This window comes from Macaca nemestrina, chromosome 17 (assembly GCF_043159975.1).
Source record: "Macaca nemestrina isolate mMacNem1 chromosome 17, mMacNem.hap1, whole genome shotgun sequence".
NCBI classification, from domain to species: domain Eukaryota; kingdom Metazoa; phylum Chordata; class Mammalia; order Primates; family Cercopithecidae; genus Macaca; species Macaca nemestrina.
In genome coordinates, this window is record NC_092141.1 from 75,961,645 (window position 1) to 76,084,648 (window position 123,004).

Here is a 123,004-nt window from a genome sequence, read left to right on the forward strand (position 1 = left end):
TGGAGGGAAAACTGTTTTCTTACAAGTGGCCATTGCCACCCATTAAAGAGCCTCCAACGCTGTTCCCTGATTTCTCCTGTGTTCGTGCCTCCCCACGGGGAGAAGCAGAAGATGCCAGATCAAAGGCACAGTCATTAACTCCACGCCAGTCCCTGCGATCTCAGCACCACCTGGGATCGGGCTGATCGGGCTGATCGGGCTGCTGGGCTGTTGGAGTGAAGTCCTTCTCAGCTGCAGCTGTAGAGTCAATGCAATTTTAAGTTTCATTCAGGAAACAGCAGTTCCTTAGCTGATGTATTAAATCAATTAGACGCCAACGGCTGCAGAAGCCAAGACAGCTTCCCGGGCAAGCGCCCGTTACCAGGATCATGAATCACACAAGTGTCGGTAAGGTGTTGCTCGCTCTCTTCTGAGGAATGCATCCGTGAAAGCTCAAGATTGGCCATGGAAATACCACACAGCCAGCCGGCCAGTTCTGAGAACCGGGGGGGATCGGGAAGGGGTCTAGGAGGCAAATTACTGCTTTTTCTCTTCTGCTTCCTTTTTAGTTTAGTTTTCCTGGAAATTTCCATCTGATAACAATGCCCAAAGCCATCTTCGAATAAGTGCAAATCTCTCCCTAACTCTCCCTGCCCCCAGCCTCTGCCTTTGCCCAAGACAGCACCTTTTCTTGCCCAAAGCCTCCTCTCTACAGCCCTCTGATCTGTGCTCCACGCTGGCGCTGGATTCATCTTTCCGAAAGGAGGTTTGCTCCCGTTGCTTTGAAAGTCCTTCAACGGCCTGCCCTGGCTTTCAAGATGCCATGCCATTGCTCCTTCCAGCCTCCCTCCAGCAGGCAGCTGCGCGTGCCGTGCCCCTGGCCCAAGAGCTCTTCTATGCTTTTCTTGTCATTTTGGGAGTTTCTGTAAATATCCCCTTCTCCAAGAAGTGTCCCCTGCCTCCCCAGACCAGGGCAAGAGCCCCGATTCTCTGGAATCCTTCAGCCCCTGCACACTCGCCATGCAGAATTGTCACCTGTTTGCTTGAAACTTCCGGGAGGCAGATTTAGGCCTTTGACTCTATCTATAGCTCAGCACCCAGCAAATGGCATACGCTTGATCAGCGTTTGTGGCAGGGCTGAATGAAGGAACGGGCTTCTGGAGAAGGAGAATTTGTATTTTCTGGGCCTGGTAGTAGAGGGTGCAGGTGAGAGAGGTGTGTGCCAGGTGAGACAGGAGAGAAAGATTGGGGAAAGGAAGGGCTCCGGGAACCAGGAAAAATGCCAGTCCTTTCATCCTCATTTTGCTGTTCAATTTGGCAACCACACAATGGCATGTGAGGCAGGTCTGCTGGGGTGATGATCCAGCTCTGAAGGCAGCTGGGAAACACTGCTTCTGAAAGCAGCCACGCCAAACCAGAAGTCTCCCCTCTTGGCTCAAGCAATCCCACCCCAGGACTTGTTTAATGAGGACTCTTGAGGACCATGGAGAAGAGGTTGGGACAGGCCAGGACCACAGAGGAGAGAGACTGGCTCAACTGGTCTGATACCTGGGTTTGAATCCTGACTCTGCCATGCACTACAAGTTAGTGGGGGAAATGGCTTAAGCCCTTGAGCCTCAGGTTTCACATCTGTGAAATGGGAACAAAGTGGGGTTGTCGAGGGGATTAAATGAGATAATGTTTACAGAGCATGTAATATAGTATCTGGGGGGCATGAAATAAAATGTTAGTGCCATCATGATCACCCAGGAACCCCCCCAAACTGGAAAAGAAGCGGCAAGGCAGGACCTAGTTAGCACAGCTAGAAAGGATGGCGGAGGCTTGCTCATGAGGACTAGGACAGAAGTAGGGGGGTCCTTGAGCTCAGTCATGGGAGGAATGAACTTGGGCTCCTACTTGAAGACCACCTGCCTTGCTTGGCTACAAAGCCAAGAATGTGTGTTTGCAGGGGAGGGTCCCTTGGCTTGGGCTGAGGACAGGAGGTTTAGCTGAGTGTCTGGACTTGACCTTGACCTTCCAAAGCCCAGATTCTGGTCCTCTACTGATCTCCCACCTGCCCAATCAGCCCAACTTGCCCAACCAGCTGTCATGCAAGTCCAGACATGAAGCCACAGCCATCCCGAGGGCTCAGCCGAGCCCCCAGGCAGCACCAGGAGACCTGGCTTCGTGTTCCTGCTGCCCTCCACCACACCCTGCAGGCAGCCCAGGCCTCAGCCCGCCAGGGAAGGGCTCCCTGCCCAGGGTGGCCCCCAGCTTGTGGTGGGGGGGTCAAGTGCCATGCAAAGCCAGCTGCAGCCTGGCAGGGCCCAAGGCAGCCCCTGATTCCACAGGGATGGCGTTTTCAGCCAGCTTGTTAAATGAATTAAATGCCTCTCTTCATTCCGGCTCTGTAATTTATCACAGCATTTGTCCCTGCTTTTTTATATTAGAAAATAATGGAAATTATTCCTTAAATAATCCATTTTTATAACTTACATTTAATTTACGAAAGAATGACAGGCCTAGCGCCCTGCCTGTGACCACAACTTCGTTCTCCATCTGCCTTTTTCCCTGGGTGCCCTTGCCCAGGGGGAAAAGAAAAGCACAAGGGAGGTGAGGGGAAGAGGGCCAGTCCGTGGGTCCTACCGATTTATCTGCGGCAGGTCCAGCAACACCTAAGCAATCTAGACTTGGATGAGGAAGAGTGGAGGGGAAGGTCTGGGGGTGCTGCTCACCACGCTCTCCCCTGGGCAGGTTGCTCCCTCTCAGCCCAGGGCCCCACAAGCCTTTATTTTGATCCATGTGGCTCTATTTTTTGACATGCTCTGCTTCTGGCTGATTTCTGCGGTCAGGTTGATCAAAACATGTCAGTTCTGCACTCAAAACCCTCCGGATACTCCCCTGTAGCTCTCGGGGTGAGATTCCAGCTGCCCAGTTCAGCTCTTGGGCCGGCCAGCTCTTGTTGCAGCCTCGGCATTTCCAACCCCTCTGACCCTGCCGGTGGCCTTGCTGTTCAGGATGGCTTTCCGCCGGCCCTCCTTCACGGGATAACCCTTCAAGTCCATTCTTCAAAAGTCGGCTCTGGGAAGCCTTCCCCAAGCACAGCCATCTGCCTCCACCACAGCCACCCAGATCACCCCATACCTGCTTTCCACACTTCAGCTGCTGATTGGCCAACTGCCCTCTCTCGGGACTGAGAGCCTGGTGAGGGTGGGAACCACACCTCATTTGACTTTGACCTCCCATAACCTGGTGCAGGACCTGGCACTTAGAGGATAAATCAGTGCCCCGGGGCCGCCACAAATGACCACAAACATAGTGGCCTACAACACACATCTAACAGGTGTAGAATCAGGAGTGCAAGTTTGGCTGGGCTAAAATCCAGCCTGGCAGGGATGCGTTCCTTTCTGGGAGCTCTCAGGAAACTCGGTTTCCTTGCTCTTTCCAGCTTTTAGAGGCTACCTGCATGCCACGGTTCGTGGCATCTTCCATCTTCAGAGCCAGCCACGGTGGGGTGCGTGCTTCCTACGTGGTATCACTCCGACCTTGTCTTCTGCCTCCTTCTTCCACTTTTAAAGGCCCCTTGCGATTCCATTTAGGCCAAACCAGGATAATCTCCTTATCTCAAAGTCAGCTGATTTGCTACCTTCATTCCCCCTGCAACCTCAATTCCCCTTTATCACTCAACGTAACATATCTGTCAACAGATTCGAGGGATAGGGAAGCGGGCATCCTTGGGGGTCCATTATTCTGCCCACCACAGTAAGAATTCAATCATTCATGTTGAGCAAAGATGAATGAGTGAGATGAAACTACAAGCTTCATGGACCACCAATTCTTCGCACCTTTCTGCCTCTATCGTAAGTGGTTACTGAACCACCTAAAAGTGCTTATTCGGAATCACACACTGGAAATCATCTGTTCAGAGAAAACCCACCGAGGCTGGGCTGCCTTCTCACCGTGACCACAGCATTCATGAAAAATCTATCCAGGACATGGTGCCCGCGCACGGCCCACCCCGGCCCTGCACCCACGGTCCTGCGCCCGCGCTTCTCCCCCATAAGTGGGTTGCTTTTCCTCACGAACCCCAAACACGCAATGGAGAATCGCCTCTGCGAGTTCACTCCCCACTCTGGCACCTTCGGTGAACTCTCCCGGCACAAGTGGGTGGATGCCACTCTAGAAAACCATATATAGGTAAAAATCTGAATTTGCAAAGAGGGTCTGTTAGAAGTCGATTACTCATTACAGAAGGATACACCACATGGTCTCTCTAAAGCGCAGGTTTCCGGGAGCACTTTAATGCAGGAGCTGGTGTACGACTTTGAGAGTGACAGGAGGCATTGTCTGGCAGGCGTCACATACTCCGCCGCCCACAGGAGCCAGCCAGGAAGACAACGGAAATGATGACTCAAGCCCAGTAAGAGAGTCCATTGCCAGATCGAGGCAAGCATGCACAACGTCATTTAATGCTGGTAACGTGACACCATTCACAATATTGTCCCATAATTCTATTTGGACAGCTCCTTCTCTTAAGCCTAGACCAGAGTTAGCTGACATCCCCCTGTCCCCTCCTCTTTCTGTGTTTTTATTCTGGGGGAGAGCTAGAGCTGGTTGCTACAGCAACCAATTTATTTCTGCAAGTGCATTTTAACTTCCCTCAGATGTTCTATTTGACGGGAACTTTTCCCTTCTTGGGGTCTGACTTTTGCTGCACGCTTTCACTAAGCCTGCAAAACCTTTGTTTTCTGCTGCCTTAGGGTTCATACACACATTTACTCAACAGAAGGAGGGAAAAAAAAAAAAAAAACACCCAACTCTAAAAACAAGGCATTTGGAGGAGGGAGAAAAACAAAGCAATTACATTTCCAAGTCTGCTGTCATATCATACTTGTAGGATCTCAAGAGCTGCGGTGTTTACCATACAAGTGTTGGTTCTTCTTTACTCCTCTCCCCACCATATAGCTTGGAAAACATACTCATTTACTTTTTCACTCAACAAACATTTATTGAGCATTTCTGTATGCCAGGTCCTATGCGTTAGGTGGTGGAGTTGCAGAATTGAACAAAACAGACCTAGGTCCCTCCCGGAGTTTGCCAGGTATGGGAAAGACCAGCTTAAACACACTGACACGCAAACCCTGAGGCTGATTATGGGGATGAGAGCTATGAAGAAAGGAGCACGCCATCCAGACTACTGGTCTGGAACAACCTCTCTGAGAAGGGGATGTTTCAGTTGAGATTGAACTTGGGACTGAACTTGATTGAACTTGAAAGCAAGAATTGAGACCTGAGAGAAAGAAGAATTCTCTAGAGAGAGAGCAAGCCATGCTGTGGCTGCTCTGAGCTGGAAAGGAGCGTGGTAGGTTGGAGGGAGGGACAGCGGCCAGTGCAGCAGCCTCTCAGGGAAAGGGGAACCTGAGCTCAAGGTGGAGCTATACATAAGGACAAGATCACACAGGGCAGGCCAGGTGTGGGCATTCATATTTGACCCTCAGTGAACGGGAAGACGCTCTGACATGGTTTTCAGCAGACAAATGAAGTAATTGACATTTGCACAGATCCTCTGGCTGCCAAGGAGAGAACACATTGAGGGAATGTAGGTGGCAATTGTGAAGGAGGAGGACAGCGTCACTGGAGGAGGGCTTTCCAGGCACCCAGAGGAGAGAAGCAGGTGGCCTGGCCAGGAGGTGGCACAAGACAGGGAGCAGTGGACAGGGTAGAAATGCATCTTGGACATAACACTGGCAGAATCTGGTGGTGGGTTGGCTGTGGTTTGTGGCCTGAGCCACAGGCCAATGGCGGTGCTGTACTGAGATGGAGAAGCTGGAGAAGGAGTAGGTTTGGAAGGAGGAAATGGGCTCCATGGCACCTGCCTCCTGCTCAGAACCCTCGTCATGCAATTCCTCTTTATGCAATTCCCCTTTTGAGTCTGTCTCCCACTCTGAATGGGAGGTTCCATGAGGGCTGGGGTCACACCTGCACAGTTCACTGCCACAATTTTTTTTTTTTTTTTTTTTTTTTTAGACAGGGTCTTGCTCCATCACCCAGGCTGGAGTGCAGTGGTACAATCTCAGCTCACTGCAGCCCTGAACTCCTGGGCTCAAGCCATCCTTTCACCTTGGTCACCAAAAGTGCTGGGACTACAGACATGAGCCACAGTGCCCAGCCCACTGCTCCATTCTGAGTAGCACTCACAGTGCCTGGCACCCGACGGCCCTCGGATATCCACTGTATTCATTTCTTAGGGTTGCAGTAACAAATTACTAGGTGGCTTTAAAAAGAGAGAAACATATTTTCTCACAGTTCTGGAAGTCAGAAGGCTGAAATCCAGGTGCAGATAGGATTGGTTCCTTGAGGAAGCTCTAGGGAAAACCCGTTCCGCGACTCTCCCTCATTTTGGGGGCTACTGGCAGTCTGCGGTGCTCCTGGGCTTGTTGGCGCCTTGCTCCAATCTCTGCTTTCTCCTCTGTGCGTCTTCTCCCCTTCTCTCCTAAGGACAATTGTCATTGGACGTGGGGCCTACCCTAATTCAGGATGATCTCATCTCAAGATCCTTAACTTGGTTACATCTGCAAAACGCTTTTTCCAAATAAGGCCACATTTGCAGGCTTTGGGCATTAGGACTCAGGCATACTTTTTGGGGATCACAATTCAACCCACTTCATCCACCAACTGAGAAACGAATGAGTACCCGGCGATTTCTGGTTGATGGGAGAACCAAGTGTAGCGCAAACGCCGGGTCAGAGAGTAAAGCTCTGGCTTTCAACCAGCCTTCTGTGGGAGCTGTTTGTATTCACCGCCAGTTTCTCTAAGTTGGTCATTCAGGGATGTGTCCATAACACAGCATGTCAGGTAGGTGACTCACGGTGAATAAACTGGAGAGAAGTTGAGTCATAGTTAAAAGCGGATTTAACATTCCAAAGGTGAACAGCAATCCAGCCTCCAGGTTGAAGCCATTCTTGTGCCTCTTCCCGCCAAGGCAGAGACAGATAAGTAAATACCATCCCTGAGCCGGGTGGCACAGCGCGACCTCCAGGCCTGCACCCCTCTCAGGCATCCTGCCTGGCCAGTCTACCTCCTTTCAGAAGCGATGTACGTTTCCAGCATGGAGCAGGAGGCAGGTCAACAAATGCTGCTCTAAACATCTTGGTCAAGCTTGCTGTGACCTCCCATCCTGCCACACACATCTTAAGTCACAGGCAGCCTCCTCTCCACACTGCCACCCTGCACTGAGGGCCACCCCCTCTGGAAACTACAGGGGGTCCACTGCTAAAAAGTGGGAGGTTTGTCTGTGTGCCCCACAATCCAGGCAGAAAGGCCCAAGGCAGAGAGGACCTTCGAGGGGTACATGGCACCCTTCGAAGTCCTCAGAACACGTCTGCCTTTCCAAGCTGACCACAGGCACCAACACTTAGTCTTAGGAACCCGACTTCTCCCTACCTACGAAGGTTTACCGCAGAGTTTTGTCTCCTAGAGATCCTGCCCCATCCCAGGCCCTGCCTGGCTGACCATCCTCCCCTCCAGTATGAAGAGTCTGTCTGTCCTGAGCCAAGACAGGCAGGGACCAGACCCTGGAGGAAGGCAAGTGACAGTGCATGGGGACAAGCCGAAAAGTGTCTGAGGAGCCCAAAGGCCAGGCTCTCCTGGAACTGAGAGCAGCAGCTCCAGCTCCAGGGACACACAGGGACGCACATGGCAGGAACTGGGGCTGTCATGAGCAAGGCCAAGTGCTCTCCCTGGGTGCTGAGTTTCTTTGATGACCAGACCTGAGAAGGGCCCTTTTCCACAGGGGCCTTGAGACTCCTGACTTTGCTGCCTCAGCGTGAAAGTGTCCTGTCTCTCCAGCCGAGCCCCTCTCGGGGAGGCAGGTCCCCATCCCCTGGGCCTTCCTGCTGGGGTGTGCTGCTCTCCCCACATTGTGTGGGCACCAGCACTATCCACTTAGCACCTCAACCCCCCGGGGCCTCTTCACTAGTGTCCCAGGGGCTCCCCTAAAAGCTACTTGCTCCTGAGCTCCAATTGTAATCAAGTCCCGAGGCAGCTGGGTTTAAAGACACAATTATGCATTATGGATAAAGGGCAGGTCACCCTCCCCCGCCAGCCAGCTGGGCATCTGTGCTTGCCCCACGGCTCCCATCAGAGGCTCCAGCCGACCTGTCCCCTCCCCTGGGCACACAGAGCAAGCCAAGGCGCCCCTTGGTGCCTGCAGCCCCAGGAGCCGAGCACGGGGCTCGTAGCTGCAGCCGCGGAAAGGTCCTCTTGCTGGGATCCCACTACAAATTGATGAACGCTAATGACCTGCCTCCTCCATCTGGTACCACAATCACGAAGATGCTCCCAAATGCTGGGAGTTGGGGGGTATTCTTTTTTCTTTTCCTTTTTGCCTTTTTTTTCAAATATTTATGAAGAGATTTTCCATTTATCCTGACACGTCTTCTCCACCGTGGGTGTCAGCTGGGAGGGCTCAGACAACAAACTCCAGAAGGTATTTTCCCCAAAGCAGCATCTGGCTCCGTTGGCAAGTACAGCGGGTGGTTTGCTGGGAATTGGCCGAGGAAGAGGGAGGAGGAGCCACAGGCTGGCAGCCTCCGGTCCTGGCTCTGCGATGCTCCCAGGGATGGGGCTGGAGCATCCTAAGAGAGCAGCCAGGATACAGGACCTCACAGGCACCCCCACCAGCCTCTCTCTCACTCTCACCCTTCAAGTCTTCTGGTCTGATACCAAAGCTCCCCAGCTCCCCAGGTAAATCACCTGGGCGGAGACCAGTTCTCCTCGCAGCTTCTAAGAGTCTTCTTCAGTGACAATTCCCAGTGGGGCAAGTTGGTAAAGGAGAGGGTGCTGGCTTGGCCCCTGCATCTCAAGCTCTCCCCTCCTAGGAATCCTTCTAAAGGCAGAGCCAGGGGCCTCCCTCGTTCTCCCTGCTGGGCATTTCCCACCTTTGGGGACAGTGTGACCCATACTGGGGCAGAGGGAGTTGGCTGAGCAGCAGAGCCGGAGGTAGCAATAAGAACCTTGTGGAATCTCCCAGGTCACACCAGCTTAACTGCTGTCTTCTGTACTCACCTGTGGTATAGCCCCCCAAGTGAATCCAGGAACCCCCAGCCCAGCAGTCCTTGATAGTTACCACAGCGTCTGAGCCAGGCTGTATCTGCCAAAGATGAATTCTGGTGAAAATCAAACAATTTCCAGGAGATCTTGGGTCCAAAGGCATCATGACTTCGTGCCCTTGATCTTGCCTGTGCTGCCCATTAGCAATCACTAGGGAGCTTCAGAAAATATCAAAGCCCAGCCCCACTCCAGCACTGTCAGAATACCTGAGAGTGGGGCATATATTTCTAAGATCTCCCACGTCGTGGTCAAGGGCATCCAGGGTTGAAAACTATTGAGCTATGGGAAGACTATGTCCCCTGGACACAGGCAGTCCTAGACTGGAGTCCTTGCTCTTTTACTTACTTGCTGTGACCTGGAATCAGTTACTTGCCCTCCCAAAGCCTCAGTTGCACCATCTCTAAAATGGGGGATAAAAACATTTTTCTTGTCCTAAGGTGCCCAGCACATGTAACTGTTCAACAAAGTCAAGCTGCTATTAATCATCTTCCATCACGAACCCATCTTCCGGGACAAGAGACTGCTGGTGTTGAGTATGCAGCACACTCCAGCAAGGCAGCCGGCCAGGCAGCTGCTTCCATCCACGCACAGAACCGGTACTTTGGAACTGTTACCTCCCTTACCTGCAGAACAGCCTCAAGGTCTCACCTCTGGGTACCAAGGCTGCAAGAGAGCAATTCAGTCCTTACCTCTGGGTACCAAGGCTGCAAGAGGGTAATTGAGTCATGGGCCTTACCACTCCCCAGGTGATGACACTCCCAACAGATACAGCACCAGTCAAAGAATACCTCTCTAGAGGAGGCCGGGCGCGATGGCTCACACCTGTAATCCCAGCACTTTGGGAGGCTGAGGCGGGCAGATCACCTGAGGTCGGGAGTTCAAGACTAGCCTGTCCAATATGGTGAAACCCTGTCTCTACTAAAAATTCAAAAATTAACTGGGCATGGTGGTGCATGCCTGGAATCCCAGCTACTTGGGAGGCAGAGGCAGGAGAATCGCTTGAACTTGGGAGGCGGAGGTTGAAGTGAGCAGAGATTGCGCAATTGCCTGGGTGACAGAATGAGACTCCGTCTCAAAAAAAAAAAATTAAAAAAAAAAAATCTCTCCTTGAATTTTTAAAGGATCTAGAGCATTTAAAATATCTCCTCTAGGGCTGGGCGCGGTAGCTCAAGCCTGTGATTCCAGCACTTTGGGAGGCCGAGGCGGGTGGATCACCTGAGGTCAGGAGATCAAGACCATCCTGGCTAACATGGTGAAACCCCGTCTGTACTAAAAATACAAAAAATTAGACGGGCGTGGTGATGGGCGCCTGTAGTCCCAGCTACTCGGGAGGCTGAGGCAGGAGAATGGCGTGAACCCAGGAGGCAGAGCTTGCAGTGAGCCGAGATGGTGCCACTGCACTCCAGCCTGGGCCACAGTGAGACTGTCTCAAAAAAAAAAAAGAAAAGAAAGAAATCTCCTCTAGGAAGTCAATGTGTCTACCATCCTGTTTATCTGGAAATGGTCTGTTATCAGATTCAGCCGAGAACAGAACCAGATACGAGTGTTTGAAAACTTATTCTGCTTGGCACCGCCCTGGGTGGGCTAGGGTGGCATGGGGAAGCCCTGAGGCCCACCGCAGTCATGCAGGGAGCAAGTGCTTCTGGGCAGACACTCCAGTGATCCTGCAGACCACTTGAAGAGGCCCCCAGGACCCCAGGAGCATTGCTCATTCATTAGTAAATATGATTTCTTATTTTGTATTATGTGCATCTCCTGGTGACATCTGCTGATGCCAGACTATCTTGCCTGGGTCAGCTGGGCACCAATGTCTTCTTCAAATCTCATAGCAGCTCTACCAAAGCAGGTGCCACTCTGCCAGTGGATTGCTGGGATGAGTGGGCCTGGAAGAGTTGAGTTGCTTGCCACAGCCTTTTTCCTATATCACACATTGCCGCCACTTCCTGGACAAGAAAGGAATTTAAAGAGAGTTTTTGCAACTGACAGCAATGATTTCTTTTCTTTTTTTTTTTTTTTTTTGAGATGGAGTTTCACTCTTGTTGCCCACGCTGGAGTGCAATGGCACAATCTCAGCTCACTGCAACCTCCACCTCCCAGGTTCAAGTGACTCTCATGCCTCAGCCACCCAGCTAGCTGAGATTATAGGCGCCTGCCACCACACTAGGCTATTTTTTTTTTTTTTTGTATTTTTAGTAGAGACGGGGTTTCACCGTGTTGGCCAGGCTGGTCTCAAACTCCTGACCTCAGGTGATCCACCCGCCTCGGCCTCCCAAAGTGTTGGGATTACAGGCGTGAGCCACAGCGCCCAGCCAGCAATGATTTCAATAATGTCTTCATCCCCAAGAAGACCCACATAGGTTCCCAGGGGACAATATGAACCAATAGGGAGGGCTCTGCTAAAGGGGGGGGAGGAACAATAACAATATTTCTGGAATAGATAAATTAATAGGTCTGTATTACAAAGGGTGCTTGAGTCCAGTGACATCAGTGACTGTTGGCAGTTAAGGATAAGCAGTTGAGGATAAGCAGTGGTTGTTGGCAGTTGAGGACAACTTAGTTGTCAGGGAGTATTAACGAGCAAGATAATAAAAGTTACTGTTCATTTAGTAAGTATTTAAATCAAAATTATAAGCACAGGTTCTGTATACAGACTGCAGAGGCTTAAAATCGGGCAATGCTTGGCAAGCAATTTACCTTGTCCATGCCTTCGTTACCTCTTCGGTAAAATGAGGTTGATAACAGTATCGATCTCTAAGAATTTTGGAAAAAATCAAATAAGTTAATGTATGGCCAAGCACATCAAATAGAGTGCGGTACACACAAAGAGCTCAGTAAGCATCAGCTATTAGCATTTTGTGTTAATGTTTTCCCTGGGCTTATTGAATCTGCACGATAACCAACCCGATGAGGCCCATGTTTGGTTTTCCATCTTACTGGGGCCCAGAGAGGTTCAGCCACTAGTCCTAGGCCACACAGCTGCAAATGACAAAGCAGAAGTGGAAACCCAGGTCAGCCTGAATCTGATGACCTTTCCTTTCTGCCTCATCAAAAGGCCTTGGAGAGAAAAGCAATAAAGACCCAGCAGTTCTTCTGTGACAAGCAGGAATCACGGACATAGGAGGCAGAGGGCAAGTAGTCAATTGATAGCAACAATCCAGAAAGATGTCTGCAGTATAAAGCAAGCCCTCCCACCCAGTAGCAAGCATAGCTACAGGAGGGCCAAGAGCAACCCACCCCCCAGCCCCCAGCAGTCAGTTGAGAGCCCAGGGAGGCTGGAGATGAAAAGGAAGGTGTGGTTCTGAAGGCGAAGGTACCTGGACCTCCGCGGAACCAAACCTTTCATTCAGCAACCAAGCATTTAGCAGAGTTGCCCATAAAACGCGCCCTCTTCTTCCAGCCCCTGCACCAGGCTGTTATATTTTAGGAATTAAAAGCTCTGCTTTGGTGAAAGCACAAATGACACATGTTTGCTGAAGAATGTGCTGTCACTGACCATCCTCCCCGCCCCCTCCCGCACCTGTTTTCAAACGTTTCAGCCTCTGAGTGCAGACGATCTCCTCCTTGGGGTTCTTCTCAACCCTTTGAGAGTCAGCTCAGTTTCAGAGGCCAGCTGTGGACAAAGGAACCTCTCGGTCTGTTTGTCCTGTAGAGTGTTTTGAAAAGAATGTTCTCAGAATAACCAGCCGACACTAAAGCGTGCTGCGCCGGAAGCTTTGGCCAAGCCAGGCTGTTAATATCAACATGCTCATCAACCGGGCTGGTTCCAGAACAGATTCTAGCAAGGGAGACTGCCTGCAGGGCACAGTCCATACTGGGATCTGGTTTGCAAACACACAGGTCTGGATAAGCCCACACGGACTTCACTCACAGTTCACTGTGTTGTTTGCTGTTTAAGGATACTGGATTTTCCTGCCATCACAGTAAATGGAAAATGCCCAGGAGAGGGTAGCAGCCAGAGACCAGAGGCACCTCAGAGGGGCCACTGGGTACCTGGGCCAGGGGCTGGCCCTCCGCCCTCCACTCTGGCTAGCATCAGGGCAGGTGCTGGGGGTAAGAGCCAGGAGGGAGGAAGAGAAGGGTGGGCTCCCAAGGCTGGTGGCTTCTAGAACCTGCCTGCCATAAACCCAGCTCACTCCTACCTGCCCAGGAAACGGGGAGCCTTCTCCAAACCCCAAACTCCAGACCCACCGCCATAGCTTAAAAAGCACAGCTGTCTCCTAACCTCTCCACCCTCATGTGAATTTTGTTATTTTTATTATTTTTAGATGGAGTCTCGCTCTGTTGCCCAGGCTGGAGTGCAGTGGTGTGATCTCAGCTCACTGCAACCTCCACCTCCTGGGTTCAAGTGATTCTCCTGCCTCAGCCTCCTGAGTAGCTGGGATTACAGGAGCCCCCCTCCCTGCCACCCAACCATGCCCAGTTAACTTTTTTGTATTTTTAGTAGATACAGGATTTTACCATGTTGGCCAAGCTGGTCTTGAACTCCTGACCTCAAGTGATCCACCCACCTCGGCCTCCCAAAGTGCTGGGATTACAGGTGTGAGCCACCACGCCCGGCCCCTCATGTGACTTTGATCATCATTTGAAATTGATTTCATCTGGATAAATATGTGAGGCGGAGGAAGGGAGGAAGGAGAAGTGGACAAAGTGGCCGCTGTGCCCTTCGGGGACTGGGGTGCAGTGTAGTAGCAGATGGAGCCCAGCTGTGCTCCAGGCAGAGCTGGGTTCAAATCCTGGCTCAGTGACTTGCTCTCTGTTTAGCTGTAAGTTCACCACTTACACAACGGGGATAAAAGTGTCCTCTTTATATGGTTGTTGTGATGGATAACTGAAATGAGGGACTCAATGACTGGCACCCAGAGGACACTCACAAAATGCTATTTCCTTTCTCTCTGCACTTGTAAGTCCTGGCCTGGCATGGAGATGGTGAGTGTGCCACCGTTTTATCACAGCTGAGCTGGAAAAATAAATGCTGTATATCCAGCTTCCATCACCTTGAATGGGGTATCTGTGATAAGCAAATGAAATGGAATAAACTTGAATACATAAAGCCATGGAGCATTTTCTCATCCTCAAAGGAGCCTACTGAAATACTGAAGCAAAAAAAAAAAAAAAAGAAAAGAAAGTCATCCTTGCAGCGTGCATAATCTGATGCAGGGGAGGCTGTCAGGACCTGGATCTCCAGGCATTCTTCTTGAAGGCTGAGCAGGCTGCATGGATTGCAGATAACCCTCCACACAGAGCCAAGCCCCAGAATCTTCTGAGCCTCATCCCCAAGCCTTGGCTATAGAAACTAGAAACCATGCTTTGTGTCAGTTCACCTGAGATCTCACCCAGGTTCCTCAAATCCCCTCACTAAGCCTTCTGAAATCACCAGAACCATCTGCTTTGGGTTCAGAAATGAGATACTACAAAAGTTGACACACAAAGGTCATTATTTCTGGAGGACAAAGGGAGAAAACAAAGCTTTACCTAAAGGCTTTGGGAGTTGCTGCAGAAAGTGACTGCGTTCCCCTGGTTGGTGGAGGGCCTCTCCCGTCTTCTCGTCCGGGCTGCAGATGCAGCTGGCTTGGCCGCTTGGACGTGCAGGTGACGCAACGTGAGCACCCTAATACCGTCTTCCCCTCCCATGGCCGCCGCCTGGCTGCCTCACCACGGAGCTGGGATTCTTCAGGGCTCTGGGCTCATTAAGGCTCTGTCTTCATAGCCAAAGTAAAGTGAAGAATTGAGGTAATTACCTAAATGATTCAGTAAGAAGGAAAGACACCACCACGTGTGGAAAAAGATGGTTTGGGAGACTGGTCCAAGGGACTGGCAAATATTGCCACCTTCTCAGCTGGCAAGGGAGGTAATAATACATGTTTACTTGTTCACACCCCCAGCAGTAACATTTATACGGCGGGGGTTGGGGGGCAGTTCATAGCGGGAGAGAATGCCAAGTGTCCAGTCTCCCCACAAGACCAGTCCAGGACCTCCTCCTAGGCAAGAGAAGAGCACATCCCTCCCTCAATTCTGGAAGTGTCACATGGGAGAAACTCCAGGGTCCTCAGGCAGCAGTTAAATACTGTCATTTAGAGTTCTCTAATCTGGCTGAGCAGAAATTTCCAGATTTAAATTGTGCTCACCCAGGCATGATGAATGGTCTCAGTCAGTCTTGGGTTTGCTCCAGCTCCCTGTGCCGGCGGTCAAGTCCTTATGCGACTCCACAGTCTACACCCTCATAACCGCAGGACCAAGCGCAGCTGCCAGTGGGTGTCCACAAACAGAAAGGCAAACTGTGGAGCTCCCGTTGGGGTCCCCCCCCCAATTAACAGGTAATAATAATGACACAGCCCAGCAGTACTTAACAATGGCAAAGAGGCTGCTTAGCGTCCTTGGAAAAACTCTGGCCTTGAAGTCACGGAGATTTGAGCTAGGATCTGACCCCACCACCCTCCAGGTGTGAAACCTGGGGCAAGTTACTCAAGCTCTGCACCTCAGATTCCCCTGGTGTCGTCAGGGGGTGAGAGTGAGAATTAACAGTGAATGTAGGTGGCTCACACCTCTAATCCCAGCACTTCAGGAGCCTGAGGTGGGTGGATCATTTGAGGCCAGGAGTCCAGCATGGCGAAACCTCGTCTCTACTAAAAATACAAAGGTTAGCCTGGCATGGTGGCACACATCTGTGGTCCTGGCTACTAAGGAGGCTGAGGCAGGAGTATTGCTTGAACCCAGGAGGTACAGGTTGCAGTGAGCCAAAATTGTGCTGTTGCAGTAAGCCAAAATTGTGCCGCTGCACTCCAGCCTGGGTGACAGAGCAAGACTCCATCTCAAAAAAAAAGAAAAAGAAAATTTTTTTAAAAGTGGATGTAATATATGCCTCCTAGACAGTGTTGGGCTCACTGTCTCCAAAATAAAAGGCAGAAAAGTCAAAATTTACTGCCCAGTCCACAAATGGCGGCTAAGTGTACACGACATGCAAAGTGGCTTTTTTTTTTTTTTTTTTTGAGACAGAGTCTCGCTTTGTCGCCAGGCTGGAGTACAGTGGCGTGATCTCAGCTCACTGCAACCTCAACCTCCTGGGTTCAAGTGATTCTTCTGCCTCAGCCTCCGGAATGGCTGGGAATACAGGCGCCTGCCACCAAGCCCAGCTAATTTTTGTATTTTTAGTACAGACAGGGTTTCACCATGTTGGCCACAATGGTCTCGATCTCCTGACCTTGTGATCTGCCCGCCTCAGCCTCCCAAAGCGCTGGGATCACAACTGTGAGCCACCACACCCGGCCCAAGGTGGCTTTTTTGACCCTTGAAAGAACTCTTTTTTTTTTTTTTTTTTTTTTTTGAGATGGAGTCTCACTCTATTACCTAGGCTGGAGTGCAGTGGCATGACCTTGACTCACTGAAACCTCCGCCTCCCGAGTTCAAGCGAATCTCCTGCCTCAGCCTCCCAAGTAGCTGGGATTACAGGTGCTCACCACCATGACCAGCTAATTTTTTTTTTTTTTTTTTTTTGGTAGAGATGGGGTTTCATCATGTTGGCCAGGCTGGTCTGGAACCCCTGACTTCAAGTGATCCCCCTGCCTTGGCCTCCCAAAGTGCTGGGATTACAGGCGTGAGCCACCATGCCCCACCAACCCTTGAAACAACTCAGAAAGTTGCACTCTTAGAGAGGTATCGTTTTCCCAGGTGTCTTCGGCTTGTCCAGATCACCTTGCTAGTTAGTTGCAGAGCCAGCATGCGAAGGTGACTGTCTTGGCTTCTGGTCCAGTGCATTCTCAACTCTCCCGCATACTTTTCTGTAAGTGGAGGAGTGAGAGCTGGTCTACCAAGGTTCTGATGAAGGAAGATTTCGGTTTTGTCTCCCATGGGATGAACATGAGGACTGCTTGCTTGGAGGAGGGCCCCTCCACCTAAGTGTCATCTCTGCCATCTCATAGGTGAATGGGGGAAGCTGCTGCTCTCCACCCCTGAAGAGCAGGTTCATGCAACATACATTCGTTTCTCCCAAAGTCCCCGACGAAGGCTGCAAGTGGGACAGGGTGGAGGGGGATGTTCCTGAGTAACCCAGTGGCTGGCTCAGGAAATGGGTTTTCACACCATGCTTTGTGGAATGGGTCTAGAGAGGTGCTTTGGGGCCTGCAGTGCCCTGAGCCCCTTATTCAGCCAGAGCCATGCCAGGCTGAATTGATGGGAGACCTGGTTTGTTTAATTGGGCTTCCATTTATGATTTAATTTGAAACAATGATTTGTTAGAAGAAGAAGAAGAAAGGAGAAGAAGAAGAGAAGGAGGAAGAGGAGGAGGAGGAGGAGGAGGAGGAGGGGAAGGAGGAGGAGGGGGAGGAGAAGGAGAGAAGAACGGGATTCATTTTCCTGGAGTTTCTGAGAACAGAACCAAGACTTAATCCTAGTGGCTGTTAGGGTTGGAGGTGGGTAGCCCTGTTCTGGGTCACAGCAAACCCATCTCACACCTTCTGGTCCACTTAGACATACGTCGGGCACCTGCTGTGTGCAAAACCCCAGACCCGGTAGCAGGTGAGTTAAAGTAAATTAGAGGTGATGACCCTTGTCCTTCGTGACTTGGAAAGCAGAATAGACACCCCAAGGGGCAGAGGGGGCCAATAAACAATTACTGGCGCAGCCAGTCTGGTCCTCAGGCTCTGTCACCTTGTGATGTTTGTTTTTCCCCTTTATGTATATGATCTATTCCTCCCAATTAGACTATAATTGTCCAAGTGGCAAGAAACACCTCTCACTCAGCAAACATTTATGCTAGTATGTGTGCTAGTCATAGGAAAGGCTCACAATCTCGTGGGACAGAGAACAGTGATTTCAACACGGGGAGTGGGGACCAGGGAAGGTGCCACAAAGAAAGTTAAGCTTCATCTTGCAAGAATAGCAGACTCCCTATACCTTTTTCCATATCCTGGGGTCCAATGCAGCCAGGGATGCCAACAACAGGACCACCTGGACATGTAAGGTCAAAGGGCGCTGCACCTCCTGATGCTGGGCCCTGAGAACCTCCTGGAGGGAGGGCTTTGGAGCTGGGTCTGGAAGGAGGAGCCAGCACCGGCTCCCTGGAGAAGGGAGGGTGTCCAGGTTGGGATCATGGCCAGCAGCAAAGACAATTAAGTGAAGCCAGCAGGGCTCGGGGGGCAGAGGCTGGCAATAAAGGCCAGGTGAGGGAAAGCCAGTTAAGCTCGAGTAGAGCAAAAGGCAAAACGAAATAAAGGTATTGCGAAGCGACTGGGAGAGAGAGGGAAAAGGCTGGCGGGTGGAGTGTTGGAATCTAACACAACTGGAGTGTTCCTGGACTCCAGTAGTAATAGACCCTCAAAAATGTGAGCATGGACGAGCGCCCCATCTTCAATCTCAGCCTTGCCACCACTCTAGAAAGCAGGGACCCTGTGTTCTCCCCAAAGGACCTCTCGCTGGCATCGCCCTTCTCCCTCAACCCCAAGTCTGGGTCCTTCCAGGTCCTGCAAGGGGATCTGGAGGAGCAGGAGCCACCTGGGTTGGGGTGGGGCCTGGCCCGGGCCTGGCGTGGCTTGCAGGGTCTGGCAGCTGTGACCCACATCTGGGGTTTCAGGAATTCTGACCTGAACACGCACTCCCACACTCACCTTCATCACCAGGTGAACAGGCACAGAGGGGAAAGGAGGGACACACCCACCCACGCCCTCCTCCACAAATTAAAGAATCCGCAGGGCCGTCGGAGGGGAGGCCGGATGTCCTGGGATGGTAAGAGAGGTGGCTGGAGACGCGCTTTCCCTTCGGTCCTCCTGGGGAAGCCTTTCCTCGGCTTCCTTCACTCCAATAATGTGAATGAACCCTGGGAGAGGAAGAGAGAGCGCGCGCGGGCGCGGGGAGGGGAGGGGAGGCGAGGGGAAGAAAATCTGGGCTGGGGAGAGAGGGGAGCGCAGAGGAGCGCACAGCCGGGCGGGGGCCGAGGAGCGAGGGGCGGCGCCGAGAGGAACCGGGCGCGGGCCCGGAGCGCGGCGGCGGCGGCGGCGGCGGCGGGGGAGGCGCGGAGGGCGCGGGGCGGAGGCGCTGGCCGAGGGGGGAGGGCGAGAGGAGAGGGAGGAGCCCCCGGCCGCCGCCGCCAGCCCGCCCGGTGGCCCGAGCAGCCCGCACTCGCCGCCGAGCCTCGGAGTTTGAGCCCCAGCGCTGCCGGAGCGCAGGCACGCCCGGGGCGCGGAGTCGGAGAGCGCAGCGCGGCGCCGCCCCCCGGCCCTCGGCCCCCCAACCCCGGCGCCCCCGGAGCGGCGCGCGGAGGGAGGAGGGCGGGCGGGCGCGGCGGGCCGGGCCGGCGGGCGGCGGACTATGAGGCGCCCACCATGGTGCGATGCGACCGCGGGCTGCAGATGCTGCTGACCACGGCCGGAGCCTTCGCCGCCTTCTCGCTCATGGCCATCGCCATCGGCACCGACTACTGGCTCTACTCCAGCGCGCACATCTGCAACGGCACCAACCTGACCATGGACGACGGGCCCCCGCCCCGCCGCGCCCGCGGCGACCTCACCCACTCTGGGCTGTGGCGGGTGTGCTGCATCGAAGGTACGGCCGGCCCCGACCCTTCGCCGCCACACACATACACACACATGCGCGCGCGCGCACACACACACACACACGCGCACACACTGCCCGGGGCGCGGGCCGGGGAGGGGGTGGGCGCGGCGCTGGCTCCACGCGAGACACAAAGGAGCCGGAGCGGGCGGGCGGGTCCCCTCGCGGCCAGCTGTGCATCAGCTCGGGTCCCTCTCGGTTGGGGACCTCCCCAGCACACCGATCCCACAAACTCTCCACGCGCACACCCCCTTGCCCACAGACACAATGAAACACACCGAAACTCACGCGCGCGCGCGTAGCCCGGGACCCGAGCGATCCCCAGGGGCCGCGCCGGCACCCCCGGGGGAGGTGGAGGCTGGCGAGGGGGCGGGAGGAGGCTGGGGTTGGGGGGAGTGGATGGGGGGGAGGGGTTGCTTGGCAACCGGTGTCTGTGCCATTGCCATGGGAACTGGCCATCCTGGGGCGGGGCCGGCCGGGGGCGGGGCGCGTGGGGGCCGCTGGGCTCTCTTTACAGGCTCGGGCCGAGGGCTGGGGGCAGAAGTAGGGGCGGGGGCGCTGTCGGGGTCGGGGTAGGGGCTGGGTTCCGAGCAGATCTAGGGTAGCTGGGTAGCCCCAGCCCGACGCCCGCCTCGTCTCCCACAGAGCCACCGGCCCGCTCCTCGCTGCGCGTTGGAGTGGTGAGGGGAGCGACACTGAGTCTCCCCCAACGGAGACAGCGACCTCGGTCGCGGCCCCTCAGCAGGGAGGCTGCGGAGACCTCAGTAGGAAACTAGGGTGTGCAGGGCCGATCTGCGGACCGGGAACAGACTGGGAGGGGCGTGGTCGTCTGGTCCGAGCTGGGCGCTGCGACCCCCAGATGCAACTGGAGGCTGAGTAGTAGGTGTCATGAGGTTGGAATGCCTCTAGGAGCCAGGATTTCGGCCCTGAGACCCTGGGGACAGCTCCCTACTGGGGAGGGGCCTGGATGCCTCCAACGCCAAAATGCGCTCGGCTTCCGCGCCTTCTGGGCGCCCTTCCTCTGCCCGGCTGCGGAACTTGAACTAACAGGTGGCTGGGGAGGGGCCGCCTGGTCCCGGCCAGGTTGGGCACAGGTTTGCTGCTTAAGCGCGGCGCTCAGATCTGGGACTGGGTGGAGAGAGTTGGTGGAGGCTTTCCTTTGATTTTTCAAAAACCCTTGGACAGAATTCCCTCTTTCTTTTTCCGTAACCTTTCCCCGCGTTAACTCCGCCCCTCAGTTCGGGAAGTTCTCCCACACACCTAGCCTTCCTTACTGCAGTTCAGCCCCTGCACAGAGTTCAGCTGCGGTTGTTTCTTGGTGGAGGTTGGCAAGGAGCCTTTTTCTGGCCGCGTTTGAAGTCATCTGAAAAGAGGGTTTGTGAAGCTGGATCTGCTTAGTGAAGTCAACTTGGCCCCCTTTCCCCCTCCAGACCGTGCTTGTTCTCATCTCATCGGGGATCCTGCCCACCTCTGTCTCCCACCCCCACTCCCGAAAGAGGCTGCTTTGCCCTTTGCAATTTGGAGCCTAATACCAGGGCTGAGTGGCGTCTGCAGGTAACAGAAGTGTTCAATCAGTAGTTCGAGAAGCACAGCCACACAAAAGAGCCAGTGGGCTCACGATCACACCCTCCTCTTTTCTTTTGAAAAACATCATTTTTAGTGTGCAATTGCTCAGATCACGAACACCTACTCCTCTCCTCTGGAGAATGTACCCACGTCACTACCTGCTACAGCACCTGAGTTGGATACAGAGCAGAGGCTGCAGTGCCCCATATTCCACCTCACAAGCAAGTTTCATCGGGTGCCATCTACCTGGCACAGTAAGTCATAAGTCATGCCACTGGCACGACCCGAAGGTATGCGTGGACCCAGGGCCTTCCAGTTTCCCAGTGGAAATTCTGAAACTAAGTCCTCCATGCCAGCAAGCCTGGCTTCCTTTATTAATTCCTCATCCTAATTAGGATTAATGCTGCACTTAGCATCTTGCCAGCTGCCTCGAGCCGTTTGCACTTCGGTGTTCGTCAAGAGAGCCCCAAGTTGATCTGGGCAGCTGGCTCCACTAGCAGAGGGAGCCATCTGGGGGACCTCACCGAAAGAACTGGGCTGCCTGTGTTATTCCCCAATGCTCAGCAGTTCTGAGGGCCAGAACATGTTTGTGGGATCCAGGGTTGGGAGAGTGGGTTCAAGATTCCTTGACTAGAATCATTGTGACAGTCCCTCAACCTGGGTGGGAACTGCCAGCCTATCTCATAAAAAGCACATCCCTAGACCAACAGCTCTCAACCACCTGACACCTCACCTCCTACGATGCCTCCACCTGCCAGCAAGTAGCCAGAGCTGAGGCCTGGACAGCACCTTAACCCTAGGCCACTTTCTGGGGACATGGAGGGAGGGTTACCTCCATGTTGGCTTTCATGTTTAAAATGCATTGTTTCCGCCTGTTCTCTAGAAAAGTATCCCAAAGCATTACCTCTAAAGCAAAATGAACAGAAGAAAGTGAAAAAATCAAACCTCTGGGCTGAAACTAAAGAAATACTGCAGCAGGCAGCTGATAAGACTCTGAGCGTAAAGGCAGAACTCTGAAGGGTTTGCTGGCAACTGGCAAACAACAGATTCAGTTTCATGTTCGTGTCTTATAAATGATGTTGCCGGGCCGGAAAGCCCAGCCCTTTGTGTACTTAAGGCATCCATGCATTCTGGCAAGGCTGCGTGCAAAAGTCTGCTGCTCCCAGCTTCACCAGGGCTGACCTTGTCTTAGCCTCTTTCTACCCCTCAAATCAAAGTCTCTCCCTTCTACCCGCCCCTCTGCTGGGAAGTGTCAAAATACTCAAGTGTGCAGAGCCTTGTGCACATTACCGCGTGGTCTGCCCATGACATCCCTGCGAGCGCGCTGTCTTCACCCCCATCTGCAGATGAGCAAGGGAGGTGCAGAGAGGTTCAGGGACTTGCCCAGAGGCGCCCAGGTAGGAGGCAGCCAGGCCAGATTGGAGCCTTTGTCTCACTACAAAGCTCTTCTCACCAGATCATCCTGCCTTTTCCCAAACAGCTTCTGGGTTGCCATTAAAAATAGAACCAAGTACTTGACTACCCAGTGGAGCCCAGCTCTGAGGTTGGGCTGGCGGCAGCATGAAGGCATTAGAAGTGAGGATGCACAATGGATACATAAATTGCATAACACACCTTTTCCCTTATTTTCTCTTCCCTTCCCTTCTTTTCCCTTCTCCCTTTTTCTCCTCCTCTCCTCTCTTCTCCCCTTCTCCCCTCCCCTCCTCCTTTCCCTCCTCTCCCTCTTCTCCTCCCCTCCCCTTCCCTCCTCCTCCTCTTCCTCTCCTCCCCTCCCCTTCCCTCCTCCTCCCTTCCCTTCTTCTCTCCTTTTCTCTCCTCCCTTTTCCTCTTTCTCTTTCAGTCTTTGTCTATGTCTCTCTCCCGATCTGTTTCTCAGTCTCTGTGTCACTGTCTCTATCTCTTTCTCTTTTTTCTCTCCTTCCACTGTGTGCTAGACTAGTTGCCAGTCAGTCATCTCCCTGCCTTCTGAGACACTCATCTCATTCTTTATATCTTTGGTGACACCCAGCCAAGTCTGAGGACATAGGAAAAGGGTAGTAAACCTTTTTTCAAGGTTTATCTAAGGCATCACCAGCCAACACTTGTTCAATCTCATGCCTTTTGGAATTCAGTGGGTATAGAATGTAAGCAAACGTCACAGAGCATGTACTCATGCCAGGGGCAAAAGAGTCCATGTAGATATGGAAGGGAAGAGGAGACTGGACCCAGAGGGCAGCAGCTTGTGCCACATGCCAAGGCCCTGCCACCCACACCAACTCTAGAGAACTCACTAGAGCCACCCAGTCCCCGTGCTGCCATCAGGAAAGCTCTCCACCCAAAGAGAAGGGTATTGGTGCCTCAGCCATGCCCCTCCCCCAACCCGATGGAGGAAGCTGCCTTCAGCATGCCCACAGCTCTGCCAGGGCCTTAATATAGCAGCCTTGATGCTAGGCCTGGCCCCTGTGCCTGTTTAGTGCCAGCTCTGTGCTGGGCACTCGTGGGGGAAGTTATGGAGAAGGTTCTGGAACCTGAGAGTGAAGGAGTTCTTTGCCCTAGTCATGTTCACCTGCCTCACCTAGGCAGCATCCTGCACACCAGTGTACCCAACCTTTCTTCCCACCATGGCGCACTGAGGAAGAGGAAGCATTAGCCCTGCACCCTGCAGAGGGGAGTGAGAAGACAGCCATGGATGTCTCCCAAGGGGCCCCAGCTGCCCCGAGTCCCCCCCAGGTGCCCACAGGTGGGAGGCTCACTCTTTCCAAAGAGTTTCCTGAAACTCCTTCCTGGTGGGTCAGCTGCATGGCTCTGTCTTAAACCACACTCCCTACATAGGACCGTTCAGAGAGGTTTCATCAAATAATAGCCTTTCTCCACCCACTCCAGGCCTGGCGCTGGGCTTGAAACTTTTCTTATCTGTGTTTGCTTTCATTTTCTCTTGAAATAACCCAGAGGCAGCCTGTCCAGTCAGGCCCGGGTGAATGACAGTGTCAGAGCAGGTACCCCTTCCCTGATGCGCCAAGTGCCACCAGCTAGAATCCTCATCCTGGACCCCCTTTGCCCTTGGGTGCTAATCATCACAGCCATCACTACGGAAGACCTTCATGCAGGACTCACATTTGTGCATGTAATTTCCAGCAACACCTCAAGGTAAATATTAATTATCTGCCTTTTATAGTTGTAGAAAATGAGGCTTAAGATGTCGTGCCCAGCTCCTGAGTATTGCATCTCACTCCCCAGATCATGGCCAAGGTAGAACATAGGAGCAATTCTGTCCGCTAGTCAGGGGAAATCCTTTATTGGAACCATGCAGATTTGGGAAGGGGCAGGTAAGGGGGTTGTTGGAGTCGGCTTGGGCTGACATCATAAAATATGATAGACTGGATGGTTTGGACCACAGATGTGAACTTCCCACAGTTCTGGAGGCTGGGAAGTCTCCAGAATTGTGGAGAAGATTAAGGTGTCACTGGACTTAGTTCCTGGTGAGGTCCCTTTTCCTGGCTTGCAGATGGCCGGCTTCTTCATGCAGGTTCCACAGGGCATAACTCAGGAGCACCAAGGGTTATGGGTTTAGCATCCGCTGCCCCTCGCACCAGGGCAGGGTTTCTTAACCTTAGCACTGCTGACATTGGGGCCAGATCATTCTATTAAAATGCTCTATTAAAATGGAGAGAGAGGGTACCAGCTGTTTGGTCCTTTCTTACGAGGGCATTGATCTGATCATGACCCTCACAACCTCATCTAAACCTCATCACTTCCCAGAGGCCCTGTCTCCAAATACCATTGTTTACACAAAGGATTAGGTCTTCACCATATGAATTTTGGGGGCACACAGACATGTGTCCATCACAAACATGTTCTCGCCCTGTCTCTGCTTCACAGCTGGTGCTTACTCTCCAATCATTCAGGAAGAGGACCTTCAAAATGTCTCAGTAGGAAAATCAGCAGATCTTTAAAATAAATCCCCTGTGTCAGTCTCCACCAGCAGCCCAGACTCTGGGGATTTCCAGGACATAGTGACAGAAGTGCCGAGTAGGAAGGGGCCTCGGGTCACCAGACCCTGAGTGTCAGAGGCGAGGAAGCTACAGCCAAACTGGAGCAGCAATGTGCGGGGAAGGGGGCCTGGTGGGCCTCTGTCTCCTCATCTGAAAATGGGGCCTGGTTGTTCTGGAACACTCCTCCCACCTCTCATTCTCTGTCACACAAACCCCAGAGAGCCTCTGCCCGTAGCTTCCACTTTGAAGGTGGGTTGGTGTGGCCTCATGGAGAGTCCTTGCCGGAGGAGTTTCCAGCCAGAAGAGCCTTGGAGGCTACTTAGTTCAGTGACTCTTGACCCTTTTGCTGCTGAGACACACACACAGGCTACAAGTCACCCACCTGCTGGGTGTGCGGCTGTCCCCTCATTCATTCTTTCAGCACAGGCTCACTGAACTCCTGGTCTGTATCAGACATGCAGGGCTCAGGGTCACAGCCGCAGACAGGACGGACAGGTCCCTGCTGTCCTGGAATTGATATTCCTACGTGTGAGGCCGTTGGCACTTCTAGGTACTGATTTATGTTATGGTGAAAACAGAGCAGGGGGCGTGTGAGGAGCGGCTGGCGGGGGCTGCTGTTGGCTGGTCAAGGAGACAGGAAGCTGTCACATTTAAGCCAAAACCTGAACCACAAAAAGGACCTGGAGGGAGAACCTTCTAGGAAGAAGAAAGGGCAAGGCGAGGCCCCGAGCAGGAGGGAACCTGGTGTGGACAGAGGAGAGGGAGCAAGGAAGAGGTCAGGGGTTGGGTTGGGGGAGGCTTGGAGGTCAGGGTCAGAAGCCTGCTTTATTTCATATGAGATCAGTGTTATTGCAGAACTTGGGGCAAGGAAGTGCGGTGATCTGGTTTATGTTTTTAGCAGACTTCTGACTGCATTTGGAGATGGAGATACCAGCAGGCAGGGGAGGCTACCGGGAGACCCATCTGGACATTGGGGCGGACATTGTGGGGCTACATGGTAGCAGCAGAGATGGGAGAAGTGGAGGGATGGCCCAGAGAAAGGGATGAGGAATGAAGGGTGAGCTCCCAGACTTGGGGCCACAGCAGCCGGCCAGGAGGCAGCACCATGGCCAAGTAGGGAAAGATGGAAGAAGGAGCAGTTGTGGGAAAGAAAGCCCTTCCACAGAGCGTAACTCAGGAGCACCGAGGGTTGTGGGTTCAGCATCAGCTGCCCCTCGGAGCAGGGCAGGGTGTCTCACCTGTAGCACTGCTGACACTGGGGCGGGATCATTCTCTATCACAGGAGCTGTCCTATGTGCTGTAGGTGTTTAGCGGCATCCCTGGCCTCCCCGCACTGGAACCAGTAGTGCCGCTCCTTCTCCAGCTGTGACAACCAAAAATGGGCTCAGACTTTGCATATGTCCCTGGAGGACAAAATTGCCCCCGTGGAGAACCTCTTGAGTCTAGGGGAAGCATCGTTTAGGGTTGCAGGGACAGAGGGCAGAGGGAGCAGGCATGATTCCTGGTAGCTGGAATTCCAGTCACTTCACTTCACTTGAGAAAGCACGTGGGGCTGGGCGCGGTGACTCATGCCTGTAATCCCAGCACTTTGAGAGCCCAACGTGGGCGGATCACCTGAGGTCAGGAGATCGAGACCAGCCTGGCTAACATGGTGAAACCCCATCTCTACTAAAAATACAAAAATTAGCTGGGCATGGTGGTACATGCCTGTAATTCTAGCTACTCGGGAGGCTGAGGCAGGAGAATCGCTTGAACGTGGGAGGCAGAGGTTGCAGTGAGCTGAGATCCCACCACTGCTCTCCAGCCTGGGTGACAGAGCGAGACTCTGTCTCAAAAAAAAAAAAAAAAGAGGCCAGGCACAGTGGCTCATGCCTATAATCCCAGTACTTTGGTTGGGAGGCCAAGGCTAGTGGATCACCTGAGGTCAGGAGTTCAAGACCACCCTGACCAATATGGTGAAACCCCAACTCCACTAAAAATATAAAAGTTAGCCAGCATGGTGGCATGCACCTGTAGTCCCAGCTAGTCCTGAGACAGGAGAATTGCTTGAACCTGGGAGGCGGAGGTTACACTGAGCCGAGAGCTCACCACTACACCCCAGCCTGGGCAATAGAGCAAGACTCCGTCTAAAAAAAAAGAGAGAGAGAGAAAGCACATGAAACACAAGTGGGGGAAGCGATCCTATCAATGGGATGACCTGGTGTCTGCTTTAGGGACCAATCCCAGTCCTTTATTAATAGTGATGCTTACCCTGCCCACAATGCCCAGAAGGCGTCCATCCTGGGGCTGAGAACCACTAATGCTGCCCAGTTCTTACGCTGTGCAAACCAGGGAAGTTCAAGACAGGTGAGGCAGAGTGACTTATGCAAGGTCGCGTGGCTCAGGAGCAGAAAGGGACTGTGGGGCCCCCTGGCTGGGGCTCTGTCCCAGCATAACCTCTCCTTGGGTGCGTACCTGGGCAAAGGCTGGGCAACACACAGCCACCATAGCATGGGGCAGCAATAGGTGCAGAACACCGATGGAAACTCCCTCCCATGTTCTCTGTGCCTCAGGCCTCCATTGTGGTTAACCTGCACCCACACTCAGAGAAGCGGCGCTGCCCTCCATGACAGCCTCCCTTCAACAAGGATACTGTCTCCAGCGGGTGCATGGGTTTGCTGTCCTGGGAAACAGCTTCAAAAAGGAAGCAAACTGGTTCTAAGCCCCAGGGAGGGGCCAGGGAGGACCTGCTTGGATCTGCCCCCAATGTCCCATCCCCCAATTCTTGTTCTGCATCTCCGTGATACTCCGGGAAATGCTACGAGACTCTCTTTTCTGAACTGCGAGGCAGGACATGGTACCAGATGAAGGACTTTTTTTCTAGTATTAACCTCTTCCAATGAAAAACTTTTCAAAGCTGTAACAATGACATCCCATGATTTTACTTTTTGTTTACTTCTTCCTCCTTCAACCATAAAAGAAAGAAAGGGACAAGATAGATAAAGAGATGAGGGACTGGGGTGGATAGAAAAATCAAGTAGTAAAATGAGAGATGATGGCTGCGTCCAGCTAGTGTCCACAGTACCGACTGCAGAGGCCAGCTGGGGGCCAAGGCAGGCCACAGCTTTGTGGCTGAGCTTCCTGGGGGCCAGGACAAAGAAAGGAGCATGGCCAGAGGTGTGTTCACGGGGGCATACAATAAAAGGGGAATATTTCATAATAGAAGCCCAGCTCTTCCTGATACAGAGGCCTAGAAGAAATGATGCCCTTTATTTGAGGGATATTCTATTAAAATGGACTCTGTTGAAAAGGCAGCCTGGGGTAGGGGAAAGAGGCCAGGCTTTGGGGTTGGACCTCTAGAGTTCAAAACCCCAGTTTCCAGGCAGCTGTGTAGCTTTGGGCAGGTTAGGTGACCTCTCCGAGTTCTTGTTGACGTTTGGAAAATGGGATGATGAGGCAGTGAATGGAAAGGTGCCCAGCACATACCTATGGATGCCCCTCCCTCGCGTGGAGTGCTCATTAGGACACTTCTGGGTGGAATCAGAATGGTCCCTAGTGTCTGCATTCTTTGAGGCTCCTGGGTGTGAGTCGATGAGGTGGAGACAATGACTGAGCTGCCAACTCCCAACCTGCACAGAGGACCCTTCTGGTGAAGCACCACGGCCTTTACAAAGCAGACACTTCCACCCCCACAGGCCAGGCTCTCTGCAGGCTTTTCCCGGGCTCTGTCTGGAGCTGGGCTTGAGTTAGGCCCTTTCCTCCCCGCTTAGTTCACATGGAAGCCGCTGCATCAGATGGCTTCGTGGTGCGTGGGCTTGTAAGGGCTTTGGACTTTAACTGGAACTGCTGTTGCACCTCCACGCCCTCCCTCCATCCCACCCCGATGCCATACCCTGCCTCTGAGGACTGTAGACCCAGAGCAAGCTCTCCACTGTCACCACATCCAACCCGGCCTGCCTGCTACCATGGCAAGCTCGCAGAGGCGGAGGCATTGGGAAATGCTGTTTAATTGCCTTTCCTCCTTCCACCGCCATCACCCCATTTCTGAAAGGGAATGTGGAAAGGCAGAGGGCAGCTGCTTGACTTAAGCCCAGCTCCAGACAGAGCCTGGGAAAAACCAAATGAGTAAAAATCATCAGTCTCCCTGGCTCACCTGCCACTAGCATCTGTCACCTCCTGGACCCAGGGATAGAGAAAGGGGCTGGATCTTCATTCCAGCTCCCCCTCTCCTCCCTACCATGAGTCCACATGGCAGCAGCAGCATCAGACGGCCAACACTGAAGCCACATGGCCCCGGGTTTGAGTCCAGACTCCCACTTGTCAGCTGTGTGTCTTCAGACAAATTGCCTAACCTCTCTGAACTCCAGTTCCTTCATTGTTAAGTTAGGAGCATCATAGAATCAACCCTGGGGTTGTCGTGAAGTTATACGAAAAAAAAAAAACATGGAAAATGCCCCTTCTCATGCCTGGCACCCTATAGATATTCAAAATATATCATCACTTTCATTCTATTTCCATGTTTCCTGAACCTTGGAATTTTTCCCAGAAGACATAAGTTGCCCAAATCTTGTAAGCTGCCCCAGGTCAGTCTACCAGCCTGCAGGGCCCAGGAATGGAAGAAGCTGAGCCGCCCCAGTGGAGGCCACGGTGTTAATTCCTCACCTCTCAGAGGCAGGGCGGCTCTGAATGGCTCCTGTGAACTGCAAAATCAGAGACTGAGGCTCTCAGTTGGGAGCTGAAAGAGGGCCTAGCACCCAGGCTGTGCCCGGGCTGGGGATGGCAGCCACCCAAGTGTGTGTTCCCAACATCACATTTTCTGGCACAGGGACTTTGCCAAGCGCCCTACCCTGGCCCCAAGGAGGCAGAAAGGAACTGGGGAACTTCCAGTAGCCTCAGGGGTGGGAACTGAGTGCCCAGACTGATACTCAGGAGCAGAGAGAGCACTCGTGGGGGCTGTGGCCGACCCGCGCATCCCCCTGTCACTTACGGACCGACACCTGCCGAGAACCCTGCCGTACCAGGCACAAGGCTGCAGCTGTGAGCTCCCAGTGTCTCAGGGCGAGGGCCAGGGTAGAGGAGGACAAGGGACCGGAGTGAAAACCATCAGGATTGGAGTCAGGGACCTGTGGCCTGGTCCTGACTCCGCCACTCACCATCTGGACAGTCTTTGGCTTGTCACTCAACCTCCTAGAGGCTCAGTTTGCTCGGCTGTCAAACTGGCAAATAAAACCTGTCCTCCCCGCCCTCCTCCCTCTGTCTTTCCTCTTTCTTCCCGTTGTCCTCCCCTCCCTCCTCCCTGTCTTTCCTCTTTCCTCCTGTCATCCTCCCCTCCCTCCTCCCTCTGTCTTTCCTCTTTCCTCCTGTCATCCTCCCCTCCCTTCTCCCTCTCTTTCCTCTTTCCTCCTGTTGTCCTCCCCTCCCTCCTCCCTGTCTTTCCTCTTTCCTCCTGTCATCCTCCCCTCCCTCCTCCCTCTGTCTTTCCTCTTTCCTCCTGTCATCCTCCCCTCCCTTCTCCCTCTCTTTCCTCTTTCCTCCTGTTGTCCTCCCCTCCCTCCTCCCTGTCTTTCCTCTTTCCTCCTGTCATCCTCCCCTCCCTCCTCCCTCTGTCTTTCCTCTTTCCTCCTGTTATCTTTCCCTCCCTCCTCCCTCCATCCTCCCCTCCCTCCAACTTCTTTCCATCCCTCCATCCTTCCCACCTCCAACCCTCTCTCTAACTTCCACCCTCCTCCCTCTAACTTCCCTCCTTCCAGCTTTTCTCTGTCCTCCCCATCCTCCCTCCCTCCTTCCTCTCTTTATTCTTTCTTCCTCCTCCCTCCCTCCCTGCATCTTCCATTCCTCCTTTCTCCTCCCCATCGTCCCTCCTCCCTGCCTTCATCTTCTCTCTATCCCTGAGTCCTCCCTGCCCCGCCCCACCCCCAGGGTTCTGGGAATATCCAAGCCGAGGATGTTTGTGAAAGTGCTGTGAGAAGCACAGTGGCCGTACTCCCACAGAGGCACCCCGCAGGACACAGTGACTTCAGGCTCCTTTTCTTGGAAACACTGTTGGCTGTGACCTCTTTTCCCTCTGACACCTTGGCAAGGAGGAGCCTGCTGGTGGTAACCTCACGCATCGGCTGTGCTGCCCACCAGTGTGGTCTTGCTTGGACGGCAATGCCCCCTCCGTCTCCGGCCCACTCAGTCACCAGTTCATCCATCCAGCAATGCTGCCAAGAGCCTGCTCTGTGTCTAGCAGAGACAGAAGTCCCTCTCCTGCTGCATCCCTCAGGGCTCCTCGCACCCTCCCCAGGCCTGTGGGCTCCACCTCCGGCACATGCCCACTGTCTTCCTTCCCTCCACCTCTCTCCATCTCAGAGCACTCCCAGCTCTGTCATCTCTCGCCTGGATGCCCGCTGCAGAGTCCTGACTGGTCACTCTCCCTGCTCTCCACACACAGCCAGAAAGAGCTTGTAAAAATATCAACCAGATCACATCATTCCCCAGCTCGGTATGTTCCGGTGAGACCACATCCCTCTGATAAAGTCAGGCTCATTCCTGGTACCCGAAGCCTGTGGATCCAGCCCCACCCCACCCACTTGACTTTCCCGGAGCTTCGTGTGCAGAAGGGAGTCGAAGGTGACATCTGAACTAAGTCTGTGTGATGGTCCGTAGGACAGGGGGGTGTGGGCAGGGGATCCATGAGACCTGCATTTGAATCCTGCTCTGCCCTGTGTTAGCTCTGTGACCTTGGGCAGATTCCTTAGCTTCTCTGGGCCTGTTATTTTCTCATCTGTAAAATGGGGATATAATGACAGACCCCCCTCTCCCATCTCATCAGATGATCAGCATGGTTACATGAGATTGGGCATGGAGTGCCCTGAGGGCGGCCCAGGCACCATGGGGCGGGGAGCAGAGCTGGGTGCAGAACCAGACCTCACCTCTCTCTTGTGTTTTTCTGAGAGCTACCACATGCACCTGCAGGGCCAGGGGCTGCCTTGGAGAGTGGAACTACTTAAAACTCTGTCGTCCTCAAGTGTTTGTGGGGCACCTGCTGAGTGCCTGGCTTCAGGCTGGGCGTAGTGGGCACAGAAAGCCCCCAAGGTACTTACTGTCTGGTTCTGGTGACCCTGGGGCACCAGCAGTAGGAAAGACACCACACAGGGCACGATGTGGAGAGGGCACCAGAACGCGTCCTAGATATCAGGGACTCCTCTTGGACGCTCTAAGGGGGCCTATCCCATAAGGTTGTCAGGAGAATCAGATGGGAAATACACACAGGGCTCCCCACACATCTGTCTCACCGTAGAACTGAAATAAACAGCAACTCTTTTGCTTGGCATCTTGGAGAGGAGGTAGGACATGGTGGTAAAGGGCCCAGATCCCAGAGTGAGTGGGGGTTTGAATCCAGCATCTGCCTCCTACTAGCTGGGCAGCCTTAAGCTAGTCATTGCACCTCCTTTGAACCTCAGTTGCTTTCTCTGCAAAATGGGGTTGTTAGCAATACCTGCTACACACATTTGCTGGCAGGAGTCGCGATAAAGTATCTAAGTGCTTGCTTTGGAGCTGGCATAACGTGTTCAGTGCATGGTAGTTATTCTCATCTGCTAACCCAAAAAATACATGGCATGTGGGGACAGGGGAGGGGACCCAGAGTGAGGACGGGTTTCGGAGGAAACGGGGCTTTGGTTCTTAATTCCCAGGGTTCCTCCGGCCCACTTCACCCCTCCCCCACACACCAAAGCACAGGCAAGAAAAGGACACAGATCCCCAAAGACTCCCTGAGGACATTTCAGGACACTCAGGCTCCCTTCCAGGGGCCGGACAGTCCGGCCAAGGCCGTGTCACCAGCTCATCATTAGCATGCGGTGGGGGAGGGATGCCCCGTACTCGTTTCCGGCCCTCAGCTCTGAAAAGCCCGATAACAAGTGCACATTGATGGCCCAGGTTCCCCAGGGCGAGCACGCTGTCCCTGCCTCGCATCTGAGCCTTCGCCCGAGACATTTTCTCGCTTCAGCAGTTTGGCATGTCATACAAAGGGGCTCTGATTTTTCCTGATATCCAACTCCTCTTGCATGAAAAATGGCTTTGGTTGTCTTTCTGCCTGCGGATTCCTGAGTGTGAGTCAAGGCCAGATGCCTGGTGGGCAGACAGTCCTCACTTGCTTAACCGTTTGGAGGATCTCCCGTCTTCTACCTTGGTGGCCACCTGTGGCCTGTGGCCTTGAAATTCAGTCTCTGGGGGAGTTCCCTGCTGGCTGCAGGCCTGCCCCTCACCCTCTTTCCGACGAACCCCCTTCCCTCACCCTGGTGGTTTCTGATGTGTCTCCAGTCTCCTCCTTTGAGTTGCTGCCATTCTCGCAGTCCTGGTCACCACACCCACCCAGCCAACCCGAGGTTCCTTTTTGTATGACCATCCTCTGCAACCCAAACCCATTTTCCCCATTCCCCAGTGACTTCTTCCCTTCCTCTCTTCCCTCCTTTTTTATTTTTTATTTTTATTTTTATTTATTTATTTATTTATTTTGAGACGGAGTCTTGCTCTGTCGCCCAGGCTGGAGTGCAGTGGTGTGATCTTGGCTTACTGCAACCTCCACTTCCCAGATTGAAGCGATTCTCCTGCCTCAGCCCTCCTGAGTAGCTGGGATTACAGGCATGCGCCTCCACGCCCGACTAACTTGTTTTTGTATTTTTAGTAGAGACGGGGTTTCACCACATTGGTCAGGCTGGTCTCGAACTCCTGACCTCATGATCCACCTGCCTTGGCCTCCTAAAGTGCTGGGATTACAGGTGTGAGCCTCCGCGCCCGGCCCTCTCTTCCCTCTTTCTCTCCTTTCTTTCTTCCTTTTATTTCTAATTAATTCTTCCCCTTTTCCCTTTGAGTCTGCCATCTTTGTAAACCACACAAGCCCTCTCCTGCTTCCTGTTCAAGTCAGTCTTTTGAAAGTTCTTGAAGCATTTCCTAGATAAAAATGTATTATTTTAACTCTGTGATTATTAGGAGGGTTATTAAACATGAAGAGAATTCTATTAAATAGCAAATTGAGTGAGCCAAAAACCCACAGATGTGGAACCTTTGAAGATCATCTGGTACGAAATGGATGTGACTGTGCCAATGGCTGCTTTATTAAGCTGGGAACAAATATTGGAAGGCAATTCACCAAAATGTTAAACTGATGGTCATGGGAATGAGGAGTGACTTATTTGATCTTCTATCTTTTTTCGAATTTCTGTGATGCAGAGAGGAAAAAATATAAACCTGATATTTAGATGAAAAGCATTCCAAGCGCAGTCTCCAGACAGATGAATGGGTGTGTATGCAGATTTGACACTGCCGGTGTTTGTTCTTTTTATGCCTTTTTTTTTTTTTTTTGAGATGGAGTCTCGCTTTGTAGCCCAGGCTGGAGTGCAGTGGCGCAATCTTGGCTCACTGCAACCTCCACCTCCTGGGTCCCGGTTCAAGTAATTCCCCTACCTCAGCCTCCCGAGTAGCTGGGATTACAGGCACGTGCCACCATGCCCACCTAATTTTTGTATTTTTAGTAGAGACGGGGTTTCACCATGTTGGCCAGGCTGGTCTTGAACTCCTGACCCCGTGATCCGCCCACCTCGGCCTCCCAAAATGCTGGGATTACAAGCATGAGCCACTACGCCCAGCCTGTTCTTTTTATTCTTAAATGCATCCAGGAGCACACTCCCAGGCACCACGCCCAGCGACTTCTTGCCAGCATTTTATTACAGGCCACTTCTGACTTATAACCAAATTGATTCCTGGATCAAAGCCTTTGCGAGCCAACCACAATTGAATCTTTATTTCCTGTAAGCACAATTTCCACATTGGGCTTCCATCCCTAGAAATCCATCTCCTGCAATAAAAGTGCTAAAACTGACCATGAAAGTGAGAAGGAAATAAAACCCAGATCTATGCTCTTACAAACTTTTATCACATATGTAAACCTAAGTACTTAATCCGAAAGCTGTGTTGTGAGAGGCTCCTCAAGGAGAATTTTTCTGCCAGAGTCAGACGGCTCAATATTTCTTAATATGTGAATCCAATGAAGTTTCAGCAGAAGATGCTTACTTTTTAAAATTATTTCCCTAGGAAATTGCCCTGTGGCAAGCTTAAGCAGCCTTCATTGCAATTTCATTGCAAGAAATTCATTGCACCAAAAGTCTTCAAACTCTTTAAAATAAAAGATTCTTTTGTCTCAAAAATTTTCCATTGCCAATTCCCTTTGTGTAAATCTTTTTTTTTTTTTTTTTTTTTTTTTGAAACTGAGTTTCACTCTATTGCCCAGGCTGGAGTGCAGTGGCACAATCTTGGCTCACTGCAACCTTTGCCTCCTGGGTTCAAGCAATTCTCCTGCCTCAGCCTCCTGAGTAGCTGGGATTACAGGCGTGCACCACCACACCCAGCTAATGTTTGCATTTTCAGTAGAGACGGGTGTCACCATGTTGGCCAGGCTGGTCTCAAACTCCTGATCTCAGGCAATCTGCCTACCTCAGCCTCCCAAAGTCCTGGGATTACAGGCGTGAGCCACTGCACCTGGCCTTCTTAGAAACATCTTTGCATTTCTTCCAGAGGTTCCTCTAAAAGAACAACAAAAAAAAGAAAAAGAAAAGAAAAAGAAAAAAATCTCTGCATGGTGAATACTGGAGGAAAGGCAGTTTCCACTGTGACTCGTACACCCCTGAAACAATCCCTCGCTCTTTGTGGCAGTGAGTCAGTTGACCCTTCAAATGTCCATCAATGCAGAGATACAAGCTTCCCCTTGGGTCTTTGTTGCCAGGTGCTCAGAATGTTCCCTTTAGTTCTTAGCAAGAGTTTCAGTTAAGGCAGAAGCGGGAGGGAACTGGTATGGAAGGAGATACTGATCAAGTCCAGCATCCTCCAGCTGAGATTCCCAGTACTAGGACTACAAAATTTTCCCTTAGTTCTAATCAAATTTGCTACCTTCAATAGTAATGTCTGTTCCTTTCTTCTTGTTCAGTCTTTCCTGTAGCTGAAAACAAAGCAGTCATCTTCGACCCTTAATAGCCCTTCATATTCTTGGAAGCGGTTTTTTTGGATCCTTCTTTGGTCTACCCATCTCTGGAGGAAAGGGAAGGAAATTTACCTGTTTTTTTTGTTTTGTTTTGAAACCTAGTTGCTTTCTTTAGATGGTAGCTTGAAACGCATAAGCCTTTGTGCAAAGCACTGGGACAGGGTGGGAAGTGCTGGGGCCGAGAGAACCACAGGAGACCCACTCTGTTTGTCACCAGTGGCCGTGAGTAGGAAGGTGCTCAGGCTAGCCCTGCAAGGTCCCCTCCGCCCTAGCTGTTTATCCACTTGACACTCTCCTGCTTGCTCTTCTGTTTAGAGTCCAAAATTATGAATAGTTTAAAAAATAACAGCAAATGCCTACTGAGCCCTCGCTATGCACCAAGCGCATTATGTATTATTTCAATAACTTTCCATATGTTATCTCAGCTTATCTTTGTAACAGCTATAATTTCACACTAGTTACTTAACTATGATTTAATCATGTTTCAGGTGTATTATTGCAGAAAGAGAGCTAACTCTTAGAAAAAAAAGTTTTTAGAGATAGGGTCTCACTCCGTCGCCCAGGCTAGAGTGCAGTGGTGGGATCATAGTGTGTCCGGAGTTGGTTCCTTCTGGTGGGTTCGTGGTCTCGCTGACTTCAAGAATGAAGCCATGGACCTGCACAGTGAGTGTTACAGCTCTTAAAGGTGGCACGGACCCAAAGAGTGAGCAGCAGCAAGATTTATTGTGAAGAGCGAAAGAACAAAGCTTCCACAGGTGGAAGGGGACCTGAGCAGGTTGCTGCTGCTGGCTAGGGTGGCCAGCTTTTATTCCTTTGTTTGTCACCACCCATGTCCTGCTGATTGGTCCATTTTACAGAGTGCTGATTGGTGGTCCATTTTACAGAGTGTTGATTGGTCCATTTTACAGAGATTGATCTATTTTACAGAGTGCTGCTTGGTCCATTTTACAAACCTCTAGCTAGCCACAGAGCACTGATTAGTGCATTTTTACAGAGCACCGATTGGTGCATTTTATAAACCTCTAGCTAGCTACAGGGCGCTGATTGGTGCGTTTTACAGTCCTAGCTACAGAGTGCTGATTGGTGCATTTTATAATCCTTTTGTAAGACAGAAAAGCTCTCCAAGTCCCCACTCGACCCAGGAAGTCCAGCTGGCTTCCCCTCTCAATAGCTCACTGTGGCTTTGAATTCCAGGGCTCAAGCTTGTTCTGTTGCCCAGGCTGGCTTCAAACTCCTGGGCTCAAGCGATCCTCCTGCCTCAGCCTCCCAAGTAGCTGGATTTACAGGCATAAGCCACCATGCCTGGCAATGAGAGCCAACTCTACTGTGGTTCCTACTATGTGCCAGGGATTGCCCTGTGCCCTTTATATAGATTAACTTGCTTAATCCTCCGCCAGCCTGTGAGGCAGGTGCTAACACTACTTCCATGGTGTAGATGCAGAAACTGAGGCACAGGGAAGTTAAGTAACTGCCCAAGGCCCCAGAGCCAACAAGTGGTGAAGTCAGAATTGAACCCTAGGTTGTCTGGCTTCAGATTCCATTCTCTTCATTCGGCTATACTTCCTCCCAGTTGGTAACAGCAATAGCTATGACACGAAAATCTCTGCAGGCACTTTGCAGAGTTCACTTCCTCCTCACCATGCAGCATGGACAGCACTCCCCTTGTGGGAGACTCACCAGCCTGTGACAGCCCCCAGCACCTGCACCCAGGTCTCGAGCCCCAAAGCCCATGGCAAGATCTTTCTCAGCTCCATGCTAAAAACAGTCATGTGCCTGCTGCACGTTGGAGAAAAGGTGAGGCTGTGGGGTGGCTCAGTGTCCTGTGAATATCCAAAATAACCCACGGTGACCCCAAGAATCTGGGGCCACAGTGCAGGCTACCCAGGCTGGAGGAGGCATTTGGATGGGAAGAGAGAGCAAGACCCGCCCCTCAGGTGTGTCCCCGTGGTTGCCAGACGCTGGCTGTGGGCTGGGCTGCCACATCAGGCTTCTCAGAGGAGGTGGGCACAGCGTCGTGACCAGAGCAACGCACGATGCTGGGCCCCAGGTCTGACTCATGCAGCCTAGAGAGAAAGGATTCTGCTGTCAGACTGAGGGCGGCTCTTCAGATAGGGCACTCTCCGCAAAGAAAGTGAAAATCATTCTGCTCGAGACAGCTCTTTTTAGAAGACATTAACCGTGCACTCCAAACCCTGGAACCCATGTTTTGCAGGGGCTGCCACCCACTGGCACACTTTCACACCCAGGTTCTGGTTGTTGGCATTCACACGGTGACTCCCAGCTCACACAAAGCAGATAGAAAAACAGGCTGATCATCCTGTGTGTTTCCATTCATACCCTGTTCACACGCAGGCAAAACGAATGCAAGGCAGTGGAGCCCAGCACAGTGGCTCCCGTTGTGGGCTATTGTCTGGGAGGGTGCGAGGTGTGTGAACAATGTTCTATATCTTGATCAGGGTGCTGGTTATATGGGTATGGACACATGTTCATTGAGCTGCACTCTTAGGATTACTCTCTGTAGATTTATCTTCAGTAACAATTAAAAATAGTAGCCAGTTGCAATGGCTTGAACCTGTAATCCTAGCACTTTGGGAAGCCAAGGCAGGAGGATCACTAGAGGCCAGGAGTTCAAGACCAGGCTGGGCAACATAACGGGACCCCATTTCTTAAAAAAAAAAAAAAAAAATTAATTAATTAGCTGGACATGGTGATGCACACCTTTAGCCTTAGCTACATGGGAGGCTGAGGTGGGAGGATTGCCTGAGCCCAGGAGTTTGAAGCTTTAGTGAGCCACCACTGCACTCCAGCTTTGGGCAATAAGCAAGACCCTGTCTTAAAACAAAAGCAAAAAAACAAATATAGGTCTGGGATGACAAAGACTCCCAGGTGGCCTGCCACCAGCCGGCACTCGCCGCCATTCATCCCCAACTGCTGGCCAGTGTTTTCTTCAGTCCTAGGCAATCCAGCAAATACTCATCAGGAATGTGTGTGCCTAGCCCTGAGCTATGTTCTGGGGACTCATTCATTCATTCATTCAGCAATTATTTTTGCACCCAGCCTCTTGGGAACAGTGTTTGACCTCCCGGAGGAGAAAGATACACCTGTATCTGCAGATTCTGAGACTCGGAGCTGTTCAGAATGACATGACCTCCCACTTCTTCCTGCCTCGCCATCTGCTTGTGCTGTCTCTCATGGGATCCTCATAACCCCACAGGAAGGTGGATTCTGTCACCCAGAAGGTTCTCTCACCCTGGGTTCTTCACCCAGAAGGTAAAGCAGCAGAGGCAGAGTTTGACTTGAGCTCGAGCCTGAGCCTGCCCCAGGGTCCCCAGGGTTTCCAGGCTGGGAGGCTGTGTTGACAACAAGCCCAGCACCTTTCTGCTCACCTCGACCTCATCCTTGGGGAAATGCCCTGCTGAGCCAAGCACACCAGCTCAAGGAGACCAGACCAAAGGGTGACAGGGGACTGACATGTTTGGGGTGAGGAGGGTCTGACCCAAGGGCAAAGAATGGCCTTGCTTCTCTGAGACTGTCCTCTCTCCCAGCCTGGGCAGCTGTGATCCAGAGATACTGCCTGGTACCCTGCCCTGGGGGGCTCCCACCACCCGCCCTCATCCTGCCTCATCTGTTTCCAACTCCCTACCTGCATTTTCTTAGTATCTATTCAAATCTAGAAAATGCTCATTGAGGATTTGAAAACGAAACCCGAGGCTGAGTCCTGAGTACCCCCAGATTCATTCATTCATTCGTTCATTCAGCAAATATTTATTGAGTATCTGCTACTGATCAAGCAGCATTCAAAGTGATAGGGAAAGTTTTCTTCACAGCAGAGAATAAAACAGACAGCAATTCAGGAAAGATTCTATTGTCCAAGAGAGACAAACAAAAAGCAAGGAAAAAAAGGAGTGTCAGAGTGAGGCTTGTGATGTTAGAGTGTCATTTGTCTTAGTGCACTCAATTTCAGGGAGGCTTGGCCTCTATCAGCCTGGGAAAGTCCCGGGGGGCTTCCCAGAGGAGGCAATATTACTCTTGTCTTGCAGAATGCGTAGGAGTTCCCCAGGCAGGGGAACGTACAGAGGCGCACGTCTTCCTTCCTGAATGCACACACGCACTCTCCTATTCATTCTTTATTCATCCAGCAGACATTTTATGGAGCACCCAGATGAAAAGTAGAATCCTGTCCTGTTCCTCAAAGAAATCAGTGTCCAGTGGGAGAAGGGAGACAGAGGGATGGCCATCTGTTACGATTCTGCGTGGAAATGTGTTAAGTGCACGTCCAAGGAGTGGCAGTAGCACAGAGTGGGAAGAGGAAGGTCCTCAGAAGTGAGGGATATAGTCAGGGAAGTTTCTAGGTGGCAAGTCATGTGAGACAGTTTAGGAAGACGAACACAAGTTTGTTTAAAAAGGAAAAAAAAAAAAAAAGAAGAAGAAGAAGAAGAGGGTTCCAAACAGAACGCAGGCAAAGTTCCGGAAATAACATGCCTGCTCCTGGGCATTCCATAGTTACCCAGTGCCTACCAGGGGCCCCTGGCCCTGAGCGAGCCCCTGGGATGCATGGGACAAAGGGGGTTTTCCCGAATGCCTAAGAAATCTGGTACCATCAAAACAGAAAGCCTCATATAAGAGGAGGCCCGAAGCTGGGGACAGGGAGGTAGAAGGACAGAAGCAAAAGGGCCCTTCGCTCCATCATACCTGCTTAGGAGCCTGCCTCTGGTCCTCCTGGCCCAGCCGGGCAGGTTGAAGGTCTCACCAAGGGGACATTGAGAGCTGATGTGTGTCTGGAGAGCTCTTGTGGCTTCTGCTGTGCAAGATGGAGTGGAGGGAGCAAGGCTAGAGGCAGGGGCACATGTTAGGGAAACACTGGAAAATTCCAGCCCCGGGGTATGAGTCCTGAATTAGGATAGTGGAATGGAGGAGATGGTGGATTTGAAGGAGATGGTGCCTTGGACATAGACTGGATGCAAGAACGAGAACCCATTATGGGGGAACAGGGTGATGTCACTGAGCAAGACAGGACACACAGGAGGAGCAGAAGATGTGTGAGTGAGGCTGATAAGTCCAGCTCTGGGGGAGGGCACAGATCGGTTGGAGCAGATCATACAAGTCTTGTGTCTTAACTAATGTCTTCACTATTTAACTATCCCCAATTTAAAGAGGAGGAAACAGAGGCACAGCGGGTTACAGTAACATCCTCAAGTGGCAGGGCATTTAAGTGGCAGAGTTGGGGCTGGGATTTGAAGCCGGGCAGTCAGGCTCCAGTCGCCACGTCCCTAACCTCCACACTGTACTACCTCTTGTGCCGGGAAACCCTAAGGAGACCCTCGCCTTGTAGATGTAGTGTGTGAGCCTTGAACTTCCTTGGAGTTGTGAGAGGAGCTATGCGGGCTGGCATCTGTGTCTTAGCAGGATACAGGGTCGCTCTGAACCCCAGGATCCTACAGATGTGAACGTAAGGGAAAAAACGGAGCTCCTCACTGAGGCCTCCTCAGCTCTGTTCCTGGAAAGACTATGCAGGCCAGGAGCCCTTCCCACCCCAGCCATCCCTCTATTCTGCAGTGCTGGCTGGGAGAGAACGTTGCTGCCTGCTTACTAGAAACTGCTAGCTGTCAACACCCCAGGACTAAGCCCTGAAGGACCCAAAACACAGTGATGAGATACGCTGCAACATGAATGAACTTCAAAAATGTGCTAGGTGAAAGATTCCAGACACAAAACCCACTGGATGAGTTTGCCAGGGCTGCTAGGCTTAAAAACAGAAGCTTATTGTCTCACAGTTCTGGAGGCTGGAAGTTCAAGATCAAGGTGTCAGCAAGGTTGCTTCCTTCTGAAAGCTGTAAGAGAGAATCGGTTCCTCTGAAGACCGTAAGAGAGAATTTAGCTTCCAGTGGTTGCTGGCCATCTTTGGTGCCCCTTGGTTTTGTAGAAGCATCACCTTCATCTCTGCCTTCTCTTCATACGGTGTTTTGTCTGGGTGCGTCTCTATCCATGTTTCTCTTTTTATAAGAACACAAGTCATACTGGATTAGGGTCTACCCTAATGACATCATCCTTAACTATACTAGATCTGTAATGACTTTATTTCCAAATGAGGCCACATTCTGAGATACTGGGGGTTAGGACTTAAATGAATGGAGTTGGTGGGGGGAGGGGACACAGTCAATTCTTAACAGCCACATCTTGGGTGATTGTGTTTATACGAAATATCCAGTGTATTTACAGAAAAAGACAGCAGATTCGTGATTGCCAGGGGCTGAGGGGAGAGGGGAATGGGATTGACTGCTTAATGAGTACAGGGTTTCCATTTGGGGTGATGAAAATTTTCTGAAACAAGGAAACAGGCTCAGAAAGATTAGGTAACTTGCCTGAGGTCACACAGCTGCTAAGTGGTTAAGATGGGATTTGTTCCAAAGTTTATATTCTTTCTATCACAACTGGGGTCAAGTGGAGGTTTGTCCTTGGACAAATTATTTAGATTCCCAGACCCTCATTTCCTCATCTACACAATAGAGTCAACATATCACCCTTATCCTCTACCCCTGTGAGAATTCACAGAACTCACCTAGTGAGAGTCACTGGTACATTCTGAGTGCTTAATAAATGGTCATTATCATTACTCTCTCAGTCAGGGTCCATCCAGGAAAACAGAAACCGCTCTGTGACTTTCAGACAGAGGAAATTTAATAGAGGGAGTTGATCACTTGGGTGATGGAAGAGCCAAGAAGCCAAACGGGAGAAGCATCAAGCACTGAGATGTGGGTGGCTGCAGGAAGCTCCTTCCTGAGAGAAAATGAGAGAGCGGTTTTACTGGAGGAAGTTGGGACCACAGAGGGAGGGGCTTTCCAGAAGTAACTAGATAGACCCCCAGAGGAGATGCAGCAGCTGCAGAAACACTGTCCAAGGAAGAGGGGGCGAAATACCCTGACTTTCCCCCTTTTGATGGCCCTTTTTTCCGTCAGAGTCTCCTATTGACCAAACCTACCCAGAAGCCAAGGGCAAGGGAGCCTGGGAAGCATGGTTCCTGGGATAAAGCAGGGATCTCAGTGGTGCGTTTAGCTGGTGAGCAGAGCTTACTGTTGGTCTCTGTGTGCCAGTTCATGCACGATGTTGGCATGCCCGAGACTGGACATGGTCCCAGTGTGTGCATACTGTAGGTATGCACCCAGGAAAGAGGCAGAGTGGGAGCCCTTGAGAGTGTGCATATTATGGCTATACATCCTTTGTGTTTGTGTGTGTGTGTATACACACATGCAACTGCACACAGTGTGGTCACAGAGCCACCACCCTGATAGCACCCAGTCTGGCTATGTGAATCCCCATGTACTGCACCTGGGAGCGTGTGAGGCCATCACACAGCGTCTGCAGCTCCATCTGCCTGCAGCTCATCCTGTCCTGTTGCCACGGCGGGAAGACCCAGGCTGGAGCACACAGCATCAAGGCTCAGCGCTCTCTGCTCCAGGGTGTCCTGTGACTTGGCCAGTCCGATCATCAGAGCTATTGTGTGCATGTATCTCATCTCCAAACAGCCGCCGGCAAGCAGGAGAGGAAAAGGCCCTCGAATCTGTGGCACCAGCTTTTCTTTGAAGTGAGGAAGCAGAGTTTCTGTTTTTCTTGGAAATCCAGCTCCATCGTGAGGGATGTTGCTGCATCTGCCTCTTGGTGCCGCGTGTCTGCCTGGCCTCCTGCAGGGCTTCCCTGCCCATCCCCATCACTTGGCCCTGCACCTCGCCTCACCTCAGTAATGCATCCAGCCCTTGCATCTGTCACTGGTCGGATAGCACCGAGCAGCTCATGGTATCCACTGCTCTCCAGTGGCTCTGAGGAGATATGGGTTGTCAGAGGGGTCTCTTTGCCTCTCTTAGACCAGAATCTTACTGAAATTTCCTGGTGAGGTCCTCCCATTTCTAGTTCTATCATATGTAAGGCATTGAAAAGGCAAGGGAGGCGGGGCGCAGTGGCTCATGCCTGGGATGTCAGCACTTTGAGAAGCCAAGGTGGGTGGATAACTTGAGGCCAGGAATTCAAGACCAGCCTGACCAACATGGTGAAACCCCGTCTCCACTAAAAATACAAAAAGAATTAGCTAGTTGTGGTGGTAGGTGACTGTGATCCCAGCTACTCAGGAGGCTGAGGCAGGAGAATCACTTGAATCCAGGAGGTGGAGGTTGCAGTGAGCCAAGATCGTGCCTCTGTACTCCATCCTGGGCAACAGAGCAAGACTGCCTCAAAAAAAAAAAAAAAAAAAAAAGGCAAGAGAGTTAAATGAGAAGAGAAACAGAAGCTGCTAAGAGCTTTTTATTCCCAACATCTTTAGCATCAGGGAGAATTATGGGTGGAACTGTGTCCTCTAAAAGGATATGTCAAAGCCCTAATGCCTGGGACCTGGGAATGCGACCTTATTTGGAAATAGAGTCTTTTTGGATGTCATCAAGTTAAGATGAGGTCACACTCCATTAGAATAAGCCCTCGTTTAATAGACTGGGTCCTCATTAAAAAAAAAAAAAAAAAAAGGGAGAAAAGACAGACATAGGCGGAGAAGGACTCAGAAGATGGAGGCAGAGATTGCAGTGATACAGCTACAAGCCCGAGCATTTGCTCAGGGTTGCCCGCAAACACCAGGAGCTAAGAGAACAGCATGGAGCAGATCCTTCCCTAGATCCTTCAGAAAGAGCATGGCCCCTCTGACACCCTGATGTTGGACTTCTAGCCCCCAGAACCATTCGAGGATAAGCTTCTGTTGTTTTAAGCCACCTCGTTTGTGGTGCATTGTCATGGCGGCCCTGGAAAACCAATACAAGGAGATTAATTCAGCCTTGCAAATAACTGCCAAATTAACCACACTTCTGAAGTGTTTTCCATGCTGCTCTCCAAGAGGGAAAAATAAAAGAAAAGTGATTTTGTTAGCAACAGTGTGTTGAGAACTCCCTTTGTAGGCTAAGAACACATATGTGTCACCTCCCTGAACCGCCCACCAACCTCCCGATGTGGGTACTGTTCCTTTCCTGATTGACAGTGGAGGAAACTGAGTCTCAGGTTAAACACTTTTGTCAAAGCAACATCAACATTTTTTATTTCTTTCTGGATCAGTGACTATTTCCAAGGCTGGACTGGGGTCCTGAAGGCAAAATGAGCAACTTTGGGTGAGAAATACATTCATTTTCTCTGTGCTTCTTAACAAATTGCCAAAACATAGTGGCTGAAAACAACACAGATTTATTATCTCCCAGACTCTGTGGACTGGGAGTCTGGACACGCTTTGCCACATCCGCCGCTTAAGTCTCCAAGGATGCAGTTGAGATATTGGCTGGGTAGCTTTCCTTTCTTAGCTTGGGAACCTCTTGCATGCTCACTGGTTGTTGGCAGAATTCACCCGGTTGTGGTTATGAGACAAAGGCTGCCATTCTCTTGCTAACCATCAGCCGGGACTTCTCAGCTCTTGGGGGCCACCCAGAGTCCTTGCCACGTGGCCCCCTTGGCAGTTGACTGCATGACTATTTGTTTTTTCCAGACCAGCAGGAACATCTCTGATTTCTTCCCCTCCAATCTGCCGCAACGGAGTCTTATATTACATAATTGAATTATCATAGTCACAGGTTCCTCCAACACTCAAGGGGAGGGTGTTATACAGGGGCACACAGCAGGGGCGGGTATCCTGAGGGCCATCTTAGAACCGTGCCTACCACAGATGGAAGGGGCTTTGGTGCAAAGGGTGGTTGCCGGTCAGATGAACTTGACTTTGAGTTCTGGTTCTGTCCCTCTCTAGGGGTGGAGGGTTGATCCTAGGGAATTTTCTTCTGCACTCTTTAAATCTAAGTCTCCTTATTTTTATTTAATTTAATTAATTTATTTATTTATTTATTTATTTTGGGGGATGGAGTCACGCTTGTGTCGCCCAGGCTGGAGTGCAGTGGCACGATCTCAGCTCACTGCAAGCTCTGCCTCCTGGGTTCACACCATTCTCCTGCCTCAACCTCCCAAGTAGCTGGGACTACAGGTGCCCACCACCACGCCTGGCTAATTTTTTTGTATTTTTAGTAGAAACGGGGTTTCACGTGTTAGCCAGGATGGTCTCGATCTCCTGACCTCGTGATCCTCCCGCCTCAGCCTTCCAAAGTGCTGGGATTACAGGTGTGAGCCACCACGCCCAGCCTAAGTCTCCTTATTTTAAAAAAGAGGACATTAATACCAGACTCAAAGGCCTGGGATGAGGATTAGATGAGTTAAACCATAAAGCACTGGCAGTTGCTAGGAGCTCGGTGAATGGCCGCTCCCTCCCTCCGTTTTTGCAAGCAAATCTCCAGCACAGAGGAAATCACAGGAGGGTGGTGCAGGTGGAAGGCACCTGGTCCTGGAGCCGGAAGGCCTCCCTGGGCTCCAGCTTGATCTCGGCAGGGCCTGCCCATCTCACCATTTCCCCTGCCCCTTCCCCTTCTCCCAAATGGTAAGAATCACTGTAGCTTTGCCTGGTGAAAGATGAAGATGAATTAAGATCTCCAAACAAACAAACAAACACTTCCGAAAGACCTCTCCTTCCTGTACTGTGTGAGGCATGTTTCTCCTCTTCCCAGAAGCCAGATCCCGTAAGAGGAGGGCCCCCCTCCCCTCCTGGTGCTGAGCAAAGCAGTGGGGCAGGGGGGTGTACGGGTCGGTGGCAGATGTCTTTGCTCCTGGATGGTCACTATATTGGTCCATTTCGCTGCTTGAGTCTGTTCTCCCGTTGGGTCTTCAGTAGACTGGCGACGCTTCCCTACTCACGTGGGTAAGGATATGGGCCTGTGAGGATGTGTTTCAGTTCTGCCCTCCATCCTCATGGGGCACCATCCAGATAGGATTCAGCCCCCAGATATTAACCCTGAATAAGACCTGACAACTCCCGACCACATGTTCATGATTATCTGATATGTGACACACCAGGAAGGCGTGTCTCCAGACAAAGGCCAGAAACCTTGAACATTTCAGGGCATCACCTGGCCCTGATATTGAAGCGTACAGAAAGCCAGAGGTGTGAAGGCAAGATCTGCAGGCCGAGCTCTCTTCACCACTTCAAAGGAGAGTCCCAACTTGAAATTTCACTGTCTGGTTTACACTTCCTGCCTCTTACCACCGTGCCTGCTGGAATGCGATGGGGCCCTCCCCAAGGCGAGCTGCCTGCCCATCCAACTCACTCTGTCCATCCCTCAAAACTCACTCAAAGGTGACCTTCCCCACAAAGCCTTACTCCTCTGCAGTTGGTGGTGACACCTCCCTTCTCTGGACTCCTGGAGCTCTGGGTTTGTGCCCAGACTTTGGCCGGATGTGTTATGTCATGTCACGGGGTACCTGGTGCTCCGCCAAGCTCTTGGGGGCCTGTGTTGCCTCCTCTCTTGCCCTTGGGTGCCTGGTTGCCCCACCAAGTCAGCACCCTCAGTAAATGTTTGCTACACGAATGAATAGGTCCCATAGATTGGGGAGGAGACGGGTGGAGACCCCACGTTGGGTCAGCCCGAGAATCTCTGTGTGGGAAGTTTTGAAAAGTTGAGATAAGAAGAGCTTATTTGGGTCCTATCCCCACCTACCATTCATTCACCGTTCATTCATTCATTCATTCATTCAACCTAGCACTGGTTCTCCCAGGCACAGGGGATCCATCAAATAAGAAAGGCCTCCCAGCAGCACACAACAAGCCTGGCACTACCCACCAGCACACCCACCTTCCTCGGAGGAGGTATGTCTAGAAAACAGCTGGAAGCAGCCCTGCCATGGCTGGGTAGGGGTAGGGTCAGGTGGCAGCCACCCGTGTGGGCCCCTTCGAGGCACCCCATGGCTCCCCAGAGTCTGGTTCAGAACCCCTGGCCTGGCGGAGGCTTCCTGAGAAGGTAACAGAGCCGGAGAGGCTGTTGTGTTTGCACTGGTGTCTCAGTCCTGCAGCCGGGGACCTTGGTCCAGTGAGACCAAAGCTGGACTTCCCAGACACTAAAGCATCGTGGGCCCTTCCTGAGTGTCATTTTGCACTTGTCATTGTGTGTTATTTTTCTTCATGAGGGCCTGTCTGCTTACACAAACTTCAGGGCCCAACAGAATCTGGATCTGCCCTCGTTTGGGCCACACATAAAACCCCAGATAGATAGAACCATCCCCCAAGTGGGACTTCTCAGGAAGATGGGGCCCCTCTGTGTGGATTTCCCAGAGGGAGCGCCCACCTTGCACCCAGCGTGCTCTGTGTCTACAGCAGCTGGCCCGGCTCATCTGCTGGGTTGGGACAGGCTGTGAGAACCCTCAGGGCAGCACCTGCAGTGCTCAGCTGGCACCCACTGGGGCTCAGCCACCCCAATCCCCACCCAGGGGACTCCAAGGCTGCCTGGCGGTGGCTTGTGTGGGCCTGAGGCCTGTGGCGGGGGCCTCACGGCACCGTTTCAGGGCTCAGCATTTGCTGAGAGGTTTTCCATCATTTATTAATGAGCATTGGCAGCGGTCCTATGAATTAGGGCTCATTTGGAGACGAGGCTCTGAGTGGCTGGGCAGGCAGGGCCGCTGATTCGCAAGCTGTGTCATCCCTGGTGCTGGAAGAGGCTTTGCTCCTGCCACTGAGGCCACTCCCTATGACCACACCCCAAAGAAGGGCTTCATCTTCCCAGAGGAGGGGGCATACATTTGGGGGCGGAAGACTGCTTCACCCTCTAGCTGGGGCCAGGCTTGGACAGCTCACAATCTCCTCCATTGCCAGGTCACCAGGGCACCCCCACGCCTGTTCTTGCACACACAAGGGGGATCACCCAGGGACAAAAGTGCTTAAGGAGTAACCATGTGAGATGATAGTTTTTGTTTTTCTTTTTTGTTTGTTTGTTTTTGTTTTTGAGACGGAGTCTTGCTCTGTCGCCCAGGCTGGAGTGCAGTGGCACCATCTCGGCTCATTGCAACCTCCGCCTCCCGGGTTCAAGCGATTCTCCTGCCTCAGCCTCCTGAGTAGCTGGGACTACAGGCGCCCGCCACCATGCCCTGCTAACTTTTGTATTTTCAGTAAAGACGAGGTTTCACCATATTGGCCAGGCTAGTCTCAAACTCCTAACCTTGTGATCCACCCATCTCGGCCTCCCAAAGTGCTGGGATTACAGGCGTGAGCCACCGCACCCAGCCAATGATAGATTCTTTAACTTGCTTCAGGGTAGTAACTACTGTACTATCCATCTTTATATATATCCCATAACATCATGTTGTAAACTTCAAATACACACATGAAAAAAACCTTTTTTTTTTTTTTTAAAGAGACCAGAGGTGCAGTGGTTCACACCTATAATTTCAGCACTTTGGGAGGCTGAGGTGAGAGCATTGCTTGAGGCCACAAGTTCAAAACCAGCTTGGGCAACATGGTGAAACCCCATCTCTACTAAAAATAGAAAATTAGCCGGGTGTAGTGGAGTATGCCTATAGTATTAGCTACCCAGGAGGCTGAGGTGGGAGGATTTCTTGAGGCCAGGAATTTGAGGCTGCAATGAGCTATGATCAAGCTGCTGCACTCCAGCCTGGGTGACAGAGCGAGACCCTATCTCCAAAAAAAAAAAAAAAAAAATGTGCCTCCACTACTGGCAGACATGCATGGAGAAGGTGCCTCAGCACACCGTGTGTGTCAGGACCTCGCGTGTTTGCCTTGCCCTTGCCCTGGGAGGTAGGTCTTGTCATTATCCTGGCTGTTCAGAGTGGGAAGGTGTGGCATGGAGGGATTAAGCAAGCAGCCCATGCTGCTGTCAGCCAGAATGCCACACTGGCCCCCCAGGAGCCTGGTCCTGGTGACCACGGAGCTCGTGAGCTGGGTGTCATGCAAGTAGAAAGCACGCCGTTTGGAACCAGATACAATGATATCGAGGTCCTGGCTCTCTCCAGTCGGTCATCTCCCAGAGCCTCTGCTTCTTCCTCTGTGAAATGGGAACAGCAGTCCCTGTCTCCTGGATTTTCGGGAGGATTCACCAGTGTAACAGCAACATCAGCATCACTGCACCTGCAGAGTTAGCACTCAGCGCCTCCTCCATACCTTCTCAGAGGCCGGTGGTGGTGGAGGGTGAGGGAGTGAGAGGTCTTCCCAGGACGAGGGCAGGGTGGGGAAGGGGGGAATCGGGGCTTTGGTATGAGGAGGACTGGAGCCATTCGTCCCCTTGAATATCCAGAAATCTATGGCTGTGGGATGCAGCTGGAGAGAGCTGCTTTGCAAAGTACCTTGCAAAGAAAGATCTTGCAAAGAAAGATCCATCTCAGATCTTTTTCTTTAACAAGTTTCTCCTGGGGCCAATTTCAAATCAAGTTCAATCTGGTATCTAACAGTGAAAAGCTCATAACTCAGAGTCATTAGATGGAGAATATTCAGGCCTCTGTGGAGGTGGCCCTAGCGCCCTCATGCCACTGCTCCGGGTCGTGGCACCGTGGTAAACTTCATTTTCCGGCTGTTATTTGCACCTCTAGAAGTGGGTGTCTCCAGCTTCTGTCCATCGGGAGTGGGGGTTGTTTCTGCTGGAGAACTGAAGGATGTGCTATTCCTATGTCTGGATCCAAACCTCACTGGGAGGGAAAATGGCTTGATGAATAATGAAAGCTTTGTGATCACACGGCAGCCTCTCATGAAGCCTGAGGAAGGTCAGGCTCTTCAGCCCCAGTTAAGCAAAGGGGAGGCACCAGAAGGGCAGAATGGAACTTTGCAGGGCTGGGGGCCTCACGAGTCCACGCCTGGGTTTGCCAGCATCTTCTCGGAGTGGGCCAGCATTTCTTCTGAAATATCGGGACTGCAGGAATTTATGACAGTGTGGGTTGTGTTAAAAATGGGATCTAGGCCAGGTGCAGTGGCTCACCTCTGTAATCTCAGCACTTTGGGAGGCCGAGGCGGGCAGATCATGAGATCAGGAGTTTGAGACCAGCCTGACCAAGATCATGAAACCCTGTCTCTACTAAAAATACAAAAATTAACCAGGTGTGGTGGTGGGCGCCTGTAATCCCAGCTACTCGGGAGGCTGAGGCAGGAGAATTGCTTGAACCCGGGAGGCAGAGGTTGCAGTGAGCCAAGGTCGTGCCACTGCACTCTGGCCTGGGTGACAGAGCAAAAAAAAAATGGGATCTATACAGACCTCTAGGTTTTTCCATTTTTCCTTGTTGCCATCAGTTCAACCTATTTGTGAGGGGGTGATTTTTACTTTGATTTTAGAACTGAGTGACATGAAACCAGTCTGACATCTGGTCCCACTGAATCCCAAACCATGGTTTTGAGTGTGGCCCGTTGGATTCGCCTCTAGGACATTAATATTTATCACGTTACAATCAAGCCATGGTTCCAGGAGCGACTTGTTGACTTAGGAGGTTGATGACAAGCAGCTCATTCCAGTGGCATCTTGTGGACAGGGGCACTGCATGCTCTGCCAATGCCTCTCTGCTCCGTGGTTGGGCATTCTGATGGCATTCCTGGGTATCTCACTCCCTAGTGGTAAAGAGGGCAGAGGGCAGAGTGGATTTATTTTTTCTGCCTTTTGCACGCAGACACAGAGCCAGGGAGCCAGGAGAGAGCAGTGCCTCCCCTGGCCTCCTAGATCCCGAGTCCCTCAGAGCTCTCTTTGGAGAAAGAACATCAGTCTGATTCTTTTTTTTTTTTTTTTTTTTTTAGACGGGATCTCGCTCTGTCCCCCAGGCAGGAGGGCAGTGGTGTGATCTCGGCTCACTGCAACCTCCGCCTCCCAGTTCAACCAATTCTCCCACCTCAGCCTCCCCAGTAGCTGGGACTGTAGGTGCACGCCATGACGCTCAGCCAATTTTTGTATTTTTTGGTAGAGATAGGGTTCCACCATGTTGGCCAGGCTGGTCTCAAACTCCTGACCTCAGGTGATCTGCCTGCCTCGGCCTCCCAAAGTGCTAGGATTACGGGTGTGAGCCAACACGCCCAGCCCATTAGTGCAATTCAACCAACATGAATTGAGCAGAGACTAAATAGAAGGCTTCAGTTTAAAGACAAGTAAATCTCAGACCCAGATCCCTGGCTCACGGGGAGACACAATTTAGAAATAATGCAAAAGGTTACAATGACAGGGATGTGCACAGACCATTATGAGAAGGCAAAAGAGAAGAGGGGGACATCTCTAGGTGGAGATGTCCCCGGGTGTGGGAAGCCTGAGGGCTTCTTGGAAGGGGCAGCACCTGCCCTGATGACTTCTGAGAGTTTATAAGGGGATGAGGGGAGGACAAAGGGAACAGCCCAAGCCAGAAGATGGTTCGAAACAGCGTGATTGGGGAACCCTGCAGAGCTCAGGGTTATTGGAGGGCAGGGCCAGCGACAGGACTCAGGGTCAGCAGGAACCAGCTGTGATGGCTGGCATGACCAAACTCTATCCTGCGGGAGGTGGAAGGTCAGTGATGGTGCTGTGGTCAAAGTCCTATGTCACCAGATTGTCCTGGCAGGTGGTTTTGAGGGAAGCAGCAACAGCGATACCAGTAAAAAGGAAGAGTTACGCAAACCCAAACTAGGGCAGAGCAGTGTGGATGGAGAAGGGGGTGGATTTGCAGCATCACAGAGGTGGAATTCCAAGATCGGCTGATGGATGAAATACAGGCAGGGTGAGGAAGAGGGAAGAGTCAAGATGCCCTCCAGTGAGGATCCCCAGAGGGTGGGAGCAAGAAGGCAATGAGAGTAGGTGAAGGGTTACAAAGGGCAGGTTGACAGCTTAGTTTGAGCCGTGTTGAGCCCTGTGGCCCCTGTTGGACTTCTAGGTGGAGATGTCCCCGGGGGTGGGATGCCTGAGTCTGAGGAATTGCAGTGCAAAGAGAATGGTTAAAACCAGGCGGCAAGTAGTGGCTCACACCTGTAATCCCAGCACTTCAGGAGGCTAGGGCAGGCAGATCACTTGAGGTCAGGAGTTTGAGACCAGCCTGTCCAACGTGGGGAAACCCCATCTCTACTAAAAATACAAAAAATAGCTGGGTGTGGTGGCGCACACCTGTAATCCCAGCTACGTGGGAAGCTGAGGCAGGAGGATCGCTTGAGCCTGGGAGGCGGAGGTTGCAGTGAGCCAAGAGCACGCCACTGCACTCCAGCCTGGGCAATGGGAGTGAGACCCTGTCAAAAAAAAAACAAAGGTCCACACCTGTGCAGAGGTCACCAACAGGAGCATGAGCATGGAAACTGAGGACAGAGGAAAAGCTGCGCACCCCTGAGAAGGAAGGGAAGGAGGAGGAGACCCTGAGAGAGACTGGAAAGGATCAGTCAGGGAGTGATTAGGAGGGTGTGAGAGAGAAAGGCCACAGAAACCAGAAAGGCGACCACGTGTGAGAAGAATTGCCAAGGTCAAGGGTGTTGGGCTGTTTCCCTTGCAATGTCAGGGTTCAAGACATGTCAGGGCTGTTCTGGATAGAGTGGCATTGGAGGCAGACTCCATTTATGCCGTAAATTTCAAAGCCCCCAGTCTGAAGCAGTTCCCCACAGTGAGGCCTCAGACATCCTGCAGACCATTGGAGATCTTTTTTATTTTTAAAGAGATGGGGTCTTGCTAGTGTCCCCCAGGCTGGAGTGCAGTGGTGTAGTCATGGCTCACTGCAGCCTCCAACTCCGGGCTTAGGTAATCATCCTGCCCCAGCCTCCTGGTAGCTGGGACTACAGGTGCACGCCACCATGCCTGACTAATTTTTTAAATTTGCTCTTTGTAGAGATGGGGTCTCACTTGAACTACTGGACTCAAGCAATCCTCCTGCCTCGACTTCCCAAAGTGCTAGGATTGCACTGCACCCAGCCCTGGGATACTTACTTAACGTGAACATTCCTGAGCCTCAGACTGAAAACTGCTAGTTAGGGCACTGGCCTGAAGCCGAGTTCCCAACCTTCAGGAGGCGCATCCACTGCCCTGAGTGTTCCCCACTCACCTTCCCACGCCCCCAGGCAGGCAGCTCCTTGTCAGTGCGTGGCTGAGCTCATCCAGGGCCAGACCCGGGGCCTCGGGCATGCTCTGGGGCTGCCCATTCACACTCTGCCTCTTGCTCAGTTTCCAAGTCTGTTTCATTTGGGAACAAACTGCACGCCCTGCTTCCTCACCCACGCCCTGCCTTCTCACATGAGCCCCTTTCCAAAAAGACACACCAGTTATCTGGAGCATGGGTGCCTAGCATAGGACAGAAGCTGGTGAAGCGGAGATGCTCCTGAGATGGTCTGGGAGCTCACCGAACATCCCACCATTTGGGCTGGGCCTCCCTCAGCCCCTGAACTGCCAGCTGGTGCCTGCTTGTATTTCGTCATATACAGTTTGAGAGGTGGTGGAACCGAGTGGTTTAGGCGCTCAGGCTCTGAAGGATGATGGCTTGGGTTCTAGTCCCAGCCCTGCACTAGATGGGCAACCCTGGGCAACTTACTGAACCTCTCAGGACCTCAGTTTCTTCATCTGTAAAATGGAGTGGCTGACAATGGCAGTACCTGCATGAGAGGGTTGCAGTGAGGACTGAATGAGTTAGAATATAAAGTACATAGAACAGCGATGACCTCAACAAGTATTAGCTGCTATTACTGTAATAGTTGGCAGTAGAATTGTTGTTGTTGGTGGTGGTGGTGGTCATTGTGGTAGTTAGCATGGGACTAGCTCCCTGACCCCAGGGCACTGCCCCCACAGACTTGAGTCCTACGTTCCTTATCCATCTCAGTGGTGTATTAGTCCGTTTTTGCACTGCTATAAATAAATGCCTGAGACTGGCTAATTTATAAGGAAAGAGGCTTAATTAACTCACAGTTTCACTGGTTGGGGAGGCCTCAGGAAGCTTACAATCATGGTGGAAGGCAAAGGAGAAGCAGGCACCTTCTTCACAAGGCGGCAGGAGACAGCGAGCGAAGAGGGAACTTCCAAGCATTTATAAAACCATCAGATCTCATGAGAACTCACTCTCAGAACACCATGGGGGAAACTGCCCCCATGATCCAACCTCCCTCCTTCAACACATGGGGATTACAGGTCCCTCCACTGACACGTGGGGATTCCAATCCAGGATGAGATTTGGGTGGGGACACAGGGTCAAACCATATCAACTGGCAAGAAGCCAGAGCAACTATGATCTATTAGGATAGATGAGACTCCTTGTCCGGGCTGTCTGAGTGTGCAGCCTCTCAAGGGAAGGGGTTTATTTAGATGAATTAGAGAGAGAGCCAACGCCTCCTCCCCAACTGGCTTTCAACTCATCCCTGGCATGGGGATGGTGGGTAATAGATGAATCAGCCACCCAGAGCACTTAGATGAAATTAGTGATGTCCAAATCTCGATTGCCCTCCTAATCAGGTGATGAATGTGGCTCCCCACCGCCTATTTCCACCTGGCTTCCACCCTGCCTTCCCCAGGCTCTCTCTGCAAGCAGAATCTCTGCATTTGGGACTCTCCTCTCTTTCCTTGTGTCGTTTACAGCATTTCTCTTGCTTAATGGTGGGGAGCTGGAGTATAGCTTCCCATTAACTTTTATCCTTCCCATAAACAGCCTGCTTAACTCACGATGACAATTGTTCCACTGTGTTCCCAGGGCTTTCTCTGTCTCCCTCCCAGCCAACCTGCTCTCACTGGGTCCCAGCTCACCAAGCCCCACACATGGGCTCTCCTGTGCCTGTGGAAGGAGGGAAGCTGGATTTTACATTTTATTTACTTTTTTTTTTTTTTTATTGCAAGCAAAAGCCTCAAGCCTTCGCTCCAAAACTCCAGGAGGAAGCTGAGGCTGAGTGACCTGCACCTGGGATTTCAGGAGCCTGGAGCCAGGAGAGGGGGCAAGGGTGCAGAGCGCCTGCTCTGGGACATGGATCCTGCCATGTGGGCATGGTCTCTGGGACTGACCGGAAGAGGGAGAGACACAGCAGGACAAGTGAGGGCCAGTGGCCAAGGTCCCTAGGCCCTGAGTGAAGTAGCACAGGGAAGGACGCTTTGGAAGGGTGCTAGTGCCCCTAAGCCAGGACTGCTTTCGGGACAGGGGGATGGATGGTTAGTTTGAAGATAGACAGTGATGGGGGCACTAGTTATCCTTGGGGTCCTCCCTTTCTGCCCCAAGTCAGCAGAGGACCTTAGTGAGACCCCTTTCCCAGAGCCTGGATTCTGACTGGCCTCCCTGCCTCCACTCTGTCCTCCATCCTGGAGAGGAACAGACCTTCCTGAAAAGCAAATCTTGTATATCAGATGGTTAGCTTCACACCCTGATATGGTTTGGCTGTGTTCCCACCCAAATCTCATCTTGAATTGTAGCTCCTGTAATCCCCATGTGTCATGGGAGGGACCTGGGGGAAGGTAATTGAATCATGGGGATGGGTTATTCCCATGCTGGTCTCATGATAGTGAGTAAGTCTCACAAGATCTGATGGTTTTATAAGGGGTAGTTCGCCTGCACACACTCTCTTGCCTGCTGCCATGTAAGACGTGTCTTTGTTCCTCCTTCACCTTCCACCATGATTGTGAGGGCTCCCAGCCACTTGGAACTGTGAGTCCATTAAACCCCTTTTTCTTTATAAATTACCCAGTCTGGGGTATGCCTTTATTAGCAGCATGAGAACAGACTAATACACATCCCCACATGGCTCCCTCCAGCTCTCAGGCCCCGGAGGCCCTGCTACCTCTGTCCCCTCCCCCTGGTTCTCTAATTCCAGCCCCACCGGCCTCCTTTTGCCTTCTCAGACAGGCTCTGGCCCCTCTGGGCCTCTGCAGTAGCCACTGCATCTTTACCTTGCTCCTCTTTCAAGGCGCAGCTGTACTGTGGGTTCCTCTGAGTAGCCTCCCTGACCGCTTACAGGCTATCCCAGGCCCCCTCTTGCCACTCAAAGGCACGGACGGGATGACCCTGGCACCTTCACCACGATAGCCAGGGCCTAGCATAGTGCCTGGCACCCGGCGGGCTCTTAATGTGTCAGCACTGACTTGAGTCTGGGGTTCTACTGGATGACCAGGTCTGCAGCTGCTCTTCCAGGACTTGAGGGGCCCTCATGGGGCAGATGACATAGACATTTATCTGTGATTCCATAAGGAATGGAAGGTACACATCCTGTGCATTGTAGCAAAGCTCTTCCTGGAAAGCCAGCAGTGGGCAGGACGCAGGCAGGATGTTGGGTGCCCTGGGGCTTGGGATAGAGGGCGATGGGCACAAGGCATGACTGATTAGCCCAGGAGCTCTGAGGCCTTGCCTAAGCCCATGATCTGCCGGCTCCTCACCAAGTGACTGAGAAGCACTAGGGTGCTGGCAGGTAATGGAGAATTCTAACCTGGTGCTCCAGACCACAGGTATGGGAGCATATTCGTCCATTTTCATACTGCTATGAAGAAATACCTGAGACTTGGCAATGTATTAAAAAAAGAGGTTTAATGGACTCACAGTTCCACATGGCTGGAGAGGCCTCACAATCATAGCAGAAGGCAAAGGAGGAACAAAGGCACGTCTTACATGGCAGCAGGCAAGAGAGCGTGTGCAGGGGAACTACTCTTTATAAAACCATCAGATCTCATTAGACTTATTCACTATCACGAGAACAGCATGGGAAAACCCACCCCCATGATTCAATTACCTCCCACTGGGTCCCTCTCATGAGACACGGGGATTATGGGAGCTACAATTCAAGATGAGATTTGTGTGGGGACACAGCCAAACCATATCAGGGAGGTGGTGAGAGGGGTCTTAAAAACTGGGTTTGAACTTGGTATCTGGCTGCCCTGAAAGAACTATGCTCAGCCCTGGAGTTACTCCAGAAATGCATGTGTGCTCCCTCATCCTGGTCTGGCTGCCAGAAAGCACTGGTGACCTGGCAGACCTGGCAGGTGTGTGCCCTCCCAGACACTGGCTCTCCCTCTCTCTCATCTTTTCTCTCTCTCTCTCTCTCTCTCTCCAACCTCAAATGGAATAAGGAGGCAGGAAATCATAGCAGTGACAGCATTAGTTGTAGGATCAGACAGAAGTAGGTGAGAGAATCCTGGCTGTGCTACCTTGGGCAAGTTGCTTGCCCCCTCTGAACTTTGGCTTTCTCATCTGTAAAATGGGTGTATAGGAGCTCCCCCTTCATAAGTTGTTTTTGAAGCTTAAGGAGAAAATAGAAAGAGCTTAGCACATGCTTTACAGAGAATATAGTGTTCAACCAAAGCCAACACTTATTAGTCCATTAGTCATGAGGCTCAGGGAAAAACAGGGTTACTTTGCTGGGCCTTCTAAGAGTCAGGGAAGCTCTGCTTATTTTGGAAGCCACAGTATTATGGGTATATGAAGACAAGGAAGAATCTGTGTCAGTCCTAATAGGGGGCAAACCTGGCCTGCTGACTTCTGACAATAAGACCAGCTGGCTCTTTGTTGCTAGAACAGGGCTGGTTATAACAACAGCAAACATGTTGTAAGCACATACCATGTGACAGGCACGGTGACATTTAAAAGCTGCATACAATTGTGTAATCCCCCAAATCACCCTCACTTTATCCCCATTTGTGATCCCCATTTCACAGATGGGAAAAATGAGGCACAGAGAAGTGAATTAGGACCTCAGATCATACAGCTAATAGGTGGTAACAAAGCCAGAACTCAAACCCAAGCAGAATGACTTCAGAACATACCGTCTCTACGCTATCCAGCCAAAGGATGATCAATAGGTATTTTATCAACTAGCAGCTCCTGAATGGAACACTGTGTTGAGGATTCAAACTATGATCTGGGGAGAAAAGTACTGTGATTGATTAGCAATGTCTGCCATGGGCTGGGAAGGGGAAGACTCAGTTCTGTGCAGGACATTTATTCACCACCAACTACTGCACTATTGACATTTGGAGCTAAATCATTATTTGATGGGGCAGGGTAGGGAGTCATCCTGTGCATTGTAGAATATTTAGCAGCATCACTGGCCACTAGTTGCCAGTAGCACTTTGCCCTGCCACCCCAAGTTGTGACAATCACAACTGTCTCCAACCTTTGTCAAATGTCACCTGGGAGGCAAAATCACCCCCAGTAGAGAACCTTGCACTAGAGCAGGCAGGGGACAGGGGGCAAAAGAGCTCTAAACTTGAAGTCAAGTGACCAACATTCAAAGCTTGGCTATGCTACCAATCAGCTTGTCACCATGGAAATGGCCCTTCACCTCTCCAGGCAGCAAGTTCTTAATATTTGAAGTGAGTGGGGTGAAGTGGATGATCCCAAGGGTCCCTTCTAGAAGTTTATGATTCTCTACTTTGATGTTCCCTCCCTTGCCCAGCCCCTTCAATTAAAATCAGGTTATTGGAGCATAACTTTCCAGAGATCTGCAGAGGCAAATCAATGGAAAAGCTGAAATCTGCAGAGAGCTGTTTCGCCCCTTACAGCTCCATAGTTGTTCCTCATTAAAAAAGAAAGAAACGAAGAAAGAAAACAACAACCACCCTTGGTACTGAAGTTTCATCTAAGCAGCAGTTATCAAGTAGATGCAAGGAGAAAAATCACAGAGACAATAACTGAATACCCATTTCCCTGTGTTAGGAGAGAAAGGGAGCAATTGGTTGGGGAAATCTCTCCAGCTCCGTTCAATTATGAATCTCGGCAGGAAGCCTGGAAAATCCTGGCCCACTCTGGAGCAAAGTGTTGGAGGAGGCGTGAGGCTAGTGCTGTGGGTTCTTGAAGAACTCGCTGAGCCAGATGAGGGATGGTGAGAGGGTGTAACCAGGCTCCCACCTCCCGCCCCAAGGGGCAGGAGGGGTTGGCGGGGAAGGAGCAGGGCCCTGAGGAGCCAGGGGCTCTGGGGCCCCAAAGCTGTCTCCAGGGTCCTCTTGGCAGGCATTTCCTGCAATCATGGCTCTGATGCAGGAGAACCCTTCCAAAGTCTTGGTTCATTGACTACTGGCAAGGAGGTTGGCTTTTTTTTTTTTTTTTTTTTTTTTTTTTGAGATGGAATCTTGCTTTGCTGCCAAGGCTGTAGCACAGTGGCACGATAGCTCACTGCAACCTCTGCCTCCCAGATTCAAGTGATTCTCCTGCCTCAGCCTCCCCAAGTAGCCGGGATTACAGGCACCCGCCACCACACCCAGCTATTTTTAGTAGAGACAGGGTTTCACCATGTTGGCCAGGCTGATCTTGAACTCCTGACCTCAGGTGATCCACCCACGTCAGCCTCCCAAAGTGCTGGAATTACAGGTGTGAGCCACCGTACCCGGCCTTTTTTTTTTTTTTTTTTTTTTAATCAGAATGGGAGAGAAACCATCATCTATGGGGACTCTTCTCCCTGCTGGCCACACATGGCGTGAGGCCTGTAGATGTCTCACTATCCATAGAGAGGACACACAGATGCTGAAAGGTTGAGTAGCTCAACAGTGTTTTCTGAGGACACCCTCAGCCCTTCAGGTGACTGAGACCTCAGAAGGCTGTAATACACAGGCCACAAGCTTCCACAAGCTTCCACGCAGAAAGGGGCTGGTGCTCAGCATCGTCATCCCCTGATACAGCATCCTTCCTTTCCCTGGAGCCCTGTGGTCAAGCTTATTTTCCCAAGCTTATTTTCATGTCTTAGAAAGTGTTGCAGACCTGCCCTGAGACAAGGAGTAGAGCCTGGGCTTTGGAGCCCTGGAAAAGCAGGTTGGAATCTCCTTCCCCCAGTGAAGGTACAGCTGGTTGGGGGTTAGGGTTCTCCCGGTTGCAAGCACATAAACCAACTTCTCTGACTTGATCCACAAAGAGGACTTTCTTTTTTTTAAGACAGGGTCTCAGTCCTGTCACTCAGGCTGGAGTGCAGTGATCTGATCTCAGCTCACTGCAGCCTCAACTTTTCAGGCTCAGTTGATTCTCCCACCTCAGCCTCCCGAGTAGCTGGGACTATAAGCGCGCACCACCACGCCCAGCTAATTTGTGTATTTTTAGTAGAAATGAGGTCTTGCCCTGTTGCGCGAGCTGGTTTCAAACTCCTGGGCTCAAGCAGTCCACCCACTTCAGCCTCCCAAAGTGCTGGGATTACAGGTGTGAGCCACCATGCCCGGCCCCAAAGAGGACTTTATCAGAAGGATGTGGAAGGGTCCCAAAGGATGGAAGGGAGACCTTAACAGCCAAGATCAAGGAAGAAAAGAGGCAGGAGCCTCTATAACTGGCATCCTGGACCACTCAAGAACACCCCTTTAAAAACTCTCGAAAGTCCCTTGGTCCATGGGTCTCCTCTGTCTCTGATCCAAAATATACACTTCCAAGAGAACCTCTGATTGGTCCAGCTTGGGCCAGAGGTCTGCCGAGGAGCCTTGGCTGGGGGCAGGGCCATGTCATGCGGCCACTGGGGGAAGTTCTGTGTGAAGGACTCATTCCCAGAGAAAGGGGCTCCCAAGGGGTACACCCCTGAGGACCATCGGAACCTCAGTATGGGTGTAGTGCAAGGCAGACGGCCCACTCCCTCTCCGCCCACCTTCTGCCCCTCTGAATCACCACACAGGTGCCCACAGCTCAAGATTCTTAGAGTCCAGGACCCAAAGCAATGCCTCTGCTTACCAAACGAGCTTTGATCTCCAGGGTCCAGGTTCACAGAGAGAATTTGGAGGTAGAAATGGATTCTCTCCAAGAATGCTGCTTCCTATGGGAACCAGAATGGGCTGCAGACAGGCCTCAGTCCCCAAGTGGATTTTGTACCAGAGTCCGGTGCTGTCTCCCTTCGGCTGACCACAAAGGTGACTTCTCTCCCAAATCCTCCATTGGCCCCACTCCAGGCTGCTCCATTGAAAGGAAACACCCTTTCGGACCTTGCGGTTCCCTGAACTGCTAGACACAGGTGGGTCTTGGGGACAGGGCTCCTGCCCCCCTGCCTGGTTCTATAGACAAGCTGACAGAAGGGACAATGGGCCCGAGTCACTATGGAAGCCATTATAAGGCAGGCTGACTCCAAGGGGCCTGACACCATCCCATCAACCACCCCTCCCTGCCCGGAAGCCTCTGGCAGCCTCAGGAAGCTGCCAGCCTGAAGCCAGAATTGATGTGTGTCCCTTTTCACAAGGCACTCCACCATGAGGGGCAGTGATGAGGAGAGAGCTTGTTCCTTCTGGGTGAGCAGGGGCTGCCATGTCCAGGCAGCCAGGCTCCTCTGGGGCTAAAAGAGGCCACCCAAGGGCCCCAGGGTGGGATCTGAAAGCCCTAACAGGCCAGATGATAGCAGCCAGGCTGGGGACAGAATGACAGACATTCAGAGCCTGGAGGGTCTAGAGCTCTGAGCATGAGCCATGAGTTTTCCAGCTTCAGGAAAGCTCCCAGGGCACCTCAGCTGATGGCGTGAAATCCAGTCTCCTTACAGGATGGTTCCGGCTCCCTCTAGGACTGCAGTCCCACCTGCTTACTCAACCTCACTGCTGTCCCCGTCACCTCCCCACGCAAGGTCCCTTCCAGAAGCTCATGCCAAACATGCCTCTGGGCTTTGTCTCACTTGGGCTGCCATATGCCAAGTACTACTTACTTTGTGTGAACCCCAGCCACTCCCCAAGCTTCACAGACACTCCATTCAGCACTTGTCCCTTATTCTTTGAAATTCCACAAACCTGCTCCTTCTCTCATAGTGTCACTGGCTCTCTTGTTCTGGGTAATGTGCTCACTCACCTCCCCAGCTAGGTCATAAGTTCTCCCAGGCAGGATCCACGGGACCTGGTGTCAATCAATGAATACCAAACTAAAAGAAAGAATGGGCAAAGGATTGAGTGGGTGAACCTTGTTCACCTCAAAAGAAAAACCCCAAACAGATTCTAGTGGGACCATGAGGCACCTCAGTGACTTTAAGCTATCAAAGAAGAAATGAGGCTGGATGCAGTGGCTCACACCTGTAATCCCAGAACTTTGGGAGGTCAAGGCGGGTGGATCACTTGAGGTCAGGAGTTCGAGACCAGCCTGGCCAACATGGTAAAATCCCATCTCTACTAAAAATATAAAAATTATCCAGGCGTGGTGGCCGGCGCCTGTAGTCCCAGCTACCCGGGAGGCTGAGGCATGAGAATCGCTTGAACCCAGGAGGCGGAGGTTGCAGTGAGCTGAAATTGCACCACTGCACTCTAGCCTGGGCGACAGAGTGAGACTCTACCTCAACACAAACAAACAAACAAAAAACAAACCCAAACAGATTCTAGAGGGACCACAAGGTACCTCAATGACTCTAAACTATCAAAAAAGAAATGAGCCTGTGTGAATCTTTTAGCAGGTGCCAGTGATAGTTGTCCTCATTTGCCCAAAGAAACTTCCCAGACTCTGAATGGCAAGCATTTATTATTTTTAGCCCCTCTCTTAACTCTAATTGGAACACAGTCTAGTCTAAAGACATCTCTGAGAAATGAGGAGTTGAAAACCGTATACTCACACTCATGACATCATCACAATTTAGCCTTCTCAAGGTGCCTTGACCAAATGGGTCTCATTGGGTCTTACTTGAGATTTGAAAGGTTGTAAAAATATTTCCCCCATTTTCCGAATGAGGAGCAGCTTCCCTGACCTCTACTCTGCAGCCTGGGCCTGCCTCCTCGGTGATGTGCTGTCGGAAACTCAGGACTCCTTCTAAGCCCTTTCCTCAGTTGTCACTGAATGACTATGGAAACAGAAAGCTTCAGAAGGGCAGAGACCGTGTCTGTCCTGTTCTCTTCTTATATTATTGATTATTGTTCTAACAGAAAAAATTCCAAATGTATAATGCCTTAAACATGGTAGGAGTTTGTTTCCTGCTCATCTAACAGTCCAAATGGATGGCCCTGTCAATGGACATCTGTGTTCCACAGAGTGATTCAGGGACCCAGGCCTCTCTCATCCCATGGCAGATTGGGAGGGAGTGGAGATGTAGGGCCACCCCCACTGCTCTTGAGCCTTGTCCAGGAGTGGCTCACATCACTTCAGCTCACATTTCATTGGACAGCTGGGTCACAGGCCATCTTGAACCACAAGGGAAGCTGGGAAATACAGTGTAGTCGTGTGCACCGTAAGAAGAGGAAACAGGTTCTAGCAAGCAAAACACTCCACTACATCTCTGAGTCCCCAGTATCTCACACACAGCAAGTGCTCAATAAATCTAAGTTCAATGAAGGAACCAAAGGTCATAGTGGCTTACCAGTGTCTCATGGAGAGCCACCAGCAGGTCAGGAAGCTAGGGCTCCCTGAGAAAGCCCGACCCAGCCCAGACTGCCTCTCCACGCCTGAAGTTTCGCTGCAGGAACCCATGGAGAGGTTTCCCAACAGCCTGGCTCACTGAAGCTGGAGAGAGGCCAGCCTGTAGGAGACCAGAATGTGCCAATTAGGAAATCACAGTTATTAGGGGGTTTCTTTGGCACTCAGCATGGAAGTGGAGGAATTACTAGGGGGACCTCTAAGGGAGAACTGTGGGGAGCAGGGAGCAGGGCTGGGCAAAGAGCTGAGGGGTGGGGAATCAAGGAGCGTCGAGTTTGTCAGCAGCAGCTTGTAGCACTGGCTGGTGGGCCTGCCCAGCATGTCTGCTCTGAACCCTGGGTTATGGGTTAAATTGCACCCTACCTCATCCCTACCAAAAATTTTTATGTTGAAGTCCTAACCCCAGTACCTCAGAATGTGACCTGATTTGGAGACAGGCTCTTTACAGAGGTAATCAAATTCAAATGAGGCCTTTTGAGGCCGGGTGTGGTGGCTCATGCCTGTAATCCCAGCACTTTGGGAAGCCAAGGTGGGTGGATCACTTGAGGTCAGGAGTTCGAGACCAGCCTGGCCAACCTGGTGAAACCCGATCTCTACTAAAAATCACAAAACGTAGCCAGGCATGGTGGCACATGCCTTTAATCCCAGCTACTCAGAAGGCTAAGTCAGGAGAATCACTTGAATCCTGGAGGTGGAAGTTGCAGTGAGCCAAGATCATGCCACTGCACTCCAGCCTGGGTGACAGAGTGAGACCCTGTCTCAAAAAGAAAAAAAATGAGGCCTTTAGAGTGGGGCATAATCCAGTATGACTGATGCCCTTATGAAAAGGGGAACTTTGGACACAGATACACACACACAGAGAGAATGTGATATGAAGAGAAGGCAGAGATGGGGTTTATGCTTCTATAAGCCAAGGAACGCCAGAGATCACCAGCAAACACCAGAAGCAAGGTAGAGTCATGGAAGTGCTTTCTCCCTCATAGCCCTCAGGAGGAACCAACCGCATCAACACCTTGAATTTCAAGCCTCCAGAACTGTGAGGCAATACCTTTCTGTCATGAAATCCCCCAGTTTATGGTACTTCGTTAAAGTAACCCCAGAAAACTAATGCACCCTGCGTCTCTGTGCTGGAATGATCTTGGCCAAGTCACTTCCATCCTGGCCTCCAGTCCCTCTTCTGAAACTACGTCCAAGGACAGCAGCCAGTGTCTCCCCAAACCAAGAACATCACTTGCCATTGCGCTGGGCTGCGTTTCTTGGTTTTATATCTCCTTGCTGCTCCTATCCCATGCAGTTCCCTTTAAGAAGGATGCCTCCTTGGGCCTTCCAACCTGACGTCACCCCCTCCCTTAGTCCATTCAGGCTGCTAACAAACTATAAAATATAGTATATATATAGTATATAACAAAATACTGTAAATTGGGTGGCTTACAACAGAAATTTATTTTTCATGGTTCTGGAGGCTGGGAAGTCCAAGATCAAGGTGCCAGCAGATTTGGTGTCTGGTGAGGGCCGCTTCCTGGTTTATAGATGGTGCCTTCTTGCTGTGTTCTCACGTAGTTGAAGGGATGAACGAGTTCTCCAGAGTCTCCTTTAAAAGGACTCTAATCACATTCATGAGAGCTCCACTAATCACCTCCTAACATCATCACCTCAGGGTTAGGAGTTCAGCATATGAATTTGGGGGTGAGGGACACAAATATTCAGACTACGGCATCCCTACCATGGAGACAATAAAGTCCCATGTCCTCTGCCCACCATGCAAGACCCCACCCGCATCCCAGCTCCTTCTGCCTCTACCTCCCCCATCACTGCTACCCAACCACACCAGGACAGCTGTGGTTTGGGAACCTTCACACCTTTGCCCCGACTGTCCCCTTTGTTTGCACCAGACGTGGTGGTGGTGCCTTCTCTGCACACATCAGCCCTTCTCAAAAATCCTAACCTTGCTCCCCAGCCAAGCTCTGCCTTTGTGTCCATGCCTACCCTCCCTGACTACTCGCTCTCCCAGTGGTGTGGGACCCTGGGTTGCCGTCCCCGCTGCTTCAGCATCTCTGCCTGCTAGTGAAGGATTAACGCAGCCTGAAGCATCAGCCGATACCCTCAGCCCCAGAGTCTAATCCTAAGGAGTGTTGGGGACACATGCTTCCCCATGGTGCTGAAGTCACACAGAATGTCTTAGAGCTCTGAGAACAGTCTGTGTTCTTCTGCCTCCCTGGTGTGCGAAGTAGGGGCACAGACTCTGAAGCCAGGCAGCCTGGGTTCAGATCCCAATTAGGGCACTTAGTAGCAAAGGGTGTTAGCCTGTCTACCATATACGGTTAGCATGAAGATTAAGTCAATAGATGTCAGGTGTTCAAAATAGTGCCTGATACATCATAGGTGCTAAGTACAGTAAATATTTGCTGTCACTCTTACCATGAGGACAGAGCTCTTTCACGCCCCCATCACCTATCAGCCCAGCTAACGTCCTGCTACCCCTCAGTTCCCCACCATGAAGTTCCTCCATGAAGTCCCAGGCAGGTCATTTCTGGGATGGTCTGTAGCCTCCTGGAAACACAGAACCCTCCAGTCTTTCTAGGCTGTTCCCTTCCTTCCTGTGGAAATGGGGTGGTGTAGGAGGGGGCCAGGTTCTGAGGAGCTCTGGGAAAACCTTGAGGAGAAGTAGTCGTGGCAGATGGTTGGCAGAAGGACAGAGAGACACAGGCATGCTCTGAGCTCCCACAGCGTGCCCCTCTCTAAGACACAGACCTGGTCCATTTGGCCCTTGGACCAGAGCTGTGACCCGAGTACAGCTACCCCCTTTCACAGTGTACAGTCCAGGGAAAACTCTCCAATTTGGAGTAGTTGGGAGATGGCTGCTTTAAATTATGGTAAAGTTCACATTGATGGCTCTCTAGAACAATACATGTTGTTTGATTATTTTGCAGTTCCTAAGTTAATTCAACCAGAGTTGCTGGGACGCTTGGCCCAGGTATGGTCTTCACCCTCACTGCCTTCTCTGGTCTGTGTGGCCTCAGTAGGTGTTCCTTGATGGTCCCTGGACTGAGTCTGGGGTTCTTCCCCTCTCCTCTTCTAGTGTTGCCTGGAGAGAGTCGGGATCATGGGGGATGTTCTGAAATCACGTATTATCTGAGCAGCCCCCACAGGGGTGTGTGTTCCCAGAAGTGGACTCCACACCTTCATCATCTCAGCTTTGAGCTCGGCCACAATTTTAGGACAAGAGTCCGCAGCCTAACACGCCGCAGACCCCTTCCCCTGCCTTCACGCATGGCGCCACCTGAAATGATGCTGATATTCATTTATTTTTTCTTCTTGTGTCAATAGCATCCCTTTCCCTGCTCCACCAGAATGAGAGCTCCGTGAGGGCCAGACTCCGTCTTACTCAGACTGGCAGCCCCAGCGCTTAGAACATTGCTATGGACTCTGTAAAATGCTCTTGAGGAATGAATGAATGAGATGAGATGAGATGAGTAAACAGTGACAATACTGTCGAGCAATGAATGATTGAGTGATGAGCAAATGGTAAAAGTCTGTTGAGAATTAATGAGTGATGCATGAGTGAACAAGAAAGGCCCCACTCAGTATCATCTTCTACTTGCCCTCTTTCCTTCTCTTTCCTTTTTATGCACATTCGTCCCCTCCTAGATCCTAAAGGGGCGTTGTGCTGCTGGGCCGCCCTCTCCCCAGCTTCGACAGCCCCAGCCAATTCGAGGCTGCCTTCTTTCCCAGGGCCTGGAGACTCCCAATACCTCGCTCTTCATCACCTGACAGTTGCTTCCTTGAAGCTAACCCGGCGCACCTGGTGGCTATCTGGTTTCGCTTCCTGTTCTGTCTTGGGGAGAAAGACCAGCTGGGCCTCACCGCCTCTAGAGCCCCAGCCCTGCATCTATAGAGGATTCTTGGAAAGGCTGCATCAGGGTGGTATGGAAGGAGCACTGGACAAGGAGTCAGGAGGCTGGATTCCAGGGTGCCACATGCAGAGGACCAGGTGTCCCCTGAGCCTCCCTTTCCTCTTCTGTCAAATGGGGCAGAGAAGACTTTGTTTTACGGCATAGGGTAGAATGCCTAATTGTTCTGCTGTGAGCCTTGTGGAAGCAGATCTTTCAACATCTCTAAGCCTCTTTCTCCATCTTCAAAGGAGCCTTATTGCAGAGATGAAATGGGCTGAAGCATGCAATACGCCCAACTTTCATCGTAGCTTGAACCCAGGGCTGGCATGCAGGGGGTGTATCTTGGGTGGCCATCCTAGGGACCAGGCATGGGGGAGAGGAGAGCCAATGCAAAGGTGTCCTGAGCTGATGATCACCTGGCTTGGTCCTGCTGGGACTCACCCCTTCAGAAGCAGTGTAGAATGGACTTCAGAACTGCCCACCAAGGGACAGTGTTTGGGGACGTTTATCCACCAGCTCCCATCCCATTCTCCACTGTTCAAAGGTTTCCCCCAGGGTGGTTCATCCCTCAAACTTCCAGTTGCGCACGCGCGAGTGCAGAGCGCTTCCCGCAGGCAACATACTAAGTGCTGTGGGTGGAAAGCAAGAAGTAATTGGTGCAGCTGAATTGAGGTGTCAGCAGGTTCCACTTGTACAGAGCTGGTCGTGGCAGCCATGTGTGACTGGGGTCAAAGATAGGCCAAGAGGTACGAGGTGGACAGAAGGGTGACCATACACTCTCAATAGGTGCCTGTGGCATCTGTGAATGTTTGTGAGGATCAAATGAGGTCATGCTTTTGAAAATGCATTGCAAATGAGAAAGGATTACATGAATAGTCGCCATCAGCAAGTCGCCCTCTGACATGCTTTTCTCCAGGATTCCCTTAATGACAATGGCCTCAGGTGGCCCATATGGAGGCTTAGTGTCCCTGAAATGGCTCATAGGGTGACCAGCTTGCCACGTTTGCCTGGACTCTTCCAGTGTTCCTATGTCCCTGGAACCCATCAGGTCCTGGGGGTTGGTCATTCAACTATACTTGGGGACATGACCCCAAGGCATGACCTTCACAGAGGTCATGGAAGGAGAAGCTCAAATGCTGCCCACACACCCTCCAGCCCCCAGGGTTCACACCTCGCTTCCCAGCTCCCCTGTCCAAGTGCATCTGCTGTCATTTCAGACCCATCACCTCATTTTCACTTGGAATCAAAGAATCTGGTCTCTTTTCTTACTTTTAATGGTTCATTTTCAGATACTGTAGAAAATTCAGAAAATACAGAGGAATGTAAAGAAGAAAAATTTAACTCGCTCATTACTCTATCGCTCAGAAATAAAATACTGGACACATTTGGGGATATACCTTTCCAGATGCTTCCTGTGCCCACAAAAATATACTTTTAATGAGGCCGGATGTGATGGCTCACACCCGGAAAACCCAGCACTTTGGGAGGCCGAGGTGGGTGGATCGCCTGAGGTCAGGAATTCGAGACCAACCTGGCCAACATGGTGAAACCCCATCTCTACCAAAAATACAAAAATTAGCCAGGCTTGGTGGCATGCACCTGTAGTCCCAGCTACTTGGGAGGCTGAGACAGGAGAATTGCTTGAACCCAGGAGGTGGAGGTTGCAGTGAGCCGAGACCATGCCATTGCGCTCCAGCCTGGGCAACAGAGTGAGACTCGTCTCAAAAAAAAAAAAAAAAAAAAGAAATATACTTTTAATGAAAGTATCTCCTGATACGTGCAGATGAAGAGATTATACGCGTGTGCACACAAGCCTGTACCTACTCATGAAGGAGCACGCACACCTGTGCACACACCCCGTGCCTGTTATTTACAAAATAGTCATAGAATCTTCAAGCAGGACTGTCCCTCTGGTCCAACTCCTAGGTTTTCTAGATGAAGAAGTAACTTGCCTGAGGCCGAGTGACTAACAAACTCTCACGCTAGTGGTCTCCTGGCCCTTGGGAAGGCGAGGGCCACAGTGTCTCTGGGAACACAGCCCAGCAACCCCTGTCTCCACCTCACGACCTCAGCATTCCTGCAGCCCAGCCAGTCAGGATCTCACAATTAGCCACCCTAACTATCACTTAATAGCTAGCACAGCAAATGGCCCGTGTGTGGAGAGCGAACACGTGTGAAGTGGATTGAAAATGGCTTTCTCTCTTACTCCTTGCACCAGCCATTAATTTTCTCCTTACTAAATGCCCTAGGCCAACGCTAACGAAATTAAATTTGACAGGGATAAATGTGAAGTCCTTAGTGCCAAACATTCTACTCCACAAAAACAGATTCGGGGGAGGTGAGGCAACTTTTGTGAAAAAAAAAAATCCTAGGAGACCGAATCAACAGTGATACCCAGTTCCATTAACAGAAGCATGGAGTCCAGAGAAGAGGAGGAGAAAGTGCCAGTGTAGTCTGAGCTGGTCGGACCCAGCCTGAACGTTGGGTTTGGTGGTGGAACTGTGCCTCCAGGCCCTGAGAATTGGGAGCAAGCCCAGAGGAGGGAGCCAGGGGGATGTAGGCACTTGAAACCATCAGTAAAGAAATGGCAGCTGGGCACAATGGCTCACACCTGTAATCTCAGCAATCTGGGAGGCCGAGGCGGGTAGATTGCTTGAGGTCAGGAGTTCGAGACCAGCGTGACCAACATGGTGAACCCCCGTCTCTACTAAAAATACAAAAATTAGCCGGTCGTGGTGGTGCACACCTGTAGTCTCAGTTACTCGGGAGGCTGAGGCATGAGAACTACTTGAACCTGGGAAGGAGAGGTTGCAGTGAGCCGAGATTGTACCACTGCACTCCAGCCTGGGCAACAGAGCAAGACTCCATCAAGGAAGGAAGGAAGGGAGGGAGGGAGGGAGGGAGGGAGGGAGGGGAGGAAGGAAGGAAGGAAGGGAGGGAGGGAGGGAGGGAGGGAGGGAGGGAGGGGAGGAAGGAAGGAAGGGAGGGAGGGAGGGAGGGAGGGAGGGAGGGAGGGAGAGAGGGAAAAAGGGAGGAAAAAAGAAAGAAAGGAAGGAAGGAAGGAAGGAAGGAAGGGAGAAAGGAAGGGCTGAAGGTGTTGACCTAGAGAGGATGTTTAGGGGAAACATCCCTGATTCTTGGCTCTAGGGGCAGAGAACAATCTCATTCACTCTCCACGGGGCCAAAGACAACTCGTGCCCTTCTCCACCGCCTCGTTAGTAATAGCTGGAAACAACAGGTGTGCCTCCGTGGGTGAATGATGAAACAAACAATGCTGCATCCATGCCTCAGAATTCTGCTCAGAATAACACGGAGCAAACTACCCGTACGCATGACAGCTCAGATGAATCCCAAGGGGGTTAGGCTGAGTGAGAACAGCCAGTCCCCAAAGCTTACATTGCTGGATGACTCCATTTGTAGGAGAGTCTCAAAATGACAAAACTATTGACATGGAGAACATATTCCTGGCTGCCTTGGGTCAGGGAGGGGACGGGCAGGAGGGCGTGGGTGCGGCTGTGCGAGGGCAGCACGGGGGCTCCTTGCAGTGACCGAGTGTTCTGTATCCTGACTGTCCACGTCAGTGTCCTGGTTGTGATATTGCACTACAGTTGTGCACGATGTTGTCATGGGGAGAAGCTGAGTATAAAGGGTACGTGGATGGTTCCCGTAGTACTTCTTACAACTGCCTGTGACTCTACAATTATTTCAAGACAAGTGTAATTTTTGTAAAGATGGGCGGAACCCCACGCGTATATACGTGGAAGGGTGTGCCCACGAAGGAGGGTCTGAGAAGACACACGGTGGACTTGGCAGCCTGCCGCAGCACAGCAAATCAGGAAAGACAGACTCCTTTTTCTTTTTCAACCTCTTATTGCCACTTGTCCCACCGTGCATGCGTGACTTGGTGATTTTGCTTAGACCCATGAAGTAGCCAAAAACAAGGTGTGTGGGGGAGGGGAGGAATGGGGGAGGGAAGGCATGGGAGAGGGGAGGAACAGCAGAGTTTGGTTTCACCCACCCACGGCTGGCAAAATGCCTACTCCAGGTCTCCAGGAACATTCTGAGCCTGCCGTGTGAGAGCCAGGAGTGACAGGAAATGGATCCAGCCCACTCTGGCCTCTGTGTCCCCACCCCACCACCCTGAGGCCAGCCTGTCTTGGCGTTCCTTCCTCTTGCTCACAAACCGTCATGGTTCTCCACCAATTCAGCCACTCATGAAGGAGCGAGGGTGGGTGATTTCCAGATCCAACAGCAGCGAACCCCCGCTCTGAGCCACCACCATGGGCCAAGAATCACCCTGAGTGCCTTTCAAATATGACATGGTGTAATTCTAAGATCCCCAGGGGATAAGGGCTGTGGCTCTGCCCATTCTACAGATGAGAAGACCGAGGGATTAATAACTACGTTGTTCGTGCTGGATCCCATGCAGAGGACATTCCTAGCACCACCTCTGAGACCCTCCCTCTGCCTCCCCACCATCCCGCCCCCCACCACTGGCCCCCAGGGCCCATGGACCTTCAGGAAGCAGGGTTGTCACTGAGCACCCCAGCTTCTTGGAGGCAGCAGCTGAAGGGGCTCAATGGAGGAAAGAACTTGGGGACAGCAGCCGGTAACCAGCTTCTTGGTGCCCAGGGGGAAGGGTGGCGTGCTCCCAGCTCACCAGCGACCTCTCCTGGTTGGAAGTGTGAGAGGTGGGCGAGCACCCGGACCCTGCCTCCAGGACTGTGCTCCTGACTGACCAAGGCAAGGTCGGGTGCTTGCAGCCGCTGCAAAAAAGGAATTGGCCCCAGTTGGAAACTGCCCCAGCACAGGCCACTCGGGTGTCAAGATGAGCTTGTGGCTCCTGGGCTGCAGGAGCGGGGGCTGACCTGGGGGAAGGGGTTTCTGGCACGGATGGGACATAGCAGCAACACCCTGTGTCCCTGGCAACCGATGTCCAGTTCTGTGGTGGACATTCTCAGACTTCAGGGAAGCAGAGGACTAGGAGAGCGGGGCAGAAGATTCTGGATGGGAGGAGTGGCCTGTCCTACATTATGAAGCTACCCAGGGGGTCTGGCCCCCCACCCCATGAGAGCCACTTCTCAGAGTAGGGAGGAAGAAACCAAGCAGGAGACGGGCTCAGCCCTTCTGGAAGTTTCTCTTGCTCCGTCCTCTCTTCCTTCAATCACACTGAGTGAGGGGATTGGAATCTGCACCAGCTGTGTACCTTAGGAAGAAGTCACCATAACTGTGGTTTTTTGAGTTTTTTTGAGACAGGGTCTGGCTCTGTTGCCCAGGCTGGAGTGCAGTGGTATGATCTCGGCCCACTGCAACCTCCACCTCCTGAGTTCAAGTGATCCTCCCAACTCAGCCTCCCGAATAGCTGGGATTACAAGTGCACCCTACCACATCCAGCTAATTTCTGTACTTTGAGGAGAAACAGGGTTTCACCATGTTGCCCAGGCTGGTCTTGAATGCCTGGGCTCAAGCGATCCACCCTCCTCAGCCTCCCAAAGTGGTGGGATTACAGGCGTGAGCCACCACACTGGGCCATAACTATGGTTTAAGAGCAGGAAAGACACAGACAGACAAACTTCAACCCCACCTTGCCTTCGCATGTCTTGCTCCTCTGCCTGGAAAGCCCCCTGAACTCCATTCCCAGTGGGCAAATTCTTCATTTTTGTTTTGAGATGGCGTCTTGCTCTGTCACCAGGCTGGAATGCAGTGGTGCGATCTTGGCTCACTGCAACCTCCGCCTCCTGGCTTCACGCGATTCTCCTGCCTCAGCCTTCCGAGTAGCTGGGACTACAGGCATTCGCCACCATGCCCAGCTAATTTTTGTATTTTTAGCAGGGACGGGGTTTCCCCATGTTGGCCAGGATGGTCTCGATCTCTTGACCTCGTGATCTGCCCGCCTCGGCCTCCGAAAGTGCTGGGATTACAGGCGTGAGCCACCGCACCCAGCCTGTTTTGATTTTTTTCAAGATGCAGCTAAGAGTCCCTTGGGTAGAGGGATCCAACCTCCTGCTTGCCCGGGGCAGCTCTGCCTGGCACCTCTTATCTCAATGGTTATTCATGCTAGGTCCCCTTACTCTCACGCGCGTCCACCCTTGGACCATAACTAGGGTCACCTTTGGGGCTTATCTCTCCCTGTGTAGCCGTTCTCTGTGTGTCTCTCCTGTGCCCCCACCAGTCTGGGACGCTGGAGCCTTTCTTCTCTGTCTGTCCCCAGGACCTGCGCAGAGGCTCACACACGCGGCAGCTGTGTCTGGAGTGAGTGGATGAGTGAAGCCAGACAGGATGTACAGTGTTCTTTTTTTCTCGTTCCTTCCAGGGGTCTATAAAGGGCACTGCTTCCGGATCAATCACTTCCCAGAGGACAATGACTACGACCACGACAGCTCGGAGTACCTCCTCCGTGAGTGTCAGGAGGCCTGGACTCTCTTTCTGTGGGGAGGGGGAAGGCTGGGGGGGAGGCGGCCGAAGGAAAGAGGGACACTGGGTGTGGAGAGGGTGATTGTTTCGGGATGCTCCGCTCACTCTCTTGCTCATTCAGACATCGTGAGTTCGGAGGATGGAGTTTTGCTCATCACTGCCATGACATACTGGGTATCTCAATGGGGTTATTTGGCTGCGAGGCCTGTGCCCTGGGGAGACAGGCCTGGGCAGAAAGCCTGCTGGGCGTGTCTGGCTTCGGAGCTACTGATTGGCTGGAGCTGGGGCTGGAGCAAGGGAGGTTAAAGATATAGGCTCTGCCCAGGCTGGGTCTCCCTGAGGGGTGTGGCACCCCAAGCACACTGGGGTCTACCCACCCTCTCCTGCATACTCTCTTCCATTCCAGTCTTGAAAAAGCAGATACAGTCGTACACCAAGACAGCCTCGTGGGGTGCTGGGAGACCCAGGGCAGAAGGCGAGGAAGGTGCCAGGGAGCAGCCTCTGATATATGGTCCTGAAGTCTTTTAAGCACCGCGTCTGCCCATGGGAGCCCCCACCTGCTCCTGGGTCCAGTGGCTGCGTGGGGCCCCCAGACTGAAGCCCGGAAGTCATAGCGCAAGCTCAATCCCAAATAACAAACCCAGCCACCATACTAAGTCCAGATCTCATCCCTGGGCCTGTGAATACTTCCCTGGGAGCTGCCAGGGAGGAGCCTGCAAATAGAAAAATAGCACCATTTCGGAGTCATTTTCCCCTTTCACGTTAGGCAAGACACGAAGAGCAGCTCACAGCAGCACCCCTGGGGCTCGAACCCAGCCTCATTGATGGAGAATCGATACCAGCGCCCTCAGAGAGAGCACAATTCACTCTGCACCTGCTTATAGATCGTTTTTTCTAAGAGAAAGGATTTTGATTCTGAGTCATCTGGTGAAATAGAACAGCACGCGGTTCCCATCGAGCCTGGGGCAGTGTCAGGCTGCTGCGACCAGGCCCAGAACGTGAAATAATTTGGCCACCGCTCTGCCTCCCATCCTTCCTCCCTCACCTTCTCCTCCCCTTCTCCTCCTTCTGCCTATACTCTGGTTCTGCTTACCGGGAGCCCACACTGAACCAATCAAATGAGATTCTCACAGGGCCGCCAGAGATAGTTGTGCAGGTTGCACACTGCACAACTCAAAGGATGTCACATGCATCAATTATGGTATGAACATCCGTCCAGTTGTATAGTGCATGTCTGCACAACTGTCTACAGAGGCCCTTGGTGCTCAGCCTAGCTGGGATGACCCAATTGAAAATCAGCCCCAACTCAGAATCTGCCTTCTCTGCCCAATCCAGGGCAATCAGGTGGTTCTTAAAGCTCTGGGGGCAGATGTGCCCATGGTCCAACCCTGGGACTATAAGGAAAATGGCATTAGAGAAACAAACCATTCCCTCTCCATTTCCCACTGGAGCTCCCCTGAGGTTATGGGCATTGGTGCTAGTTTTTCTTTACTCACCTGTCTCTGTCCCATTCATGGTCCCGGAGTGCTGAGGTCTTTTTCTGGATTGGCCTCAAGATGCAGTAGCCCAGAGGTCACCCCACGTGGCTTCCTGATCTCCCAGCAGGAAGCAGATGTCACGCTCAAACAGGATGAATAAAGGGTGTCTATGGAAGGACCATTTACAAAAGTGTGGTTGAGGTTAAGGGAAACCCACAGGGCTGGAGAGCACCCCGGGACCAGCAATAGCCGGGAGCCTGGATAGGTGAGGGGGGCAGGCGTGGGAGCCTGGAGGAGGGAGCGGTAGGGACAGAGCCGCCTGGCAGGAGCTGCGGCCATCGGGAAGCAATGTCGCCCCTTCACCAACAGCTGGGCCGAACTCCCTCGCAGACACCCCTCTCCAAAAGCCAGAGGTGGGAGCCCGAGGATTCGGTCCACACAGTCAGCTTCCCGGGGCCCAGGGCAGGATGGAGTGAGGCTCTGGAAGAGCAAAAAAAAACAAAAACAAGTGAGCCGTTCCAGGTCCTCTGGGGAGGGTGCAAGGCGGGGAGGGCTACAGAGTGATTTTCCCAGATATAATGATGGTGACAGCACAACCGCAATTAGAGCTCATTGGGGAAGGCCATGTTCTCCTTAAGCGTACGCTGTGGGGAAAGCAGCCAGGTTCATTAACAAGCTCAGAGATGCTCATGGAAGAGACAGCTTGACGGCTTTCGGGCCTGTGGTCTCTGCTGCTGGCAGAAGTCAGGGCGGGGTGGGAGGGAACTGACTTCCCAACAGGGAGGTGTTTTTCCACTCGGTGGCTGCAGAAACCGGGATATCTGGCCCTAAAACCAAGCTCTGCATGTGTCTTTGATCGTCCTTTTATCTCCAGAGTACAGGTGCCTGTGAGCTTGGAGCCAGAGGGGCTGAGCAACTTTCAGAGACAGGCCAAGGTCATGGTCGCCACAGACATCTGGCATGAGTTTCCAGGGCCACCCTGATTTCTAATATGTTGTCTTCTGGTCTCTGTCCAGACTATGGCTCCCCAAAATATGTAGAAGCACAGGAGGGTGGTCTCTGGCGGTTGATATTTGCAACAAGTGAGGATTCATGAGGGTTCATTTATTCATTCATTTAACAAGTTATTGCAGCCAGACGCAGTGGTTCACTCCTGTAACCCAGCACTTTGGGAGGCCAAGGTGGGAAGATCGCTTGGGGTCAGGAGTTCCAGCTTGGTCAACGTAGTGAGACCTCATCTCTAGAAAAAATAAAAATAAATTAGCCAGACGTGATGGCATACGCCTCTAGTCCCAGCTACTCAGGAGGCTTGGGTGGGAGGATCACTTGAGCCGAGGAAGTTGAGGCTGCAGTGAGCCACGATCGTGCCACTGCACTCCAGCCTGCATGACAGAGCAAGACCCCATCTTAAAAAAAAAAAAAAAAAAGTTACTGTGGGCCTACTATGTGCCAGGCACTGTATTAGACAAGTGGAGTACAGCAGCAAAGAAAACAGGGCTCTGTCCTCCGGGTGGAGAATGGGTGTTTTGGAGAAGGCAACAGATCCACGGTGGGGCTACCTGTGGGGCTGCCTGTTTCAGGCCGGCTCATCTGCGTGGGCGTGGAGCACCAACCCTGGCAGATCCAAGGCTGCGCTGCTCCCACCCAGTCTTTGACAATTCAAGAAGGAACTCGGCCCCCAGCCATGCATTCTGAAACCTTCCACAGAAGCTGGGCTTGTGTTGTTTGTTGCAGAGCGCCCTGAAGGCCTCTGAGCTCTTATGATGTCCCTGCTGATTTGCAGATGCACAGCCCAAGATTTGAGGGGGTCACCACCCCACCTCCTGCCTACCTTCTCTTCCGCAGGCCCTGCTGATCCCAGGGGTTCCTGCCCACCTTGCCCTGGGCCTGGTGCCCCTCTCCAAGTCTGCATTTTCAGCAGCTAGGTGGATAACTTCTGTGCCAGGCCACAGGGGGCTGGTGTCAGGGCTGCTGGGAGTCCACAGTGTGCCCGGGGGTGAGTTAGAAGGAAGTGTCTGGTCTCCTGGCAGATGCAGATCCTCTGCCAGGGCTTGATATGGCTAGCAGGGCATGGGCTGGACTTCAGCCTCACTCATCCCTCCACCCCTTAGCCACCTGCGCTGTGTCCGACCTGCACCACTGTCTGTGGCAATCCCAGCTGGCATCTGCACATCCACAGCTCAGGCATGAGTCCCTGTGGCAAGGCATAGGTGCTTGTGTGACTTACCTGGGCAGAATGGATGGCTCTGAGCCAAGCCTGGGCATCCAGTGATCTTAGAGCAACTGGGCCTTTTTTTTTTTTTTTTTTTTTTTTTTTTTTTTTTTTTTTTAAGACGGAGTCTCACTCTGTCATCCAGGCTGGAGTGCAGTGGTGCAATCTTGGCTCACTGCAACCTCTGCCTCCCAGGTTCAGGTGATTCTTGTGCCTCAGCCTCCTGAATAGCTGGGATTACAGGCACCCGCCATTATACCCGGCTAATTTTTCTATTTTTAGTAGAGACGGGGTTTCACGATGTTGGCCAGGCTGGTCTCAAACTCCTGACCTCAAGTGATCCACTCACCTCGGCCTCCCAAAGTGCTGGATGGACTTCCTTCTCTCGGATTCCTCTGACCTGTCTGCAGAACGAGGGCATGGAGGGGATGACTGACCCCAACTTTTCTGGCCAGCACAGATCAGAGGCACATTTCAGAACCACACAGGAAACTTCATCCCAGAGCCCGCTGCTGCCAGAAGGCAGAGAGGAATTGGAGAGGAGGAGGCACCGGAGAGAAGAACTGCATTTAACGCCCCCAGACAATCCCCTGTCTGTGAAGCAGGGACACACACTGATGCGTTCACAAAAAAGGAGACAAACCCTGCCTTCAGAGGAGAGGCTGACAGCCCTGAAACCCGCTCAGCTGGCTGGGGAGGGCGGCGCCTGCCAGTGCGGCCAGACTCACTGTCCCCTGCGGGGGCCACCAAGGGTCCACGAAGCCGAGCTTTCTACGGGGCTGGGAGACAGCAGGTGCTTGGGAAAGGCCGAACTCTTTGCTTCCCTTTCCTAAGTCTCCTTTCCCTCCCTCTGGTCTTCCTCCCACCCCATACGCTAAGGGAGGGGCACCCTAAGCCCTACTGGGTGCTTGACGTTTTCTCATGGTAACCCTCCGATGAGGCATGTTCATTTCCCAAGGCCACCATAACAAATGATCAAAACCGTGTGACTTGCAACCGAAATTCACTGTCACAGTGTGGAAGCCAGAAGCCCAAAGTCAAGGTATTGGGGGACCCTGCTTTCTCTGAAGGCTCTAGGAGAGGGCCACTCTTCCAGCTTTGGGGGTGGTTGGTACTCCTTGGCTCATGGAAGCACCTTTGGGTCTCTGCCTCCGTCTTCACAGCCCCTTCTCCCCTGTGTCTTCTCCTCTTCTAAGGTTCTGTAAGGATGCTCGTCTTTGGATCTAGGGCCCACTGGATTCATCCCAGATGATCTCAGCTTGAGATTCTTAACTGAGTCCACATCTGCAAGACCTCTTTTTTTTTTTTGACAGAATCTCGCTCTTGTCACCCAGGCTGGAGTGCAACGGTGCAATCTCGGCTCACTGCAATCTCCACCTCCTGGGTTCGAGTGATTCTCCTGCCTCAGCCTCCCAAGTAGCTGGGATTACAGGCACCCACCACCATGCCCGGCTAATTTCTTTGTATTGTTAGTAGAGACGGGGTTTCACCATGTTGCCCAGGCTGGTCTCTAACTCCTGACCTCAGGTGATCCGCCTGCTTTGGCCTCCCAAAGTGCTGGGATTACAGGCATGAGCCACTGCGCCCTGCCAAGACCATTTTTCTAAATAAGATCAATTTACAGGTCCTAAGGGTTAGGACACAGGTATATTCCAGGGAGGCTGCAATCCAACTCCCTACAGGTAGATGTTACTATTCCCAAGTTATAAAAGGGGACTGAGGTGGCCACCAAAGTCAGCTGTCCCCGCTCAGCTAGTCAGTGGCAGGGCTACAAAGGTGGTTCTGTGGACACTGTGGGTCACAAGCATCCCTCTCGGCCCAGTCACACCTCCCCTGTGACTTCAGGCCAGTCGTGAGGTCCCACATCCTTGTCTGTCACCTGGGGGATGATGATGATGATGATGATGATGATGATGATGATGATGATGTTGAAGGTATAGAATGGTCAGGCCCAGCGCGATGCACCTTACATGTACAAAACCAAGTGTAGGACACCGGTGCTGTGAGGAACCTCATTCCACAGACGGGAAGCTGAGTTTTGTAGAGTGAAAGTGACTTGGCCAAGCCTGCACAGCCGGCATGTCACAGACCCAATGCCAATGCCTGTGCTCTCAGCCACTGACCAGGGACACCCTTTGTGGACACTGCTTCCCAGCCTTCCAGGGGCTTCATGGAGACTGCATTGATGCAAGGGCTGAGGGGGTTGTGCAGTGTCGCAGAAATGTGATGCAGTTTGTTGCTTTCATGGCTGTTACTATGGTCTCCCTGGTGCCCACTCCCAGGGAGAGACTAAGCGAGATGTGACTCCAGGGTGAAGGGCAGGCCTGGAGCCCCCACTTGCATCTGATCCAACAGCCCTGAGCTTACCTAGGCCCTGGCCCACCTCGAGTCTCCAGGTCCTGATGGGAATCTCAAATCCTGGGGAAGGGCCTGGAGCTGCAAGGTTCCTGGGAGACATACACAGCCATGCCCGGAAGGGCAGCTGATCTCACTGCCTTCTGCTTTGTGCCCCCCACCTCCCTGGCCAGGCATCGTGCGAGCCTCCAGCGTCTTCCCCATCCTCAGCACCATCCTGCTTCTGCTGGGTGGCCTGTGCATCGGCGCCGGCAGGATCTACAGCCGCAAGAACAACATCGTCCTCAGCGCCGGCATCCTCTTCGTGGCTGCAGGTGAGCCGCCTGCCCGGGCTGGTGCTGGGCTGGGAGCTGGGGACACAGGACTGCCTGTTTCACACTGCAGGGAGTGTGCATCCTGCGGGGGGAATGCAGACATAACATCGCTGCATGCAACTGACTTGTAACGTTCCGGTGTTTAGGACGGGGTGGATGGAGAATGGGGAGCACCTGCCGAACAGGGCTTCCTTGTGGGGTGACAGAAATGTTTTGGGTGCTTGCACAACATTCTGAATGCGCGAAATGCCACTGGATTGTGCCCTTCCAAAGGGTTACTTTTATCTTGCATGAATTTCACTTCAACCAAAAAATAAATCCAGGTGTGCAAAGTGGTGCGTGGGGTTCAGCTGGCAGTTTTACAAGCCTGTAACTGGAGCCTGCCTGGGTTAGGCGGTCAGGGAGGTGCCCAGGGGAATCATGCCAAAACTCGAAGGAGTTGGCCAGGTAAACACAGGGTGGGGGCCCAGAATGGGCATGAGTGGCCATCTTGCAGAGGAAGCAGAAGTCCAAGGTGCCCAGGAAAGAGTGAGCAGGCGGCCCCCGCCCATCCCGACTGCCCCAACCCTCCTGGCTACAAGAAGGCAGCAGCACCTCAGAGCCATGCCCGATGTCCCCAGAAAGTGCCACTGGGGAAAAGCCACAGAGCTGTGGGTGACAGTGACATGCCACCTGGGCTGAGGATGGGCAGGTCTGTGATGCCGCACACGCGGGCCTCTCAGAGCATCCTTGTCCTGTCCTGCATTCCCTCGCCCTTTCTCCTGGAGTGGGTAGATCACTTCTGTTCACATCCTGGGACCCGGGGCCACTGCAGTAGAGGGGCTGGCTCCAGCTCTGCAGCCGCCGCTGGGGAGCCGAGGTGCCAGGCCCCAGTTCTACACCACTCCAGGGTCTGTTTCCTTCCAGTGCAATAAATACATGTGTGTGTGGAGTGCGTGTGTCAGGAGTGTGGTGTGTGTATGTGTTTGAGAACTGTGATTGTGTGTGTGGTATATGTGTGTGTTTGAGGAGTGTGGTGTGTCTGAGGACTGTGGTGTGTGTGTGTGAAGAGTGTAGGATGTGTGTGTGTATTTGAGGACTGTGGTGTGTTTGAGGAGTGTGGTGTGTTTGTGTGTGTGAGGACTATGGTGTGTGTGTGTCTGAGGAGTGTGGTGTGTGTGTATATTTGGGGACTATGGTGTGTGTGTGTCTGAGGCACGTGGTGTGTGTGTATTTGAGGACTGTGATATATGTGTGTCTGAGGCGTGCGGGGTGTGTGTGTGTATTTGAGGACTGTGGTGTGTGTGTGTGTGTGAGGACTATGGTGTGTGTGTCTGAGGAGGGTGATGTGTGTGTGTATTTGAGGACTATGGTGTGTGTGTGTGAGGACTATGGTGTGTGTGTGTGTGAGGACTATGTGTGTGGGTCTGTGGAGGGTGATGTGTGTGTCTGAGGAGGGTGATGTGTGTATTTGAGGACTATGGTGTGTATGTGAGGACTATGGTGTGTGGGTCTGCGGAGGGTGATGTGTGTGTCTGAGGAGGGTGATGTGTGTCTGTGTATTTGAGGACTATGGTGTGTGTGTGTGAGGACTATGGTGTGTGTGTCTGAGGAGGGTGATGTGTGTCTGTGTATTTGAGGACTATGGTGTGTGTGTGTGAGGACTATGGTGTGTGTGTCTGAGGAGGGTGATGTGTGTCTGTGTATTTGAGGACTATGGTGTGTTTGTGTGTGTGAGGACTATGGTGTGTGTGTCTGAGGAGTGTGGTGTGTGCGCGCACGTGTGTGTCTGTTGGGAAGAGGAGCCTGTGTTGAGGGTCTCCTGGGAGAAGCATGAACCTCCCTCCTGGCCAGGCCCCCCGCCCTTCCCTTCTTCCCCGCGGCTCCGTTCTCTCTCCTCCTGCCCCAGGCCCACCACCTGCTCCTTGAAGCAGTCATTTTTCACAAGGTGTGAGCCGTTTAGGAGGTCCCGGCTGTGACCCCTGAACACTGCCCCGGAGCGTCCTCCCCAGGTCAGGAAGAGAAGACTCCAGTCACACCAGAAACCACAGTGGCCGTGCCAGCGCTCTGTGAGCCCGACCGCACCATCCCCGCTCCTGCGGAGGAGGCACACAGGGAGTCCAGCAGCTCAGGTGGCTTCCCTGAAGTCACACGCACAGTGGCAAAGACACGCTGTGCCCAGGGCTGCCCCCCTCCAAGGCCCCTCGAGATGCCCCCTGCAGCTGCCTGTGCCCCCAGAAGAAGCCGTTTCAAAGGCAGGCCCAGATGCTTGGTGCCACCAGAGGGGCTTGGAGCCTGGACCCAGAGCCTTAGCCAAAGAAAACTAGTCCAGGCAGAGAAGGTGGCTGCGGCCGGCTGCAAGGAAGCAATGGGGAGGCCCGCAGGGGGACACTGGCTTATTCACGGGCGTAGGGGGCGCTGATGGGGGCCGAGCGTGGTGGCAGGCACCCGGGCGTGTATGGGGCCTGGCTTCAGACCACCAGCCCTGGCAGGGAGGTCAGACAAGCTCTTAAAGAACTCGAGGTGGAAAATGGTAGGTACCACAGGGGAGGGACAGGTTCCAAGGCTGGGAAAGTCGGAAGAAGATAAAAAACTTCTCTGGGAAACTGGATTCATAGAGTTGTCATTTAAGAAACACTTTTCCAACGCGTGCTGAATACAGAGTGGGGAAGACAACACGAAGCTAGGGAAGCAGCAAGAGAGAGATCAGAGGGGAGAAAGGTGAACTGGTGGCGGCTCACACCTGTAATCCCAGCACTTTGGGAGGCCGAGGCAGGCAGATCACTGGAGGTCAGGAGTTTGAGACCAGCCTGGCCAGCATGGTGAAACCCAGTCTCTACTAAAAATACAAAAATTAGTTGGGCATGGTGGCACGCTACTTGGGAGGCTGAGGCACAAGAATCACCTGAACCTGGGAGGCGGAGGTTGAAGTGAGCCGAGATCACACCACTGCACTCCAACCTAGGTGACAGAGCAAGACCCTGTCTCAAAAAAATAAATAAATAAAAAGCGAACTAGTAGGGTGAAAAAAAAACATGTCAGAAAGGGTTCTTACAGAACACAACGGAAGAGACAAGGAGTCGAAACCCAGGACTAATGAGCTCAGGGCAGGATTGCTGGACCCCTTAGCCGAAGATATTCTAACCCTTCCACACGGGGTGGGTGCTGCAGAAAATGGACAGAGGACGTGGACAGTGCAGAGACAAACACAACACAGCACTTTATGATAAAATGCAGCAGATGGTAATTGAACTTACGGCAGGCGCCCTGTGTGCTGGATGCTGTTGTGAGCACTTTGTATATATCAGCTCATTTAATCCTCACACCAGCCCGGCGAGGTGTGGACCACAGTTACTCCCACTTTACACATGAGGAGACTGATACATAGGGATTGGGAGTAATTTGTCAAAAGTCACACTGATATTTGGTAGAACTGGAACTCACACCCCACCAGTGTGGCTCTGTTCAGCCTCCCTTAGAATAAGAGAGAATCGAATAAACACAACAATGACTCTTTTTCACTTCCCATATTGGCAAAGAATCAGAAATTTGATAATATTCACGATAGGCTGTTGGGACATTTGTACCCTTACAGAGGGCACTTAGGCAGTGACTGTAAATTTAAAACACTAAATGCAGTGTAATATCCTGAATCCATCCAGGGACAGAGAAAGGACATTAGTGCAAACCCAGTAAAATCCAAGTAAAGGCCAGGCACGGTGGCTCACACCTATTATCCCAGCACTTTGGGAAGCTGAGGCAAGTGGATCACTTAAGATCCTGAGTTTGAGACCAGCCTAGCCACATGGTGAAACCCTGTTTCTACTAAAAATACAAAAAGTACCCAGGCATGGCGGTGCGTGCCTGTAATCTCAGCTACTCAGGAGACTGAGGCAGGAGAATCGCTTGAACCCAGGAGGCAGAGGTTGCAGTGAGCAGAGATCGTGCCACTGCACTCCAGCCTGGGCAGCAGAGTGAGACTGAGACTGTCTCAAAATACAGACAAACAAAAAATCCATGTAAAGTCTGAAGTAATGTGCCAGGCTGGTTTGTTTGTTGTGGCGAATGTTCCACATAATGTAAAATGTTAACATTAGGGGGAACTGGGTGAGGAGTATATGAAACTCTCTGGACCTTGCAGCTGTTTGGTAAATCATAAATTATTCTCAAATAAAAATGTATTTTAAGTGTTTCAATGCACATGGCCCAGCAGTTTCACTGCAAGGAGTGCACCCCGTAGTTGTATCCATGTGCACACGTGAGGCTGTAGACACAAGGATGTCCAAGGCAACCTTGTCACAGCAGAGGGCAGGGAGCCACCCAGACATCTCCTGCAAAGGCCTGGTTAGGTGGGTCGTGAGACTTCCGTATGGGGGTGCCGCATGTAGTTAGAAAGACAGGAGCAGCTCTGCATGGCCTGATTCAGAACTGTCTCTCAGATATACTGTTAAGAGAAAAAACAAGCGGCCAAAGAGTATTGTGCAAAGGAAATAATAGGGGTGTGTGTGTGTGTGTGTGTGTGTGTGTGTGTGTGTTAGAGAGAATTCTTTTTTCTGGAAGGACATACAAAAGAAGATAACAGTAGTTGCCTTAAAGAGGGGAACTGGGGGCTGAGAGTGTGTTTCATTGTATACCTCATTTGAACTTTGTACTATATTACCCATTCAACATTAATTACTGAAAAGAAAAATTAGCAACGAGAATAAAGAAATACTCATCAGAGAGGGGAGTGTCCACCTGTTCCCTGCCCTGCCCATCCCACTGTGGGTCTAACCTCTGCCTCTCTCCCTCCCTGGCCCCACTCCCCGCTCCCTGCTTCCCTTTCAGGCCTCAGTAACATCATTGGTATCATCGTCTACATTTCCAGCAACACAGGCGACCCGAGTGACAAGCGGGATGAAGACAAAAAGAACCATTACAACTATGGCTGGTCTTTTTACTTTGGAGCTCTGTCTTTCATTGTGGCTGAGACCGTGGGCGTCCTGGCTGTAAACATTTACATTGAGAAAAATAAAGAGTTGAGGTTTAAGACCAAACGGGAATTCCTTAAGGCGTCTTCCTCTTCTCCTTATGCCAGGATGCCGAGCTACAGGTACCGGAGACGGCGCTCGAGGTCCAGCTCGAGGTCCACCGAGGCCTCGCCCTCCAGGGACGTGTCGCCCATGGGCCTGAAGATCGCAGGGGCCATCCCCATGGGGGAGCTGTCCATGTACACGCTGTCCAGGGAGCCCCTCAAGGTGACCACCGCAGCCAGCTACAGCCCCGACCAGGAGCCCAGCTTCCTGCAGGTGCATGACTTTTTCCAGCAGGACCTGAAGGAAAGTTTCCATGTCAGCATGCTGAACCGACGGACGACCCCTGTGTGAGCCACCTGCCCCTTCTCTCAGCTCCGGCCTCTCCCCAGAATGGCTCTTTTTGTCACACAGGACGGCATGTGATCCTCAAGACAACGAACAATGAACTAAAGCCAAACGCAGCCCCCCCTGGTCTCCAGAGGTGTCCTGGGCTGGCTTTGCACAGCGGTTGTGCTGGGAGACTGGACCCGGGGCTGCAGAAGAAGCTGAAGGCTGACTTTGTCCCCTCCCCCAAAAGGGTGTTTTGATGCCCCAGGGTCACTGAAATCTCCCAGGAAGCCCCAGAGCTTTCCTGAGGCTGCCCGGCCTTGATCAACTCGGGAAGACAAAATCGAGCCATTATCTCCTCTTGGAAAGGAATCTTGCCAGAAAAACGGGATTTCAGGCCCCTCCCTCCCTGCCTGGGCGCCTGGCCACCAGAAGGCTCTGCCGAGCACCAAGAGGTCTCTGGGCTCTTGTCAGCTGCTTTTGAACCTGAGGTTCCTGTGTCATTGAGCCAGAAATCAGACCACCGAAGCTCACTCCCTTCCTCTCCATCTCTCCCTCTCTTCGAGACTCTGGCGGTGGCCTGTGATCCTGAAGACAGCTCTGCAGCCAACTGGTGCTTCGGCCTTTGCGCTGTCCCGGGGCCAGCTTCCCTCGACCTGGGGAGGCCATGGCCTGTGGAGGAGGCCCAGGTAAAGGCTGGCAGCTGTTGCTGGCTCTCCTCTCTGCTTCTGGAAGCTTCCGCCTCACTCAGAATGGGCAGGACAGACCCACTGACTGGACTTCAGAGTCTGGAGGGTTCCATTGGTCAGGGGAAAGTGAGCACGTGGCCTCTTGCTGTGCCCCTTGTCACAGACCCGAGGAGCAACTCTGTCCCCTGAGCATTGGGGGTCCTGGGGAAGAGGTGGACACACAGCTCCCTCCAACTGGCATTCGGCAACAGGAGCCTGGACTTCTGTGCAAGAAAGGGAGACCCAAGGGTGAACAGTGGCAAAGAAAAAAAAAAAAAAAAACCCTAGAGAACAAACATCCAATTCCTAGGTGGTTACCAATCATGACTTCCTGCAAATCAACACCAGGAGAGCAACTTACATTCATTTCTTTGTCTTAAAACGTAGCAGCAACTGGCCCCACAACTCCTGTCAATGTAATTTATTCCACCACCACCTAACAGGATGGAGTGGAGGGAGTTTGGATAAATGGGCTGAGCTGGGCTTCTCTTCCTCCCCACAGAGGGGAGATCTCAGCACTTTGTCCGGAGCTGAGGAAGTGGGTTCTGTGTTTTACAGTTTTTCCAGCCATTCTTTTTTTTCCCCCTCGTAAAGCAAGCAAAGAGCGTGGAAGCGTGTACTGGCTTGGAAGAAGAACTCTCTAGAACATGGAACTTAACCCTCTTTTATATAAAACATGTGCTTTCTAAAGAAAAATTGTTTCTTACTTTTTGAGACTCCTTGATCCACCCTGGAACAGTCGCCTGTAGTCCTGGTAGCTATCGTGCTTGGAAATAACAAGTGCATCCTTACCTCAGCTATCTGCTTGCAACCCATGGGCGGACTCGGCCCCCTGGGGTTCAGACCCAGGTCCATGCGGCCTGGTGATGATGTCATCGTCTATCCCACCTTCCTTTGCCCCCAGGAAAGGACACATCCACCCACAGCGGCTGCAGCTGACTGCTGCGGTGTACCTTAGAGCTGAAGTGAGGCCTGCCAGGGCCCCTGTGTGCTGTGCTCCGGAGCCTTCGCTCCCGTCGGGGCTGACATCGTCTGGTGGCGTGTCCAAGTGTGCCTAGCAGCGGACGCTGAAGCACCAGAGCTCAAGGCCTTCACCTGCTCTAGGCCAGCCCCGTCCCCACACCCCACCACCTCCACTGCCATGACCAGGCTGAAGACAGGGAACGCCCTCCCCAGACCCGCCGTCCAGCAAGGCCCCGAGACTTTTCTTCTGTGATCTCCAAAAGCAAGGCAGCCGCGCTGTTCTGTTTCCTCTCCGTCTGCCACCTCCCCTCCCACTGCCCCAGAAGTTTCTATCATTCCATGGAGAAAGCTGTGTTCCAATGAATCCTACCTCTTGCCCAGTCCCAGGCAGAGTAAGCAGGGCCCACCTAGGGACCAAGAAAGAGTAGGAAGAAGGGGACGAGCCGGGAGCAAAACCACCTCAGACACCCGGAACTTCTCAGCCTTCTCCCCGCGGCCAGCCGGGTCTCCGGGGACCCTGGGCCCTGGGCCGCCCATTCCTGGCCCTCCTGCTGCATCTCAGACCTGACGCCCACCCGGGGGGATGTGGTGGCCGGTACCCGCCTTCTCTCCCTCCTCCCAACCCACCCCCTCACCCCCACCCCTGTGTGTTTCGCCAGTTAAGCACCTGTGACTCCAGTACCTACTACTGGTTTTTGGTTGGTTGTTCTGTCTTTTTTTTAATTAAATAAAAACATTTTTAAAATGTTCTCTTCTTGATGTGGGGAGGCGGGGGAAGAGCCCCCCATAAGTCTTTGTGGGCGATTAGGGTAAATAGATGTCCCTGGGTCTAGGGTACACTGTGCCCCACCCCCGCCCCCAGAGAAGAAGAAGGAGGCCCAGGGGGCGGGGAGGCCAGGATCTGACCAAGGCCGATTTTTCCGGCTTTAATCTGGGTCACTGGCCACCTCCCCAGTACCAATGGCTGGTTTCAAACTTCTGGGTGGTGCCATCGAGGTGGCTTTTCACCAATGAGCCAGAAGATACACAGGCTGCCCTGGGTGGGGTGTGGGCCCCTGGGCAGCCAAGAGAGCCAGGCCTGTCCCCCTGCAGAGTGGAGGCCAGCCGGAGCCACAGCTGCCAAGGCACTAAAGTTGCCCCCAAGTGGTTTCAAAGAAGGTCACTAGCCAGCCTCTGTTCCCCTCCGAATTCTGAAATGATTACAAAGTAGAGCATCCTTATGACTACAATGTGAGCGTCATGGCTGGAAAAGCCAGATGGGAGGATGTGGCTAAGACCAGAGGCCAAATGGGCTTCCTCCACTGTCACTGGACAGTCCCAGGCAGGGCATCCGACCACTCCTGTCCCAGGCCACAGGGAGGAGTAAGGTAAGGAATTGAGAGAGGGGCCAGAGGACCCTTCTAGCCCGGGCGATGGCCAACAAATGGCACAGGCCCCAGCCGACAACCACTGCAGACAGCCAGGTTCACCCTCGCAGGTGGGCACAGACCTCCACCTTCCCCTCCTTGGAGGCAAGAGGAGGGATAAGCAGCACCCTCTCCTGGTTCTGTCCCAGCTGCAGCCCAGGAGACCTTTGCATACAGTTACACTTTGCTCTTTCTTTCTTTTTTCTTTTTCTTTCTTTGTTTCTTCTTTCCTTCCTTTTCTTTTCTTTTCTTTCTTTTTGATGGAGTCTTGCTCAGTTGCCCAGGCTGGAGTCCAGTGACGTGATCTCAGCTCACTGCAACCTCCACCTCGTGAGTTCACGCCTCAGCCTCCCGAGTAGCTGGGACTCCAGGCGCCCGCCACCATGCCTGGCTAATTTTTTGTATTTTTGGTAAAGACGAGGTTTCACCATGTTAGCCAGGATGGTCTCGATTTCCTGACCTCATGATCCGCCCACTGGGCTTCCCAAAGTGCTGGGATTATAGGCGTGCGCCATGGCGCCAGGCCTGCATTTTTTTCAGGACTTTGACCTTGAGTTTTCTTGCTAAGGGCCACAGGCTTCACTGCTCCTCCTGGAACCAAGAGGCACCAAACTCTTGAGCCTCCTTCAAGAGAACTTCAGTCTCACGAAAAGCTTTCCTACCCGGGTCCCAGAGAAAAGCATGGAGCAGGGAGGCTGAGGGCCCAGCGTCCCTACATCCCTACCTTGGAGCTAAAGTAACCAGTCTTGGCTTTTCTGAACTTTCTGCCCCAGCTTTTAACCTTCTTTCCTCTTATCTGAGACAGGCACCTGCAGAAACTATGTGCTGAGCCACCAGGCCCTGGGGTCAGGGGAGCTCAGGCCTTTGCCCACCCCCACCTGCTGACCCCCTGCCAAGCTCCGAGCACTTATTCCACGCTGCCCAGAGTCAGCACTCTGTGTCAGAACTTCTGTGTCTCCTGTTGATTCTTAGCCCCTAGGAAACTGGCTCAGTGCAAGCTTCTCAGCCATCCTGGGTGGACTCCCAGGCCAGTCTGCATTTAGTGACTTGGTTCCACCTCCCGTGGTCACGTGGTCCCATGTTTCGTTCAACTAAAAACTCTGCCTCCATAACATGCAGAGTTAGAGCCACAAGAACTGGCACAGAAATAATTATTCCATTTCCCTAATAAAAATGCTGCTGATTAAATGATGGGTGCACCAAAATCTCAGAAATCACCCCTAAAGAACTTATTCATGTAACCAAACACTACCTGGTCCCCAAAAACCTATTGAAATAAAAAATAAATTAAAAAACAAAAAGTGCTGCTGAGGGCCAGGCGCGGTGGCTCACGCCTGTAATCCCAGCCCTTTGGGAGGCTGAGGCGGGCGGATCACTTGAGGTCAGGTGTTTGAGATCAGCCTGGCCAACATGGTGAAACCCCCAGCTCTATTAAAAATACAAAAATGAGCCAGGTATGGGGACTCACGCTTGTAGTCCCAGCTACTCAGGAGGCTGAGGCAGAAGAATCGCTTGAACCCGGAAGGCGAAGGTTGTGGTGAGCCGAGATCCCGCCACTGCACTACAGCCTGAGCGACAGCACGAGATCTTTTTAAAAATAATGCTGCTGAAAACTCCCTCTCCTCCAGCCCAGTAGCCCCATTCTATCCTGGCACTGGTGTTACTTACAACAGGCCGACTACCCGCCGGGCGCGGTGGCTCACGCCTGTAATCCCAGCACTTTGGGAGGCCAAGGTGGGCAGATCACGAGGTCAGGAGATCAAGACCATCCTGGCTAAAACGGTGAAACCCCGTCTCTACTAAAAATACAAAAAATTAGCCGGGCGAGGTGGCGGGCGCCTGTAGTCCCAGCTACTCCCGAGGCTGAGGCAGGAGAATGGCGTAAACCCGGGAGGCGGAGCTTGCAGAGAGCCGAGATCGCGCCACTGCACTCCAGCTTGGGCGACAGGGCAAGACTCTGTCTCAAAAAAAAAAAAAAAAAAAAAGAATAGTCTGACTACCCAACCAACAACCCCAAGCATATACAGGATTCATAGAATAGAAGTTCATTTCTCACTCCTATAAAGTCCACTCAGCTGTGCAGGGGTGGGTCCTAGGCTCCACCCAGTCCTGCAGACATTCAGAGACCCATGGAGACTCTGCCATCTTCAACATGGGCTTCTTAGGTTGCACTGAACATTGATGTCCAGTGGGCAGTTGGAGGGGAGAGAGAATAGATGATACTGTGGGTGGAAAGCCTTGTGGGAGGTTTTAATAGACCATGAAGTTGTGACTTCACCCTCTGTCCACATGCCATTGGCCAGAACTCAATCATGTGACCATGTCTAAGAGCAGGGGAAGGTGGGAAATGTAGTCTAATTCAGGGGAAAAGGAAAGCTTGGGGAAGAGCTGGTCAGTGTCAGCCCCCTGGTCTCTGTCTTTTGTTTGGTAACTCCCTGCTTGGCCTCCCTCCACCAAACTTTTTTGGGCATGCCCACTTTAAAGTGACAGCTTTTCCTGGGACTGCATCAACCTGTGTGTCCTGAGCCCCTCCTTCAGCTCCAACGTGATGTCTGACCTCTACTCTCTCCAGATGCCCCGTCTGTAGCATTGGTCCATACTACTTTCAATCCAGGTTGGAGGGACGGTCTTGAGCTTGTGCCTAGACGCAAACAAGAACCACGGAATTACTGAACATCATGCTCAACAGAACTGGCAGATACTTTAGGAATATCTCATTCAACTTGATCATTATATCCACGATCAAGATACCAGCAGAAAAATGCATACATTTGATCATTATAGAAAAGGATCAGGCCCCAAGAGGGAAGGAGAGGGGTAGAAGGAAGGAAAAATGAAAAGAAGGAAGAAAATCATTTTTTGAGAATTTTTGTAACAACCGTGAAAGGGAGCTACCGCTAGCCCAGTGGTTTTCAAGTAGGGGCAATTTTGCATCTCAAGGGGATGTTTACCAATATCTGGAGATATTTTTGGTTGTCATAACTTGAAAGGGGGGTGCTGCTGACGTCTATTGGGCAGATGCTGAGGATGCTGCTAAGTATCCTACGATGCACCAAACAGCCCCATGCTTCATCCCCCAAAAGAATAATCTGCCACAAATATCATTCGTGCTGAGGCTGAGAAGCCCCGCACTCACTTGATTCAACAGTGAGGGAAACTGAGGCTCAGAAAGGGTGACACCACTCGTACACCATCACATGGCAAGTTTTTGGTGCTTACTGTATCTAGGTTGTGGGCATACTACGAAAACGCATATGTTTAATCCCAGCATCTCCTTTCCCTGCAACCCATTTAGATTTCTGCCTTTTTCTTCTTCGTTGTTGAACCAACAGTTTCAGAAACAGACACTGGAGTTCGAGGAAGGGAATGGGAAACAGCCCCTGTCCCTGGGGAAGAGGGCTTTCTTGGAAGCCTGTGACCCTGTGTCTGGGAACAGAATGATGATGGAATTCAATCAGAACAGGCAGCAGGAGAACAAGCCCAGAAGCCTGGCCCAGCCTGACACAGGGATTCACCCTCCTCCGCCTACACCCTAGAAGCCGCAGTGAGATGGTAGAGGACCAGAAAGATGGAGATCAAAACCCAGCTCCTCCACTCTGAGGGGCAGCACTGGGCAAGTCACCCAGCCTCTCTCAGAGCCTGTTCCCTCCTCAGTCACATGAGGCAGGTGACATCCCCCACCTCGCATTGTTGAGAGAATGAACTAAATTTTCAACAAGGAAATGCACATAAACACCCCAGTTCAGCGACTGGCATTCTAGCGAGTGGTCAGGAATGTTTGTTGACAAACAATACTAAAGGAATTTCCCAAAGTGGATTATTCTAGAACAGCTGTTGGAGGCAGTGCTCTGAGAGCCAGGCCCAGAGGGTGCCTGGTGCACTGCACTTTGCTTTGGGAGAAACCTGCCATCCAGTATTGAGTCTTGCACCTGGGAGCGCCCCCTGCTGCCAGCTCCTTCTATTGCCGAAGCCCATTTGTTTTCACCCTCAGTGTCCTGGGCTGCTGGGCGGAGGTGGTCAGGGCAGCTGTGTGGCTGCTGCTTTCTTTGCAGGACCTGACAACCCCCAAACCCTGCTGGGGCCCTCCTGGTTCCATGAAGGTTACGCAGGCTGCAAGAACCCAGTCCTGACCAGCTCCCAGGTGCCCTGTTCTGGTTCCCTAACGTGGAACCACAGGAGCTGGCACTAAGGAGAGGCCTGGGAGAAAGAGGGGTGTGCGTGGATGGGAAGTAAGGGGGCAAGGGAGACCTCCCTGCAGGGAGCTCAGAGCCAGTCATGTTCTGAGCCTTCAGCTCCCTGCATTGGTACCCAAGACAGCATCCCTCCATCACTGCCTAGCCCTAGAGATCTGCGGCAGGGGGGAGGGATGGGAGGACAGAAATGGTTGCTCAGGGACCTTAGGATCCAGAGGGTGGAAGATGGGGCAGATATACCTGAGGCAGATGTTCTTAAACTTGCAGCTTTCAGCAAAATGGCTGGTGCAACCTCAAGAACAGAAGTCCTGCGATCAAAAAGGGTTACCAACCCACATCCTTGTGTGCTTAGAGCCCATTCTCTCCTCAGTCACCTGAGGAAGGTAACATCGTCCAAACAGCAGTGTTGGACCTGCAGGAGAGGAGGCTTGGAGGGACCTACACCTGACCTTTGTCCCCTATTCACTCCTATAGGACACCCAGAGGCCAATGAAAAGGTCAGGCCTTCTTGTCTACCTCCAAACCCAGCCAGGAGCTTGTCCACATGTGCAGCCTGAGGGCCTGGGCTTTGGGGACAGCAGCCTCAGCCACCACCTGCCCCCACTCCCCCCACCACTCCACAGCCAGCAGCTTCGTACTGCTCTCCTCTCCAAAGGCTGAGCCTGCCTCATCCACCAGACCACACATTTAGCCATTCTTTGCCACCCAAAATAGAATTCCCTCCAGTTGCCTAGTATATCCATCAGTAGGGCTGTGTAACAAACTGCCTCAAAACATAGTGGTGTTAAACAACCGTTCAATATACTCAAGGACTCTTGTCTCTGCTTGAGCAAGACAGGGTCACGATGATTTTTCTCTACTTCACTGTCTGGGGCCTCAGCTGGCAGGCTCCAAGGCTGGGGGCTGGAATCATCTGGAGGTTCCCTCTTTAACTCACATGTCCAGTGGTTGATGCTGGCACTTGGCCAAGACCTTAGGTTCCGTTTTCAGCCTGAATCTCTATGTGTAGACTCTCTGTGTGGCCTGAGCTTCCTCACAGCATAGTAGATGAGTCCAAAGACGAGTGTCTCGAAAGTAAGAGAGAAAGGTGGAGGTCTCAGAAGTCACACAGCATCACTTTCAGTGTCTGGTAAGGGTTGGAATGGTCAAAAGGCCACTTAGGGCTCAAGGGTAGAGGAAATAGACTCCACGCGTTTATGAGTAGTAACAAGGTTCTGGAAGAAAAAGTGGGAGCAGAAACACTGCTCTGGTCGTTTTTTGAAATCTGCTCCCCTCATCTCTCTAGTACCTTGTCAGGCTCTAGGCTTCTCCACCCACAGACCCTCCCTCCCATCCTCCATCTCCACTGTTCTCCCTGGAACTTGCCACATCTTTACGTCTCCTTGCTGTGGTCTCCTTCCATCTCCTGGTGTAAAAGAAACCATACCCTCACCCAAGGACATTGTGTCCTCCCTGGTGAAAGCTGCCCATTCTGTAAGAGGTTCGCTCTCTGCCCAGGTTCCCAATACAGCAGTCCCAGCAGCCCAGCCCCAGACTCAGTCCCAAGAGATACACAGGTGGGAAGGGAGAAAGGATCTGAGGGACCTTAGACTCCAGGGACAGGCTCAGGCAGACACACCTGAGACAGATATTTTTTAACTTGCAGCTTCCAACAAAACAGCTGGTGCAATCTCAGGAATAGAAGTCAACGATAACAGATGGTTATGAACTCATGTCCTTGCACGTGGAATTGCAGGCAAGGAGAGTTGGTGGTGGTGGTGGGGGGCTGCTAACACCTGCAAACCATCACTCCTCCACCCTCCTCGGGCAAAGTTTTCTCCTCTGAGGGTCTAAATTGGCCATCCTGAGCCCTTTCTCAACACCATCACCTCCCCAACTCCTTTCCAGCCACTCAACTCACTTTCATCAAAGACTTCACCTTGGCTAAAGCCTTCCTCTGTACCCCAAATACTGCCACCATCACAGCACATTGATGTCCATGGGACCAACCACTCTGACTCCTGACCACACAGCTCTCTGGCCTTCTCACCTCCATTGACCTTCATCTCCAACCTTGACCTTGTCGTCACCCCTAACTGTCCTGGTGTAATCTTCAGGGCCATCATTCTCTTCTCTGACCACAGTCTCCAATGCTCTCAATTCCTCCATACTCTCTCCGCCATGACACCCGTTCTTCAACCTCATCAAGCCTCAAGGTCTTGACTCCTCCATTTTCTCCCAATCTATCAATGCTTCCTGGTTTCAGGGCCATCCTAACCAGTCTAGACCATGGTGAGGCATCTTTTAACCTCGCCTTTGCCAACACCTCAGTTCCCTTGGGCTCTCTTCTAGTATTTGTCTCCTAGAAGATCCTCAACCCTCTTCCAATCTCACCTATCAAATTTTCTCCATCTCTGCACCTGAACCTCATGGTAGCACCAGAGAAAATCAAGTGATTTGTAAATTGGTGCCTGTGGGAGGCAGAATGGTGGTCCCCTGAGATGTCCACATCCTAATCCCTGGAACCTGTGAATATGTGGCCTTACATGACAAAAAGGACTTTGAGAGTGTGACTCGCAGGTGACTGAGGAGAGAATGGGCTCTAAGCACACAAAGAATCTTCAGATGCTCGGATTATCCTGGATTATCTGCATGGTCCCAGATAGAAGGACAAGGGTCCCTCTAAGGGAAAGAGGGAGGCAGGAGGGTTGAAGGAAGGCTGTGATAGAGCAGCAGAGGTCAGAGTGATGGGACTGCTGACTTTGAAGAAGGAAGGGGCCGCAAGCTGAGGACCACTGGCAGCCTCTAGAGGGCAGGAAATCTGAGGGGTCTCCCCTAGAGCTTCCAGAAGAAACACAGCCCTGCCAACACTTTCATTTTTAACTCAGTGGGAATTAAAACCTCCAGAACTGGTATGATAATACATTTGCATTGTTTAAGCCACTAAGTTTGAGGTAATTTGTTCCAAGAGCAAGAGCCAATGAATACAATCCCATGTGTATGCATGGGGCTGGTACTGTACTGCACCCCAGCTATCATCCTCAATGCCCTTGATATGCTTTGGCTGTGTCCCCACTCAAATCTCATCTTGAATTGTAGCTCTCATAATTCCCACGTGTCGTGGGAGGGACCAGGTGGAGATAATTGAATCATGGGAGTTTCTCCCGTACTGTTCTCGTGATAGTGAATAAGTCTCATGAGATCTGATGGTTTTATAGATGGGAGTTCCCCTGCACAAGTTCTCTTGCCTGACACCACGTAAGACATCACTTTCCTCTTCCTTGTCTTCCATCATGATTGTGAGGCCTCCCCAGCCATGTGGAACTGTGAGTCCATTAAATCTCTTTCCTTTATAAATTACCCAGTCTCGGTATGTCTTTATTAGCAGCATGAGAACAGACTAAAACAGCCCTTGTCAGTGGACACTCCAATACTCACAACAGCTATTTCACACTCTCACTACCTCCACGAAACCCTCCACCCATCATTTCCATCTCCTACTTTCAGCCATTGGCCCTACCTCTGAGGTCACCAAGAAAACAGAAGTCTTTAGATGGCAATCCCCTTACCTCCCCACCCCTCACCACCTGTAGACTGGTTTCCCTCATGACTCATCTCTTGCTTGGTCCTTTCCATCCTGGTGGGGGAGGTCACCCCCCTCTTCCTGTCCATCGCCAGCCCTTTCATTTGAGGTCTGGTCATCCCCATCCCCTCCCCTAGAATCTTGCATTTCTGTCTTAAAACAGCAAATACCAGGCCGGGCACAGTGGCTCACGCCTGTAATCCCAGCACTTTGGGAGGCTGAGGCAGGTGGATCACGAGGTCAGGAGATCGAGACCATCCTGGCCAACACAGTGAAAACCCGTCTCTACTAAAAATACAAAATATTAGCCAAGCATGGTCGTGGGTGCCTGTAGTCCCAGCTACTCAGGAGGCTGAGACAGGAGAATGGTGTGAACCCAGGAGGCAGAGTTTGCAGTGAGCCGAGATCATACCACTGCACTCCAGCCTGGGTGACAGAGCTAGACTCCATCTAAAAAAACAAAAACAAAAACAAAAACTAAAAAACGCAGCAAATACCAAACTTCCCTCATGCCTCTCCTTCCCTTCTAAGCTGAGCACTTTACAAAAATGTCTAAACGTGTTGTCTACCCTTCCTCACCTCCCATTTCACTCCTCAATTTATTATAGTCTGCCTTGATTTTTTTACCTGCCAGTTGTCAAAACCAATGGACATGTTTCTGTCTTGACCTCTATAGTGCCAAAACTTTTCAGCCACTCTTGCCTTCTAGAGATGTCCTCTGCTCCTGACCTCTAAGACATTACCCTCTTGGTTTCCTCTATTTCTCTGCCTTCTCCTCTTCTCCTTTGCTGGCTTGGTTTCCATTCTGTATCCTTACATCTTAGGCCACAGAACTCCTGGATTCCACTCTTGGAGCTCCTCTCCTCTTTACCTCGTCACTTCCCCTTAGTAACCTCATTCCCTCTCACTATTACAACTACCACCAAGTCCACATGTCTAACTCAGATCCTTCCCCAAGCTCCAGATCTCCTCCTGGTGTGTCTGCAGCAGACTGCCCTTGTCTCCCAAAATCTGTTCTCCCCTCTTCCATGGTAATAGAGAGCTTTAGCTGGCTAAATGGCCACCCAGCTAATCTCCAGGGCCCTTGGAGATGGTCAAAGTTCTCAACAATTTAAGTGTTTTGTGCAACTGGTGTGTCCACTGTTTATAAGGAAATTGTTTGGTTTGAACTCCAACTCTTTCCCCCTTTCTTGTGGTCTGGAGCTGCCATGTCAGTGACCCTGGCCTTGCACACGAGGACGATACCCCAGAGCATGGTGGAGCAACAAGACAGGAAGCACCCGTGTTCCATTAATGACTGGATGGAGACAATCACCCTGCCAGCCAGACTGTGCTTGAAAGAGAAGCATGCCATGCTTCTGCCTAGTTAAGCTGCCTTTGGGGGTCTCATTGTGATAGCAGCATGGCCTGTATCTAATGAATACAGTGCCTGAGCCCGAACCCATCTCCTGAACACTCAGTCTTTTCTCCTCCAGTTCATCTCATCTGTCAGCAGCATCACTGTCCACCCAGGCCTCCGAGTCTGAAATCCTAACTCCTTCCTTCCATGTTTAGTCTCTCACCAAATCCCTTTGGGTCTCCCACGTGTGGATCTTCCCAGTAGACCCCTTCCTGCTTTGGTTCCCACTGCCATCTCTGTCTTCGTTCATGCTTTTGTTATTCCATCTCAACCCCTTCTATTGCCTGCATTGCTGTTGGTCCAGAGTATCAGTCCATTTTCACACTTCTATAAAGATACTACCTGAGACTGGGTAATTTATAAAGGAAAGAGGTTTAATTGACTCACAGTTCTACATGGCTGGGGAGGCCTCAGGAAACTTACAGTCATGGCAGAAGGCGAAGGAGAAGCAAGTAATCTCTTCACAAGGCAGCAGGAGAGAGAGAGAGAGAGGAGGAGGAAGTGCCAGACACTTAGCAAACAACCAGATCTCATGAGAACTTCCTCACTATCACAAGAACAGCATGAAGGAAAACCATGATCCAATTACCTCCCACCATGTGGGGATTACATGTGGGGATTACAATTTGGATTGACATGCAGGGATTACAATTTGGATTACAATTCAAGATGAGATTTGGGTGGGGACTCAGTCAAACTATATCATCCAGGCAGATGTAGACACATCAACACTGTTTAAAACCCTTCTGCACACTGGTCACGGTAGCTCACGCTGTAATCCCAGCACTTTGGGAGGCCAAGGTGGGTGGATTGCTCAAGGCCAGGAGTTTGAGACCAGTTAACATGGCAAAACCTCATCTCTACCAAAAAATACAAAAATTAGCCAGGCCCGGTGGCAGGCGCCCATAGTCCTGGCTGAGATGGGAGAATTGCTTAAACCCAGGAGGCGGAGGTTGCAGTGAGTCAAGATTGCCCCACTCCAGTCTGGGTGACAGAGTGAAACTCTGTCTCAAAACAAAACAAAACAAAAAACAAACAAACGAACAAAAAACCTTCTGCAGCTCCAGCTACTCTTAGAACAAATGTACGCTATTTTCTGATATGGTTTGTCGGGCTCTGCAAGGTCCGATCCCTACTCATCTCTCCAGCCACATCTCTCTGTTCCCCGCTTGCCTCCCTTGCACCTGCCCAGACCTAATCACTTACTCAGTTTAGAGTCTGGACTCCTCCTCCCCATAACCTCCACACCTGCTCTTCCCCTGCCAGCTGGTCCTTCCTTCCTCTGTCCTCACCCCACTCAGCCTCCATTTCACCCATGAGGTCTCCTGACTACCCTCTCCAGTGTCACTCTACCTACGGTAGTGGGCCAGGGGTCCCCAAGGCTGCCCTGGAGTGGTCTTAATGATTCACTAGGAGGACTCACAGAACTCAGAAAAGCTGTTATACTCATGGTTACAGTTTACTGCAGTGAGAGAATCCAGATTAAAATCAGCCCAAGAAAGGGGTGCAGAGGGCAGAGTTCAAGAGAGACAAGGTGTGGGCTTTCCGTCGTCTCTCCCAAGGGAGTTGAACAGACTTCATTCTCCCAGCAGTGCTGTGTGACAACATGCACAAAGTATCGCCAACCAGGGAAGCTCCTCTGAGGTGAGACTTGGTGTTCAGGTTTTTTATTGAGGATCAGTGCCTATGTGAATGACCTTAGCTACTCAGTATTCATTCCCCCATCCCAGAGGTCAAACTATCTGAGGTGGTCCAACGCCCTTACCATCAATCACATTGTTAGCCTAAACTATCTGGTGTGGTCCAAGACTCCGGCTAGGCAAAAACACTTACCAGATAGAGTATTCCAAGGGCATAGAAGTTATCTCCCAGGAGCCAGTTAAGGGCCAGTTCTCTCTTTGGAATGTGTAGGGTTTGGACAACCCAGGCCTGCTGAGTTAACCCTTTACTGAACACCAATGTTCCCAGCATGCCCTCTGCTATCCATCAGAGCAGAGTCATGTTAGTTGATGCCTGACTCTCCCACCAGACTGTGGGCTCCTAGAGGGCAGACTCGATGTCTTATTCACATTCTAATAGCCCTACAGTGATCAGTAAGTGTTTGATGGATGAATGAATGACAACAACAGTCACAAAATAATATTTCCCTAGCTCCATCACTACCCATTCTGCAGGAACCACTGTCATCATCAGATTTCTCCAGAAGCACTCCCAGAGTGAGAGTAGTGAGGCGGACAGTCAATGGGGATTTGCATGTTCTCATCAAACTTCTCTTTGCTTGGCTAGAAAATCATCATCATTATCTTTTGACTCTGACCTGCTCAACAAGGTGTTTCCTGCTGCTGCCCAAGCCATGGGCACCAACACTGCAGGTGTCCAGCCCTCTCAGAGTCCCACAAAGCTTCTTATGAAGTAACGTACATCACAGTCTATACGTGCACACATACATTACTGCATTTAATTCTCGCTATAACCCCACAAGGTAGTTATGATCCTCCCTTCTTTGTGAGCAAGAAACAGGCTCAGAAAGGTGACCCATCTCTCACAAGGCACACACACAGTCAACAGCAAAGTTGGGGTTCCAGTCTACGACTGTCACTCCCAGAAAGGACATGCGCTTTCCCTGACAGCTGCGTGCTTCACACAGCAGCCACCCCGGGACACTGGCATGATGCTTGCCACATCCTAGGCGCCACCTGTACAATTACTTGCTTCATCTCTTTCTTTAAATTACCACTTTTAATTTGATCTTGACCTAAAGAAATAATATTAATGATATAATCCAGATCCTCATGAAAAGAAACATGAAAATCGTTAGGCCAGGCGTGGTGGCTCACACCTGTAATTGCAGCATTTTGGGAGGCTGAGGCGGGTAGATCACTTGAGGTCAGGAGTTCGAGACTAGCCTGGCCCATATAGTGAAACCCTGTCTCTACCAAAAATATAAAAATTAGCTGGGCGTGGTAGTACATGCCTATAATCCCAGCTACTTGAGAAGCTGAGACAAGAGAATTGCTTGAACCCAGGAGGCGGAGATTGCAGTGAGCTGTGATCACACCACTGCACTCCAGCCTGGGTGAGAGAGGGAGACTCCATCTCAAAAAAAGAAACATAAAAGTCTTTAAATGACTTTTACAGACGCGATGGCTCACGCCTGTAATCCCAGCACTTTGGGAGGCTGAGGCAGGCGGATCACGAGGTCAGGAGATCGAGACCGTCTGACTAACACAGTGAAATCCCATCTCTACTAAAAAATACAAAAAAAATTAGCCTGGCATGGTGGCAGGCGCCTGTAGTCCCAGGTACTCAGGAGGCTGAGACAGGAGAATGGTGTGAACCCGGGAGGCGGAGCTTGCAGTGAGCTGAGACTGCGCCACTGCACTCCAGCCTGGGCAACAGAGCAAGACTCCGTCTTAAAAAAAAAAAAAAGTATTTAAATCACAGGCTGCCTTCTCTCCTCTTGCACGTATGTACAGGGTGCACTTTGAGAACCCTGGCTGCGGGCTCAAGCCTCCTGAGGGGCCTATGTCTTGCCTGGAGCTCCTCCTCTCCACACCTCTCCAAGCAGGCTGAGTTCTGTCCCAGGAGACCCCCACAGCCCCTCCCAGTACAGTCTCAGCTGCCCTAACAATTTGTGGACTCCTCAAGGGCAGGGAGTGGGTCTTCTCCTGCTTGGCAGGGCAGAAGTCCCAGCGTGGGCCTTATTGTGCCCCAACTTAACTATGGCCCAAGCCCTGGCTGGCCTGTATGTTCTGGAGGCCTCAGGAGGGTCCTGAATCAACAGGGAGGGAAAAGGCCACTGTGATCAGGGCAGTCGGAAAAAGCTGCCAGAATTGGAAGCTGGCAGAGTGGGGTTGTAAAACCAAAGGGAATTGGGCTGGTGTGGATAGGATAAAAATATCTCAGGGGTGCAAGTAAGCATCAACATCTGGAGAACAGAACAGGAAAGGAGCCCCACAGATTTCCCACAACACTGTGAGTGCCAGGCATCCAGGGCGATTGATTTCTTACCATTACATCCTGTGCTGAATCAAGTACTCAATGCTCTATTAAATGCATGACGGCCTCTCTCCGGTCTCCTCTTATGAGAACACTGCTACGGTTGGGCTCTGTGTCCCCACCCAAATCTCATCTTGAATTGTAATAATTCCATGTCACGGGAAGGACGCAGTGGGAGGTAACTGAATCATGAGGGTGTCTTTTTCTCTGCTGTTCTCATGATAGTGAATAAATCTCACAAGATCTGATGGTTTTATAAAGGGCAGTTTCCTGCACGTGCTCTCTTGCCTGGCGCCATGTAAGATGTGCCTTTGCTCCTTCTTCATCTTCCACCATGATTGTGAGGCCTCCCCAGCCATGTGGAACTGTGAGTCCATTCAACCTCTTTCCTTTGTAAATTACCAGTCTCGGCAGTGTGAGAACAGACTAATACAGACACTACTCCCATCACAAGGCCCCCACCTCCATGAGCTCATTTCATTATCTCCCAAAGACCCCATCTCCACACACCATCACATTGGGGGTTAGGCTTCAACCTATGAACTTGGGGAAAACATGATGCAGCCCATAGTGCCTACCATGGCTAAGCTGGTCCAATGCACTCCCTCCTGTCCTTCTACCCTCTCCACAGCCAGGCCCATTGCTTTCATTTTACAAAGGGCGGCTTAGAAAGGCTAATGACTTGCTGGAAGCTGCACAGCTGGAGCCAAGCAGTGCAGGGATTTGCTCAGGGCTGGCCGGCTCCATCACCCTCTAGCTTGGTCCCCCTCTCGCATGCTGCCTCCCTGAGATGCTCTCCTCCCTGCTGCCCTGGAAAGGGTGAGATCTGGGGGGAGGACATGGATGTTGCCCTGCCCAACTCTCAGCAAATGCCTGTGGATACTGAAGTCCTTTCCTGGCCCTGCCAGGCTCTTGGGGAACCAGGCAGGCAGCGCGGCAGTGCCTCTGTGAGCAGAAAAGGTGTATTTGAGGGAGCTTTTAGTAAACAGGGGAGAGAAAGTGGATCTGTCGGCCTCGTGGTGCGACTTACACAAAGATGACTTCAAAAGGCAGAGGCCATCAATCTTTAATGCTTTCACTGCACTGGGGCGGAGGACTCTGGACCCCTGCATGGGGCACAAACCTGCCCCCCACCGAGGGAAAGAGCAGCAGAAGTTCCTGGTTGCTGTCCCCGCCGAGACCTGGCATCTTTGAAGGGCCTGCAATATCATCATGGCTGGTGCTGGGTGCACCCTGTGCACTGGGCCCTTTGAGGGTGCTTTCCAAGGCCGTCAGAGGCTCTTGGCACCAAAGAGCTTAGGGCACCCACACCCACCACACTAGGAAATTCAAAAGACACTTTTATTCTTCCAGCGACACTGTATTTACTTGTAGTGCTAAAATTAAACAGCTTCTTTCTAGATATTCTGTCTTAAAACACTGGAACCCTATTCTGGCTCCCCAGCTACTGCTTTGCTTTGTGCCTGGCACTCAGTAGGTCTGCTCAAGCTGTCCAGCACCCCCTGAGATCCCCAGGTGCCAGGATCCTGAAGCTGGGCCCCCACAAGCAACAAGAGAGGGCTCAGAGGCTGCGGCCATGTCCCAGGTTCCAGGAGTTCCCCATGGAGACGGTCCACCCACCTGGTGACAGGCAGTTTCTCCGCGAGCTGAAGCAGGGGCGGCGGCATATGTCAACAATCAGTCAGTGATCAGTCAGTTGTGATGGATTAGCACCCACTGGGAACACAGAGGTGGGGGGACAGGGAGGAAGGGAAGCAGAGATTAGAACAGTGGGGAGAGAAGCTCTCGGGAGATTGTAATATGGATGAGAGACTGACTTTAAAAATATGAACGTTTGGATGGAACTGCAATAAGCATGAGCCTGTGGCTGGAGACACGAGGGGTCAGCTCAGCCTCGGGGCTGTTCACCAGGTGGTCCTGGTTCGTCATGTCTCCTCTCTGGGCTGCAGATTCCTAATCTGTCACAATAGATCTTCAAGCTTCTTCCCAGTTCTAACCATTGGTTAAGACTTCGGGCTCTGGGTCCTGAAACCTGGCTTCCTCATTTTCCCGCTGTGTGACCTTAGACAAGTGACTTCACGTCTCTGAGTGTCCATGTCCTTGTCTGTGAAATGGCAGTAACAGTTGTGTTACTGTGAAATGGCAAAAACAGCCACAGTCCCCTTGTGGATTTGGTGTGAAGAGTAACTGCGATGATGGATGAAGGCTTAGCAGAGTGCCTGTTAGATAGTAAGCACTCACTGAAGATGAGCCACTGCTCCTATTATCATCATCATGAACTTTCTGTGATTCCAAGGCTGGAGGCCGAAATGTTTCTGTCCACATGGGCAGAGTCTCTGTAAATCGTGTCAATCTGAGGCAAGAATTTTGAAGTTCAAGGCCCCACCCAGCTCAAGAGGCTATTCCTGATCATGCATCAGCCTCTCGGCTACACCCAAAAAGGGCCACCCAGTGAGCTGAGAAGGGAGAGATGGCACAACCCAGGAGAGACGTAGAGGCCGCAGCCTCGGGGACAGGCCTGGGGGCCAGGCAGGCGCACAGGACCCTCGGAGGGTGGTTGATCCCAGGCTTTCTGTGTTCTCTGCCATATCCGCACACCCATGAGCTCCTGATGATCCCCTATAAATCAACCTATTCGTTCTTTTTCACTCACACACATATTTTGCAAATTAAAACGTAACTGGAAAATCGTTATCACCTGCTGTTAGTAGAAGGCAAAACTAAACACAGTGCCCTGAAAACAGAACAACCAAGTCCAGCAGGATTCCTCGTCCTCTTCAGGCCGTTCTCGATTTGTTTCAGAGGACACTTTGCGGGCAGTAATGACACTGACCTCGAACGGAGCTCTGCTCTGGACCCAGTTTTGGGGATGGAAAGAGAATTGAAAAGGAAGTAATGTTCTCGTGGAGGGATCAGAGTTGGGTAAGGCCAGGCCTGGGAACCACCTAAAATCTTCCTGTGGTTTGCGGGATGCTGTGGGGTTTGTGGCTAAAACGCTTGCCTGAGAGGTGGACTCCACAGGCCCCGGACAGGGTCCCTGGGATGTCCCTAGACAGAATCCTAGGCCCCCCAGATCCCAGGATGAGAACCTACTCACTGCCCCGCCGGTAGTAGGCTTACAATGTGGGATCCCGGGACGGCCGTGCAGCCTGCAGCTCCTGGTCTCTTCCCCTGGCCTGGGGTGCCCTTTCCCATCAGCCCAGAGCAGACAGATCTCCACCCCTGGGGCCCTGCTGCCCACCCCTCGCCCCCTCCCAACTCAGGCACCCTGAGCTGCTACTCCATAGAGGCCTCAATCCACCATCCAGAGCCTTCTCTCCTTGCCCCGCCCCCCACTGGGGTATTTCTGGCTCCCAGAGGGGCAGACAGCGCTGAAACCCGAGCAGAAGCCGTCCCCGGTGCCACGCCTGGAGAGGGGCATTAATAGCAGCCTTCCTCAGGCCCCTGACGCGTCTGGGCAGCTGCTCAGCACATCCCGCGTCCCTCAGCCCCAAGGCCAGCCCACTCTGGCTCAGCCAGGCACACTAAACTTAGTGGCCACTCCCAACTCGACAACCACCGCCACCCCCCAGCTCGGCTGTCACCTGCCGGAGGAGACGCAGCCGCCGGACCCTGCCCAGGGCACCCACACCTCGGCGACCACCATGTCCCAGACCAAAACGCTGAAGGTCCGCGTGACCCTCTTCTGCATCCTGGCAGGCATCGTGCTGGCCATGACGGCCGTGGTAACCGACCACTGGGCTGTGCTGAGCCCCCACATGGAGCACCACAACACCACCTGCGAGGCGGCCCACTTCGGCCTCTGGCGGATTTGTACCAAGCGCATCCCCATGGACGACAGCAAGACCTGCGGGCCCATCACCCTGCCCGGGGGTAACGTACCCACCCTCCGTCCCGATCCCCACCTCCCGCCCTTCCCCATCGTCCTCCGGACAAATTTGCCCATGCCAAGGAAGGCAGGTTTCTCAGGCTAGAGAGAGGGCAGCCGCCCAGCCCTTTCTGCCCAGGGAAGAAGATCTGAATTGCATGTGCTGTGCTGGTGGCTGGGGCTGGGTTGTAAGACGAGGGCGTTTGTCCCAGCTATTTCTGTCTGGCTGGACCCTGGGGCTTTTCGCCCAGAACAGAGAGCTGGGCAGGCTCAAGACGGGAACCGCAGCTCTACCAGCCCAGGGACTTCTGGGCTCCATCTGGTCACTCTCTCCCTGCAAAGACATGCTGGGTGGCTCTGTGTCCTCAGGCTGGGGGAAACCATGGAGCTGGCAGGTTTGTCCCTGGCCTCAAGGCAGGGGAGGAGAGAGGACAGGCGACGGAATATGCAGGGTCCTGTGCAAAATGAAAATGCAGGGTTCCTTGCTCCAAATTACCAAGGATTTCAAGGCAGCGATAGCAGCACATGAATCCAAGCATGGACCCTTGTGGGCCCTGGGCCTGGAGAAGCTGCACAGGTTGAATGCCTGTGAAGCAGGACGTGGCTGTGGGTGAGCCACCTGCCCCTACCTTTTTTTTTTTTTTTTTTTTTTTTTTTTTGAGACAGAGTTTTGCTCTGTCGCCCAGGCTGGAATGCAGTGGTACAATCTTGGCTCACTGCAACCTCCGCCTCCTGGACTCAAGTGATTCTCCTGCCTTGGCTTCCCCAGTAGCTGGGATTACAGGCATGCGCCGCCACACCCATCTAAGTTTTGTACTTTCAGTACAGACAGGGTTTTGGCATGTTGACCAGGCTGGTCTTGAACCCCTGACCTCAGGTGATCCACCTGCCTTGGCCTCCCGAAGTGCTGGGATTACAGGCGTGAGCCACCGTGCCTGGCCTCCGCCCGCCCTTTTGTCAGGACGTCAGTCCATTATGCATCCTCCGTTAGCTCAGACCCTGTCAGAGTTACAAAGCATTTCCTCACCCTGTAATTTAAGCGTATTCCTCGATTTCCTACCATGTGACCGAACCACATGTCGAAGGTAAGCTCCTTTTCAGGAGTACCTGGTAGTTGCATGACTAGCCTCTATTCTGCAAATGCCGAGGCTTCTGGATTCTTAGCAAACACAGCACTTTAGAGGAAAGGGTGCTACGTGGAGACCAGGCGGCCAGGGATCTAGTCACCATTGCCCATTACCCTCAAATGACCATCCAGCGAGGACAAAGATCATCTCAGTCTCTGCTTCTTCCTCTATAAAATATGGGACTGACTCTCAGCAATGTAAGATCCCTTCCCAGGTTTACAGACGCCCATCCACGGTGGCAGTGGAGCAGGGTTATGTCAGTGTGATGTCCCACCTGGTTTTCAGGATTATTCCCTCTTTTACCAGACTTTGGTGTTCCTTGAAACCTGTCCTTCAAGGACACCAGGGCTGAGTCCCCAAAGATCTTGCAGTCTGCATGTGAACCAAAGAGCCAACACCCCATCCTCCCATATCTCTGCTCCCTCTTCCTTCCCTGCTGCTTGCTCCAGAGATCCCCTCCCTCATTCACGCCCACTGGACGCCCAGAAGACTCGTAAGTGCCCAACTGTTATAGAAACACCGAGTCCCAGGGCTGAGGGTGACAGGTGTGGCCATGTGCTGGCAGGGTATCGCATAGCCCGGATGCCCATGCCCCTTGGCGACTGCCAAGCACACCCATAAACAGGCAATCCCTCCAGCCAACTCCCCTGGGCAGGGCAGGGCAGGGCAGGGCAGGGCAGCTTCTTCAGGGACCGTGCATAGGGACGTGCTGTTACAGTCCTGTTCACCCGTCCTTGGAACCATCTGCCTTTTAAAGTCAGAGCAGAGGACTGGGCAGTGAGCAGAGTCCACACAAGGAAGAGACAGGCTGGTGAGAGGTGACTAGACCAATTACAGGGGACCAACAGGCATTGCTTGTTGGACCAACAGGCCTTGAGCCTGACCAGGATCTACCTCTTTGCCTTCTTAGCCTAACCAGCTATGAACCATACTTCCCACACTTGTGACACTGAGCACTACCTTTCTCCCAGTCATCTTCCAAAGTATGTTCCTGCCTTTTTCCCTCTCTTTTCTCTGCAAATGGACATCTTTCTCCTTCCCCATATGCCCTTCTTGTGCCCCCTGGGACCATTCTTGTCTGGAGGGAGGAAGCGGGTTCATATGTGGCCTCTCATTTATTATTAACAACAACAACAATAATAATGGCACATACATGTAACCCTATGTGCCGAATATTGTTGTAAATGCTTTACATGTATCAACTTTGAATGACATCACGAAAAAGATGATAGAGAAAAAGAACTTCCAAAAATCTTCTTCTCCATAAAAGCAATGAGAAGGCTGGTGGAAATGGTCAGAATCAACATTTTCAGAACTCTGGAAATTAACCAAAGTCCAGCAAGAAAAATGGGTGAATCTCAGGAGGACCAGTGAGTTCTGTGGTGTTTTAACTTGACTTATTCCTGATTCCCTTTCCCAGCTCTGTGGTAACCTCGCAAACCAACATTCATAACCACAGCGAAAATCAGCATCCCAGTAGCCTCTGGAGGGGAGAGAATGGGGTTGGATCAAAGGCCCATTCCCAGAGCATTGTCATGATTTGACCTGTCTGGTGATTCCCTGAAAAGCCCCACTTGAGAAGCTGTTTCTGTTTGACCTGACTCTGAGCTCACCCAGTACAAAGAGTCTTTCTCCCTGGGGACATTTGTGGAAAATAATTAGAGATGATTACTTAACATCATGGCTGTCTGAGGCAGTAGATAACAGTTGGGAAAACAACAGGCTAACCAAAAAACTGGAGACTGAGATGTCCATAGGTTGCTTTGAAAAGCTCCAACAAATTCCTGGGAATCTAGGAGGTCACACGCATGCACAAGGCTATGTGCACACTCAAGAAAGACCTAAGAAGGCCCTAAGCACTCTCTGCCTTATCTTAAGGCTCTGTTCAAGCAGAAAGTGAAAGCTAAGGCAGAGGTGTGGGTGGCTTACCTGAGTGTGAGTCATATGCACAGAGCCCCTCAGTAAAGACTGGGGGAGTCATTGTTGCCAAGCATTTTAGGAAATTTCTAATTGGTCACTAAGCTAATTGAACAGGGATTTCAGTGGTCACACATGACAAAAAACAGACTTTACCATCTGAGTTCAAAAAGTCACTAAACAATAGGAACAAATCCTCAAGAAGGGGGAACAACTGATTTCCAGAGTTGCCACATTATATTGTTTAAAAAATACTGGCTGGGTGTGGTGGCTCACTCCTGTGTTCCCAGCACTTTTGGAGGCCAAGTAAGAGGATTGCTTGAGGCCAGAGGTTTGAGATCAAACTGGGCAATATAGCGAGACCCTGTCCCTACAAACAAACCAACCCCACAAAATAGCCAAGAGTGGTGGCATGTGCCTATAATTCTAGCTACTCCTGAGGCTTAGGTGAGGGAATTGTTTGATCCCAGGAGTTAGAGACTACAGTGAACTATGATCACAGCACTGCACTCCAGCCTGGGACAGCGAGACTGTCTCTAAATAAATAAATACATACATAAACACAAGACATGCAAAGAACTAAAATGATATGGGGCATATATGGGGCAGGGAGAGCTCGATAGATCCCTAAGGAAGCCAGATATTGGACTTACTAGACAAAAACTTTAAATTGGCTATAGTAAGTATATCCAAAGAACTTTTTTTAAAAATCAAAAGCATTAAAGATGAAAATGATGTCTCATGAAATAGAAACTATCAAGAAAGAGACAGAAATTATTTTTAAGGACAAAATGGAAATTCTAGAGTTGAAAAGTACGATAACTAAAATGAGAAATTCACTAGAGGGGCTCAATAGCATATCTGAGCAGGTAAAAGAATCAGTGACCTTTAAGATAAGTCATTTGAAATTAGTTAGTCTGAGGAACAGATAGAAAAAAAAAAAGAAAGAAAAATGACAAGAGCCTCAGAGACTTATGGGACACCATCAAGTGTATGTAAAGGAAGTCCCAGAAGGAGAGGGAAAGGGAGAAAGGAACAAAAAAGGTATATGAAAAATAATGTCCAAAAGCTTCCCAAATTGGATGAGAAACATTAAAAATCTACAAATTTGTAAAGCTCAATGAACTCCAGGTAGAATAAACTCTAAGGGATCCACACCTAGACATACGATAATCAAACTGTTGAAAGAGACAGAGGATCTTAAAAACAGAAAGAAGCAATTCATCACATACGAGGAATCCTTAATAAGATGAACGGCCAATTTTTCCCCAAATCGATGGAGTCCAGAAGGTGGTGGGATGACATACATATATTAGCTCACCTAATCCTCACAAAAACCTCCATGAAGGCCATGCTATTATCATCATTCCAATCTTACGGATAAAGAAAATGAACCACTGAGAGGTTGAGATAGTTGACAAGGTAACACAGGTGATGAGCAGAGCAGCCAGGACTCATACTCAGATGATTACCCCTAACATTCACCTTTTTAGTCAATAAATTAACTACTTTACAACAACCCAGTGAGTGGATTCTTATTCTACAGGTGGATCCTATTCTACAGGTGGTTCTTATTCTACAGGTGGTTCTCATTCTACAGGTAGGAACATGGAGGCTGAGCATAGCCTTCCCCAGGCTAACTAGCTAACAAATAGAGGTTCTCCACCCAAGTCTTGAATCCAGAGCCTCCTTTCTCTCCAGTTCCTTCCCACACCCTCTATTGTGCATGTAAACACAGCTCCTAAAAGTTCTGACCCAAGTGAACACAAGGAGTCCAGCTTTTGACATGGCATAGTTTGAGGGTAGCCAGACCAGAAGCTGGTGCAGTGGAGGAGACCTCTCACGGTCCCATTTAGTCTTAGAATGTTGGAGGCTCAGTGGGCAAGAGTTGTCTAATTTTTCTACTGTCCCCCAAAGAGTCTTAGAAGGACTTCCATGTACAACATCTAAGACCAATTCCAATGCCTCCAGAATGAGAGCAGGGGCCTCTCTCATAGGAGAGACTATGTGTTCTGAAAGTCCAAATGAACCCACAGAGAGGCCATCCCCTGCCCTTGGGCTGGGTGAAGTGTTGCTTCTTTCAGGCTCTGCCTCTTTAGGGCAAGGAGGCAGGCTGCCCCAGGGCCCACTTTGCCTAGTGCCCCATTTTCCCTACTGGTCCATCTTCTCTCAGTGCAGGAATTGGGACTGGATGAAAGAGCATGATACTACTGACCCCAGGAATTTCATGGGCTCCCCTCACCACTCAGGAGTCCATGCCAGAGGCCTAGGCCAAAGCCAGGCTTCTCCCACGGAAGAGTGGAGCTCTGGAGCTCCAGGGTCAGGTCTTGGAGATTTCTCTAGCCCATTTTATAAAATTCTTCCATGAGAGGTGTGGGAGGAGACACAGCCCAGAAAACCGCTGTCAGGAGCTGATAGAACTTCGTTTACCAAAAGGCTAAACACAACACTGGCATCAATGCAACTTAGAGGCTTTCTTGCATCCCTAAAGTACCAGTTTCTTTGGTTTTGGACAAATCCACAAATTATCTTTGAGTATATGAAAGTCTCCATGGACTGTCACTTGGTACACTGATACGTTCTCAGCGATAACCCAAGGCATCCCCTAATGCTACCAGCTGCTCCAATGATCAAAGAAAGATCCCTATTAACTCTAGTTCAGCTTGGAGCTAAATGTGGCTTCTGCTCTAATTCTTCGAAACTGGCACACTAGACATGGTTCTGCACAGTGACTAATGCCCTTAACCAGAACACTTGTTTAGCCAGACTGTTCCATCCCCCAGTCAAGTCTGAGGGCTGAGTTCACCACAGTTTTAATAAATACCCCATTTAATATTTTTAAACCACTGAGTCTTACAGAAATAAGGAGATTAAAATCAGCATAAGCCATTTGCAGAGACAAAGGAGAATGGCACAACCTCAGAGTTCCTAACACCCCAGATCATCATCCTGGCATTGGAATCTTTGCTGACTTAGTCGGAAGCAAAGCTGCAATCCCTGAGCTTTGTGTAAGTATGATGGAAGCCAGGGCAGTGGGACAGAGAGGGACATCCCAGAGGCACAGGCAGGAAGGCTCAGAGTCTGCACAGGACCGTCACAGTCCCTCTCCTCTTGCCCCATGGCTAAGACGGGTTCCCCTCGGATGTCCTTCCTCTTTACGTTGCCCTGGATGCTCAGTTTCCCAAATAATATCCACCTGGACCCAGGGACAGGGCAGGGAGGGAAGGGGCTCGTAGTAGGGTCTGTCCATCTGAACAGGACCCTCACCCTCTTGAGTGACATGGGCAGATGCCTGGCCTGATTTATCCTGAATGGGGCCTGGATCTGACGTGCCCCCACCCCTACAGGGGCCATCAGGGACCATGAAAGGGTTTATGGTCTCCAGTGGGCAGCCACATAGCCCAGGAGTGGATGTTTCTCCCAGGTTCAGGGCAGGACACACTGGCCTTTTTCATGTGCTAAGCCCAAGAGAGGGGACAGGTCGGCCCATCCGTCCTCAGGCCCCTAGTTCAGCCATGTAAGAGTGAAGCTGAGGCTTCCTGATGCCCCGAGAAGGAATCCTAGCCACTGGAGGCCCCCTCCCTCCATTTGAGGACACTTAATGGAGAAGAGGGAGGGGGAACATTGTCCCTGGACCACCAAAAGAAAAGCAATCCCCCCAAAAGCTCACAACCTGGCTCCTGCAGACATGTAGGCTACCCCTGTGTCTGAGTTAAGATCATTTCTATCCAAGCAGCCAGCAGCCACACAGAGCCTGGCGTTTATCTGGTGGGGATTTGGCGAGCCAAATGCTACCTGTGCGGGAGTCACCTCAGCAACCCACCGGGTGCAAACAGCCGTGCTCCAGCAAAGCACTCCGTGGCCCTCATCTCAGGGTCCTCCGCTGGGAAGGATTTTAACTGACAGCTTTTGAGCAGTCAGGGAGGCAGCTGACGGTGAAATACACTTGAATTCAGTCAATTCTGACAACTGAAACTGGTTCTTAAAGAATACAACGGAAACAGAAATGTTTCTTTGTCCAGAGGGGGACACATGGAGACTTACAACATAGCATGGGCCATTTCGAAGCAGTGATTCAAGAGATCTATAGCTAATAATCTAACAAATAGAAGAGGTCTGCATTATGCTTTAAAATAGCACCGGACGCCGAGAGAGAATAGCAGAGCACCAATTCTGACATCACCACCAGCAGTCAGACACCCCAGGTAATGTGGTTCAAAAGGAAAGTGATTTAAATATAGGAGCGCACAGAGAAAGCTGTTTATGCCAGGAACGGGTACTGCTGCTAAACCACATCCCATCTCCAGGGTCATTTCCTTCCTCAGCCTCAGGAGAGGCAGCAGCCCCGACTTTTGGGGCAAGGAGGGGAATAGTACGAGACCACAGGCTTACGGAGCAAGAAGATGATTTAGGTCCGATTAAAGAAGGCCTTCATCCCCCCAAAAAAAGCCTTGGTATCACTGCAGGTACGTTTCCAGAAAGAACTAGCCATCAACCGCCTTGTGAGCATCTAAATGAAGCCTGGAAGTGAACAAATGAATTGACAAACTAGACACCATCTAAACTAGAGGAAGAGATGCCTTTCTATTTGAGGGTCATTGACCCACAGGAAAAGAAATCAATGAAGGGCCTCCACAAATAAAAAGCAAACTAATTTAGTTTTTGAAGGAAACATAATATAAAATAACCCATTCATCCACTTCCTAAATCAAGAGCAAAGAAGATAAACTGGATTTAGGAAGAGATAAGACTGTGCAGACTGTGCTTTTTTTTTTTTTTTTTTGAAACGGAGTCCCACTCCATCACCCAGGCTGGAGTGCAGTGACACGACCTCAGCTCACTGCAACCTCTGCCTCCCAGGTTGAAGCAACTCTCCTGCCTCAGCCTCCTGAAGTGCTGAGATTACAGGCGTGAGTCACTGCGCCCAGCCTGTCCTTTGATTTTATAGTATACCTAGCTATGAGAGAGAGACTGAAGGAGAAAAATGGAAGTGAAATTATATTTTAAATCAGCATGAATTTCCTTGTGCTGAACCCCTCCTCTCTCCCTCATCAAATTCAGATTCGTGTTCCTACTACCCACAGACTTTCCATAGCTTTTATGACAATTATCAGGTGGGCCAAGCGGCTTTGCGGGGCAGGTCTCATCTGGGCTGTCTCACAGAGACCAGCGACCCAGTGAAACCACATGATGGTCACATTCAGCCCTCGTAGGGGTTCCATTTGCGTCCAGGCCATCCCAATGGCCACTCGGAAAAAGCCCTTTGCGGGGCATTTTAAGGGGCCTGGAGCAGGGTTCCCATCCCGGCTGCACATCAGGATCTCCCAGAAAGCTTTTGAAAAAACACTGCTTCCCAGGTCCCAACAGTGAACCAGGGTGGGCCTGGATTCTGATGAGAAACAGTCCCAGATTTGGGGTTGGTCCAGGGTTTCTCAACCTTGGCACTCTTGACATTTTGGCCTGGATCATTCCATGTTGGGAGGGCCTGTCCTGCGTGTTGCAGGATGCTCAGCAGCGTCTGTGGCCTCTACCGGCTAGGTGCCAGGTGTACCCCTCTCACCACCACCATGTCCCCAGGCATTGCCCAGTGTCCCCTGGGGGGGCAGAATCGGTCCTCACGGAGACTGCTGTTTGGTTCTTTAGTGATTGTGCACCCTGCACACCCTGAAAAATGGCTTAAGCCTGGGCCTCGGTTACCCCATCTGCCTAATGGGGTGCAGAACCCATAGGCCGTCTGCCCTGTGGACTCATCCAGCCTCAGCTCCCTGAAGACCTCTCAGCCTTCCAGGCAACCTCATTATTCCACTGAGATGTTGTTCTAAGGGTCAAAGACAGACATTTCAGCCCAGATTAAGGATCTGGGGAGAAGAGAGCCTGCCAGAGCTCCTGTGTGCCCAGCAGAATGACACCGCACTCTCTGCCAGGCCTCTGTCCTTGCTACAGGTCCCTCCCCTCAACTCACAGTGTGTCTCCTCCTTTGCAGAGAAGAACTGTTCCTACTTCAGGCATTTTAACCCCGGCGAGAGCTCGGAGATCTTCGAATTCACTACTCAGAAGGGTGAGCCTGGGTGGAAAGGGGGCTGGGGTGACAAGAGGGGACTTCTGTGTCATGCATCACTGGGCCAGAAAGCCATTGGGGGCAAAAGCACTGACTTCCTCAGGCCTGATGAGAAGAAGCCCATGGTGCATTTGAACAACAGCCTTGTCACCTCTCTGCTCCGGAGGCCCCAGGTAGCCGCCTTCCATCTCCAGGGCCCAGAGCTTCCACACCTCGGGGCCAGGGAGCGTTTGCAGAAGCAGCACTTCCTGGCAAGCTCCTACCCAAGGGCAGCTGTTGTGACGGGAGCTGTGGATGTGGAACAAGTGCTCGGAGGCCCTGTGGTGGCTCTTGGTGGGATGTGATGGTTAGAGTCTTCAGGGACAGTCTGAGTCCCTCCCTGGCCTAGAAATCCCTCCCCAAGTACTGAGAGGGCGCAGTGGGCTCTGGAGCTTTTCAGGACCCACAGAGCTCAGACGCACACCCACTGTCGGGACACACACCTGTGCCTGCCCGCGCCCAGACAGTTGTACACAGGGTGAGTGGGTAGACACACAGACAGACACTGACACACACAACACAGATACACACATACAATGACACACACAAGACACAGACACACAGACGCACACTGACACACACAGACACACGCAACACAGATACACACATACAATGACACACACAAGACACAGAGACACTGACACACACAGACACACAGACACACGCAACACAGATACACACATACAATGACACACACAAGACACAGACACACAGACACACACTGACACACAGACACACGCAACACAGATACACACAATGACACACACAAGACACAGAGACACTGACACACACAGACACACACAACACAGATACACACATACAATGACATACACAAGACACAGACACACACACACTGACACACGTACAATGACACACACGCAGTGACACACACAGACACACACAACACAGATACACACATACAATGACACACACAAGACACAGACACACAGACACACACACTGACACATGTACAATGACACAGTGACACACAGGCAATGACACACAGACATACAATGACACACAGGCAATGACACACACAATGACACACATGATGATACATACACAAGACAATGACACACACAAGGCACACACACAGAGACACACTGACACACATGTACAATAACACACAAAATGACACACATGACATACTGACACAATTACACACACAGTTACACACACAAGACACAGGCACACACAGAAACACACACTGAGACACATATACAATGACACACACAATTACACACAATGACACACAAAATGACACAATGACACACATGACACCACACAATGACACACAATGACACACACAAGACACAGTGACACACACAAGACAATGACACACACAATGACACACAAGACACATAGACAGAGACACACACACATGTACAATGACACCCACACAATGAGACCCACACAAGACACACAGAAACACATACTGACACAATGACACGATACACACAGAGACACACACTGACACACGTACCATGACATACACACAGACACACACAAGACACACAGAGACACACTGACACACATGTACAATGACATGCACACGACATGCAGTGACACACAATGACACACACAAGACACAGTGACACACACAAGACTGACACAATGACACACAAGACAGACACACAGAGACACACACACGTACAATGACACCCACACAATGACACCCACACAAGACACACAGAAACACATACTGACACAATGACACAACACAATGACACAAGACACACACAGAGACACTCACTGACACATGTACCATGACATACACACAATGACACACACACAAGACACAGAGACACACTGACACACATGTACATTGACATGCACATGACATGCAGTGACACACAATGACACACGAGACACAATGACACAAGACACAGTGACACACAGGCAATGACACAGACACTAACATGCACAGATACATGTACACACCAGCACATGCAGACACACATACACACAGTGACACACCAACACACTGACAGACCCAGATACACATGCACACACTACCATACGCAGACACTAACACATTCTGACAGATCCTCACATATGTGACACATACATGAACACACACACTAACCACACACAGACACGCACACTGCCACACACACTGGCAGAGCCTCACGTGCACCGGGCTGCGTGACAAGCCACCCTGTGGTCCTTTGCTCCTTAACCCCAGGCAGACCACCCGCCGCCCCAGTGCCTCCTGCCCTGTCACTCGAGGAAAGTTTCTGCTCTGGAAAGGCCTCCAGCCACTTGCCTCTCGCCTCTGCCCCCGGTGGGGACCTTGCAGCCTGATGCTCTGGGAAGACATGGGTAGAAGAAGCCCCATGGCAGCCTGGCTCTGCGTGGGCCTTAGGGAAGGACTTGGCCCCTGGGGCTGTCGGCTTTCTCGTGTGTGAGATGGGAATTGTGGTGCATGGGGTGGTCCCTAACCAGCCACCATGAGAGCTCCTGGACTGAGGCCGCATGCCGGGTGTCCCTTGTGTTTGCAGAGTACAGCATCTCGGCAGCCGCCATCGCCATCTTCAGCCTTGGCTTCGTCATCCTGGGCAGCCTCTGTGTCCTCCTGTCCTTCGGGAAGAAGAGGGACTACCTGCTGCGGCCCGCGTCCATGTTCTACGCTTTTGCAGGTAGACTGGGGGCTCCGCCCGAGCACCGGACTGGGGGGACCATGTCGTGGGGGATTCTCCGCTCCACTCTCATGCCCACCGTGGGATTTGGGTGGGGGGCATTTCCCAGGCTCCATCCCCATCCAGGGGCAAACCTGGCCAAGCCCTCAGCGACCCCAGGTGGGCTGGAGGGAGACAGAGCTTGGCGGTCTGTCCATTCCTCCCCATGATTCAACCCTCAAGGCCCCAAAGAAACTGCCCAGAGAATGATTAACAGAAGAAGGAAAGAAACGTGGTCGCCTTTCTTTCTTTTTCTTGGGGGATGAGGAAGAGGGTCTCGCTCTATCGCCCAGGCTGGAGTGCAGTGGAACGATCACAGCTCACTGCAGCCTCGAACTCCTGAGTTGAAGGGTTCCTCCTGCCTCAGCCTCCTGAGTACCTGGGACTACAGACGTGCACCACCACACCTGGCTAAGTTTTTATTACATTTTAATTTTTTGTAGAGACAGAGGGCTCATCACTATGTTGCCCAGGCTAGTCTCAAACTCCTGGCCTCAAGCGATCCTCCTGCCTCAGCCTCCCAAAGTGCTGGGATTACAGGCATGAGCCACCGTACCCGGCCATGTGGTCGTCCTTCTAAGGGATGCAGGAATAGGGTGGTGCGTGGACAAATGGATCCTTCTGCAGGCTCCCAGCTAGAACCTGCCTTGAGGCAGCTTTTCCCCCAAGGCAAGGTCACTGCCTCCTCCATGCACACAGGCTGGGGTGGGGCCGGGGGTAACAGCAGGCACCCGTCGGTCCCTGAGCGTACCTGGCTCCGCCCCCAGGTCTCTGCATCCTGGTCTCGGTAGAGGTCATGCGGCAGTCGGTGAAGCGCATGATTGACAGTGAGGACACCGTCTGGATCGAGTACTATTACTCCTGGTCCTTCGCCTGCGCCTGTGCTGCCTTCGTCCTCCTCTTCCTCAGTGGTCTCGCCCTCCTGCTGTTCTCCCTGCCTCGAATGCCCCGGAACCCATGGGAGTCCTGCATGGATGCTGAGCCTGAGCACTAGCCCTCCTGTGGCCCTAGCGACCCTCAGGCTTCTTCTCCAGGAAGCCAGGTCTCAGCCCGGAACCTTCCAGAGGGGAGGCGGGAGCAATTTTAGCTCCACCCTGCTCCCATCTGCCCCCTGCCACAGTCGCAGGCTGCTTCCTCTCTCTGAGCTCCTCTGGGCTGCCGCAGGCTCCCCTGGGAATAGAGCAAGAGGATGTCAGTCTCAATCTGGCCACAGTTGGGAAAGGCAGGGCCAGCAGGTGGACAGGTGTTTGCAAGGGCCCCACTTCCCCTGGAGCTCAGAGGTGTCCCCACTGTACCAGCCTCTGATAAGCTGCCTCCGGTTGTCCTTTATGAACATTGCAGGGACAACCTGTGTTTGCCAGTTCTTGGTGTTCTGTGTAAATAGCCAGCCCCTCCCTTTCTCAGTGATAAAACACACCCTCTCTGGTGAGCGCAGCGTCCCCTCCTTGGCTTCCAGGAGCCCTGGGAAACATTTTTAACTGAGTAGAATCTGTCTGTGGCTTGAAATAAAAAGCTCTCAGAAAACTCACGTTTTCCTCACACCTTGCATAGAAATTGCTCAGATTCCTGGTCACATCAGGGGTCCCCTGACGCGGAATGAGAAGGGAAGGCAGGTCACCCGGGTACGTTGAGGACTTTTGTGGGGACAAGAGGGCAACACACGTGGCTTAGAGGCTCTGAATTCCAACTCAGACAGGGTTTCTCTAGGCCCTGAGATTGTTTTCGGGAGAAACTAGAAACCTTCTGATGAAGCAAGGGTGTTAAAAATAGGAGGGGTTATTTCTAGAGCCTGGCATGCAACGCACCTGGTGCCAACGCAGCGCTAAAGCAGCCAGCCAGTGTCTGATTTCTGATGCTGGATTTCTGTTGTGAAGAACATCAGGAAGCAGGGCTTAGCAGTTAGACGCTTAGGGCCACATGAAGAGCCATGATTTGCACACTTCTGCCTTCCAGAGCCCCACAGTACTTGCCCAAGCTTCCGAAGTGGAGTTCAGACATGATTGGCAGATGGGATCTTTGCCTTGCACCCTGGAGAACCCACTGGAGTTCATGCTCCTAGGGCAGGGTTTGGCAAACTGTGGCCCGTTGGCCACACCTGGTCTGCCCCCTCTTGCTGTATGGCCCACAAGTAAAAGGTAGTTTTTACAGTTTTAAATTGTTCAAAACATTAAATTAAAAAAAAAAAAAAAAAGCCAGGCTCGGTGGCTCACACCTGTAAATCCCAACACTTTGGGAGGCCAAGGTGGGTGGATCACGAGGTCAGGAGTTCAAGACCAGCCTGGCCAAGATGATGAAACCCCATCTCTATTAAAAACACAAAAAATTAGCCAGGCGTGGTGGTGTGCACATGTAATCCCAGCTACTCAGCAGGCCGAGGCAGGAGAATCGCTTGAACCCGGGGGGGCGGAGGTTGCAGTGAGCCAAGATTATGCCATTGCACTCCAGCCTGGGCAACAGAGTGAGACTCCATCTCAAAACATTAAAAAAAAAAAAAAACCCAAAACAATCAAGGAACTGGGCATCGTGGCTCACACCTGTAATCTCAGTACTTTGGAAGGCTGAGGCAAGAGGACTGTTTGAGTCCAGGAGTTTGAGACCACACTGGGCAACATAGCAAGACTCCATCTCTACAAAAAATAAAAATAAAATAATTTAAAGATAAAAAGAAGAAGAATCTCTCATGACATATGAAGATGATACGAAATTCACATCTCAATGTCTGTAAATAAAGTTAGATTAGAACCCAGCCACACCCATTCTGTGGCTGCTTTCGTCACCATTGAGTAGTTTCAACAGAGATCTTCTGTCCCGCAATGCTGAAAATATTTACTATCTGACCCTGTATAAAAACGTGTGTTTACCCTTGTTCTGGAGAAAAACTGTACAAACATCAGCCCACATATCAACCCCTTACTAGTCCCATCTGAAAGCTGAGGGGAAGTTCATTCTTTCAATTTGCCTGCGGTACCTCGGGGGTGGGTGGCTGGGCTAGGAGGGGTGTCAGAGGAGACTCACTCAAAGATGCAAAGATCCAGCCAGGAAATAAACTTGCTCCAGGTAAAGGAGAATCAGAAGGTGACAGTCCCGGCCAGCCAGGGAGCTGAGGCCACAATTTATGAGTAAGAAGGAAGAGAGATAACTTCCTCCCATTGATAACCATTCTGGAGGTTGATATTATCGGGTTTTTTCTTTTTTGAGACAGGGTCTCACTCTGGAGTACAGTGCCCAGGCTGGAGTACAGTGGCACAATCACAGCTCACTGTAGCCTCGAGTTCCTAGGCTCAAGTGATCCTCCTACCTCAGCCTCCCAAGTAGTGGGGACTGCAGGCGTGCGCCACCACACCCAGCTAATTTTTTTCATTTTTTGTTGAGACGGGGTTTCAATATGTTGCCCAGGCTGGTCTCTAACTCCTCAGCTCAAGCAATCCACTAGCCTTGGCCTCCCAAAGTGCTGACATTACAGGCATGAGGCCACCACACCCAGCCTGCTTTTTTTTTTTTTCTAACAGATTGGAGTCTTGCTACACTGCCCAGGCTGGCCTCAAACTTCTGGGCTCCAGCAGTCCTCCTGCTTCAGTCTCTGGAGTAGCCGGGATTACAGGTGTGAGCCACTATGCCTGGCTCCCATATTATTGTTTTATTACTCTTTTTACTTTTAGCAGAATCAGACTGGCGTGCCTTTTTTCTTTTCTTTTCTTTTCAGTTCTCTTCTCTTTTTTCTCTTCTCTTTTCTCTTCTCTATTTTCTCTCTCTTCTCCCTTCTCTTCTCTTCTCTTCTCTTTTCTTTTCGATGGAGTCTTGCTCTGTCACCCAGGCTGGAGTGCAGTGGTGTGATCTCAGCTCACCGCAACCTCCACCTCCCAGGTTCAAGCCATGCTCCTGCCTTAGCCTCCCAAGTAGCTGGGATTACAGGTGCCTGACACCACACCCAGCTAATTTTTGTATTTTTGGTAGAGACGGGGTTTCACCATGTTGGCCAGGATGGTCTCAAACTCCTGACCTCAGGTGATCTACCCACCTCGGCCTCCCAGAGTGGTGGGATTACAAGTGTGAGCCACCGTGCCCAAGGCCTTGGCATGCGTTTTCTACTTCCTCATGGGTGCCTATGGGTTGGTGCCCCCAAAAGACATCTGAATGGAATATCCACCAAACAGAATACATTCGGCTTCCCAGGCTTTTAACTCTTTTAAGATATACTTCAGCACAGCCAGAACTGCAATGCAAACCAAAGGGTTGGAGGCTGTCTGCCAGAGAGCCACACATCCTGGCATCTGCCCCAGAAAGAGGCAATGGAGCAAAGCAAAATAGAGTCAACCAAACCAATGAGGGAAAACGTCTTACTCCCCACCTGCCAAATGCTGCTTGCCAGAAGGATGTCCAGAGGGGAAAATGGTCAGCTTTGGCAGGGACTGAAGGCCTCACTTCAGGGTCCGTGCAGGTCCTGCTCTGAAGGCCACCCACAGCCCAACCACAGAACAACAGTGCCATCTGCCCTGAAGCCTATGGTTGGCCTCAGAAGCCCATGGCTTCTCACTCCTTGCTTGGAACTGCGTGACTGACTCTTTCTTTCTTTTCTTTCTTTCTTTCTTTCTTTCTTTCTTTCTTTCTTTCTTTCTTTCTTTCTTTCTTTCTTTCTTTCTTTCTTTCTTTCTCTTTCTTTCTTTCTTTCTTTCTCTTTCTTTCTTTCTTTCTTTCCCTTTCTTTCTTTCTTTCTTTCTTTCTTTCTTTCTTTCTTTCTTTCTTTCTTTCTTTCTTTCTTTCTTTCTTTCTTTCTTTCTTTCTTTCTTTCTTTCTTTCTTTCCTTCCTTCCTTCCTTCCTTCCTCCTTTCCTTTCCTTCCTTCCTTCCCTCCCTCCTACCCTCCCTCCTTCCTTCCTTCTTTCCTTCTTTCTTTCCTTC

General features: G+C 51.7%; 2 protein-coding genes, 1 long non-coding RNA gene and 1 pseudogene across 11 annotated transcripts; 3 read left to right on the forward strand and 1 right to left on the reverse strand.

The window, feature by feature from the left end:
• Positions 1-4,350: 4,350 nt before the first annotated feature.
• Positions 4,351-19,990, reverse strand: LOC105469031 (uncharacterized). Of its 7 annotated transcripts, XR_011615957.1 has the most exons (7): positions 19,890-19,990; positions 16,759-16,844; positions 15,195-15,311; positions 14,542-14,768; positions 12,587-12,712; positions 11,764-11,820; positions 4,356-11,012 (listed from the first exon to the last, which is right to left on the reverse strand). It is a non-coding gene; the product is annotated as an uncharacterized lncRNA (long non-coding RNA). The 7 variants fall into 7 exon arrangements; XR_011615956.1 differs by having other exon boundaries at positions 4,351-11,012; positions 15,195-16,844; XR_011615952.1 differs by lacking the exon at positions 19,890-19,990 and adding an exon at positions 13,941-14,077 and having other exon boundaries at positions 4,355-11,012; positions 15,195-19,030.
• On the forward strand, positions 19,133-87,181 carry LOC105469370 (calcium voltage-gated channel auxiliary subunit gamma 4). 3 transcript variants are annotated; one of them, XM_071083488.1, is made up of 6 exons: positions 19,133-19,602; positions 21,042-21,165; positions 21,272-21,431; positions 74,389-74,472; positions 80,708-80,848; positions 85,655-86,488. In XM_071083488.1, exons 1-6 carry the CDS (start codon positions 19,391-19,393, stop codon positions 86,191-86,193), a joined length of 1,260 nt encoding a protein of 419 aa, XP_070939589.1. In that variant the 5' UTR covers positions 19,133-19,390; the 3' UTR covers positions 86,194-86,488. The 3 variants fall into 3 exon arrangements, with proteins under 3 accessions (XP_070939589.1, XP_070939590.1, XP_070939591.1); XM_071083490.1 differs by lacking the exon at positions 19,133-19,602 and adding an exon at positions 20,497-20,661 and having other exon boundaries at positions 85,655-85,951; XM_071083489.1 differs by lacking the exons at positions 21,042-21,165; positions 21,272-21,431 and having other exon boundaries at positions 19,136-19,602; positions 85,655-87,181.
• On the forward strand, positions 86,233-88,609 carry LOC105469371 (uncharacterized; annotated as a pseudogene).
• A 17,314-nt stretch (positions 88,610-105,923) lies between these two features.
• LOC105469032 (calcium voltage-gated channel auxiliary subunit gamma 1) lies at positions 105,924-119,630 on the forward strand. The gene is made up of 4 exons (XM_011719556.3): positions 105,924-106,292; positions 115,315-115,389; positions 117,930-118,067; positions 118,874-119,630. The coding sequence occupies exons 1-4, from the start codon at positions 106,064-106,066 to the stop codon at positions 119,098-119,100; spliced, it is 669 nt and encodes a 222-aa protein (XP_011717858.1). The 5' UTR covers positions 105,924-106,063; the 3' UTR covers positions 119,101-119,630.
• The last annotated feature ends 3,374 nt before the right edge of the window (positions 119,631-123,004 follow it).

Bases quoted from the DNA above. Each gene is read 5' to 3' on its own strand.
- LOC105469370 (XM_071083488.1), top strand. From the start codon at position 19,391: ATGCGACCGCGGGCTGCAGATGCTGCTGACCACGGCCGGAGCCTTCGC. The intron at 19,603-21,041 runs GTACGGCCGGCC...TTCCCCCTCCAG, and splicing joins GCGGGTGTGCTGCATCGAAG to ACCGTGCTTGTTCTCATCTC. The intron at 21,166-21,271 runs GTAACAGAAGTG...CATCATTTTTAG, and splicing joins GGGCTGAGTGGCGTCTGCAG to TGTGCAATTGCTCAGATCAC.
- LOC105469032 (XM_011719556.3), top strand. From the start codon at position 106,064: ATGTCCCAGACCAAAACGCTGAAGGTCCGCGTGACCCTCTTCTGCATC. The intron at 106,293-115,314 runs GTAACGTACCCA...CCTCCTTTGCAG, and splicing joins GCCCATCACCCTGCCCGGGG to AGAAGAACTGTTCCTACTTC. The intron at 118,068-118,873 runs GTAGACTGGGGG...CTCCGCCCCCAG, and splicing joins CATGTTCTACGCTTTTGCAG to GTCTCTGCATCCTGGTCTCG.